At 35.6% G+C, this 144,179-nt stretch overlaps 1 protein-coding gene and 1 long non-coding RNA gene across 6 annotated transcripts; both read right to left on the reverse strand.

Annotated features, from left to right (window-relative positions):
• Positions 1 to 6,788: 6,788 nt before the first annotated feature.
• NETO1 (neuropilin and tolloid like 1) lies at positions 6,789 to 74,526 on the reverse strand. 5 transcript variants are annotated; one of them, XR_007375838.1, is made up of 11 exons: positions 73,297 to 74,526; positions 70,135 to 70,188; positions 68,530 to 68,667; positions 61,908 to 62,156; positions 39,166 to 39,207; positions 38,932 to 39,089; positions 26,877 to 27,105; positions 14,860 to 14,973; positions 12,064 to 12,622; positions 10,893 to 10,981; positions 6,790 to 9,753 (listed from the first exon to the last, which is right to left on the reverse strand). XR_007375838.1 is itself a non-coding variant. In XM_048939725.1 (11 exons), the coding sequence occupies exons 1-10, from the start codon at positions 73,322 to 73,324 to the stop codon at positions 10,907 to 10,909; spliced, it is 1,608 nt and encodes a 535-aa protein (XP_048795682.1). In that variant the 5' UTR covers positions 73,325 to 74,526; the 3' UTR covers positions 6,791 to 9,753; positions 10,893 to 10,906. The 5 variants fall into 5 exon arrangements, 4 of the variants coding, with proteins under 4 accessions (XP_048795684.1, XP_048795682.1, XP_048795680.1 ...); XM_048939725.1 differs by having other exon boundaries at positions 6,791 to 9,753; positions 10,893 to 10,943; XM_048939723.1 differs by having other exon boundaries at positions 6,791 to 9,753; positions 10,893 to 10,967; positions 73,297 to 74,523.
• Positions 74,527 to 92,656: 18,130 nt separating this feature from the next.
• On the reverse strand, positions 92,657 to 104,314 carry LOC125690681 (uncharacterized). The gene is made up of 3 exons (XR_007375735.1): positions 104,209 to 104,314; positions 93,408 to 93,448; positions 92,657 to 92,734 (listed from the first exon to the last, which is right to left on the reverse strand). It is a non-coding gene; the product is annotated as an uncharacterized LOC125690681 (long non-coding RNA).
• Between the last annotated feature and the right edge of the window lie 39,865 nt (positions 104,315 to 144,179).

The raw sequence follows: 144,179 nt of genomic DNA on the forward strand, positions 1-144,179 counted from the left end.
TTAAACACAATAAACATCAAGCCTTTCTCTGAGAAATATGTAGGTTTAGTTGAGGACAAAGGACACATCCACTCGTGCTTATTGTGCTCTCTTCCAGGTGGCATTTTTTGGAAATTCACAAAAGGAGGACCTGCTTAAAGAAACATTCAATCGCTTTTCCTCCATGCATGAGAACTTATTAGCTCTTCATGCTGAAGCACCAGTACTAATAGACCAAAGATAGAACCCATTTTTCTCTTACCAGCAACAGCACCTCAGGATCTCCTTCCTCCATCTGCCACTGGGTGTTGACAAGTATTTGACTTTTTTCACCTGTGAGAGTGACTAAGCTGGTAGGGGGAACGGCTACCTAAGGCTGTCCAATTTACTGGGGAACAGTCCATTTTCTGTAGTGACTATGTTCCATAGTCACTTCCAAATTCAATTACAATAGCAGAACTGAAACATGGAAGGATGCAATATCCGAGCTTCCTTTCAACCAGAGGGTTTCAGATATAGCAACCTAAAGCTGTCAATTCAAATAACAGAAATAATGAATTATTCTTTAGTCCCAGGAGAAATTGACTTATAAAAATTAATGCAGTCAGATAAACATTTGAGAAAGCAAAGGAATGTCAAAGAGAGAATGCCAGTCTGCCTTACACTGATGCCAATAGAAGAAGTACTTCTACAGAAGAGGGGCTTTATTTAAAATGCTTTCCAGTACACAGTAGAATTAAAGAGTACAACAGATATGTAGAAACTTTTAGACAAGGCTATTCCCTGCACTGCTGTCACTGCAGTAGCACTAACTTGAAGCAGTTCCAAGTACTCATAGTTCCCTTTGATTTTACTCTGCTCATCCCAGTGAGTACTCAACCCATATTATATCTTCTTGAAGCAAGATTCAGCTTCAAGATATTATATATCTTTGACTAACAGCTTTTGAGATTCATCAAGAACGATTAAAAGGCATAAAAAGTTAGCAAAACACAAATAAAATGATTTAGTCATGATCTGGTAGAACAGATATTTTCTAAGAATCATGGCATTTTATCTACTTATTTTTTCCCCCAGAATAAAACACTAGAAGCATCCTCAGCAAGCTAACCAATAAATCTTTTAAATTTATGTTCATCTTCATAGGAATTCAAATACATTTTGTAATGCCAAGCATGAAATGTTCTGGAAATGGATGAAAGCCTTCCTTTCTATTTCTCAGACAAATTCTGTGTACAATATCAGTCCAAATAGCATTAACTTGGGAACATTTGCAGTTTTCAGCAATCTGATCACTGTTTATTGCTATCTGGGGACACATAAGCCCCTGTGTTCATTCTGAAGTATCCACATACCTGTGAGGTATGCATACTAAATGATAGAAATTATGCCATATTATAAAACTTACTGCATATATCAGCACATGCTCTGCATTTTACAAATTAGTCTGTGTTAAGCTCCACAACATGCATGATATAGGGGAAATTCATGACTTTTCTTCAAACTTGACAGTTTTGAAAACTTTTAATCTGGAATTTATTTCCTGTTGAAAACAGAAAAAGGCAAAATGTTGTAATATAGTCACGCCATGTTCATTGAACTTAAGAATTTGATAAAATTTAAATAACAAGCTTGGCAGAGGCTTACATAAGCATAATTGTTACACATCACGATCACAAACTTGTATCAGCACAAAATTTTCCCCTAAAAACACATCACCTGAGCAGCAGATTTAGTCATATTCATTACTACTATCACGAAAGAAACAATCTAGATTATGCTGTGGTTCTTCCTCTCACCTTCACAATATATTTTATCACTTTAGACATCCCTGCTCTTCAGAAGTGATTCTACACTGCCTTTTTACGTAAGGGTCCTTTTCAGAGTTCTGTGGATTAGGTCCTTGAATGTGACCTTGTATTATGTCATCATATTTTTCTCCTTCAAACAATGTATTATGTCAACAGTACTGGCTAGATGCCATAGTGCAATTTTTTTGCTGGGCACAATAGGCATTCCACTGCATAGTTTCCTTTTCTAAAGGATTTACTAAAAAATGTAGAGCAGAAAGTGCCTGAGCTCTCAGAATGAGCTTTTAAGTATACCTGGGAATGCAGAGTTTTTAATTCTTAGAACTGTATGAAACAAACATAATCAAAAAGTTAGCAGCCAATGTCGGTCAAAATCTAAAATCAAAACAAGTAAATGCATTAGAGAATTTGCAAACTGTTCAACAGAAACATGTCCATTTTATGGTATAAGACATTAACTGTAAGTATAGTGCACAATTATTTATTTACTTACCACAGTTGGATTCTTCAATGCTTTTTTCTTTGAATCCTTCTCTGTGTTCCACTTCTCCTGTCTCTACTTTGCAAATGAGGATAATTATCACTACATTCAAATGTAGGAAATACAACTGTAATGTAAACCTCAGTGATTAGAAAATTAGTTTTTTTTTATCCCCTCTTATTAGGAGAAGCCATGCAGCCACAGTACTAATGTTGTTCTTCACATTGAGAAAATGTTTTAACAACATTCACATGCAGTTTGTTCTCTGTTTTAACCCAGGTGATCTCATCACTGAAAAGTCAGTCCCAAACAGTATAGCTGTTTCTGAGAGAGCCTTAAAATGTTCCTAAATCTCAGGGGAAAAAAAATAATTTCTCCTTAGAGCTTCATGCTCAATTTCAGTGTCCTTTGAACCATGGCATTTAGAAAGTAATAGCTGAGATATAAATGTTTCTGAAGAATGCAGCCAACAGGGTGTTTGAATGTAATACGAATTTATTTTTTTTTAATATTAGAAATATGTTAACTTAAACTAAAAAAGAGATAAAATTAAAAAAATAAAATAAAAAATATTTCATTTTAAATTTAATTAGCTATTTCCAATTTAACTGTTAAATTATACAGACATATGCAGACAATGTAAATATCTTTATAGATGAGGCTTAACTAGACCAAGTTCTCCAATGCTCACTAACTTCTATTATTATCACCACAACTAGAGGTAGGATTTACACTGCTACCAAAATCGGCAACAAAGACCACCATATCTGTATCATTATTCCATTTAGTGTCAACAGCAACGAAGAGTGGTGAGCTCACCATCACAGACTGTATGAGAAGATCCTGATTCAGAAGTTAGCCAAGAAGCTAAGAATTTTTGTTAGTAACTTTACTGGATACATCCCCCTCAGTGTGTAGAAGCTTGAAACCATATTGCTTACAGTTAAAAAAAAAAATAGCCTCATGTTCAGATATATATTTCATCATAATGCAACCAATGAACAGAAAGAACCTGTGCAAAGTCTGTTCAACTAATCCTAAGAGGTAGAAGAAACATTCATTTTCTCAAACCATCAAAAATTTCCTAATAGTTCTCTTTCTTTTCTCCATATACTCCAAACAGATGTGTGTTTAAAACATCATGCTGCATAAAGTTTATGTTCTTAAGTGATTTCCAGAAAAGCTTGTGCTATTGAGATTCATCTTTTGATCAAAGCAAGTTGAATAATAAAATCTGAGAGAAGTAAAATCATGCAGATCTTCTAGTGTGCTTTCTTATGCTTGTTTTTATGCACCTTGGATCTAATCATTTTCCAGCAGTGCGTTAAGTGACTCAGCTGAACTCTAATGAAATCTGATAGCGCTTCTTAAAAAAGCCATGTATTATATCATATCACAACAAATATTTTTTTCATTTGAGTCATCCATTTGACAGAAGCATGTTTGCATCAAAAAAGAGGAAGAGAAGTAAAACTAGGAATTCTAGCTAAATTTTGGGAGAAAAAAGCAGATTTGAACAAACAAGCTCTTATAACATTAAGGTCACATTAACTTTTCTTCCTTCTAACAAGAACTGAAAGTTTTCCCAGTTACTCTGTTTCAGTCACCAATGTGATGATGAACTTTGTAATAGTACTCTTTATTACCAACTAAGTCAAAATGCTCAATATTTGCCTATGCTGTTGTAGACTTTTCACCAATAGACTAAAAGTTAAGAAGAAATGTTATGTTACTAAAGTTACCCTCTTATGATAACATAAGTGTCTGGGCTTGGAACATTACCATGAAACTTAGGCCACAGTTAAATACATTCCTCATTCCAAGAAAACTGTAACATTCATTTCATTATGAAGAAGGTGCCAGATACACTCAGAATATCAAACCAAGTCATCCCATAGATGCTTTTTATACCAAAACATTCAGCAGAATGTGGGAGTGAAAAAGTTGTAAAGGAATTAAAAATGTCTGCCATTGGCAAGGAATACTCAAAATACAAGAACCTACCTTTGAATCAAAGAAAACCTTTGTTCCTTTTGGTTAAATTTATTATATGGATGGGGGTTAGGGTTGTATTTGCATGGTAATGAAATGTTCCATCTCTTAGTCTTATAACTGTTAAAAATGTCATTGTTGCATTGGTCATTGGGAAAATCACTTTCTTTTGTTTATTATGCTCCCTTTCAATGTTTTACTTTATTTTCTAACTTACAACTGTCAATTACTCATAGAGGATTCTTTGAATTACTGACTTGTTAATGTGCAGCTCACCTATATCGTCACTGACTGAAAAGTCCTTTAGCACTTAGCAAAAATTTGAGGACTTAAGTTGTTTATCCCTAATGTAAATTGCATTTTGTTCATCACTAAAGGCAGTGAAAGCCATTCACTTCCAACAAACTGATTTTTTGTCATTAAAATTTTGATTGAACAAAGCAAAGCAGGATCAAGAATTAAGATGTGAATAGGGCATGAATTAGAGCTTGCAGTTGTATTAGCAAAACCTCATATGCAAGGTATCTTCATTTGCAGATTCAGCTGTTACAGCTGGATGTTCATTTAACCAGATATCATCATTGAGGATTTGTGCAACTCCCCGACCCCCAAATTTTTTGTTTTAGGATCAGTTCAACAAACACCATTGCTCCATTTCACATCCAATAACTGCTAAATTCCAAATAACCACTTTCCAATGAAGCCATATCTTTATAAATAGTAGAATATGTTTACTGTATCTCTCACTGGAGCTGAGGAGAATGTACTGAAGAAAAGTAAGCCTAAAAGGACAGAATAATTTGATATTGAAGAACATTCTGCATATGGCAGCATGAGAATTTTCCTATAGACCCAGTAAGTTCTTGTTTTCCTATAGTTGTGTAAGCAGCTACTAAATCCTTTCCAGAGCACTGCAATCAGTACTCACAGTTGTGGAACTTCGCTGGTTGGAATAAAACAGGATTGCACTGCAGTCTTCCGTTTTCTGAGAATGAAGAGATGCAGTATTTCTACATGGTGTTGGCCAGGCCTGTTACTTTGATAATGAAACCAGAATAGCGTTGTTTCCGTTTTTTATCACAAGCAGCTGGACTGTTCTCATTGTGGCTTGTTGTTTGGAGGGATTGGTAGCTTCCCTTTTTCCTGTGATGACACTGAGAGATTCCAGATCAACTTTTTCTGAATCCTTTTTCTGAGAAAGAAAATGAAGGGGAAGCCGCAGCTCCTGTTTCTCCTGGTAGCTGATGTTCTTGCCTCACTGCTGACAGCTTTGTTATGCCACATGTTTGCACGGCTATGCAGCACAAATTTGTTTTCCTATACATGTGAAGGAAGCTAGAATGGTGATTTATGTTGTGTGGAGGAACATACTCTTACAAACACAGCATGGGAGAAAACATAGAAGTGCTTTAAGCGAAATTTGGTTCAACAATGGTACAGATGTCTTTGGAAGAAGAAAATGGGTGGAGATGAGATTCTTTTTCCCAGTACACTGAAGTACGGTTTTTGCAGAAACATGCATGCCAGCCCAGAGGTATATGGCCCAGACAACACTGATGCATAATCATTAAGAAAAAAAACAGTATTCCCAGTAAAACTTTGCCCCAGTCCTTCCCAATACATCTTAACAGATTCTGTTGTTCTGTACAGAGTAATGGTAATTAAGATATGCTGTGATCACGTTTTCATTTTGCTGCTTCTGGACAGGAGGTTAAGATGGGTCTGGATGAGATAAATGGGGAAGAGCCAGGTGGAAGTCCAATGAGCTAACAGGAGTTCAGCATTTTCTATGAATTTGGAGGAGAGAAGGGATCAAAACTGAATTAAATGAGGACAGAATTGAAAAGTGATAGTGAGAAAGGTAAAATGACCATCAGAGTAAAGAGAGATGATACTGATGAAAAGGAAGAGGAGACCTGAGTCAAAAACTTCACATCAAATGCTAAGTCAGGAGTAAGGAGATAAGAGACTCCAAGATCAGATAGAAACTTTAATATTTAAAACAGTTTTGAATGGTTCAGTTTTTCATCTTTTTATCATTTAGGTCTTCATCTCTGCTCCCTTAACTCAAGTGCCTCTCTGTGGTAGCCAGGAGACTCCACATAAAGAAAGTAGAAGACAAGAAAATTATTAAGTATTATTAAGTATTATAGTTCCCTTTCGGATTTGAACATGGACAGTATATTTACTGGATGGTAATACAATTTATCTGTGTTGTCTGCAAATTTGTGATTGGTTGTGAATTACAACACTTCATTTGCATTCCTTGCTCTGTTATTTCCCTTTGTTTCTGACTTAGTTGGGTGCCAGTAATCTCTTTTGAGGAGAAAACCTTTTCCAAAAGGAAATCATACCTACTTGCTTCAAGAGAATATCTCCAGGAAAAAAAAAAAAAAGGATAAAAGCAGAAGAGTAAGCTACTTAAACTTCTCAGATTCCTTTTTTCCCCTTTTTTTTTTTTTTTTTAATATTGATGCAGAAAAAACATTTGATGACTGAAAAAATGTATTTCCTGCATTGGAGAAAAATGAGTAGAATGAGTAGGAGTAGTTCACACATTACCTAAAAAGAAAAGTAAATACATAACACTACAGGCTTGGAAAGTCAGAACAGAAAAAGATAAAAGTAATGTGGCAATGCCCCATGATTACAAAAACTCATCTTTAAAACAAATATGTAAGAAATGAGCATACTGTGAGCATGGCTATACCTCACACACATTGCATCCACCAGTTAAATCAAAATGTTCTAGTGACTTTTGGTCTTGGTTTTAGCATTAGGCAAACATGAGGTCAAATGCATGAAGCTATAATTCCCAACTCATCTAATCCTCAGTTTTTTATTACATTTACTAGTTAACTGAGTTGTCAGACAAAGCACATTAGTCATGTTAATTCAATAAAATAAACCTTTCCATAGAATGAAGAAGGTATGGAGCTGGTAAAACTTTTCTTGTAATCTGTGTTCGAATACCAGTTGTGAGATTCATTTTATTTGAAATTGAAAATCTTGAACTGCTTTCTGCTTTTGAAAGAACTGGCTTCACCATAGTAAAAAATGCTTATAGGAAAGGCAAACTGTATATTTTCAGCAACAATCCCCTTTGTTTTAATGTGATGAGTTTCATATATCAGATTAAGATATCTTACTGTTATGTAACGCCAAACAAAATCTATCATTATTGTTTGTAATATAGTGGATATTATTTACACAGACTATACGCAGAATAAAATCTCTCAAAACTAGTCTTCCTATTTAAATATTTAAACTGGGTTTGAAATTGTTTATTTCTTTAGCCAATAATTTTATAATTTGACTGTTTCCTCTGTATAATTTGACTGTTTTGCTTGAACTGCTGCATTATCACAGATTTTAGCATTTTGCATTCATATTCCTTGATGCAACTAATTTTTCCTTAAGAAAGTAGAGATGTGCTTGCTACATAAACATTAATGCCCATGTCTTCTCCAGTTATGTTCTCTCAGTCAGCATTTCACTAAAAAATCATAAATTGGATTTTCCTGTGTTCATAGTGGAGAGTAGACCAGCTCTGTGCTTCAGTGGGATTTAGACACTTAAATGTATAGCAGCTTTGAAACTGCTTTCAGTTTCAGTATTTTTCTAGGTGGCATATATAATTCAAAGCTAAATTCACATATTTAGATTTCTCCTTATATATTTATTTATACATTGTCAGATTAGCAAATATTTATAAATATACAAAAATGTGTGTGCATGTATATACATTTTTTCAGCAAGTCTTTCCTACTTCTATGGATGCATAGTTGCATCCATTTTAAGCACAGAACTGATAAAACACATTATCATGAAATAGAGTTTGGAAGATTAGAAAAAAAGAAATAAAAAACCAAAGTGTATGAAGTTCAAAATGGATACTCAAAACGTACTATTAACACATGCTCAGGATCTATGCCACTTACAAATGGCTCAGTGACTATCAGTGAGTGGAGAGGGAGTATTTTTCATAAATCAGGCTAAAATTAGATTCTGTGTAATGTGCTGAATATACATGAAAATATAGGAAATCTTCTTCATCACATGTAATTCCTAAAATGTATCTGTAGAAAATAATCTATTTGGAAGAAAACAAATTTTCTATGTTGGCTGTTATGTGAAGTATGTAGCATATATATAAATAGATGATAAAATACTTCTTTTTTTTTCTTCTTTTTTTTTTTTTTCAGCCTCAGGTATTCTTTTTCCCCGTCCTTTTATACTTTGGGAAGACCCAAGGAATTCTTCCCAGTTAAAAATAAAATAAAACCCAATAGAAATATTTATCAGAAATACATAATAGTAGTATTAAACCTAGCAAACCACTATGAATGACAAAATGTTTAAGAAAGAAATGAGATTTCTTTTTAGACAGAATTTAGAAGGTAACTAATTGATACTATGATTTTATGCAAGGTTATTGAGTTCTTAAACATAATTTTTTTTCAAGTGTACCTAATTTTGAATTTTCAACCTATGATATTTCATTAATCAATTAGCATCATAAGTTTGCTTCCAATGTTGGTTATTACTGTTTATGGCTTGAATTACAGATAGCACTTTGTCTTGTATGAGAATGTAGCGTATGTATGCATCTCTAAAATTGAAGTGCAGCCATAATATTTGCATAACTGGTAAAAATCACCTGCTATGCTGCACTGAAGCAAACTCCCCATTAACAGCCGGAAAAATGAATTAGTTAAGAGTGCAGAACTGTGACAACAAAATGTTGTCACAAACTTTTTCATTGTTGTGTATTCTGAATGCTCATATCTGAAGAGGCTGATGCAAAATAAATAAGGGATGAGAGGCAGCTGATTCTGATGTATTGGGGTTTCATGTTCTTAAGAGCTAGCTTTGAGTTTAAACAGTTTAAACTCATGAATGCTAAAAGATTTGTAAATTTAGTAAAAAAAAAAAAAAAAAAAATTGCCATTAAACTCAAGGTAGGAAATTATTATACATTTTTTTATGTATCTTTATATAAAAAGTTACAAGTAGCAAGCATATGACACAGAAATGGAACAGTAACAGCAACAGTTGTGAATGCATGCTTTTTACAATGTGTCTAATAAAGAGATTTTTGCCAACTCAAATATTCAGTAACATACATGCAGATTATTTTCTCAATGTCAAATTCAGCCATATTGCTAGATGCTTATCCAACAAACATTTCTATTGAAGATGAGCTGCTAAATACCTGATTTTAATAAATTGTTCCTGAAATTGGGAATTTTACTTGCAATGAAAAGAAGAGAGAAATAGAAAAAGAGAAAGGACTGATAAGCATAATGATGAAAGTCTTATTGCCATCTAGTGATTTTACTCAACACTGTTTGCTGAATTTTGTCATGATATGAGAATAGCTGGTCAGAGAGTCCATAAAACCTCTAGCTGGTGTTTCCAAGGTCCATAGTTTCACATTTCATTGTAGCATGTTCAAAATCACCCAGGTGCGCACTATTCTCAAGAACTCTATATAATGAAAACAATGTACATACAACAAAAGTTCAGTGTAACTCTTCTTCCACATATCACACAACATACATGTAGATAACAGACAAAAAGAAATATATCAAACAAAATAAATCTAAGAAAAAAAAATAAAGTAGGGACAGTCTCAGCCAGGAGCTAACTTCTTCTTCAAGTTTGCTGCAAATCTTAAAATGTATTTAAAAACTAAGGAGCACTTGGTGGCCAGCAACCAAACTAGAAAAGAAACATATTATTGTGCAATGGGGATTTTTGCTAAAGAAGTAAGAAATGTCTTAGGTTTGGATAAAGGCAGTGAAATGAAATTAGAAACATGTCCACTCTCTCTTTCTGACAGCTGAAGTAATTCACTATAGATTTTTCCATTCAGTTCACATGACTCTATAAATATTTCTTCTCTGAAAGCAAAAAAAGGTTAAAATATGTAAAAATACGTACATGTAAACATGTACATGCATATATATGCCTATACATATAGACATACATAAATTGGCAGACTAACAACTATAACTTTAATATACAAAAATGAGGTGGTGTTTAAGAGTTGATAAGAAATTACATAAAATTAAACGCCTAGGAAAAGGCTCAGAAATAAAATTTAATTTCCAACGTTAACATTAATTCTAAAGAATTTCTAAATTTATCTGCACTCCCATAATTTTTTCCCCTGACACTTAACAAGATTAAAGAGTAAAATAAACTGAAAACAATTATTTCCTATCTTCATGGCATGGGTTAAACTGATAAATTTCACATAGTTTCACATAGAAAGACTCTAAATTTTATTTTCATAAACAAAAAATTAATAAAACACTGGAGCCACGCTAAGCATCTCTTTTCATGATGTGTTTAGAATGCAGGTTATATTTAGATGAAAGATTATACTTAGCTGATTCTAGAATCAATCATAAGAATTTAATAGTTATTGTTTTAGTTCACAGTGCTAAACTAATCATTTATCTGATGTTTAGTTTTCTCTGTATTCAAACGTACATCTCTTTCTATGCAAAGATTTCTATGAGGTGGTGTAGAAACTGGGAACTAACAGACATTTCAACAATATAACAAATAAAATGAAATGCAACAGATGGTTCATTTGTTGTACAGGTATGTTTACTTACCTCAGGTTTGTCTCTTAGACCCTAGTTGTGTTGTACTCAGACTCATGTTTGCTTAGAGACCCAATGAGGCAGAACCTGGAATGTTATGGCTATTTCATTCAAAATAATAATGTTTGCATAGAAAAAAAGAAATATATGCATATAGATACTTAATAGAGAGTACATATTGATTAGCTGTTCAATATTCATGAAGTAATTTACACTGGCATGCAATTAGATTAAGATAACTTCTTTTTAAGAGAAAGAAATGCCTTAATGTGCAAAGAAAATATGGAGAGCATGTAAACAGTCACAAGAAGTGCATAAATAATGCATGCAAGAGAAAACACAAATATTTATTAAAAGTTTCTGTTTGCTTTTCCAAATAAATGGTTCATATCTCTTTTCCCTTTTCTCTCTACTTGTAAACTTTTAATAGTTTATATTTACAGTCGTTTAGAGTGCAGTATACAATAACCTAACTTTTCTATTAAAAATATCGTGCTTGATATTTTCACCGATTAAAAAGATTTTTTTTAACTACATTCTTATATGTAAATATATGAGCATTCTCTATTTGCTACACTGTCTCATAATTAATATATGTTTATATAAAAAAAATACACTGTGATAGTGGAACACATACATTAATGTTATGCAAATATTGTCACTCACTTCATAAAAGATACTATTTCATGGGTTTCCTTACTGCCCGTCTCCTTGTTCTGTCATGTGTCATAATGAATAAATGTATTTTTGTTGTTGCATTGATTTAGAAATGTTAGACCAATAGTGGACAAAATTCAACGCCACTTCAGTTTCAAGGAAACCATATGCATGTGGCTATTTCAAAAGCTAAAATTAGACAAAATCTTTGGTTTTTTAAAAAAAATGTACCTGTTCTCTGTTGGCTTGTGTGTGCACGCATGTGGGCATGTAAATAAAACAGTGAAAGAAAGATATTGGATTTAAAGCTGAAACTGAGATGCAGAAGCCTCCATGAAACTGGAGCAGAGATGAGAGACAGAGAGTGATAACAGATGGCATGTGCTGTCAAGAAACAGAAATTTAAGCAATAAACAGAGAAATAAAAGAATATGCCTTTACTGGAAAAAAAAAAAAAAAAAGTGAATATGTTTGGGCAATCAAGTCCTTACACAACAGTCTTCATCAAAAATCTATTGATACTGACCGCTGAACAGCTTTATCATGTCTTGACAGCCTGTGGCTTGTAGTTGGTACCTCTTCAATTTCATCTATCTCACACGCATCTGCAGCATCTTGTGAGTAGCTATGCTTCATGACAAGGATATTTCTCCTGTTCACGGGCTGAATGAGGGGTTTTACAGGCTGGGGTTGTATTTCTGTCAAGACAGAAGCATCTCTTGTGCTGAGGTTACTACGGCTGCCCTTAGTGCTAGACAGTTGTGATCCACAGTGATGGTCATGAATGCATTTTGAAGATGATCTCCGCAGTTTATGATAATTTTCAAAGTCATCTGCAACATCAGCAAGGTCAGCTGTAGTCCCTGTCCCTCTGAGGGTGCATAACTCATAATGAGGAGGCTCAAACACCTCCTGGAACACTGTTTGATCAAAGTCTGTTTTCCTTTGGACAAATTTTTTACGAGGCTGCTTGATCTGTACTATCACAGAGATAACAATGAGGATGATGACAATGCAAGAGGTCACCCCAATTATAGTCCCACTGGTATTGGTGAGTTGGTCCAATAGGTTAGCTTTTCTTTTTTCTGTGTGCAATGAAGAAAAGAAATAAACACAGAATTAATTTCATATCAAGATTAAAAACAGCCATTATGTGTTCACAGATCACTGCAAAGCCACGCCTAGACTATGTCTAAGTTCACATAGTTGGTCTTACTGGGGAAAAGTGAAAAGGAAGAAATCAGGTACTTGTGCAAACCAAATAAATAACACGTAGGTCCTCCAATTGGCCCCACACTTGGTTAGTGCTTTATTCAGGGTATATTATAATCTTAGCTAGCTGAAATATTTATATGCTTGTTTAATAGAAAAAGCAACCACAATAAGAAATAAATGGATTTAGTGCCATCTCTGAACTCTATTCACCTGCTAAAGCCCCCATGTCAGATGCAAAATTTCTGTTATTTACTCTTTTTTCCAGTAAATACATGCAGGTGGAACATTAAGATTAATGAAACAGCAAGTTTTTACAGGTTCTAGAAATAAATTCTTTGCATTGGGAACTTTTTTGAACTACTGTTATTTATGAGCTAACTGGGGACTGTTGATAGTCAATGAAAAGCTAAGTCAGGAGAAAATAGAAGAGCTATTCAAACTGAGCTTCCAGAAAGGGGAAAAAAGAAAAAAGAAAAGAAAAAAAAGAGAGCAGGTTATTTATTTTGGTTGTGACCTATTACTTTCCAGAACATTACAAAAGATGTATAAATGCTCAAAGCTGATCAGAGCTATGATGCTTTACTCAAGGTCTGCCAAGAAGCTGGCCAGAAAATTTGGTGTTTAGAATGAAGGAAAATATGCAATAAAATAATACAGAGAAAAAAAAATCACTCTAGTGTTCTGTATGTTCTTCTGTTATTTAATTTCGAACAGCTGATGACACCTGAGACAGTGACAGAGCCAAGCTGAAAGCAGTCACATCAGCTTCTCACAGGCACATCAAAATTGACAACTGTGATTAAGTTTCAATACCCTATCTGGTGTTATTTTTCTATCAACTTAAAACATACCAAAGAACATAATAAAAAGCCTTTGAAATGAAAGTCACTGGCCCCCAAATGATAAAATCCAGCTCTTTATAATCTTCTTGATACGCAAAATGAATTTTTCAGTACTCCCCATTGCCTACTCTTATAGATCCATTTGGGGTTTCTCTAACTGACTGACAAAGCCTGTAGGGAAAGAACAGATTTAGAAAAAGCAATGGAGCAGCAAACAGTTGTTTTTGCAGGAACCATCAAACAGGATGGGATACAAGCACAGGGCCCAACAAAAAAAATATTTGGCATGTGAAAGATGAAAATCATTCTGGAAATTAGAGAGGGGAAGGTTTTCTATTTTCGTCTGTGCTGAAGAAGCACAGTTCTTCCCTGGTTGTTTATTTCTTTGAAGAATATTTTTTGATGTCACAATTTTGTCATGTTCCTTTGAAACATGATTTCATTTATTTTTTATCCTGCTGCACTGCTTGTCAGGCTTTTACAGACTTCAGCAGACTCACAAGCTGATGGCTAATCCCCATAATTCTGAATTTTTTCTTGATTGGTTCCTAAATTTGGCATTACTCATGTTTTAAGGAACAAATCTGCTGTAGCAGAGGAGGGAAAAAAAAAAGAAGCAGCAGACCATACCCTGGATCTACAATGCAAGTTAGTTAAGCTCTTTCTTATGAAGACAACACAGATGCTGGCTTCTATGGAGACACAGAGCAATATTTAGAAACTTTGTCAACACCTGATTGGGAATATCAGTTCCTGCCTATGAAACAGACATGATGCCTGTGCTTATTCTTGCACTTCAATTTCACTAGGCAATGATAAATGGATCTGGATGCTTTTTAATGCTGCTAATTTCAGTTCAGCTATGCTGTTTGCTTTTAGCCCACCTGGGCTATTGTTGGCATGACATGCAGCTAGCAGACACCTGCTTATGCATATGCTACTCCACTGCATAGGCAACTATATCAAAGGAACCAAAAGATTACTATTAATTAACTTTTATATTGTACAGAAACCAAATGGTCATAGAGCCTGCCAGAAGGATATAACAAACACAAACAAGCACCAAACAAAACAAATGCAAACACTGAAAGCAAAATCCACAAAGATTTTCAGCTCTGCATTTTAATCTGCTGTCTGATGCATGCTGCCCTTGAATTACATTTCATGAGCCTTGATCAACCTGAAACATACTTAACAAGAAACTAAGGAGAACATGCTGTATTCCATGTGTCTGATAAACTGACAGTTTCAATTCTACACATTACCTTTGCAGTGGTTTTCATCCCAAGGATACACACAGTTCTGGAGTCCATTGCAGACCAATGTATTATTAATACACATATTACTGTGGCAAAAGAAAGTGTTGGCTTCACAAGGGGCTAAAAACAAAAATAAAAAGCTGATATTAAATAGTAAATCATTCAGTTCTTTACAACAAGTATATGAAGGCTGTATCATAACCACCTGTACTAGGAGAAAGCTGTACAACACAGGTTCCTTAAGCATATTTAATATCTGACATACACTATCAGCAGCACTCAAGTCACACACCATTTATTACTCCGGAGCAACAGATTTTCACTTTTGACTAAGACAGATGGACTTCTTCACCACAGTTTAACTCTGATGGCTGCAGTGGGTTGACACCTCATATATTGATGGGGGGGTCACTGGTGTGTAATCAACATAGTTTTAGCCACATAGATCCAAAACACAGTACTTTATGAGCTAATAAGGAGAATGTTGACTATATCATAGCTAGATCCAGTACAAGTCAAAGAATTCGTTTCAAAGTTTGTTGTAGAAACTCCAATTTTAGAAGAAACCTTGCATGGCTGAAGGAAGATACATACTTTAGTGCTTGTATCAATGATATCTGAACCCTTATACTCAGAGAAAATAAAACTATTAAAAAAGAAGCTAAAAAGAAAGATTGCAGTAAAAAAAAAAGTATCCTATTAGCCACACATGAAGATTAAAAACAGCAACTGTCATCAGTGTCCTTAGAGCTCACAATTTAAGGGAATCATGCAGGATTAAAGCTTTACTGAAGAACAAACTTTTACAATGGTGGCAGCTTTGAGGTCATCAATAGGAACTGGACCTGATTCTCAGGTATTGGGGTTATAAAGATAGTATTGCAAAATCATTTAATATAGTAAACATAATTCACTTCTCATATTTCTTTTAATTAAATAATAATAAAAAAAAGCCAAATCTTCTTCATTATGGAAAAAAGCTACACAATTTATCGGTGTGAAATCAACAAAAATGAACTCTTTATGCAATTTTATTTTAGCTCAACCCCAAACCATTATTATATTTCCTAAAGAAAAGTTTTTAAAAAATAACTTAAGAACCTGCTAATCAAAAAGCAGTTATGATGTTAAAGCACTTTTAAAAATACTTCATATAGTAAGATATATTTGCACCGTGGAGACTGGTTGAGAGCAGAAGACTGCTTCAGTGGTTTGCTATGGACAATGCAAAGGCTTTGTGTTTCAGAAATTAATGACTTCATATATAATATCAGGAAATTCCCTTTTCAGTAACTGTGTAAGTTCAGATATGCATAACTGACTATAATGGCTTCTCCAGATCAGTTACATTCTTTTGAATAAATAATAAAAGCTATCAAAACTTGTATATGCCGCTTGATATGAGGTTTCTCTGAAAGTAATTCTCAGCTACACAACACTATTTTTTCACACAGTCACCACCATTAGCTGTGTGATTTCACCAACAAGAGGAACTTGTTGCTGAATGCTGAGCTTGTAAATATCTATACCAGCAGAGGTAATCCATTGTTGCACAGTTGCTGTGATGGCACCATTAGTGGGAAAATGTTGCCACACAGTTCATCTTTCGTGCGCCCAAACAGATGGAAGTCAGAAGGCGTGAAATCCAGAAATACAGTGGGTGTGGCAGGACAGTCCAGCCCAGATTGGCAGTGTGCTCCACAATTTTCAAACTGGTAGGGGTTATGGTGCTACCACATTGCAGGAGAAAGGCTGTCTTCTTCTCTGGCCTGATTCTGGAAATTCAAGCCATCAGCTTATAGTCAGTGTCACAGTGCAGCAGTCAGAGTTGATGGCTTGTTCAGGTTTCAAGAAATCTAAAAGAATCACTCCTTTCCTATCCCAAAAGGCAGTGTACGTTGCTTTACCCTCTGAGGGCTTCATATGGAATTTTTTATAGTATGGGGAATTCATATGTCACTACTCTACGGACTGCTGTTTTGACTCTGGCTCATAGTGGTGACACAACATCTCATCAATGGTAATGATGTGATCCATGAAACTGTGAACTTCAGCCTTGTATTTGTTCAATAGGTCCTGATAAACTTGCACAGCGTTCTTTCAGCTCCTTTATGAGAATTCATGGGACCCATCTGCTGCAAACTTTGCAGTATTCCAATGCTGCAACCATCATTTCCAATACAATGAAGTTGATATTCAGCTCTACACACAGTTCCCTGGCTGAAATCCACCAATTCACACAAATTAGCTGATTGAGGTGCCTGTCTTCTCATGGAGTAACAGCTGTGAATGACCATCTAGCCTTGTCTATCATGTCACTGTCTCCACAGCCACACTGTAGTCATATCCACTGTTTGGTCTCCATGAACATTCAGAAAATGCCAATGAATATCCATGGGTGCATTTTTTTTTTTCCACATGGGAGAATTCAGCAGCATATCTTTACTTTGTACACACATTCACGTCAGACACCACTTTGTCTGACTGCCCCTTTGCTGCCATCTGTCACACTGCAACAAGTAATGGGATATCGGTGGGAAGATTCAACCTCTACTACCATATCACCATCATCTACCTATAATATAATGGGCCACTATAGTACAACAGGCATTGTTCTCAGAGCAGCCCTTGTACAGATCTATCCTATCAGATACTATAGCATAAATACATTTATCTATGTCATATATAAAGGTTTGCATCTTCAAATAGCATATACTTTCTAAACTACGCTTCTGTTGACTTCACAGAAGTCCAGTATTGTCAGAAGCTTAAAGAGTTATTGATCTATTATATAAATAACACATTTTTAAAACACAGATATTTACATAAAATAATGTAGATAAAAATTTCAGTTTGAGAGGCTTTATAAGCTGGCTTTACGTGTTTTTAAAATATGAAACATAGTAGCTCTTTTGTTTCCACTGCTTGCATTGCTTTTAAAAAGTAGAAAATACTACTAAAATATATATAATACATCATAATATCCCTTAGTGGCAATGGTTACAATTCCATAGCAGAAGATCTATTTTAATGCTTACAGCTTTATATTTTCCTTCTGCCCAAATTACAGCTTGAGTTTCATGGCTGATCAGTACCTGGAACCAAGGCTTGGGGAAGCCACACTGTGGAAAAGGTAGGGGAAGAGTTGAGTGCCTTTACAGAAGGCAAATTGGCCAAACTGATTCTGCCAATTAGCAGTGCTCAGTTTTGAAAACATCCATATACCATCTCTCCAGCCTGCAGAGAACCTGATCAGGTATTAAGTTTGTTAAAGGAAGGCTTTTACTTTAAAGCAGGTAGAAAAGCAGAACAGCACACATACATATTAGAAAATGAGAGTACTTTGGAACAGTCCTTATCCGAGGACAGTGTCACATCATGATGTAGTAGAGAACCTGCCAGAGGCACCATCATTCAAGGCACCATCTTTCACAATCTAGCTGCACTCCTTTTGTTCTGGTCAGTGTGGAGATAATTTGGCACTCTAACTGTGTGCTCTAAGCAAAAATTAAAGAGAAAGGGAGAGAACTTACAAAAGGGAAATTAAGAATACCCAACTAGCTATCAATCAAAATAAATGGTAATGCATAAGAAGTGCACAAGAAAAGACCAAAATGCTAATAAAGACATAAAGAAAACAAACAAACACAATACATAAACTGGTGTGAAAGTAATTAGAAGTGATGTGGTGAGGATGAAATGCTGTTTCAGCAAGCAGAACCTTAAAATGTCTACGATTGCCCTTGCCACTTTAAATTCAGTCCGATCTAACTCTGAATGTGACAGCAAAGAAAGGATTCATAGTGGGAAAACAGCTCCCCAAAACATTAGAGAACAATTTAAACAAAAGAAGGAAATATGGGAATTTAGAAGTATAGGTATGGTAAATAGAAAAAAGAATAGCCGGAGGAAAGTAGTAAAGGAAATGAACAGTAAAGGAAGCATGAAGAACAGAGAAATAGAGGAAATATAAGACATTCCATGCTGAAAGTAATTAGAAAATACTTTATCAAATTTAAAATATCAGGAAATGTTCCAGCAATAAGAGATAAAAAAGAAGAGCAATTATTTTCTTTCTTTCTTTTTTTTTTTTTTTTCCTCATAGATTATAGAAGACACAATATTCATGCAAAATGACGGCAAGGAGATCTGGAAACAAAAGTCAGGAGAAATGAAGGAAAAAGGAAGAGTTTCTGTCTCTCTACAGTCAACAGCACCTTAAATTATGGAAGAAAGAAAGGCTATGTGAATAAACTTCAAGACTAGATGGAAAGAGAGGAAGGAAATCTCAGAATAACTACACTAAACCTAGCATGAGAAAAACCCAAGCACAATATATTTCTAGACATAACAATGAAGAGTACTTCTCTGTTTATGTTTGTAAAATTAATATCTCAAATATTAATATGTCAAATATTCTCTGGTCTCTTAAACTCAGAGTGATTAGAGTGATTGTTTTGGACAAGAAATCAATATTGCTCCCCACTCTGAGTAGCCCCCCACCCACCCCCCCTTTTTTTTTTTGTGGAATGAAATCACCAAGGGAAGCTGAAAACTTGCCAGTCTGAACATACATTGAAAGAATTAGCTCCTTTGTCCTTGAAGAGGCATAGCAAAAGGTTCTTGGGATGCAGTATCAGGGGTATTCCAGTAACAGCAACAAAAAAACCTATTTGGAACTGAACAAGATGTTTTTAAAGCAAGATGAATCTGGTCCAACACTTACCTTGAGGGTGCTACAGAACTCTGGATGGGAGGAGAATCAAGCAGACATGGTTTGTGGCTGCACCACTGGATAGCTCAACCTTTGCTATCTTCTACATCAATGCCACAACATGTAAAAGTTTAACAATAAGGAAAAAGTGTGAATGTATGCTTTCACAAAAGGAAGTAGCCACTATCACTAGCTTCAAATAGAAATCCTCTGTACTCAACAGGAGACAGATCCATCAGTCTACAGTCTTCTCCACAGCTACTTAAATGTCCTTACATGAGTGAGCAGCAGGACTGAACAGAGGTCTGCCTTGGATTGTGTTAACTTCTGGTTTTAGGTCCAGGATTAGTGAGCAGACAAATGTGAACTACAGAGAAATGCTGCATTAAGCGTCTGTAGCCACATATTCACAGGCTTAGTGGGATTTTAACTGCCTGTGTAGGGCTGCATTGGAGGGCACAAAAGGAATAATTTCATGTTCTAGGGACCGGACAGCAGACTGGAAAGCAAGTTTGCAGTAAAGATGCTGATGTACAGTAAGATGATAATGAACCAACACTTTGCCCTTGTGTCAAGGAAAGTCAATCAAGTACTAGGTTGCATTAGAAAGAACATTGCTAGAGCTGAAGAGAAGTGACCCTCTGCCCAGCAGCTATGATTCACATCTACAGTGCTGTGTCCAGTTCTGGGCTCCCTCGCTTAAGAAAGACACGAACATTATGGACTGAGTCCAACAGAAGGCCACAAAGATGATTAAAGTCTTGTGTAATCTGACGTATGAGGGAAGTCTGGGAGAGCTGGAACTGAATCAGTCTGGAAAAGGCAAGGCTCAGAGGAAATACTGTCAGTCTGTACAAATAATTAATGGGGCAGAGTAAAAAAGACAGAGCTAGGACCACCTTAGTGGTGCCTAGTAGACACAATGAGCTCTAAATGAAACACATTCCTCCTAAACACAAGAACAAAGTTTTTACTTTGTGAGTTGTCATACACTGGGCAAGATTTGTTTTTCCACAAGTTTCTGCAGTCTCCTTTGTAGGGGATATCGAAAATCCAACTAGACACTGCCCCACCGCCCCCTGTTACCAGCTGTTGACCCTGTTTTGAGTAGGTCTAAGGCAGAGTTCAAACCCCAAAGTCTCTTCCAGCCTCAAAGAGGCTGAAAAGACATGGCTTGATAATAGGATTAAAAATTACAGCTTGGATCACAAAGTTGCATTTATTTTTACTGTATCCCAATGCAACCTTGAATCAAAATCAGCCAAGGTACTGGCCTAGAAATTAGTAACATATTCAGCACAATGAACAATTCATAATGTTAACAGCATAAGTAAACAAATTGTAATTATTCATATAATTCAAGTTGATCTACTTTAATAACTGAAAGTCTTTCCTAAAACATTGAATTTGTAAAGTACAAAAATACTGTAATTTAAAAATTCAATGAGAAAAATTACTCAAAGACCTTTTTCTGTTTTAGAGTTGAACCATGCATTATTTGTATGGAAATTATACATATATATATATACATATATATGTGTGTGTATATAAACCTTCAAACAGTTTCCCTTTAAGATGTAAAACGTTCTTAAAAAATGTTCTATGTTATGTGTAGGTGTACCTTGCATTTCAATACACAAACAAATTTTGCGGTCATGGAACAAAGCTTAATGTAGTGACTTCTCTTTTGCAACAAGTATTTACTCTGAACACAAGATGGAGCACTTACCCTAGAAGACACATAAACAAGTGTTTTAAGAAGGTAGATAGATGGTATATAGAGAAAGACTTTTTTAGGTTTATGAAATATATACTTTAAAAAACTGTAGAATAATAAACCTATTACTGTTACCTGACTAATAAATATAATTTATTCTTAGTGGAGACAAGTTAGAAGACTAGAAGTTTGTTACAACCATCATATTTCCAGAAGGTTACCGTCCTGGTACTTAAGAAAGCCAAGTTTAGAATTTGAAGAATAATTTCAAAAGTTATGACAATTGAGCCAATGGCATTGTCTACATCTTTTCAATGTTAAAAGATTCTTGGAATGCACATGGAGGTAATAATTCATACATTTTCATTTACTAATCCAAACCAATCACAAATTCTTTTAATCCTGAATAGCCCTAAGGCAGAGAAATATAAAGAGCATTAGTAGCTCTTCTATACGCCATGTTTACAAAGTAAATGAAATAAAAGCAGTCATATTTCATATTTTTTTCCAAAAATATTGCTTTCACTTGGGTTGCAAAATAAATAATCACAAATTAGTATTCACCCATTTATACTATATAAAAATATGATATATATAGGACTATAACATATTCATTGTGATATTAATAATTGTAATAGTATAGAGTAATAGTAGTAAAAGTACTATACTATAATAGTACAGTATAGAGATATAGTGGTATAAGTAACAAAATATGTTATCTGTGTGCTAAGCATGATTTTTAGAGGGGTTACGCTGGGTATTAAATGCAGACATAGTGGGGTCAAAGTATTTTTACATGATGAAATCAAAAGCTGACTTCTTATATATCTGGTGTAATGCCTGCCTGGTCCAGTGCAGTGCTTTCCCCAGTGTATTTACACTATTTGTCAGCACTATATGGAGCTACTTTTAACTCCATTATTTCTACGTTGTGCAATAGCTCTGAGCAAGCTATCTTGAGTATTATTTAATTGAAACTTAAGAATTTATCCTTTGAGTCTATTTCAGGATAGGGTTTTCAATCCAGAACTCTGTAATCTTAGATGAATGCCTTATCCTACTTACTATTTACAGGCTTCCCCTCTCCCATTCCTGTCATAACATTTTTTAGAGGTCTTGCCATCTCTTGAGGGCAAATGAGAAAATTCTGAAATCTGAATAATGGTTAGATGTGAAAAATATTTTCCGCTGAACTCATTACACATTTCACACCTACTCTTAATGTTCTCAAGATAGCTCATTGCATCATGCTCTGCACATCAATTCTTTAAGCATAGATCATTTAGAATTTCCTATTGCTCCTTACTGAAAAATAGAGTTTTCTTTTCCTCACAAGAGAAAGAAAAAAGAAATTCTTCAGATGTTCCTCAAATCATCCTGGAAACAGAGGAACTTGTCTCTCAGCAATCCCAGGGAAAAGTCCAGCCATACTGATAGATGGGTTTACTTGTTTTATTAAAATTATAAAATTCAGATGACTTTAGAAGTGTATATTGAAGTGTTTAAAAATTACTTTTTTCGTTTCCCACAAAAAAAAAGACAATTTATTAAAATGCGTCTATTAGGAGCTTGAAAATGAATTAAATGCCTTTAATTCTGAATTTTCTTTCTCAGCCAGCTTCAGACAGCTCTGCTCCAAATAAATGTAATCTTTTCTGAGAGTTAATATTAGACACATGTCAATATGAGTCTATTAGAGACTGGCAGCTCAGAAGCTTGTGTTCAGAGCTCCATTCAGCAGTTATATACTGTAGGCACCACTCCATTCAGCACAGTTACACACTGTAGGCACCACAAACACCTGTTTTGTTCAGGGGTAGAAAACCATTGGAAAGCTTAACCAGTGGGGGTTAGTGATTACAGACAGTTTAAGATAGCATAGAGGGGCTGAAATTCACAGATGAGTGCTCATTATTAAGAAGGCAATCCCAATGATTTCTTTTTTTTATATATCAGTGTGGAAGCAGGGAGAAATCCAGCAAGGCTATAATCTATTTACACCTCTAAGTCCTCCGAAGTGGAAACTATTTCTTTGCATGCATTGCACTTATTGTATTTCTGTTCCCTTTCTCAGTGTTCTTTTGCATTATCACAATAAACACAGCCATTAATACCAAATACCTGCAGTGCCCCCTCCCTATTACAGAATTGCTCATGCTGGGATGATCGTATTCAAGGATTCTGTCTGCAAATAAGGACTTGACTGCTCTTACTCTATAAATCTGTGCAGTGCTCTTCCAAAGATGACTCTAGATTTCTACATAAATATAGGTTTTGTTAATAAAGTTTTAGTCATATTTTGTACTTTAAGAAAGTTACACGTGACAGAGCCTTTAAAATAGTCTTAAAGCTCAAAGCAGCAAAAAAATAAGAGAAATGATATTTTTTCTGATGTGAGGTTTCTGAAGCAGAGTTGTGGATGTAGAGACAAGCAATGCTACCAAACGCCTGTCAGAGGTGAGAGAATAAACAATTTGTTCTGCATATAAAAGGATTTTCTTTTATCCCTTATGCCCTGGTTTTACAGATCTGCTTTTAGGTTAAAGTGTAGGTGTGTCTGCTCTCTTTTGCTCTCTCAAAGAGCATCTCTTTGAAGAAGCTGTAGGTGTAGCATGTCTGTCATTAATCTACATCACAGTAATGGAAAATGAAATGAACAGCTAGTGGGTGAAAAAAACAAAAATTCATTTTTCTAGTCTTCTTACCAGATGAACATATAGAATCGTAGAATCATTAAGATTGGAAAACGTCACTAAGATTATCTAGCCCAAATGTCAGCCCACCATCCCCTATGTCCACTAAACCATGTCACTCAATGCCACCATATACCAAAGGCCATAAATCTTTTGATGATGCTACAAGTTTTTGTTCCTCCCCCCTCCCCTCCCCCGCCTCCTTTTTCTGCCTCTTAACTTAGTTTGATATTTGAAATATATTTTAGGCCTTTTAAAAAAAAACAAAAAACATGATGCAAATGTATGTGCTAATAGGGCATATAAAAGATTGAAAAGGTAAGGACTTAAACAGATAAAATCCAATGATATTTGGAATAGCTGATAATACTGATCATAAACTGTTAGATCATCACTCTACAATATTAGCTATATTTTTCATTAAATGTTACATAGAACTCTACTAAAATTTTGATGATATGAGAATCACTACCGATTTTCTGGAGTAGTAAACTTTACAAATTATTGCATCTCATGACTGTTCTTCCTTGAAACATATTAATAGCACTGCTGTTCTGCAGAGCGTCACCATTAAGGCTTTGGAAACTTGTAAGACCAGTTTTCAGAAGCCAAAAAAAGAGGACTAGTATATATTTACAATTGGAGCAGACTGAAGAAATAGTATGAAAATAATCATTTAAGAAATCTCTAAGATTTCCTCTTTTTGCACAAATGTAAATTCCCCCAAAACAGCATTGTAACAAGAATTAACAATGAACAGACTCAGAAAGAAAACATTCATGGAGCCTTGCCTAACAGAGAGTTCACAGTCTCAACAACTTAAGTCTACAGTCAGCAACCCCACACACTGGAGAACTCAAGGAGCACCATATAACTATACATAGCGTCACCTGGTCATTCCCACAGGAACAGTCACTTTGTCACTCTTTTACAAGCAAGTTAACCACAACAAAAAAGTCATCCTCTATTTTTTATTTTTTTCCCCAGCTCTAAGTGAACAAAAAGCTTTTTTTTCTTCCTTTCTGTGCATAGAGACACAGGTGTCTGTCTCCTTATACTTATCTCCCTGAATGAAATCTGACATTCCTCCTCTTCCATGCAGATGATCTAATTATTCCCACACACTATGGAAGACTTAGACTATGTGTTGCATCACACCACGCAGACTGGGCGTTTGCTCAATCTGACTTTGTACAGCCAGTACAAATCTGCAGTATGGGGCAGCACTACGCACAAATAACATGGCACAAAGAGTACAGTCAGTGTCACCTTTATATCTTTTAAGTCAGCTTCCAGCATTAAAACACAGATGCATTTTCTTCTACTATTTATGATCAGGCTGTGTACACATACCTCAAAGCACAATTTATCCCTTTATAAATTTTCAGCTTTGTGTCTGCAACACCTGTTCAGAATAAATTTACGGAAGGCACATCATGTTATTATTTTCAACCTCCCAGTCAGAATATCATCCATTATAAAACATTAGCTGTTTACAAGAACAGAGGAGTTCATAATATGTAGTATTAGAATGTTATTGGAGGAAAAATAAAAACAAAAATAAAAACTAACAAAATCTTTCCTTATTCTCCTTTAAAATGAAGAAATCTTGCAAACCCACACTTATTCAAACCCTCATCTCAAGTTAGTCATCACAGTGCTTCACTCTTTACTTCTCTTTATGCTCTGAACCTCCAGTGTCTATGCAGTTGTTTCTAAGGTAACAGATCAGGATGTCTTGTGGAGAAATAAAAAAAAAAAAAAAAGAATCAGATCTTGAATATTCAAGACATTTCCAGTTGCTGAAATGAGAAAAGGGCAGTGTCATCTCAACTGAGGCCTCTTTTAGACTATGGTCTGACTTAGATACAAATAAAATATAATCTACCCTAATGCTGCAGTGTGCAAGTACAATGGCATATGCAGTTTCAAGCACGTAAACTGCCAGAAATTTTTAATCAGTGCCATAATTAAAGAATTACGGAGGCCGCTCTCAACAGTCTCATTGTGGGGTAAACACACACAGAATACAGATGAAGGATATGCTTGGTAGGATTGCACCTTCATTTCAATCACTGACAGTCACATAGAAATCTTTCTGTGAAAAATGTGAAACACGAGCCAAAAAATAAGTTAAAAATGAACATAAATCAGAACAAGAAAACAAATATATACACTCCTCCTTGAGGGACCATATGTGCATTTTTACATTAAAGAAAACAAAGCAAAATCTTTCACAGGTGATTAACTGAATTAATAATTTTCAGTGAATGAGATAATTGGGTTTCGTGTTTTTCAGACTGGCAAGAAGTACCTTTTGTTTCTTTCACAGGCTGTCTTTCCTACTACATGAGCTCAGAAATCATATAGATGTATGAATGAAAGCTGCATAGAGAGAATATTAAAACCACCAAATCCGTCATTATTTGCCTAACACTGTCTGATACATGTTTGTTGAAATTCTGGTATATGAACAAACGTACCCATCATCTACTATAAAATAATCATACGGTGTTTTTAAAGTACCATCATTGTAAGATCTAAAAAATCACATTCATAAAAAACATGAGACTTGATAAAAACATTCAGTCGTACTGTTTTCTAGTCATGTAAGAGAAAACTGACAGAGTAGCCCAGTAGATTGGGAGTCAGGAAAAAATTATATTTATAGTGACAAGCTGTACTTGCCTTCCTGCCTGTGAATCCTGTGCTCTACCTATTGTGTTACAAATCATTGTGCAGTATTAAAAATTCATAGAATTAAATCTGTTCTGTTGGTTCACAGAGCTTGTTCAGGAGAATCCTTTGGTGTATACTCTGCACGAAGAAAACATTAGCAGTTTGTGGGACTGGTATTGTTTAACAAACTGAAAGGCAGACACATTGATTAAGATCTTACGTTCTTGGAAAGATGTGAAGAGCATCTGGAATCGGCTGCTTCGACTGCCTTCATCTGCCCACAAACGGATTACTCCAAGACCTGTCCGCAGCATTACATCATTTGCAACAGTGCTGCAAAACTTTGCTTTTAAATCCTCCACAGAGCTGCTTCCATCATAGACAGCTACAAAATTTCTTTTGCATTCATTGGAATTCTGCATCTCATAGTCCAAGAATCGCAAATATATCTGTGAAACAAACAAGAAAGAAAAGGCAACATGTAGAAACATTTTAGAATGACTGACAATGCATTAAGCAACAGTGCTCTATCTTGTGGGAGAAAGGCTACACAACAGCATCAAAATAATTTTTCTGGAGCTAGTGATTCACATACAACTTCCCTGAGTGGGCATTAATACAGAAAGTGCAAACTATTTATAATTCCTTGTATTTTGTCTTGCTCCAAAACAGAACTCCAAAATAGAAGATCGAGATTTTTATACTATGCAGCATGGTCCTAATTTCCAAACATATGCCCCTTCAGTAGAAGTATGTACAACAGTCCTTGAAGCTGAAGGACAGAGACAAGCTGGAAATTCCTTCTTTTAACTGGCACAGTATTGCTCTATTATTGCCTGACATGGAAAGTAACAAGGCAAATAATTGCTACTCTCTCCCCACAGCCAATGTGTCATCTTTGTGATATGTCTCAGCTACACAGATCAGGAAGTGAGAATCTAGGAGACAGGCAGAACTCAATCATTAATCTTTTCATGTTTCCTCAAGCAATTTGGCCACCATCTCAGCTTTTCTAAACAAAGCTCTTACAGTACTTGTCTTCATAATTTAGCAGGGATGAAATCAAGATTATTCCGTGGAAACTGACAGAAACCTTGAAATTTTCCTTCGAAAATATCACTCGCATTCAAGTTAAGTTCTCTTACAAATATAATATATGTCTTACCCTTTACAAAGATGTCTATAAACCTACCCAACAGAAGAAGTGAGGAGAAAATGCTATTTTCTGATACTCAACTTTATACTGTCTTGAACAGGGAAACAATCTCATTTTAAAGGCAACTGCTAAAACAAGCAACATCAAATATTCCAGCAACAGAAACTAAGTAAAATTTCCATTAGATGGATGATATATAATCAAACATCTAAGGGTACCTGGGAGACTTCAAGAGAATGATACAGAAAGGTGGAGTAGGGCAGAAACTGCATAAAAAGTCAGAGAACATCTGGCTGTGTGCATCTTGAAAGAACAATCCCCCCAAAAACTCCACTGTATTATACATCAGATTAACTTTACAAATAGTCTTATTAACATCAGATAGCTATTTACATACACAGGACAGTTCACAAAAAGGCTTCTATGGATTGGCACAAAGTACACAAACATTATATTCTAGAAGCATACAGCACTCAACACATCTCCTCACCGACATATCAGAACTCATAAGGTTTCAGAAGTTTTACTAAGAAGTCTGACACTGCTTAATTATAGCTCAGATTTTTATTTATTCAATTTTTTTTTAAGGTATCGTATTATAGCACACTTCCTTTCCTTGCTATTCTTTGTAACTGGTCTCTTTGAAGCAAATATTTGCTAGACATTTTTTTACTTGCACATGAAATTCAGTATATGAATTTCATTTCATTTTTTCCACTATGTCATTTCTTAGAGCATACCCTAATTCTGTTCCAACATAGCCATCCTCCAGAAGAACTGTGAGGAACATATTTCAATTAAATTACAGATAAATCTTTCTTTCAGCATCTTTTTACATTATTATTTTTGAATACTACAAATTGAAGCAGCTGTACTGATCTCCACAAAATTGAACATTTAGCAGCAAAAAGTAATAATTTTCAGATGGCAAATATGCAAAGAAATTGTTTTTGTAGTGTTGGTCTTCTTGATAATTTTGTTTTTAATTTCATTTGCCCTTGTTCCACTCCTGTAGAGAAATGAAAAATTACTTGAGTTCAGTCATCCACCAATTTTATTAATATATTGTCTGGAATTGTCCTGTAATTTCCTCTTGTATTAGGAGCATAGACATTCCATTTCGGTTAAAAAGGGTCACCAACTTCCTTGGCAAAGTCATATTTAAAGGCTTGTTTTGAACTCTTAAATCTCTTGAGTACAGGAAATGTATTTCTGAAGTTTCTCTGCACTGGCTGTATCACTTTGCAAGTCTCTTTCATTCTCCCCAGTCTTTCTCCCTTCACCATGTGCCAAGGCATCTGACCCTTTTCCTCTTCCCTCCAAACCTTGCTCTTGCCATTCTCCATTCATTTAGAGCATTTAAGTCTTGCTGATGCCAGGCAACTTTAACTCTTCAGGGGAATCCCAGTTTTCAGTTTCCTGCCCTTTTCAGCCTCTTCCATGGCCACTAAGCAGATGAAGGTTCAGACTGGGTTCAGAACATCTCATAAAGAGCAGGTGCAGGCTGCCCAGTGAGGTGGTCACCATCCCTGGAGGTGTTCAAGAAATGTGCGGATGGTGTGGATGTGGCACTGAGGGACATGGTCAGTGGGCATGGTGGGGATGAGTTCGTGGTTGGACTAGACAATCTTAGTGGTCTTTTCCAAACCTAATGATTCTACAATTCCATGGCTGGAATTCACTTTAATCTACTTCCTAGAAGCTGTTACACCTCTAAAAGGAAAGGTGTGAAAACATGCAGAAGTCAACTGGAAAACAAACTTGAATGAGCAACAAAAGTCTAGTAAGAGAGGTTTAGGCACAAGTTTTGGACCAGCAAAAAATTCAAATGAAGCCATGCAGAAATCAGATGGGTGAGATGGGCTCCTCACTCCAGTGGTTGACAAGGCCCTCCTATACTAGCAGCTCCTAGGGTCACCACTGTACTGCCAGAACAAGATTTGGAGGATGAAGGGAAGTATGGCAGGAATGAGAACTAGAACTCCCACATCTGAAAATAGCCATAACTGGGACAGGTCTGAAGAGCAGTTTCCTGTGGCCTAGAGACCAGTCAATGTTCAAACACAAGCCTAACAGGCACCGTGAAACCCTGGCACTCAGCCTCCCTGCGAAGCTGCTGAAATAGTCCATGTCTGCATAATATTTCATTTATCACTATACATACGTATATAAAATAGATCATATTTAGACATAGTAAGACCATATAGATATAATGCAAAATGCACAGATTATATTTTTTGTCTTATTGCTGTCTTCAGGAAAACTCTTACCTACTCCAGAAGAAAAATATCTTAGTCTGACTGCTATAACATCAATAAAACTATATGTAATTTAATGGGGCAAGGATCACTCACATTTGTTTTCTTGTCTTCTCCTCCTACCCTGATATCTTATACATATATATATCTTATATATATATATACTTACATATATATATATATATATATATATGTATGTATATATATATATTTATATTTATATATATCTGTTCACATATATTTTTAAGCACATACATATGTCTGTACAGGATACACTATTTCAAAACCGAAATGAAATTCAAGAGTTTTCATTCTTACAATAAATTCTCACTATTTAAAAAAATATCTCTCACAGCAATTTCCAGCATTCATCCATTATTCTTGATCTGTTCAAAGAGACTACTCATAAACTGTGTGGCCAAAGTCTTTTTTCTATAAGCTTATCATTTGACATTCTCTAGTTTCTAATATCATGCTAGCCTTCTAAAATGGTAAATATATCTCAGAGTAAACAGTTATAAATGCTGAGAAGGGAACAGGAGAAAAACAGTTTAGCATTCTGCTTTGATTCTTTCAGTGAGGAAGACACTACAAACTTTTTTCCAAGATTGAATTCTGCTTTTGGTCACTTCTGTTGATTCCTGTATGTGATAAATTCAGCTAAAATATATATATACACACACATATATGACAGAGATTTGGTGCTGGCACCACTGGAAATAAATATTTGGCTTAAAAAAATCTATGCCCATCCTTCAGAAGAAAGATGGCACCTTCTACAGTGGCATGAAGTTTCATAAATTAGAAAAAATAAATTTACTATAGTCTGAGGTGAGCTGGAATTTAGTTCTTATATTCTTTTTTGGAGACAACTATGTCTAGAACTTTATATAAAGCAATGAGGACTTGATCCAAAGCTATCTGAAATCAATTTAGTTAAGTTTATTTGGATCATACCTATGGATTAAGACTGGAGCAAATTTTTTAATATTGGAAACTGTGCGTACAAACTGACAATCTAATATTCAATCAGATTTTATTTTAAAGAGATGAAAGTAATTTAATTGCATATGCATATTTTTGCCAATTTTTATAGTCTTATTCAATATAGTTGCCATTGCTGCTGTCATTGGGGGTGAGGTCCACACTGGCAGAAAAAAAAAAAGACTAATAAATTGAGATCCCCAAGGAAAGAATAAATCTGATTATACAACAAATCATTATTTAATGCAAAACATTTCAGATACATTGCTTTCCGAAATTATTGGCAAGATTACTTTCACTGTTATGTAGATCTCACTATGATAAATTAAGCAGAAGGAGAGAAAAATTATAAATATTTCTGGTTATTTCATTTGCTGTGATCTCAGTCATTACTTCCACCAACAGTAGATAAGAAATTGTCCCTTCAGAAGCAAACAAATGAAGAAAAACTGAAATACTATCTTCTGTCTTCATTAAGCCTTCTTCCATTGATACCAATGGAGGCTTTTTGAATGTTACCATTTCTGTAGGTAGTGACATATTATCTTAGCATAATGAGGCCTTTCCTGTTGAAGAGAACATTGTATCCAAAAGAAGCATAACTGCTGTATTTCATCCTTTTGTATTTTTCTTGTAAAATTTTTATAAGACATTTTCCTCACATAATCAGATCCATAGTATTTAGAAAAACAGGTTGCTAGCACTCAAGTATTAGCTTTTATTGAGCTTTGAGATGTCACTACAAATACTAATGTCATTAGAAACAAAACTGATAAACCTTCACTGTACTGTGGTATATATAATTAATGCTCAGTCACATTACAGTTTAAATAATTGTCTTGTCACTTTTAAGGTTTCCATTGTCATCATAATAATGAAAAAGGAAATGTTGGACAAGTTTTACTATTTTTTGTTTAAATTTGAAAACAAGAGAAATCTTTTACTGCATATATTAAAAAAAAAAAAAGAATGATTGTTAACTATTAATAATATATCACTTCAGTAAAATAGTCAGATTATAATCTCTTCATAGTGAATCACTTTTGATGAGTTCTGCTTTTTAATCAATCACTGAAGGTTAGTGCTGACAACATGATTGATCAGACCAGTCATGAAAACCTTCTAACCATATCCTAGCATATCAGACTTAATATATGTGCACAGACATTCAGTCCCTTATAATGCATCAAAAAACAAAAAAATACCAAACGATAGAAAAGAAGAAAAAGCCATCATTCAACTGCCAACAATGCTTTAGAAGTGAGAGAAAAACCTCCTCTTCATCATGTCCTAAGTTTCAAATTTTACATATTCAGTTTCTAGGTTCAGTCAATTCTCTTGCAAGCACAGGGCTAGGGTAAAGAGTCCTATGTCTTTCCCTACTGCTTACTGATCATTTACGTTTGCTTTATTCTGCATCTTGTTCAGCTCTATGCAATTAGCAATGGAGTTTAACAATACCTCAATTATTTTGGCATAGCAAGTTCAGCTTTTTTTAAAGCAGATTTTTGCAACGTTAATTATTCTCCTTCAAGGCAAAAAGATGACAAACATAACAGCCAAAACAGAGTCATATTACTAAAACACTGATTTTTTTTTTCTTCTAAAAGTCTTCCATCTTGTTGCTTGGATTCTAAACATTTCTCTCAATAATCATAAACCCAAAAGCATCAATGGTGGTTCCTGTCTGTGATACCATGGAAAGACAGAACTCCATATCTCAGGTTTTCCTCTTGCCTGGCACTTGAGAAATACTGGCTGTTGTTTTCCCTAAGGAGTGAAGCTCTTTAGAATCCTCTATTTTGTTCTGTTTTTTTTTTTTTTTTTTGTTTTGTTTTTTTCTTCAGACTTCCACAAGTTCTCAGTAACTGACATTTATTCTAGCCATTATCATTTGCATTTTCTCTCTTGCTCAATGGAAAAATAGCGGGAAGTGGGAGCTAACGTCCCTTGATACTGTTCTGCTTTTTAACAGTGAAAGCCATAGATAGATTCTGATTCTGCTGTTCTCTTTGGTAGATTTTTTATTACCTTCTTGAGTACCTTTTTAAATTGTATTTCCTAACAATTATTTGGACTGAGGATGCTAAGGATAATTCTATTTCTATACCTGAACAGAATATATTAATGCTAACTTAACAGCATTTTTCTGCAAGTGCTAGTCTGCCATGTGTATTATCACATCGGCTAGAAAATATTATACACGCATACTGTCGTCTTGCAATGTCATCTGAAAGAACTGTTTCAGAAAAGTGATTTTAATATTTTAACATAGGCAAACAACATTTTCTACTTGTTCAAACAGAATTTGCCCCTCTTGTTCCAGGGAAAATCTTTTCATATGCCAGAAAAATGCACAGGATTTTTCATTCATAATATTATTTGCATACTATCAGGCTTCAGAGTTTTCCAGACATGGAACCTACCTAAAGCCATTAATGATGCATCTGTTCCTTAGGTTTTTCAAACTCTAAATTCTTTTTCTCTTTAATTTTTCAAGAATCACTATTAAAATGCCCGTTAATTGTATTAGGAAATGTTTCTTCTCCAAAAGAGTGTTGAGGCACTGGAACGGGCTGCCCAGGGAGGTGGTGAGGTCAGCGACACTGGAGGTGTTCAAGAAACATTAGATGTTGTACTAAGGGACATGGTTTAGTGGGGGAAACATTGGTGGTAGGTGGATGGTTGATCTAGATGATCTTAGAGGTCTTTTCCAACCTTGATTATTCTATGATTCTATAATTTTAGTGTGCTGGTAAAAAATCCTTCAAAAAAATCAGGATTACGCTGGTATATTAGAGCTGACAGTTTAAACTGTCACTCTTGTAGGTCTCATCTCAGAGCATAAATTGCCATTTGTGAACAAGAACAGAAAATGTTTTCAGTCAGATTGTAGTTCCAGAATTTGTTTCACTGCCTACTTCTTCTTATGGGTACAAGAAACACATGAGCAACAACCAAATTTCCTTCAAGACCGCAATCAATCTGGAGTCAAGCTCTGGAACTGAAAGCTGTTTTTGATTAGGTAAGTAAATTCAAGGTTCATTGTGAAAACAGTGAGAAATTATTTAAATCCTTCTTTCTAAATGTGCCAGTGTCTTGAAGATACCTTTTTTCCACAGCAATATTTTGATGGCATGCCTGAATGATCAAGCTCTAGTGTCCTGTTCTGATTACTCCCACCATGACCCTGGGCGTAAGGGCAGGCTTGGCTTGGATTTGTTTTTTCCATGCTGACTCGGATGAACACAGCAGAGCAGTGTGTCATGCTTCTGGGCAGGTGGCTCTGACTGAACACGGACCCTCTGAAGTCTGCACAGGATATTTTATAGCCCATGACCAACCACACTGCCCTGGTCTAATCGTATCAAGAAGCCACCCTGGATCAAGGTGAATCAGATTCTGTCACCATCACCAACTGAATCACAACAGAAGAGTTAATGTTAAAAGGGATCTTAAAAGACCACATCATTACACAACCACTCCGCCAAAGGCATGGACACCTTCCACCAGACCAGGTTGCTCCAATCCAACCTTAGGTTGGATTGCCCATTCAACCTTACCTTGAACTACTTGGAAAAACCTGTTGTTCCAGTGCCTCCCCACACTTTGAGTAGTTTCTTCCTAATGTCTAATCCAAATAACCCCTCTTTTAGTTTAAAGCTATTACCTCTTGTCCTGTTGCAACACTCCTTGATAAACCATCTCTCTCCATCTTCTCTGTAGGCCTTCTTTAGGTAATGGAAAGCTGCAATAAGATCTTCCTGGATCCTTCTCCAAGCTCAAAAACTCTGACTCTGTCAGCTTTTCTCCACAGGAGAGGTGTTCCAGACCTCTGAATATCCATGTGGCCCCCATGTGGACTCACTCCAATATATCTTTATGTTCAGGGCCCCAGAGCTGGACACAGTACTCTAGGTGTGGTCTCATGAGAGCACTGGGGAAGACTCACCTCCTTCAGTCTGCTACCTATGTTTGCCCTGGCTTTCTGGGCTGCAAGTACACAATTAGCTCACGTTGAATTCCTCATCTACTTGTACTCGTACACATAGCTGACAACCCTCAGTATTTCTGAATTTCAGATTCACAGCTATCTTACTCAACAGGAATAGTCTCCAAATGATTACACAAATGACATACTTTGCAACAAGTAAAAAAGACTTCAGTTGTATTTCTCCTGTCTTCTGGACTTCCAGAAAGCTCCAGTTCTGCATTCATTTTTAGCATTCTACTCTTCATACTACAAGGTAATCAGTGATGACTCAGTACTTTAAGCCTGTGAAAGAAATTGAGTGCTCTCTGTCATTCTAGCTTGGTGAGGAGAGCAGCAGCATTACATCCAAACTGTTAGGTTGAAGCTCAGACTTAGAGCTCTCAAGTTCATACACCCCAATTGATCTCATTGCATATATGTTGAGCTCAGACTTGGCTTGAATCTGGAATTGCAAACTGTGGCAGAGACTTGCATCTTGCTAGATTGGATGAGCTTAAGCCAAATGAAATTGCCCACAAACTGGCAAAGATTAAGAAACTAAAGATGTAAAGATCCAACTCAAAATCATCTGAGAAACTCTGGCCTTTTAGGCATAGTTCCCAGTAACAAACTGTGCAGCCCAGAACACATGAGCATATAGATTTAAAGACAGCTGTTGAGTTCTTTCTGTTCCTAGCTGGATAGCCTGTTTTCATAGGTGCAACCTGCCATAAATTAGAATGATGTCACCGACACTGTACTGAATATGTCATTAATTCAAGGTTAGATAAGCACAAAGGAAGCTGACTGTAAAATACAGACAACAGAATCTTGATCCAAAAACAGTATTACCATAGATCTTACTTCATATAATACCTTTTTAAAGTTTATCCACCAATTTCTTCTTCAATATTTGAAAATTTTCCCAGTTTGAAAAGTTTCCCAGTACAGCGATACCATGACTACAGACGCATGAATATAAATGCATATGCACACATGCACATTTATACATGTGTGTATGTAACAAGAAAGCCAGAATAAAACCCTTTAGGCTTGATTTTTTTTTTTCCTAGCTTGCTGAAAAATCTTTCACCTTAAGAAACACTGATTTAAATTCTTTTATACTGTCCTTTCTCTCCAGCCAGATAATTCTATAAGATGGGAGCAATGTGATTCATCAAGAGACAAGGTAGTCCACTTCTCTGACAAAACATAAGATTAGGGATGTTTCTCACATTTTCCATGGTTTTTTTTTTTGTTTGTTTGTTTGGTTGTTTTGCCTTACTTGCACTTTAATGTTGCTAACAACATCAGCTGAACAAATTTCCTTCAGCCAATAATTCATGTCCTACTGTTTGAATTTTTCTTCCCTTATATCTAACCTAAATCTTTTGTTTGCCCATGCAATACTGTGACTTATCCTAAAGACACAGAATCATAGAATCACCAAGATAGGAAAATATCAGCAAGATCATCCAGTCCAACCATTCCCCTATTGCAACTATTTCCCACTAAACCATGTCCCTCACTACAACATCTAAATGTTTCTTGAACACTTCCTTGGACAATGACTCCACTACCTCCCTGGGCAGCCCACTCCACTGCCTGATCACTCTCTCAGAGAAGTAATATTTCCTAACATCCAACCTGAATCTCTCCCTGAAGCAACTTGAAGCCATTCCCTCTAGTCCTATCACTGGTTGCATGGAAGAAGAGGCCTACCCCCACTTCACCACAGCTTCCTTGCAGGTAGTTGCAGAGAGCAATGAGGTCGCCCCTGAGTATCCTCTTCTCTGAACAATCCCAGCTGCCTCCACAGCTCCCCATAAGACTTGTGCTCCAGACCCCTCAGCAGCTTTGTTGCCCTTTTCTGAACATGCTGCAGGGCTTCAATATCTTTCTTGTAGTGAGGAGCCCAAAACTGAACACAGTACTTGAGGTGCAGTCTCACCAGGACTGAGTACAGAGGGATGATCACTTCCCTGCATCTGCTGGCTGCACAGTTTCTGATACAAGCCAAGATGCCATTGGCCTTTTTGGCCACCTTGGCACACTGCTGGCTCATGTTCAGCCGAGCATCAATCAATACCCCCAGGTACATTTCCTCTACACAGTCTTCCAGCCTCTCTGCCCCAAGCCTGTAGTGTTGCCTGGTACTGTTGCGGCCAAAGTGGCAGGACCAGCACTCGGTCTTGCTGAACATCATCCCATTGGCCTCAGCCCAGCTCCAGCCTCCCCAGATCTCTCTGTGAGGCCTTCCTATCCCCAGGCAGACTGACATTTCCTGCCAACTTGGCGTCTTCTGCAAATGAATTGACATCTGAGCAGTCTCTCCTCCTCACTAGATACTTAGGGATACTGTCTCGTAACACCCTCCTTCACAAAAAACCTCTATGTAACATTATATAACTTCCAATCTTTTCTCACATTTTATAAAATGTTCTCATTGCTCTTTATTTCAGACACTCTTCAGCTGGTCTACACTTCATGAAATGAAGCAAAGCTAAATCCAGGTATAAAAATTCACAAATAACTAACAATTTTTTATTCTCTTAACAACATTGTTTGGCATATTTGTGTTATACACTGCTATTACAGTTATGTGGCTGCAAAATTAGTATTTTTAAATCAGGACTGAATTCTGGATAAATTCTACAGATAACTAAATATGGGATTTCCAGGAGCACTTTGAATTGTGGCACTTTAGATAAGAATGTCATGATGATATTATCTGACAAACTAAACAGATATACAAATGTAGGGCAACTTTTATCTTATTTAACCAGGCTAAGTCTTTAATTGTGTTTACCTGTTCTCTTACCTACTAAGTATATAATGTGCAATAACTAATTAGTCTAGTAATTTCACATCGATAGCTACTTACTCTTGTGAAGTGGAAATTCCATCTACTTAATTGGAAACTTCCATGAATATTGAATTTTGCAAATGTAAAAAAATATGAAATTGAAGTATATTCTAGAAATAATTTATCTGTAGTCTTATGTGCCAACTATTTAACTCCTGAACTTTCAAAATAAGAAAGATCTTGATACTAAGTAAGTTTTCTCTATTGGAAAACCTGCCTGCTGCTTATTCAGTATTGGGTGCTGGAACAATCAGATGTATGCAGTATAGTCTGCTCTGAGCTTACAAAAAAAGAAAAAAAAGCCTTCCAAAAACAAACCTGCTAATAAAAATATGCGTAGAATTTGTCTTTAGCAGAGGGAATGAAAGTAGGTTGGAGGTATGGAGATGCTTGAGCTCAGAGAAAAGAAACAGTAGGGTAACTAGCAAAAATTAATTTGAATAATAACAAATAAGCCATGGATAAGAGAGAATCAGAATCTAAGAAAAGAATCATTAATTAACTGCATCCCCCTCCTGTTCGTTGCAAAGACATGGTTTGCTGTGTATGGTGGGAGAGAGAAAGGAGAATACTATCTCTTTTTGTCAATCGCTCTACAATAATAGAAAAAGGCTTCATACACAAGAATGTTAATTCACCTTGGCTCCATGTTCACTGTTCCCAGATGAGAAACAATAATGATCATACGGACCCAGCAGTGTTCCCTTAATAGTCCCTACGTTAGATAAGATTGCTTCCCACTTAACTAAACAAACTGATGCCTTAAAAGTATGACCAAAATTAAAGATGAATTTAAGAAAATTACTTATGGCACAAAAAGCACATTAATGCTGCCCACATCATTATGTATAGAGAAAGAAGGTTATTTTGATTGAGGTGATAAATTACCTTTCTACAGCAGAAGAAAAAAAAACAGTTTACAGGTTCAAGCTGTAAAGTTATTAAACAAGGTCTGTCTGTACTAAGCAATGCACAGCATATTAGAAAAGTCAATTTCTTAAATTAAGTGGCAAATTAGCAAGTGGATGAAGGACTGACCTTGGATCGGGGTGGTGCTCGGATGTACCATTTACAGTCTACTGCTTCAGTTTCAGAAGCTTTTCCTTCCTTGACAATTTGTACAGATTCCACAATTCCTTCAGGTCCTCCCATTTCAAACTCACAAACTAAATAACAAAATATCAGAAAAATGAATCCTGAACAGCAAACAAAAATATTTTCTACAGTACAGCACAAAGGCCTCCAAAACTTAGGAAAAAACAACATACCAACCTGGCAATGGTTTCAAAACTCCAAGGTCCTTAAAATCTGGATCTTAAAAATTGAGAAAGAGAAAATTAGTTTTGTTCAATATCTTGGCTGTAATGTCAGTGTGCTAAATTTTAACTGGAGTGATATAGTTATACATACATTTCTTAGGATCATGACTTGCTTATACAAGAAGTTTAAAAACTATGGCAACACAGTAATTATTAATGCAGACAGTATTGATACTATTGTGCAAAGTTCTTATTCTATTTCTACTTTAGTCAAAATTTCCTCTATCTCACTCACTGTTTCATGAGTGAGAGTTAAAAAAAATTATGCAGATCCAGGCATGCAAGAACATTACACAGTTAACCCCAAGACATTTGAATACAGGCACATAAAATAGGATAAATTTACAAATCCCTTCAGAATCCCTTTGCCTATTCTGCATTTTCAGTGTGATTATAACACCCAACTTAACTTGATTCTGCATTTATGAATACTCTACCACCCCTATCAACAGTGAGGATTCTCTTTCTTTCTCAGAGGCACCCACCTAGCATTCCATAAGTAATGGAATTCATCACATAAATAAGATAATAGGTCTAATATGCCTGCTATTTTTATCTGATAAACATAATATTTACTAAGATGCTTTATATCATGCCTTTACAGCCTGACAACACTTAAATAAGTTTGATCATAGATCTATGTCTCAAACAGGTATCCATAGACAAGCAGTATTTCACAAGATTTTTCCATAGTTTGAAGATATTTTCCTTTGAAACACTTTAGCCCCTTTTACATTTCCGGTTCTGGACAACTATCTCTTCAGAACAGACTAGCCTGTACTTTTTCTCTCTTGCATTATTGTTCTGCCTAACATGAATATTCTATACTGTTTTGCTCATCTTCAGGGGGAATATAACAGCAAAGAACTCCACCATTCTTTACTCTTTTTTCCACAAAATTTGATAGGATCTGCTCTTCCAAAACCAATTATAAACATCTACATGCAAACACTCTGCATCAAGATTCTCCTGGCCACATTCTACCCAGGCCTCTGAAGGACTGTATAAAAGGAAAACCAAGTTAGAGTCTGAGCTGTGTAGTCTAGTCAGAACACATTACTGCTTCAATTCAGTGTATCAAAAGTTATACAAACAAGGAGGAGAAAATTTGACAAATAATATGAAAAACAAAATCCAGTGCTCTATGAGCAAGAATAGCCATTTCAGTCCGAACAGGGAGGATATACTGTCAGACCTGGAGTTGTAAAATCACCTTTTAAAACTGTCTTGTTATAAACAGGCTGCCATTGTTCTTCCAAGTTTTCTTTTACAGTGGCACAATATAAATCTTGATTAAATACTCATGAACTTAGGAGACTGCAAATATAATTGAGTAGGCAATTAATATTACGTAGTTTTATAGATCAGCACATAGATATGATAACAAACAATAGTAAACATAATTAAACATTTCAATTAATGTACTCAGATGTTGATATCTACTGTTGAAAGCAAGACACTTAAAAGAAATATAATTAAACTACTGGTTTAAATTAACATCAAAACCATGCCTAGTGTAACCATCAAATTTCTTCTGAGTATACAAGGACTGGTCTGCAAACACTCCAACACATTTATAAAGTACAGAGAAGCAAACAGGAAGAAACAGATCTTGATAGAACTTCTCTCAGCTGAAGTGAATTTTCATAGAAAGGAGTCGTGGTAGCAAGAATCCAAGTGTCTTGCTGCATCAGCTGACCATACCAGAAACAGGTGGAGAGAATTGGACACAGACTGTGTGTCAGATTGTGAAAAACTTTTGCTGTTCAGGTTTTAAAGTCTGATCACATCCTATATTAAGCATACATTAACCTTTTGCCAAGCTGCGAAGGACAGAAAGCTCTGAAAACTTGGGGCAAAGAGAAAGACCTGACTTATTATGCAGTGCCTTCGGACCCAAGTCCAATAACTTGAGAGAAAATGTGTCTGTTCAGTCATGCCCACCAGGTAGTTGATACGCTTTGTGTTAGAAGGCTTCCATGTCCAGTTTTGGTAGTTCATGACAGAAGTAGAAAGACAAGTTATCTGCTCTCCATAAGTATTAATATTATGGTAATAAAATTAATTTTTTCAAAATGATAGCAAAGTGAAGATAAAAAGAATTCATACATTTTCATTTAAAAAAAAAAAAAACCTTTGTTTTCCAGATGTAAAACTCATTCTACCTGCTGTTTCAGTGTTTATTATCAATTTTCAAAGCATCTTACTTGAGTAAACTTAAAGCTGAAGTATAATCCAGACCATACATTTTAATGCATTAAAAAACTCCAGTCATACCTTCCCATTTTTTAGCAATACAGTTATTACAAAGTCACACCAAAGTACAAAATCTGTTAAAATTCTACAGATATGTTAGATCTTGAATTGGACAGGCTGTGAAAAATTATCTTTCTGTAGCTTAAGAGTGAGAGTGAAATAAAGTCCGTGACACTTGAAGTAATATATTAATAGTATATTGGCTGATACAACAGTCTGGAAGTAAGGCATTATCAGAGATTCTGAAATTTCAATGATGTTGAAGCATATTTACCCAGCAAAATTTTGTTTTTAAAATAATCTACCATTAAATAGATTATACTTCAACAACTCTTCTGTATGCAATTCAATTAAATTGTTATTATCTGTCTGGCTGAGTCAGAACTCTTTTAATGGTATCTAAACACTGACTGACTAGATCTTCTGATAGCCAGGTAGTCATTTCTTTTGCAACTAATGAAAATCAAGTTCCATTAGGGAAAATTCCCAAGTCAGAGAAAAAAAAACCAAAAAACCCACTGTGAAAAACAAGATTGATCACCTACAACTAGAGAGAAAAACATGCAATAAGTCTTGAGAGCACTGCAATACACTGACTTCTTGTTTTATTTCTTATGGGGAACTCTCTCATTAACTGAAATATGAGAAACATGGTATTTACATGGAAAACATGCAAATATGTAAAGCATATGTAAATAGAAGACCTTACAGCCAAAATAAATGCAATGCTTCTTAGATATGAAATGCCTCCTTTAAAAACTAGCAAACAAAAAAGGGTATCAAAAAATTTCCTTAGGTGATACACTACTATCAGTTTCATAAATAACAGATTGTTGTTTTGTTAACTCAAGCTTTACTGCAAAATCCCTGTAAAGCACAGTACTACATTTGAAAAATATTATGAGATACAAAATATGTACCAGTTTATTTAGAGTTACCAGCAAACAAACAGAACGAGATAATTTAGAGTAGCCAGGAAGAAGCTGATGATATCTGTACGTTTTCTTACCCTGTAAGAAATGGGTTGGATAATGAGACAGTGGTGGCTGAACAGATGGGCCCAAGATCTAGTTGGAGGACATTAACTGGTGGTGTACTGCAGAGGTACTTGCTGGCTGCAGTTATGTTCAGTATCTTCATTAACGATCTGGATGATGCAGCAGAATGCTCTCTCAGCAAGTCTGCAAAGAACGCTAAACTGGTAGACACACCAGAGGGTCTTGCTGCCATCTTGAGGAATCCTAAGTTGGAAGAATGGACTAGCAGGAGCCTTGTGATGCCCAAATACAAAGCCTGGGAAGAAAAACTCCAAGCAGCAGGACATCGTGGGAGCTACCCAACTAGAAAGAAGATCTGCAGAAAAGGACCTAGGCACCAAGTGGAACATGAGCCAGCAATATGCCCTTGAGGCTCACAGGGTAACAGGACCTGGGTTACATTAGGCAAAGTATCACCAACAGCTGATCCTTCATTGGTGAGGCCTCATCTGGAGTGCACTGTCTACTGTAGTGGAATTTGCTCCAAATCATAATACAACTGGCATTTCCTAGAATATCTTAGATCTAGAATCCATCTAATTTCTCAGAATCATTTATATGTGAATAAAGTATACATGCTGAAGAATATGAACAATGAACAATTAATGTATGATTAGAAGACACAAGCTATAAAATCCTAGTGCATGTATGAGACCTATTTTACAGTTAATTTTTTTCCCCTATTACTTAGAAATGAAGGAATTACTTGATTGAACTATGCAATATAGATTGTTGATTTTTGAAACATATGTTTATGCTTTTTTATACAGAAAAATATACTTTACATATATGAGCAAGAATCACAGCATGTAGAAGTTAAAATTGCTAATGATAAAAAAATGCACGTTCAGTTTCATTTATTGAACAGACAACTACAGGTATATCTTTTCATTTTCCTATATTTAAAAAACTAGTCATTCAGTTTTTAAACAATGAATATTTAAGGTATTCTAGTGTATGCACATCTATCTGTATCACAGAATTTATCAGAGAACTGATTTCATGTAAATACTCGTGGAAAAGTAAACAGAATTGTAATATTCACCATACCATCAGCTATTTATTTTCAAGTTTATGAAATTAGGTATCTTTTACAGTTACTTATGGGAGCCTAAACTAGTCCTGCATTTTCAAATAATACTTCTCCATAAAAGCAGTGCTTGCAGAACTCTATACAAAACAATTTTTAATGGTTTTCTCCTAGTACTTGATGATACAATGAGCAAACAGGAAAATGACCAAAATATTCTAAAAGCATGAAAATTTGTTAAAGAATCACAAAAACAAATCTAAAATGAAGGGGAAAAAGGTTTTAAAAATAAATATTTTGTGATGTGTACGAGCAAGGGGATTTAGCTACCCCGTAGAAGAGCAATGGAAAAGTGCTAAGGAACAAAAAAGTTCTAAGTGAACCAGATGCACAAAAATATAGGAATTATTGTTTTGTTAGCCAAAAGGAAATTCGTTCAATGAATCTTTATGGCTCTGTAGTCTTACTGACACTCCAATAAATATTTCTGTGTCTGTAAAACAGGATCTTCAAATAAAAACATAGTTTACTAGACACCCTGAAAAACAGCTCTATAATAATTACAGCTAGCAAAAACCATATTTGGCCTTGGTATTTTACGTATTGACTTTTAAAGAAAACATTGTAAGCAACAACATATATTTTTGAGGTTATACATAGAACAACACTTCCAAATTCTTTGTTTCTCAGTGCAGTCAGAAAAGAAGTTAACTGAAGTAAGCAAGAAGTGAGTACAACTCAGCATTTCACCTCGACATTCTAGATCAACAAGGACTCGTGAAGAAAACAGTTACTGGGATTTAACTCAGCAGCAGTCCAGCACCACAAAGTCATTCTTTCACTTAACCAATAACCCTCTACCAATATATCTCACCCAACACCCAACAATCCTCCAAGAAAACACCTCCCTCCTAGCCATCTTCCCCTAAGTAGTTCCCACAAGTTCCCACATGTCACAGGGCGTGGAATAACCCTTTAGCAATCCAGGCCACCTGTTCTGGCCCCACCCCATCCTCTACTGCTGGAACATAATGGCTGTGGCTCACCCCCCCCTCAAGAGTTCTGTTCTGGGTGTGTTTCTGTTGCTCGTCAGCAACCATGATGCTGGTTATGCTATTAATGCTTTTTTAGCTGAACCAGGGCATAATTGAAGTGAATGCCCTAAAGAAGTTTGAGAAATTCTGTTTTTGAAAATGTAGGACTGCAAGGATGCACTACTCTGCCTTGTGCTTGGTGATCAATGTCCCAGTAAAGTATACAGCTTCTGTTTTTCTTAAGAAGAAATTTTATAAATAAATGATGCAAGTAGTAAGGAAAGTAAAATCATATTAAGAAAAAACAAATAAACAAATAAACAAAAAATCACAGAAATATATAGTCTACTTACTCAAGCTACTTTAACTAGATTCCATATAGTATTGCTGAAATAACGAAGACTGCTTCCCAGAAATTGTATTTCTAACTTATATTATTTTTTTAATTCTTATGTCACACTTACTGTTCTCAGCTCGTTCACAATCAATTTATCTGTATGCTGTAATTGGTTACACCAGTGTTCAACCTCCATAGCTGTGGTGACATCAGTGAGATGAGATATACTGCATGCATTAGCAAGAGACAGGTATTTGTATGCCAAAAATTAATATTTGTTTCTTTGACATAATTTTGGAAATGTAAAGGCAGTGTCATCAGAAAAAGAGAATCCAATCTTAGCTACTTATTACGCTTGGTGAGACTATGTACACAAGAAGTGCTTGAATGAACTCCACTGGAACAGGATATACGAATACAGAGTTTGTGTCTAGATTTCTATGTACGCAGTGGCGGACTTCTGGGATCTCAGCCTGCTTCTGTTTTACTCTATCATCTCTTCAGAGTAAGTTATTTCTCCAATATAAATTTTGTATGAGCGGCAATCAAGCCATCCTGAAATACATCCTCAAAGAGTGTTTGGACTATTTGATATCTGTACCTAAATCTCAAAAGTGTGAAGTACTTCTTGGTACTGCAATACAGACTTAGAAAGGAGAACAGGAATATCCACAATTACTTACTGCTTTGTGGAAACATTGGTTCTGGGAGCCTTGATGATTTGGGTGAGATTGTTTGGCAGACAATTGTTTTTATGTTAAATATTTATAGTAGATGCAGGATGCCCCAATTAGGAATCACATTCCCCTCATGCAGCATAATGTGTCTAGAAATATGGGGAAAAGATCATTGTATGAGAAATATCTCAGAGTCTGCATACACCTTTGTCTGCCAGTTGCCCAGAAATGTGTGAAAAAAAAACTGAATTAGCTCAGGAGCCCATTCTATCTAAGAACTGCAGCCAAGCAATCTCTGATGCGACAGTGCAGTTGATATGGCTGCCAGGACTGGCTGTCAACTATCAAGGGCAGTATTGCATATGTGTCCCCAAGATAATATCTTAGTGGTTTCTTGTGGTTGATTAATGGTACCTAAACCTCACTAGGGAGAAAGATGAGAAAGGTGTGCAACATAAAAGTGCTATAGAGCCTTTCCTGAATGATGTTGAATATTAAGTATGGCCTAGTTATGTAATTTCAGTATAATATTACTAAGGCTCATGATTTGTCTTATTGATTTGTTAGAGATGACTGGTAGCCCAGTCCAAGGAAATAATACTTTCAGTTCGCTATAGAAATACAGGGGAAAATGACTCAGTGGGTTTAGCCACAAATGGTTGCTGGCATTCTTCAGATTGAATCAATTCATACATGTTTTTTTTTGCTACCATTCTGTGAAAACTCACATTGTCTTTTCAGAGAAGCTGTTCATGATATATTAGTCCATAGAGTGGATTTACCAGGATGGAAGAAATGTATGGGAATAATTTGGCAATGTAAAGTAACTGTTGTGATTTTATTGTAGTGGAAAGGCTTTCTCTTATTTGTATTCTGGACATAATATTTATTTTTAAAAAATTAACCAGAACATTCAAGAGAACTCTCAATTCTGTTGAAGTGCTACTTTGTTTTCAGCTATTATATTCAAATGAAATTATTAATTGTGCTGGTTCAAATTGTGTCTGTGTCTGAATAACCTTTAGCTGATCACACGTTAAAACATATTTTCAATACAAATAGAAATGTCAGCAGTGTTTACATCAACTGACATCCCTTTGCTGTAGCTGGCAATGTTATGTAGGCTGTAAGGTACAGAGACTCATAGAATTGCTCAGGTTGGAAAAGATCTTAAAGGTCAAGTCCAACTGCAACCTAGGCACATCACCCCAATTCTTAACAACCCTCTGCTAAATCATGTCCCTGAGCACCACATCCAAATGGTTTTTAAACAGATCCTAATTGTCATATGTGAACAGTTCATCTTCCACTTTAAGAGCAGATGTCTTGCCATTTTCAAATATTTTTCTCTTAGCACCTAGCAGAGAACCAGGTGTATTTTTCTAAAGTGAATAACCTTGTAAGAAAATAAATCTAGCTGAATGTGCAAAAACAACTGATTGCTTAATCATCTGTCTGTATAAGATACTAGAAAGATAAAACAGACATAATGCTCTTGAATATGTGATCCTTAGAGTGGAAAGAAGTGAAGTAATCATAGAAAAAGAGCTTTTCATTATTTTACTCTGCAGCTGCTAGACTTTTGAAAGTTAATGGATAAAGCATATTGTAGAGCTGTAGGATGTGTTAAAAATGTATTTAGTATCCAGTAGAAATATGTATTTTTTTCAGCACCAGAGGGAGAATTTTAGAGCTTCACCCATTCTCATTGTAGCCTGAATTTTCACTGTTTCCAAAGAAGGGGAAAAAAAAAAAAAAAAAAAAGAAAATTAAACCAGAAAAATTAAACCAGATTGTTAAATCCAATTGTTATTATGTGTGCCTACCACAAGAGATGTGGCAGCTTAAGTATTCACTTTCAGTAAGCAAGAGGAGGAGCTGTGAAACTCCTATAACATGAGGAATTGTTGAGCTCAACAGCAAGTCAATGAAACATCTGCAGGGAAGTCATAAGTCATCTGTCCTGTCCTTCCAGCCCTATAACTCTCAGTCATACCATTTTTCTTTTTCTTTCTGCTATTTTTTGGAGTTTTCTTGGTTAGAAATCATGTTCCTTTGAGTGCACTGAGCTGCTGACCACAGCAGTTTTCTTAAATGTAATATGTCCTATGAAGGTGGGTTTATATCAGCTTGAGATGTAAACTATACTGTAGAACTGCTTTGGAGATAGTCGTACTTTCACTCTCCTTTTTTTCTTCATCTGTTAACAGCAGGGAGTAGAAGTTTTTTTCTATGGGGAAGAGTTTCAATATATTCCAGAACTCAAAAGACTGACTCCTGTGAGTTTCTACTTAAATTTCACATATAGTTATGAATTTTATATTTCATTATACAGGATAAAATCAAGATATAAAGAAGATACACGTAATATATAAGAAGGGAGCAGTAACACTTCCCTACTTCCTGATGGAATTTCTGAGATTTTGGGACAAAAACACTTAGACAAAGTTCAAGCCCCACATAGATTCTGTATTGCCTTTTGAGCAGGGGACAGATGCCATGATGCAGATGCTGGGGAAGAATAATGTTGGAAAGGTCATTCTGGTTCCTCATACACTTAAGGAAGAATCAAAAAACATGAAGGAATGAAGGAGGATATATGTGCAGATTGTGAATTCATGGTTTACCTAAGGATTTACAGCTAGTTTTTTGCCTTACGGTTCTTTTGCTTCCTGTTGGTTACAACTTCATGAAGGTAACGTTTCCTTTTCTTTGACAGTTTTGCTCCAATTAAAAGTGACAAAGTAAAATCCAAACCACAATTAATTGCTAATATTTATATAGCATAGACAATCTATTAGAAACAAGACACTACGTCATCTGGGACTTCTATTATTTTGATGAGGAAATCCCTACGATATCCATACATATGTCTAGTTCATACTAGTATAGTATAGCTCATACTATTCCTAGCCTAGTGATTTCCACTTAAGTTAAACACTTAAAAAGTGTTGTTAATCAGGAGCAGTAAGACATGTTTTGTTACATACCCACATGAAAAAAATCAACAGGATGATAAATTCTAAATCAGAGGGTCTTCAAACTTTTTCTGTAAACTAGAACATTTTAACCAATTGACAGTAATTTTATGTATCACTCATGCCACATGCTCAGTATTCATTAAATGATTCTGAAGCTGGTTTGTCATGGAAATTAGAAAAATATAGCTCATTGTAGAGCTGGAGATCTTTAATCCACAGTTTGAATAGCTTTAAACTGATGTCTACTAGCACCATAGTTACATCTACTTTTTCCTGAGATATGCTACCCAATGAGGTTGTGGAGTCTCCTCTAGAGATATTCAAACCCCACTTGAATGATTTGCTGTGCATCCTACTGTAGGGAACCTGCTTTAGTAGGAGGTTGGACTAGATGAGCTCCAGAGATCCCTTCCAACCCCTATAATTCTGTGATTCTGTAATTTAACAAATTTGCACTTTTTCTGCTCTACTCAAAAACTACCAATCCAAAGCAACAATTTGACTTCCACTGGATTTGCTGGCATTCTTAATATTATTCAAGTAATTAATCAATACATATAATTATGTCCACAATCCGACCTGAATTTAGCAATTTGTGTATTGAATGCTACAGCAATTTTCTAGCTCAGTGTCTTAGAAAGAGTGAAAATTGGTCAGTCATAGTACCCAGGATTTTTACGTATAGGTCAGCTGCTTATCCAGCAGGCAGGCAATAATTACATTTCATTTGACTAGACCAGGTTTCTGGCTGCCAAACAGCAGGATTTTTCCTAGCTTGATTTAAAAGAGTCATCTAAAGCTGTAGTGATAAAAGACAAACAAACAAACAAAAAACAATAAAAACAACAACAAAAAAAACCCCATCAACATGAATAAAACTTTATACAAACAAGTATATTACTGCTAAGAATGATCATTGTAGAGATCGAGCAAGCACATGGGAGAAAGAGATTCAAAGTTACCTGAATCTTGATTTTTAAATTGCTGCACCAGTATGTATTTAAAAAAAAAAAAAAAAAAAAAAAAAAAAAACTACTTATTTTAAATAATTTCATCATTAACTTTGTAGTTGGTGGCAGTTAATGACCAAGTGTTTAATCCATAAAATTAAATCAGCATTGAAGAGCAAAACAATTATGTGAGTAATTTGTTGCATTCTCATTTAATATTAATTTTGACTTCAAGTTTAGAAATGAACTACACGAAATAAAGGAAAAGAAAATTCAAAAGCAAACCGGAAGTGGTATCATACAATCTTTTATTAACCCACATACCGCAACCAGCAGATTTGGTAACATTGTCTCTTGAGCTTCAACTATCAGATAACATCTGGCAAATTATGTTTGTAAGTCCGGTTACACAACAACTTCTGGCTTCTCACTGTCATCTACGGGGCTGATATGTGACTAGAATAGCACATTTCATGCTGCCTGCTTTTGTCATGCTACCACAGATTTTAAATAATGGATGTTCCATGGCATTAATTTATTTGAATCTGAATTCTCAAAAATATATTTGGCCATTCTGTTCTCATCATCTTTCTCATTATTTGAGCAGTCTTTCTTAACACTAAACACAAAATAGTCTTTTGATATCAAAGTATTCAAATAACCTTTATGTATATCTAGCATAACATCTCTGCAGTAATATTTTTTGAGTGTTATTGAATAGCATTTGCTTACTTATTTCTGGAAATCTGCCATTATTTTCCTTCCTATCAGATAGTATTTTCATTTATCTGGTAGACTTCAAATATCAAAATTTTTTGTAACTACAAGTCCATTTTACACTGTGTAGCACAGACTAAAACATTTTTGCTCACTGAAGTTAAATTCTCTACAAATCTATTTGAGGAAACGTTAATGTCAGACCCTCATTTACCTAGTGAGTTCTAAACTAAGCTGTTACCATTCAAAAAAGTGCATTTGACATAACTGAGTAAAGTCTTCAGAGCAAAAAGAAAACTGAGGGAACATAATTTCTTGATCTCAAAAGGTTTTTGTGAATTTGAATATTTATGATATTTATTATACTGTACATTTTTTGTAAGAAACTGAACATGTGGACAGATGTAATTTAGCTCACAGTAATGTTATTGACATAGTTATGAATAATCAGTATATTTTTAATTAAAAAATCTCAATTAAACTGTATGTCCTTAAAATTGCAAAGCACTCTTTGGTTAGATGAGGAATACCACACCAGAATGGAAAACTAGACTTAATCTAATGTCTCTGACTATGCAAATAATATCACTGATATGACTACAGTCCCCTCTTTACACTGGAGAAGAATTTGTTCTGTTTAGATGAAATCCTTTCAGTGTTGTATAAAGTTGTAGACAATGCTTTTATGAATAAGATTGCACTAATTAAATCAACATTGTACTGCAGTGAAATAACTTTGAAAAATAAGATGCACTTTTTGGGAATACATGAAGGATTAAGGAATTCTGTTTTCATTTACTAATCATAAATGCAAAATTTCAAAGTAGTTTTAAGTATCACCTTTTATTAATAAATTGAGAATATAACCTTTTAACAGAATGAAATTTCTAGCAAACAAGATTTCTTTTGCTTTGTACTTAAAGGGGAAAGAAAATGCACACAGTGCAAACACATAAAATGTAATTGGAAGATAATTAATTGCCAGACCCATAAAGAAAATAATCATTTTTAATTCACATCTTCCTAAATCCAATTTTACTTAAACTCTTTTTCTTTCAATAGACATTTTAGCATCAAAATATCTTTACACTAGCTCCTAAATGAATTGAGAGAAAAAAACCAAAATGATATTTTAAGTGTCTGCAAAGTGCTGGATAAATGAATGAGGTGACTAAGGAATAAGTAAATTAATGATATGCAATCACAGCTGCCAGCTCCCGCCATATAATGTGGAAGATAGACACCACTCTATGGAAAATCTGTAGCTGAGCTAGCTCAGACTCAAGAAATTTGTTTCTTCATTTTTGGAAGGCATGCAATATACATAACTTCTCAATCCTGACTTCTACTAAATTCCAGCACCAGATAGGGTGAGAAAATGAGATTTTGTAAACAGCTCAAGACACTGAAGATCATCATGACTTTTGCTTGGTACCTCTTGTTGGTGAAAATTTTGTCTGGAATTTAATTTCCAATTTTAGAGAAAGGAACACATAATAAAATAAACACACAAAATAATTAAAAAATTGAAAGCAAAAGTCACAGGCCTCTTCTGTTATCAATAATTGTTCCTTTCAAAAAAACATTCTCAGACACTTTCATTTCAGAAATCCCAACTGGCAGTAGGAAATGTAGCAAAAATCTACTTGTTTTGTATTCAAAACATTAAATACAAGGAGAGGAACCAGTAATCATTGCAAGTTATTACAGAACAAGGAGAGGAACCAGTAATCATTGCAAGTTATTACAGAACTTCTATCACTTCATTTTACAAGCAGTATAACTGATTGACGAATGGAACTGGGATAAAAAATGTATTTGAACTAACCAATAACCACATTTGAACAAAAAATGATGCACTTTTACATAAAGAAAGTACTTTCATTTCAGATGATTTTGAGGAAGACAGACAAATCACTAATTGTGGTGTTCTAACACCAACAAAATTCAATTTATTGCATCAGAAAAGAAAAAGAGAGAGAACTGAGAGTCAGTGAATAAACTTAGCATTCTTAAGGTTATATTAGATTTATGGTAATTATTAAATTGACAGTCACCAAATTGATATCTACCACGTATTTTGAGTAGAAGTGGAGAACTACCACTGAGCCCTGCTATGTCCTATATTTGGTAATAGAACTTTTTGTCAGCCTTACACTTTGGACCTAGAGAATATGCTATACATGAGATTGTAAAGGAGTATCAGTGCACAGAGGGAATTAACATTAGAAGAAAAAACATTTTTAACCTAGCATACACAAATACTGAACAGGTCTCACAATAATCAAATGACTCTTGCATCAACCTACTATTATCTTCATATCCATATTCCCTATAAAATTTCAGATTTAAAAGTTTAGATTCTTTTAAGATTTCACTTTTAAAAGTTCAACTTCTCACTTTCTCTGTTTTTCATGATGATTTTTAGAACAGTATGTCTACTTTTACTATGTGTCTAAGTTAAAGATACTGAGATGGGGTTTGTTCATAAACCCTTAGTGCAGGTAAAGATGAATACAGCAAATAGAGCTTGTCAGCAGCTTATGTTAGTAATTCTAATTTGTCAGAGCTTTGTAATTATGAAGAGTTTGGGAGAGACAGCTGAGAATAATCTCTGTGTTTAGAAACTTAATTCAAGCTCTTTTTTTTCCCTACTAGTTTGATTTGCAGCCAATTTGAATTTGACGCATTTACTAATTTACTATTCATATTGCAAAAATACTCAATTCTAGAAACAGAAACATGACTGACTTTTTCAAAGACTACACTATGCAGAATAAGAGTTCCTAGTTATTGGATAAGAACACTTTTTCTCAGTTATAGTGCGTATAGAACTTTAAAACAAAGGTTTGTGTCAATTTCTTTAAGGACAGTTAGGCAGAACAACTATACAAAGAAAGCAAAAATCTGTTAAGAAAAGCTGAATATAATAATAAGAAGAATAACAATAAGAAGCCTTAATTATTACTGCTAGATTTGAGAAATACTTCAGTAAATAATGTGATTTAAAAAAAAAAATCAACAATCACTTATGCAGATGTCAAATTAACAACAAATGATAACTGACAAATGAAAACAAGTGATATAAACATGTTTTTGTACCTAACATAAAAGCATAGTTTTCAATACAGACAGCTAAAGAATCAGACTACTCGCAGGTCTGTGGCTAGAATAGGAAATAGATTTTCTGCCTAACAGTAGAGTCACAGTCATGCTGATTATACAAAAGGACAGAGATCATTGTCAAGATTTACTGGCCATACACCTCAGAAACTTGTAGATACAATACATAAAGATGAAAATTCAACCACTTAAGGAATGGATAAGTAAAGAGGAATTGGACATTCACATTGCCAAGGACACCAAGAGAAAATGTTACAGACAGAAGTGTTTCCAGAGTGGGGTCACAACACAATCATCTAGAAATGCATCCCAGTAAAAATAGACCAAAAGTTTGACAGATAAGGAAGTCAGATGAGCTATAGTGAACTAAAATATTTTGGATACTTATTTGTTACATATTAGGTAAGAAGTTTCTCATTTTTTTACCTGATGAAATAGGTGTGAAAATATTTGAAGGAGAATTGTGAAGATGTCTTATAAATTTTGGAGGTAATATGCTGAATATATATTCTAATAGTGAAAATGCTCATAGTAGACTAGTTGTTCCAAAGCACTTGTGGAAGAAGACTACCCAGGCTTCTGTTCAGTACAAATTCTTTATTATCTCCCCTATTCTATCACTTCCAAGTGCTTCACAAATATTACAGTCAGATCAAACATTAAAAAGGAAAATAAATGTCTAGGGCTCACTGGTTATTTCTACATTTTAAAGCAGAGGATGACCTCTCTAAATCAGACCTAAGGCTTACCAACTCAGTGTCATAACTATGCAAAGACAGAAGAGTGTCTTTAGGGGGAAAGCATAACAAAGATAATATTTAAAGAAAATTCTCCTCTGCCTCAAAGATTTCATTTTAATTGTTCTCTATCAAGTAATAATATAAACTATTTTGAGAAGATGGTGTTGTAAAAATACGGGTTAATATTAAAAAAAAAAAAGTTTGCTTGGATTATTTTTGAACATACGTATAAATTTGTTAAAGTTTCCTCCTAGGTGATTCTGAAAAGACAAATTCTTTGTCAGGGAAACACTGTTCCTCAGTTAAAAATATTTAGCAATGAAAAACCATAATCACCTTTATTGGTAAGATCACATACATACCACACATATATGGAAAAGTTTTTCCAGTGGAGATAGAGAACAATTATTTGCACATGTATAATACTGTAAAATGTCCTGCTCAACCTCCTCTAGTATTCTGTGTTCAGTAGTTGTGGAACAGACACAGAGAAGAGACTTGTGGAGGGAAGAGGGACGGTAGTGATGTCAAAAGGAACATAGCATTAAGGAAGAAGAATTGAGCTTTTGTAACTAAGAAAACTGACATCTTAAAAAGTATATTGGATATGGTCCTCAGGGACATGATTTATCACAGAATCACAGAATCACAGAATCACCCGGGTTGGAAGGGACCCCAAGGATCATGTAGTTCCAACCCCCCTGCCTAGCAGGGCCACCAAACATACACATTCAGATCAGGTTGCCCAGGACCTCGTCCAGCCTGGCCTTAAACACGTCCAAGGACGGGGCATCCACAACCTCCCTGGGCAGCCCGTTCCAGGGCCTAACCACTCTCCTAGTAAAGAACTTCCCCCTAACATCTAACCTAAATCTTCCCTCCTTCAACTTAAAACCATTTCCCCTAGTCCTGCTGTTGTCAGCCCTTTTGAAGAGTTTACTCCCCTCCTGGGTGTAGGTTCCCTTCAGGTACTGATAGGCTGCAATGAGGTCACCCCGCAGCCTTCTCTTCTCCAGGCTGAACAAGCCCAACTCCCTCAGCCTGTCCTCATAGGGGAGGTGCTCCAGCCCCCTGATCATCTTAGTCGCCCTCCTCTGGACCCTTTCCAAAATCTCAATGTCTTTCTTGTACTGAGGGCTCCACACCTGGACACAGTACTCCAGGTGGGGCCTCACAAGAGCCGAGTAGAGAGGGACAATCACCTCCCTGTCCCTGCTGGCCACCCCTCTCCTGATGGAGCCCAGGATCCCATTTGCCTTTCGAGCTGCCAGAGTGCACTGCTGGCTCATATTCAGTCTCTCGTCCATCAGGACCCCCAGGTCCTTCTCTGCCGAGCTGCTCTCAAGGACCACTCCTCCCAATTAGCAGTGGGTTGTTAGGGTAATATGGTCATGTTGTGGATAGACTTGATGATCTTTGTCTTTTTCAACTTGAGTAATTTCTATGATTCTATATGACTATCATCTCTAGGCTTCAATAGGACTTCCATAGGAGCGTCTGAGGCAGAAGATACCCAAATAAAATAAAACACTGAGTTAGAAACATATTGCTTGCAGTCCTGGTGTTAGGACCACACATCTTGGAAAGTCCCTTCACTCCTATGTACACATAGTCAACGCAAATGCAACTCTTATGCCTCCAGTTAATGCAGTTGTTACCAAACTCTGCAATAGGTTTCTTCTCTTTTTCAATATTAGCCATGTCATCTATTTCTATTACCCTTATTTTTACAGCAAAGTTCATCATAGCAGGGACTTCAGTGTACAGCTTCTTTCTGCTAGTAGTATAATACTTCCAGCATGCAGAGATTTCTACAGCAGGAAGTTCTGCAAGGTATTATTAGAAAAAAAGGAAAAAAAAAAAAAAAAAAAAAAAAAAAGAAGAAGAAAAGTGATAAAAAGAGGTGACATGGGACCTGAGAATCTTTTGAGAACTTCCATATAGTCATTTGTTCCACTCAAGGCATTCTTTTTCTCTAGGTGTTTGAAAGAAACTCATTATCTCATTACCTTCCAATATGTATGATACTGAAATACTCTGACCTAAGCTTACAGTTCATGGAAATTAATGGGGTCTGTAGAATAGAAGAGCACAAAACAAATTCCCTTGAAAATACATTTATGTAGCTGATCATGACGTCCATTCTAACGAGCAAATATTTCATACTAGATATTATATGCAATTCATTTTCATTCAGAAGACCATAAGTCCTAATACATGCATTACAAAAGGCAGTGCAGTGCTGTCTCCTGCACACTTGCATGAACACATTAAAAATTCATAATTCAAATAAGTATTTTATAACAATTTGAAGTTCTGAGGACTAGAAATAAATGCAACAAACTCACACATTAAAAAAAAAAAAAAAACAGAAATATTGTTCTGGCTCAAAAGCTTAAAGGAAGACTTACAATGACTCATCTTTCACAATGTTAGACAATTTCCTAGAGGAAAAGGCAAACACATATAGTCTCATGTATTCTGAGACAGTTAATTATTTCCCAGAAAACTTAAATGGATTACAAGCTGGTTAAAAATTATTGTGGCTGATTTTAACTTAGAAGCAATTAGACCAATGTCTGAAGAGAACTGGGAATTAAAGTAAAATGAAAGAAAATGAAACAAAATGAAATTAAACGAAATGAAAAGAAAATAACATGAAAGTGAGCAAGATTTCACAAGCGCTCTTCACCTGTCCTGGGTGTCTGGAGTGCCTAAATACTCACAAAGAAGGACAAGGATATTATGTGTCGAAATGACTGTTCTCTGGAATTACAGTTGAATTTAGTTTATCTATCAAACATTTTTCATCATTCCTAAAATACAGACCTACCCTGATCAAGAAGACTTTTTTTTTTGTTGTTCTTTTAGGGTTTGCTTTTTGTTTTCCTCAAGATAGATGATGTTATTGTTGTATTCTGTCTTTCTAGAACTACTTGCACCAGTGCAATGTGGATGTAAAAGTATCATTGTTCTGAATAGACAGAGTTTTACAGTCCATTTTTGGGGAATAAGAGTATAGAGCTTTTTCAGTTTTCTTTTTTCAGGCAGCTGAACAGAAAACATTACTGTCTGACCTTTATATTAACAAGACTAAATAAAAACACAGATGGTTTCTACTAAGTGATGGAACTGAAAGTAATGATGTGCTATCTTAAGCCACTGTCCTGCAAAATCAGAGACCAGGATAAACAAAAATCTGATTATTCTAGCTGAGTAGCAGAGATGGAATAAATATGTCCACTCTCTATGTGAATCTTTGACTACTCTGAAAAATTGAGTCATTTTAAAGAGTGGTTGTCAAGAATAAGTCCCTTTGAAGTACTGCTGGAAACAGCAAGATTAGATGTCATGGTTTTGTGATTTTTGGTTTTCGGTATTCCACATCATAACATCATGTGGGGCACTGGACAAAAAATTTAACATCATTTGGGAAAATGCTCTTGAGACATAACTTTTTTGGGAGAAAGGAGGAAAGGAGGACAAGAGATAGAGAATAAGACCCAGAAATGTCATGTGTTTGAAAGCTGTAGGTGTTTCAGTGGTCCAGAGAATAATGAAATAAGAGCAAGGGACATTTTGTGTACTTCACTAACCAATATGTTTTGCATTCAGAATGAACCAAAGACCAACTTCAAAATGTTGTAGAATATTTTGAATATAAAAAATGACAATACAATATTTTGATTAATTTTTTTTCATACCTGAGATTGGAAAGTAAAAATAAAAGGTTGTATATGTATTTAGAAAGATTTAATAGCTTCATATAGTTTCAATCATTTAGAAATGATTGAAGTTAATCTTTTTGATAGTAATTCTACTTAACAATAAATATAAAATCAAACTAGCATAAAATGAATGACTAAACTTTTTTTTTACTTTTAAAAACATAAAAGCATACAACATGTTTGATATTTTATATCCAAATTGCATCTGGTTGTTACTGGTACTTAGATATAACAAAATAAAAAGTTCTTTCCTTTAACCCAGCGTTTTAACATTAAAAATATTCGAGAATTATACCATTCAACCTAATCATACTTAACCCTATAGCTTATAAAATCACAAAACCAGAAGCCTACTTTTTTGCAGTTGTCAGTAGTTTTATGGAATCATAGCATCATGGAATCATAGAATCACTCAGTTTGGAAAAGACCTTAAAGATCATCAATTCCAACCATGACTTAACAATATTACTCTAACTCTAACAACCCTCTGATAAACCATGTCCCTGAGCAGCACTCCAAAGGGTTTTTAAACACACTCAGGGATGGTGACTCAACCGTCTCCCTGGTGAACCTATTCCAGTGCTTAACAACCCTTTCTGTAAAGAAGTGTTTTCTGATATCCAACTTAAACCTCCCCAGGCACAACCTGTGTCCATTTCCCCTCGTCCTGTCACCTGTCCCCAGTGAGAAGAGATCAACCCACTCTCATTTAAACACCTTTCAGACATTGGAAAAGAGCAATAAGGTCTCCCCTCAGCCTCTTTTTCCTCAGACTAAACAGCCCCAATTCCTTCAGTCTCCCCTCGTGGCGCATATTCTCCAAGTGCTTCACAATCCTTATTGCCCTTCTCTGGACCTGCTCCAGCACCTCAATGTCCTTTCAGTATTGAGGTGCCCAAAACTGAACACAGTACTCGAGTTGAGGCCTCACTGATGCCAAGTACAGAGGCAGGATGACTTCCATAGTCCTGCTCACCACTCCATTCCTGATACAAGCCAGGATGCCATTGGCCTTCTTGGCCATCTGGGCACACTGCTGTCTCATATTCAGCTGACTGCTCATCAGTACATCAAGGTCCCTTTCAATCAGGCAGCGTTCCTCCACTCCTCCCTAAGCCTGTAGGGCTGCCTGGGGTTGTTGTGTCCAAAATGTAGGACCTGACACTTATTATCACTTATTTGGTATATGATTACATTGTTTTTATATAGACTTCTGGAAATTTTTGTCATAAAAGTCATTTGTCCTCCTAGAGTTCATCTTTCAGAATGCTGAAAAGTAATCTGAGGAATGAAAGTATGGTCTCACTTAAATAGAGTATATGACGAGACAATGATGTTTGTTTCAAGATGCCTGAAACCCCAATCTGTTGGGAAACTGCTGAAGTTAGACTGGCATTTTGCTTTGGTAGAAGAAGTTCTACCTATGTATACAGTTTAGGGCTCCAATAATTTCAAATCCAAAAAGTGAAAGAAATTAAACAGGAAAGGTTTAGTAAATGCAAAATACTACTCTATTCCTTAGGATTCTTCTATATAAATTATTTTTTATTAGAACTTAATCTAAACTAGTTTTAAAATGCCTCAGAGCTTTTTCCTTTTACACAGACTAATAGATCTTCATTGGAACATTTGTCTAGATACCCTTATTGATATTTTTTCAACTTCCATCTATTGAGCTGTTTCCGTACACCCTGGAGACAAAGTAAATAATCTCTTTCTCTACTTTTCCATGTACTAGTCAAATAATAACAAATGGTTACAGCTTCAATTTAGCCAAATTTACTTACTTATTTTGTAAATCTTATCATACACAACACCACAAACACCCACACACTCAGCACTACGTTTCTTTCATCAACAAACCAACACATCCATCAGACACCAAGAGCAAAGATGGCAACTGAGGAAGTTTTGGGGAATTCTGGGGGACAATTCACATGGGGAAACATCAAAGAGTGCTGCTACAAAAAAGACAACTGTGTAGTGCTTACCACAAGAGTGAAGGAAGCCTCTTACACAGGGCCGCAAGTACTTTTTACACCCATACAGGTAGAGGTAACAAACTATCACTCAGCTATCATTAAGCTGCTCCAGATACCAACAATTGTCAAATTACTTTCAGTCATATTCTTGAGGTTCTTTAAAAATAAGTCAGCTGTATTTTTTTCTTCTGACCTTTCCTTTGTAAATAGTTTAATTGCAGAAATAGTCAAAGATGGATTTAGATGCTACTTTCTAGAGGCAGTGCCTCTCTTTTACACCCTCTTGAAAGCTGTCTGTCATTGATGTGTTGACAGCGAACCCTTGAACTGCAAATACTTGGACAGTACATCTCAAAATATGAGGCCTGATCCATTCTTATATCACAAAGAACTGGTCAAGCAGTTCGTCTAGAATGTGATCTGGATCCTGTTACTGAGGATTAACGAGGCAGCAGTGCTGCTTTGCACTTGTAAAACTAACCATATTCTCATTTTGGCCAATATTCATAGAAACCCTTTATCATTTACAAAGCTTCCTATAAAAAGCTAAGAGGAAAAAAAAAAAAAAAAAAAAAGACAGCTTTTCCATCTGAAGTCTGGAATAATTCATGCTATTACAGAAATTTAACAGCATTGATCTCCATGTAGAAATCCACCTTACATCAGAAGAAAATAAATGAGAATGAAACATTGTCCATGAAATAATCATTTGAGAATTTTTTTAGACAAACTAAACTGCAGGTCATGCTATGGACATATTTTCAACCATATCACAAATCCCTTTGAAAAAGAAGGAAATGAAATCTGAAGCAAAGAACTTCTGGGGAAGATGGAGAGGAAAATGGCAAAAGTCCAGAGAGCCATGGCAACTGAAACATACTAATTTAACTCACTTTTCAGAGACAAGTGTGTAAGGATATAATGCAATTTCATGTATTATCTTGCATTTACAACCTATACATCTACCTGTTTGTAGGTTATTTCCTACAGAAATTCTGTGTTCTGTTGCTCTTTGAATTATCTAAGTATGCTTTCCCTCTGGAAACCAGAATCTTTGACTTTAAAGAAGATTGAACTACTCTGATTAATTTTATAACTATTTTCTTTGCATTAGAGAAATAAAGCCACATAGAAGAACATTCAAGTAGCCCTGGTATTTTCTATAATGCTGCTGGAATAATTAAGCAAGCAGAATCTGAGGCTCTTTATTTTTAGCAGATATATATATATATATGTCTATAAAAGAATATTTTTCCACCTAATACAACAATTTAATTGAATCAATGGTGACATACTTGATAAAATTACATTATAATTGTAGTGCTTTAGAGCAAGCTATATTAAGGTATGACTCATCACTCAATACATAAGAAGGTACAGAAGCACGTCAAATCCAGCAGTTCAGTGCAATATACTGTAGCTTCAGCCAAAAATGAAATTTAAAGGCAGCAATCTTTTGTTGATAAGTGGGAGAAAAAACAGTTGGAAAGCATGACCATGAATTTTATTTTACTTTGATGAATTAAGTTTTAAAAGTGACAAGTGAATAGCTGTATAATTACAATTAAGATTTACTTAATACAATTTAGTATTTCACACTTCTCTGGCAAAACATATGAATTTACTTTATTGAAAAGGGAGAACTAGTCCACTCCTCAACTGGTGAAATAATTGGTGAAGTGGAAATGCAAAGATGGAATTTCCTGAGGTAGTTAGTTTTTTTTTTTTATTAGAATACTTTATCAATAATAATTTTGAAGGATAAGCTGTATGGTGTAACAGTCAGGCATAAAGCACAGCATTTCCCATGAAATATTTTGAATGATTTACTGTAATAGAATTTTGTTGAAAACAATTCTTATAAAACTGCAGAGCCAGAGTATATGTATATTGGATAGAACTGTACTGAAAAGTTCTTGCTTGAATAAGCCCTACTTATTACGTGAAATGTATCTTCTATTATCTCCTATCTATTAATAATTTCTTTGATATTAAAGATAGACCCCATTAAAGATATTAAATAACATACCACTATACATTGTACATCGTAAGCAAAGTTAAAAGCAAAGTTCTCTATCAATAATTGTGATGTTTTATACTTACCAGGTGTAAAATTATATCGAGCAGAAAACCCCATAGATTCCAGCTCACCATCAGCAAAAAATTTAATCCACAGAAATCTGCCACTGGATTTTATCATAGGTGGATTTTGCTGTCCACAGAAACGTCCAATGATTGGAGAAAAGCCAAAAGGTCCATCTCGTACTTCAATGTGGTCAAATTTACATTCCCAAGAAGGCTCTATGGAATATTTTTCATCAAAGTGTAGTTCAATGCATTGTCTAGGGGCAGCTGGAGATGGAAAGAAAATTACTGTATTATTTTCTAAAGCAAAATCCTTCAAACTTGATACAAAATTAAGAGAATCAAACAATTTTTATACACCTTAACATACGAATCTTAACATTGTCCATAGACAAAACAAAACAAAAAAAAAACCCTTTCTATGTTTGAAAATTATTACTTAAAACAACAACAACAACAAAACACATTGTTTTACTCATCTATTCACAGAAAAATGTGTAATTTTTTAGTAAAATTAAAGGAGATATCTATGACGTAAAGCAAAATACAATTTAGGAACAATTATGTAAAACACAACAGCTTTCTAAGAATCTTATGTATCTGAAAAAAACAGCCTTGTCTTCTATTTGAGGGGAAATATGAATCAGAATACTTTTAAAATTAATACAAAGATGAAGAAAAGTCTGTTCGGAACGGTGGTATAGCACTAAGCACAAATTCTGTTCCCATACATACGGTAGTCAATGCAGATCTGAGTACAATTCATATCAATTATCTCACTAAAACACGGAAAAGTAAAGTTAATGCACATTTAAGAATAAAGATGAAGCAAAAGTAATTTACTAAAGAGCAAAAAAATGTTATTTAGAATAACCTTGAAGAAACTTTATAGTGGTCATTTTAGACAAAACAAGCAAACAAACAAAAAAACCCAAAAAAAAACAAAACAAAAAACAAAAAACAAAAACACTTTAGCAATAGGTACTAAAAATCTGAATTTCACATGGTAAACTAGTTTTAGGATCAAAATGTTGCTGTAGTTTACTCTCCTCTGCTTTTGCTTATTTTCCAACAAAGCCAAGACAAGGATTTTTTCAGTCAACCTCAGTTCTTGCTAAAGGATTGAAGAAAATCACATCAGCTTACGGAGTGCCCAGGGAAGAGTTTCTATCTTTCCACCAGGTCTCCCATGCTTAGAGGCTGCTCTGCTTTAAGAATGGAGCACTGACCATTCATCAGCTCTGCTTCTCCACTGCTAAATTAAAGAAGGCCAGGGAGTGAGCCTAGAAGCTAGCAACTGACAGTTCTCTCTCCATAACCATTAAAATCACCTGCTAGAATGATTTTGGCCCGTGACAGTCAGAATTCCAAGAAAGCCTTCTTAGGCATGATGTGGTTTTCCTCATCAGCCAAGGACCATTCACAACAAATGGTTTGGATCTGTACTGGTCACTGGGAAGATGAAAGGAGCTTATATGTTCCTGCAGATTTGCACGTCTTAAACCCAATGAATGCTTCCCAATTTATGTTAGTCTGTGTCACAAATTTCTGTGCACACTAGCTCAAAGGATGATGGCTCTTTTCTCCTGACTCTTCTCAGGAACACAACACTTTCTGTTTCCATAATTACAGTGACTGTGGTGATTACAGAAGACTGAGCAGAGATTGAAAGGAATACTAAGTAAGCATTCATGCTACCTTTTCTCTACTTTTATATGCACTTCCCTGCTTCACCTTAGAGCAAAAGGTTAAACATTTTGTTGCAATAATCTACCAAAGTGATCCAGACCTTCCTGAAAATGATAACAAGAGATAAAAACACAATTCAAACTCCCAACTTTATCTACACTTTAGAAACAAACAAACAAACAAAAATCTTTTCACAGTTTTACTCTGAGTTCAGTAAAAGGTTTTCTTGCTATAAGTAAACTAAAGCAAGCAGGTACTCTATGAATATATGCCTTGTGTCACAGCTTTCTGCAACAGTGTATGCAAATATAATCACAGTAAGCCTTATGGAAATACAGTGACTAAAATAATGACTAAGAACAAAGTATGCATAAGTACTCAGACACACACAAAAATCAAGTAAACAGACAGGAAAAAAAAAAAAAAAAAAAAAGAAAAGGCATTTATTCCATACTGGATTGCAATCCACTGTCTAATCAGAGAAGGAGGGATGAAATGATCCTCATTCACAGGTAAATCACATTCACATCTAACATCTTCAAAGCTTATTTTGTGACTACAGTGTCACAGGAAAAGTTTCTGCTGTGTTCAAATGAATTTCATATTGAAGCTACCTTAGAAATTTCAAATCATAAGTTCTTCTGTAGTTAACTTCCAATTATGTTTCTTCAAAGACATTTAATATGGCAGAAAAGCTACTTAATGTTTACATTTGTCATCTTTTAAATCTAATTATCTTTTACAAGAGCTGTACTAAGATTTTACAAAAAAAGTCATTTGGGTTCCAGTTAAAGAAGAACATTTGCAACAAAACACACAATTAGGATTTAGATTCTGATCAGTCTCTGAGACCGTAAGTGACAATGGAAGTTAAGCAAAAAATGTTTCAATTTACCAGACAGCATAGAAATGAAAAATCAAACATCATTTATCTGGGATACTACAGTACTAACAGTTTTGAATGATCCTTAGTATTTCTGGTTGTACAGCTATTGTTGATGGGAAAGACACAATCTCCTTTGAAAGAGGAATTTTTCTTTGTTTTGATGCATATTTTTGAACATAAAAAATCAACCTGAAATATGAAAGGACTTTGAGAGGTGGTAATTTTTATACAGGTAAATAGCTAGGAGTAAAGAGTTTAATGTCTTTAGGAAAAAACATGGAAGATTTTCAAAAAAACTTACTCTGAACTTCCACAAGGATATAAAGTGTAAGATTTACTTCATAAGTGAAGCGATACTTTTCTTCATAAGCAATTCTGGTCCATAACTCTATTTATACATAAGCATTTATTTAGTAAAAACTGAAGAGCTGATAAAAACATATAAGCATTAAGATTATTTATTTCCAAAACAGCTCTTAAAATACACTACGTAAAGTATGACGGTCCTACTGCCCACATATTTTTAACACCAACAAAATATTGCTTCTAAAAAACTCCTATTTGGTTTCCCTCTAGAGTACGTGTGCCCAATTTTCTGCAGTCTGGCAAAGTCTAATGCTGCTCCTGCATTTGTTCCAAGCAGCTGTGAATTTTGCCAGGTAAGAGTCATGAACGTGTGAAATAAGGGTAAAATTAGTCCCAGCGGAGAACTTAATGTGTACATTCAGCTATTTCCTATGTTCTCTATATGCCCAATAGGATTGAACAAAAAACAACAGCAACAACAACAAAGAAGAAAAAAATCTTGATTCATATTGAAAGGTAGATGGGACTCACCAGAAGCTGCTTTATAGCATAAAATTTTTTGTACTGAGTCCATGACTTCTGGATGACCTAACGCACTTCTTTTAGAAAGGCATCCAACCTGGACTTCAAAAAAAATTCTGCTTGTTCCAGAAGTTAATTGTCATTACAATCAAATGAGAAGTGAAAAAAAATGAAGGAAAAGAAAGAAAAAGGAAAAAAAAAAAGGAAAAAAAAAAAAAAAAAAAAAAAAAGGAAAGAAGGAAAAAGAAAAAAGAAAGTTCTAGCTGTTTGATCTGTTTGCAACTTTGACTGCTAGTATAGACTCTACAATCAAAAATCCTCTTCACTTTTAAAAGCTCACTGTGTATGATCACGGCAATTTTTGCCAGCTTTTTACTTCACCAATATAATTCTGAAATGATAAAAGGCTTGCATACACTTAAGATGACTTAAAATATGGGGGAAAACTTGCATCGTGAGATGAAAATCAATTTTATTATAACAGACTATCTGCTGCAGTGCTCACCTGAATCCTTTAAAGTCAGTCAGAATTGTATTTGTGGGAAGCCATCAGAATTTACCCTTGATAGTACTTGATAGCAAAAAATGAAGGAAAGAAAGAAAGCATGCAGGAAAGAACCTGCTGAGCCATATATGTATTTATAGTTGGTTACACAGTAGTCAAAACTCTATGGTACTGGCACAGTGAGCTAAGATATGCAAAGAAGAGATCTCAGCATAGGAATGCTAGTCTGGATCACATCAACAGTCCCTGTCATTTGATACTTGGAATATAACAGCAGACAGAAGCTACTCCAAGCATGCTGAATCTCAATAATAAATATAGGAATGAGATATAAAGAGAGATGTTTATAGACATTTATGTCTTGGATTAGAAAATATTACAACGTACAAAAGATATGCAAGAATATCTTCATTGGCTAGCCTTCTTTGTCATTTTATGCTGTCTTTATCCGTTGGAAAAAGAGTTGGAACAGACACATTACTTTAAGTACAGAAGATTATTTTTTTCTACTTCAGTGTGTCTCCTTTTGCCCTTTTCCAAAACTGATACTACTGAAAGTATGGTTTCTAAGACATCTCTACATTTTGGTGTTTTTTTGAAAACATTCTATTCTTGACCATTTTGGAAGACAAAAATAGGCAGAGTCAAACGTGTTGTGCAGTATGCATGGTTCCCACTAAATTACATATTACAGATGACATCATCATAGGTTTTAAATTATCCAGTTGGAATCCAGACTCCTCAGTACAGTTGGACAAGAAGCAAGAAGCCTAAAATCGATTTATCCCATAGAATATAAAGATGTCTGTTGAATTCAGATTATTTCCTGCACTGCATAGAAATTACCACAAAATTGTCAACATATAATTTCATCATCTAGAACACAGATGTTTGATTAAATATTTCCTTCCTATACTTTGACATTTCCAATTTGAGCTATTCTAAAGCAGTCTATTTTAATAGCAGATTTTACCACTTTTCATTTTATTATCTTTTCATAAGTAGTTAAAATAATAAAGACAGGTCCTTACAATAAATATATTTCTGGCACCTTCTTACTAACAGAAGGAATTTCTCATGGCTTAAGAGACTGGATTATGGTTTACAGAATTGATGGGTTTTTGTTGTTGTTATTGTTGTTGTTTTTCTGTTTGTTTGTTTTTTCCCACCACCTTTCTCTTTGCACCTCAATTCCTAGAAAATAAAACAGGCATGTTTCCTCCCCTCCTTAGAGCAATGTTGAGATTATTTCACTGCAGTGTGCAAAAAGACCTGGATGTAGCAACATAAATGATACAAAAATATCACAAAAATATAATACTAAGTAGAACATATGGATCCTATATATTCATTATTATTATTGATTTTCATTGCTGTTGTAAAAGTATTTTTAAACTATGAAAGAACTGAGATGCTTACCATACATCTGCTTAAATTCCAGACTTATTTTGGAAGAATTATGGAAGACTGTAGAAGCATAAATTTATCTCAAAGTGCTTGTTGACTCCTTTATTTATAACCATCTCTTTACTTCTGACTTCAGTCAGTTTACTTATCACTGAAGTATAATTCAGATATCTCATTTATTTATTTATTTATTTTCTTTTCAAACTATACAACATTTACCATCCATCATTTCCCTGAAAGATTTTTATGAAATATGTTTCTATTAGTAACTCAGCACTAGGTTTGGAAAGACAAACTGTTTTCTCTAAGTGTTTTTTGGAGTGTTCTAAAGCAGCTGATTTAGTTAGAATAATCTATACAGCTTTCAAAATCTCTCTTGGAACAATCAGCATCTTTAAAAAAAAAAAGAAAGTATTTCTACAATTCCTGATTCCAGCACGTTAAATTAATAGTTCTGTCCAACTCAGCATGGATAGGGCAATCACCAGTGTTGTATTTTGTATGTAATCACAACTCATTAATCTTTTTAGTTTCAGAGTTCTACCACTTCCGTTCCTGATTCATCTTTTCTGTTACTAACTTCCAACAGTATCTAATCTCTTGTTACCTTCAGCAGATTCCTTTTTACAAGAATCCTTTCACATCCATTTTGCTAAGATTCATGAAAAGAAATTACAGGTATGTAGTAAGCCTTTTTTACATCAACTCCAGACCTTCAACTATCTACTCATTGAGAACTGAATCTTACATTACTATTTTCTGTGTTGGTTTTCCTAGTTGCTGTTTCATTTTGTTAATCTCCTTATTTTCTTATGATTACTTGGGTAGAAAATATTTTTATACTCACTGTATGGAAGTTTTCTGCATAATCTTCTTTACTGTACTTCACCTAGCTGTGCTTGCCATCCCTGATTCAGTTATGACATGTTTAAAAATTGATATGAGGAGTCAAAAGCATTTTAGTTTCCTGTGTTCATGCCTTTTATTCATTTTAAATATTCTGGTTTCTATCGTATTACAGCTTTTTAGGTTCTATTCATTCTCTAAAATAAATAATACTGTTTATTCCTAAGTGACTTATGTATACTTGACACCTAGGTTATTTTATTAGTCTGTTAGGAAAGCTAGCATTTTCCAATATTTTCTAGTATGCTTTCCAATGTTTTTTAATTTTTTTATTAAAAAAAATTGCTGAGATAAAACTTTTCTAAATCTTGCTTCCTGATGCTATCATGAACTTAGAAGCTTTATCTACCCTTCACATACAGCAAAATAAAATACTTTTTCGACAGTTGATAGACTACAAAGATTCATTGACTGTTCACCTTCTATAATGTAGACACACTCTCTGTCAGGAGGATACTTGTTGGGATAATTGGGAGAAGTGAAGATGCCTCCTTCCGCATATTTTGTCCAAGTTCCACACTGCACTGGTTTCTGTCCTTCGGCAGTAGTCTGCTTTTCTGTGAAATGATGACATTAAAAATCATGTGGTTAGTTTAAAAATTATGACGGCTACTTGACACTTTGAACTCCTCTACAGAACAAAATAGTTCCATCTGATGGTGGTCTCAGCTTTTTCCAGTTGTGTCTAAGTATGATCATTGACCTGGAAGAAAATTAGACTGTTCTTTATGGATATTCTCACTCAAAATACTTTTTCAAAGCAGAGAAGAGTCTTGAATATCGGAGGGAAGTCATCCTTACATCACCTTTTAAATTACATGCTCGAGAATCAAAGACATGAGTTTCTCACTTGTGTAGTTCAAAAAATCCAAGTGTGTGCCTTCTCAACAAGACACAAAATTAAGGAAACAAACAAGCAAAAAAAAGAACAAAAACCATTCCAGAAATCTAATAGAACTGTTTTTAATTCACAGTGTTGTGAGCCTAGATTCACCTGACAGAGATGGGGTCACAGCCCAGAACTTTCCTCCTCCAAGGTGAGTCATCAGAGAGCAGGGTCAGTCCTCATTTGCTAGCCCTGAAACTTCTGTGTTCCCTTTCTGCACGTTGGCAGAGAGCTTGAAGACTTTAAGATTTTAATCTTTTCAGGCTGAAAAGGATGAAGAATTGCTTTCTGGACATTGTGCTTTAACTAGTAAGCCAAAATAAGATGGATTTATTGGAGGAAAAAAAATTTAGACTTGAAGGGACAGCAGGCTCTCGGAAATGCACCAGTTTTTAGAGTTCATAGGAATCAAAAATGGCCTCCTATGCTTAGCTCCCAGCCAGGTGCCTGTATCCAAGTTTGTCCCACCAAGACTTTCATGTTCAAGGCCGAATTGTTTGAGGTTCTTAAGATCAATGGAGGGAGACAGGCACCTTCCAAGCATGATTTTAACCACCTGAGATCTGCCTTAGATTCTGCATGCATTTCTCTTTCTTCATGGTCCATATACAAGTTAAGAATGAAATGGATCCTGATCCTCTGAAATGAATTCAGGTTTGCAGGGAGTGAGCATTCAGACATACGTTCAGACACACACTGTGCTGAGCATCCCTCCCTGCTTGACCATCACCTCACTTAGCATGCAGGGTTTTGAAGGCTGTTTTTCTATCCCCACGCTGCACAAGGAGCCAGGAAGCCTGATTTCACATTTTGAATTCTATTTCAGCAATCAAAAAGATTTTGAGACAAAATTACTTGGTACCAAATATGAACACTTAGTCTGAAAGAGAAGGCACTTTGCAACCACTAGATAAGGTCAGGTTGAGCCTTTAGTTAAATTTAGCCATGGATAAGGTCACTAACTTGTTAAAAAATCACCACTGAATTTTTGGCAGTTTACAGACTGAAAACAAATGAACAAGCTACAGACACTGGAAGTAGGTGGACTACAAAAAATTTCCAGACCTACATTAACAACTCGCATCAAAACTTAAGACTGTAATATAATATCTGAAAAACAAGTCTGAAGTTTACGTACCTGTTCCTTTTTTGGTTGCCCCAGACAAATGTAGGATGATTAGACTTGCTACGACTGAAAGAGAGATTTGCATTAGATATAATAGTGTAATAGTGTCTGCAATTAAATCAAATGTAAACATCTGAAAAGAACACAAATTAAATAGAATTACTGTAAAAAATTCAGTATTTCATGTGTACTTGTATCCTTAAGTTTCACTTTTCATATGAACTCATTTGCATGTAATCTGCCCACGTAAGTGTTTATCTTTGTAAAAGTATTCAAATAAAGAGGAGAACTATTTGGCTTAAAATACAATTTCCAAGCATTAATGTTTGCCTCTTATTTTATTTTCCCTTTTTTAATATTACAAAACATTTTAGCAATATTTATTTATATAATCATAGCTTGGGCCAGTAATAAAAAAAAAAAAGCTGTATTCAACCAAAGTAGACAAAGACCTATTAAGTTTCAGTGCCACTGAATCACTTTGGTTTCTTATCAAGGCATAATAAAATTAAGACCAAAATAACTAACCAGCTCTCTGATGAAGAAATCACGGAATGATGATGGTTGTGTTGAGGCATTGGCACAGCTGCCCAGAGAAGTTGTGGTGCCCCATCCCTGGAGGTGCTCAAGGCCAGATTGGATGGGGCCCTGGGCAGCTGAGCTGGTGGGGGCAGCCCTGCCCTTGGAACGTGGTGGGGAAGGGTGGCTTTGAGGGCCCTTCCAACGTAAGCCATTCCATAGTTCTATGATTTTTTTCCCACCTCCCTGGTCTTCTCTAGCTATTTCCAGGAGAAAGTGGGATAGCAAGAACATGAGTTCCTGGAGCGCTCAAGATTTTGACCCCAGTGAGTTTGGCACAAAGCCCAAACTTAGTGCCCAGGCAAGACTAAAGTTAAAGTGGAGATGAACTTGTCTGTTTATCCCGAGTATTTTGGATACATCAGCTTGTGTTTGTATCGTTGACTGTATGGAGGAATTGGTGGTCTTCAACACATATAACTGAATGACGTGCTTTCCTCTTCTTACCCCCAGTGGTCTTTCTGAAAATAGCTTAGCTTTGAGATTTATTTCTATGCCTTTGACCCTTCCCATGTGACAGAAGGTTTTAGGTGTGCACGTCGGCTACCTTATTAAGCAAGTAAAGGTTGAAGTGCTGGGAAAATAAAGTCTTGGCAGCACGTTCTCTATTTCTTGGTCAGGCTCACAGTCCCTGTGTCTTTCTGATTCTCCCAGCTAACAGAGACAGGATGTTGGCAGGGCTGGTAGTTAAAAACTCTTCTGTGTCTTGGGCATTCAGTGAGAACATTGCATCTTCTGCTCAGATCTGGATGCTACCCAACCATTCATGCCCTTACGCTCCTCAGGGATGGATTCTGGAAATGCATTCTTGCTGGGATTCTGACCATCGGCTATGTCAGAATCTGGAGGCAATGAAGGTTTTGCGCGTTGCTCATTTACTTAGTTGTGTTTCATGCAGTGAACACACTGCATCTATGTGCATAATTCTCACCAGCTGAAACCAAATTTCTCCTTAGTTAAGGAGGTTTGGTGCTAGAATGTGGAGACAGCATTCTTTATGAAAGCTAGAATGGGCAGAACAGTAGCTAAACAAACCCTATGTGAGAAATGTTTCTTCTTAGGCTATTAATCACAGTTCATGTCTTTTTCTTAAAGGGTCCCTTTATCTATCAACTCTTCTTTTCTAAATGTTAAAAACTGAAGTCAAGAAAATTAGAGAGACTTGGTCCAAGTCACTGAGATATAATTACAGATATGATAGAAAAACACAGGTCTTTTCAATTCCAGCTAACCGCTAGAAAGAGTGCTTCCAAGTTGCAGAGCTGTGTTATTCCAAAGCAGGGAGCTACATTGACTTATCATCACAGAGTCAAAATAAATTTGACAATAGAATGTAAAATGCAAAAAAAAAAAAAAAAAAAAAAAAAAAAAAAAAAAAAAAAAAAAGAAAGAAGAGAGAGAGATGCAAAGATTTTTCTGCATATATCATATCCATCACTTGAAATGAAATACCTCTCACATCGAAAAAAAAAAAAAAAAAAAGATTATTTTCTTGACACGGTGGCATTAACACCAGCATTGCCAAAATACATATGGTGCCAGAAAGTAATTAAAATTGGGGGGTTGACAGGGAAAGATAACATGATACCTTTCACTCAAGCAGTCATGATAGTCCATCCTATGCTATGATCTCTTACATTTTTTTTTTCACACCATCAGAAAAGAACATTTTCACAGGAAAAAAAATAAAATAAAAAGACCCCTCCAAAGAGACCAATCACACTGTCTTTACACATTCAAAGCTGTCACTTGGGAATCTTTAGCAGTACACCAACAATATTGACATTATCTGGGTTTGGGAATTATTTCAAAGAGTTTCCACCAAATTTCTTGTTGCATTCTCTCTGCCTTCTCCCTCTCTTTCCTCTCCTAATCATCAGTGTGATTATAATCACACTTTCTATTTCCACTGATTGCGCATCTTTGATTATGGATTTGTGCATTTTCCCATTGCAAGCCTCACATTAAGAGGTTTATCTCTCTGCCAGGAAGCTTTTTGGAGGCTATGATTTGGCATGAATGTGGCTTAGCCTAGTGAAGAGTTTCTGGAAAACCTATACCCAGTCGTAGCACTGCTGTTTTACAGGTGTGGGCGCATAGCGAGGTGCTGAAAGAATTGTACCCCTCCAGCAGTGAGGATCCTCTCCAAAACTGTGTCAGGAGGAGGGGGTCCTACCACGCAGCCCGAGGTCTCGGTGCATTTCTGTGCCCCCCGTTGCTCGGGGAGGACCCCTCTGGGGGCTGGGGGGGAACAGCCGGCGCAGAGCCCACGGACGATGGGCGCAGCGCTGCTGGAGCCTCGCACCCCATGGCCGCCCCTGGAACCGCCGGTTCTAGTCACGAGTGGGGCAGCAGGGGGGCCGCTTCCCCTCTCCCCCACAGCACGCGGAAAGCCATTTTCGCACCCAGGTGAAAACCAACAGACAGCCCGAGCGGGAGCTCGGGGGAGACACAGACCTCCCCCCACCGCACCGCAGGGGGGTGCTGGGGAAGGGGCGAAGGGGATGCTTTGGAGGGGGGGAGTTTGCCATGGGGTCCCGTAGGACGAGTTGTGGGGGCAGCGGAAGGTAAGGCTAGGCTGGAGGAGATACTCACTGTGAAGGAAGCTGCGCCCATGGGTCATGTCTGTGCCTTACACAAGGGGCTTCGGTCTCCACTAATTCCATTTAGATACGGGAGGACTTCCAGTGGCAGGGAGAGGATGGAAGTAGGAAAAGAAAAAAGAAAAAAACAAACAAACAAAAAATCCAAACCAAAACAACAAAAAAAACACCAAAACGCGGAGCCCACACACAGCGGAGCGGAGCAGCCCTTCTTCCCGCTCGCTCTCTCCCTCGCCGCCTTCCACCGATCACGGCCGGCTCGATCCCATCACGGCGAGCTCCCGGCAGCACTGCCGGCAGCGGAGCATCGCGGCAGCGGGCACGGCGGCGACCCGCGCCTCCAGGTGCCGGCGAGCGGCGGCGGGGCGAGCCGAGCCTTAGTCCCCAGCTTCATACAGAACCCAGAGCGGAGGGAAACATCTCCTGCAGGACTCCGCGCCCAGCGACTTCCAGCCCTTCGGCTTCTTTTGATGCATTGAAGAAGGGATTAATGGGTCCGTCATCAGCTCCCCGTGCTTGCTCCTCTGAAGGGGTGGGGGTGGGAGGGAGGGAACCCAAAGAGGAGGGGTGGGGGAAGAAAGATTTACCAAATAGGGGATTTAGTCATATTTGTGTGCAATGCGATCCTTATTAGAGAAGAAATCCTTTAAAATCGAACAAATCCATTTTGCAAAAGCCTCTCTCTCCCTGCGCGTTGCGTGGTATCAAGTGGTTGCAGCGGTGAGAGGCTGAAAACACATGGCACCGTCTGAAGTCCTCTCGGGAACGGATGGAGCGAGACGGAGACGGATGAGGGTTAGTGATGTCCCCTCACTGCTCCGGTCCGGGGCGAGGAGCAGGAGGAAACCCTGGAGGCTATTCCACTCATCCAGAGCAAGGGAAGGGAAGGGGAGGGGAGGAACGGGGAGGCGGCAGTGGTGGAGAAGGAACGATTTCAGAACTGGAGAAGGAAGAGTGAGAGAAGAGGGGTCGTTTCCCCTCGTCCCTCAGCTCACAGATGAGGGAAATGCTCTCAGTCCCTCCCTGAGCTGCACCTGATGCCAACCGAAAGGATGCTCCCCTTGGAGAAGAGACTTCTCCATTTGCACGCACGCACTCACAAAAGGGAGCAATAAAAGTTTCTCCTCTAATCCTCCAACCGCAGATACAATGATTGCCTCTTCCAATCAGCCCTTAGACGACAGCAAAATCTCTCCCGTTAGCTTCCCCCCCTCCCTCTCCCAAGCTTATCCGCTTCCTCAGCTATATCCCCCCCACCCCCAGGCCCTCATCCCTCTGGCTGCGGAGGGAGAAGAGTGGGGCAAATACACTGAGAGTACTGAGACGAGGGGAAAGGATTTCAGCGAGAAAAAGCAGGGCGGACAGAGCAGACGCCCGCAGGAGAGGGCGGCGGATGGAGGGGGCACATAGCACGAGGGAGTGAGGGAAAGGAGGATCTGTGCCATTGGGGTGCGGGGGAAGCGGGCGGCCGCTGCTCCACACCCGCACCTGATGCTCTGCGCTCTACGGGAGAAGTGCGTCTGGGGGCGGGGAGCTGCCAGGGAAGGGGCTGCAAAGAGAGAGAAGCTAAAATCCCACCCGGGATCCGCACCTGCGCGCAGCAAGCAGATGGCACAGTGCGTGCCCGCGGCCGGGCGCGGAGGGGCGATGCGCGCCCGCGGAGCGGGAATGCTGCTGCCTGGGGGAGGGGAGAGTACCAGCTGCGGGACCACTGTGTTAGGGCAGATTTTTAACGAGCCGAGGGATTATTTGCCGCCTTTGGGACAGCACTGAATTGAGGAGGGGAACCATATGAAACCCTCAGGTTTTTTTTGTTGTTGTTTTCCCATTAAGTCGCCATACTATAACAAAGAACATCATTTTTATTCACACTGTGGATTGTCTGCTCTGTACTCTGAAATCAAGGAAATATTTTCCATTGGCCCTTATGATTGCAGACAGTCAGTGCAGCAGCATGCACCTGGCAGTGGAGCAGAGGGGATCCTGGCTGGCAGAATTATTTGCTAATGTGGCCATCAGCCATTACACCTTCAGCCTGGCCTTGTGCCTTCACGAGTGATGTGGGGTGAGAAGGGCACAGCCACAGGATTCTGCAGAAAGCACTCTACAATAAGGAGTGTAGCAAAAAGAAGACTGTGAAAAGATTCACCTGTGTTTTGTGCAATCTATCTCGCCATTAGCGACATCAAGCCTGCAGCTGTTAATCTTAATAAACTGTCCTGCTCTGCTTTTCAGCCCTCTCAGCGCTTTCTATGACCTTCCCTATTCTCTCCCACCTCAAGTTAAAGAACTTCATTTGTTCCGTAATTGAAAGTCTTCTGATTTATCCATAGGATAAACTTCTGTACTACAGATGTGCAGTGTGCCTTAGTCAAGCAACAGTAGAATAACTGAAAAAGGATAATGCTGAGAACAGTCAGAGAAGTGTTTATAGGCAGTCAGATGTTTTTTTGGCAGGGTGATGCAGCCATCCATATGGCTAAGTTTCAAGTTATAGTTATTTAAAAGAAGGTTATAGAACAAGTAGGCACAAAACAGCTGATTTTGCTCTTCTGAGGAAATGTGCTGTGTCACACTGTACAACAGCAAGCCTTAGGGTTTTTTCTTTTCTGAGTTGGGGGCTTATATCTTCAAATATCTCAGAAATCTTTCGGTTGGCACTCTTTATTTGAAGGTTACCACTGCAATAGTATTAACAGATAGTGACTGCTACATTGCAGGTATGCCTAAATTATACCAAAATGTAATCAGCAATTGTCACGACAGAGTAAGACATATACAGAAAAGCTGAGGAATGGCCACAGTGACCATTACCTGTTCTACTAAAGATGCATCCTGGGGACATGTCAGGACCTACATAACTGGATGTGAAAAAGCTTGTTCAAATGTATTTATAGAATCATAGAATAGTTTGAGTAGGAAGAGGCCATTAAAGGGGCTGTTTATCCCAACTCCCCTTCACACAGGGTTTGCAAGTTGGAGACTGACCAGAACCACTTTCCAATTATACAGAGCTCTTTCTTACAGAGAGTACAAAATTTTGAACTTCATACAACCAGTATAGTCTTCACCTGCACATTCTGGAGGGCTTTATGTTTCATTTTGTCACAGAATCTGTTTGTATCAGCTTTGATAAATACTCTTCCTGAAAAAGTGGCAGCTCATCAACCAGCATACATTTTTCACTGCACTGATTTTGTGTAGGTAAATATTCATATAATTAGTGTGGACTCTTTTTTCAGCCTTTAATGAGCCAGTAACCATGTCCTACATTTCTATTGAGCAGTAAACTAATAATAATAATAATAATAATAAATAATAATAAAGGAATAAATGTATTCACATTTAATAAAGGGTGACCTGTTTAAAGATTTATAATTTTTAAATGGGAAAGAATAAGCATAATTTCTCAAATGACATCTTATTATTTTTTGGAATTCTCTGGATTTTGTTTGGTAAAACTCCAATTGATTTTTAATTGGTTTTAAGATGTTGGGTGTTGTTTTTTTTCAAGTTTGAAGTTAAGTTTTGTATTTTCCTTAGAATATGAACATCACCTTATTTTATTACAAAAAGTGACAGCTCCATCTTCTATTAGCTCTTTATTGGCTGCCAGTTGAAATCTTATTCTTAAAAATAAGCAAAGCACCCAAACACAATTGTGTTTCTTGATTCTGTACATACAGTGCAATGTTTGTTTTTTTTTCAGTTTTAACCATCCATTATGTGGCAATCTCTCTATATAGCACATTCTGCCAGCCTCCTTCTTTCACTTTCACAGTTGAGTTTTTCTATTGATTTTTATGAGGGTCTGTTTGGGCTCAGAAGATTTTATTCAGCAAGATATGGAGCAATTCCTTCCTAAAGTCCTGTAGTTCCTTAGGCACTGATCAGTGAGAAGATGGATAGGATGGCAGAAAGAAGACCAACCATATGGACACAAATTTAGGCAATATGGAAGATTTTTTAGCTGAGATCTGCAAAGTGAAAGAAAAGACAAACAAGTATGAAAATATTTGTGACAGTTCTGACAGAAGCACTAGTGTGCAGTCTTTCATTTAGTGCTAAGTCAAGGATTGGACACTCAATAGATAAAAATCTTTTCCTCTGGAACTGTGTTTAGCGGTGTTTCAATCACAAGAAAAGAAAAAAATAAGATTTCTGTCTTGCTTTCTCCTTCTATAGTTAATCTCTTTGTTTATACAATAAATAGAATTAAGCACCGGGGAAGAAGAAGCATGATGAAAGGGATAAAAAGGATTTTCTCCTTTTTATCATAAAGGAGAAAAAGAATCTCTTTAAATATCAGGATTGAATTAGCTTGCTTTCACTTGTAGCGTGTAGTAGAATTAGCAACATATGTGAATGATTTTCTCCTTGAACCAGAGGATATAGTTCGGAAAATTACTCAGTCTCAGTCAAAAATTTCCCAATGTGGAGGTACTTGAGGTAAATTGCCCCTGTAAATTTATCAGTTAAAATCTTGCTTATTTTCTGGGCCATTTCAGGTTGTCTTATCCTAGCCCTACTTTACCATTGATTACTATGTCCTTTAATAACTAAGTGAATTAATTCCTCTTGGCGTAGATAAAAAAAACTTTAAGGATTCCAAGTAGATATGAGTCACTCCCACACTCTTATACAGAAAATGCCTTGAACTGCAAGAAACAGCTAAGTTCTGAAATGGAGGAGAATTTGTTTTACAGTTTTATGGATAGCAATCTACCCTTCTGAGGGTGGGAAAGAAGAAATAAGAATGATATTTCACTTCTCTACACTTAAAAAAAATAGTGTGAATTCTATGCTGGTGTATGTAATCGTAAATGTACTTTTCGTTATGATCTCTGCAAATGTTTTTTGTTGCTAGATTCCAAACTACGGGCTCATAATAATACAAATGTACACAGCCTGACATTTGGAAATGCTAAAATGAATCACCAAGCCAATCATCACATCTACATTCATGCTTTGGTTCAGATCAGGAGGGTGTTTTTGAAGTGAATCTCCCAATTGCCCCCACTTACTGAATTTTGGATTGCAAATTGGAGCAGCCTATTAGCGTGTGAGTTGTGTTATTTATGGATGAAACTAAACTGAAAGATGTTTCAGGAGTAGTCTTGTTTGCCAGCGCCTGAAGGGAAAGCAGCACACAAGAAAGTTATGCTAAACTTAAGAAACTCCCCTCAAAACAGATACTGATAATCTTATCAGTATGAAGATCTCAGCAACACCCATTTCACCTTTTGAGTAAAATCTTTTTGCACAGAATAACTCATTAGCCTGGTGTTGCCCAATATTTCTTTCAGTTAGGACAGAAGTTGAAACAATGGAAACTGGTCCTCTTTGATGTCAGGATAATGGCATCTTCGGGTCACCTTTAAAACCAATTCTCTTATTACCCATTTTCTGGGCATTCACAAACCTCTCTCCCATAAGTGCAAAAGGACTCTGAGGCTCCATGCCTCCAACCAAATGCCCTGAACATAGCAGGGTTAGAGCACCTCTTTTCACTAGCTTTTATTGGAAAAACATTTCTTGTTTCTTGTTGCTCTTAAAGGCAGCCTGTATTATAACACTTAAATATCAGAAAAAAGCAACTCAATCTAAACAAAGAAAGAAGAGAGATCTGGTGCTTTTTATCTGCAGAGTTGCTCATAATTAGCCCAGCATTTACTACAAGCTAATTGCTCTATGCATCTCATATATATAAGATCATGATTTCACTGAGGTAACAGACATCTTTCTACAGGATTCTTAGCTCAGCATTAGTAATAATGATGGTGGCGCTAATGATAGCAGAGTATTCCCATCTGATCTAGGCTCACTCAGAAACTGAATTAATTAAAAGGTATTTGTTGGGTGACACAGGAATTGACAAGGCTGTTTTTGCACTCAGTCTTTGCTTTAACTAGAATGGTTGTCTTAAAGTGGGATGCACCCCTGCAGATGCATGAGACAGTCCATTGGAGAGGAGGAGGAAGAAAGTATTTTTTGTATCACTAGAAAATGAAACTAAATAAATTAAACAATTTTAAAAAATGTGTTTCTTTCAGGTTTATTTAATCTTTTAATTTCTTTTTTTGACATATATTTCATAACGTACATAATATACTAGTACAGTGGTATATGTATATAATGTATAAGTAAAATATATGTGTATTGGAAGGTACATACTGCAAATTCATGAACAAAAACAGATTCATGAACAAAAACTTTTGGGGATCACTGACCTAGAAAACCACTGCCAGCTGTTATGTCTGAAGTAATGATAGTTGCAAAAGTGCTAGCCAGGATTCAATTATTATTTTATTCTTGTTTGTTTGTTTTTTGTTTTGGTGTTTTTTTTTGTTTGTTTTGGTAATTCACATGTTCACACTTTGGTGAATCGTTTTATCATTAAGCATAGATATATTGGTATACAAAAGAACTCTTGAAATTCCATGCTTATTATTGACAGAATCTGGAAGAAAGTTGTTAAACAGAAATATTGGAAAGCTTCCTTTCCAATTTATTTTTCAGGAGTTTTGTGATTACCACTGTGATCAAAATAAAGTTTTAGAAAAAAAAAAAAGTGAAAATAAAAAAAACATATACATAATCAGTTTCCAAATAAGACATTTTAAGAGTACAGAAATCTCACATCAAAACTTTCCCAAGATAACGTTATGAGTCATCTATCACAGACTAAGAATTTTAAGAAATCTGTTGAATACAAACCATAGGAATGTGCTTAATGGAAACCAAAATGGCAGAAGCTAAAATTAATTCTAAAATATATATTTTCCTCCTCAAAAAATCTACATCTTTAACTTACAACACAATGAAAACTTAATTTAAAACTGCTACTTGTATTTTTCCCCAAATATTTTTTTCTACCTAGTTGCCAAAAAACAGCCATATTATATGCTTGTGAAAATCTCTTTTACAAAGATCAGTCTTACTAAAAACATTTTACTAGATTTTGGGACCACACCGCATTAATTGGCTTATTAGTTAACATTAACATTGACTCTTTAAACCTAATAACCACCATATAACCAAAAATTGGTTTTGTAAGTAAAGACCAACTGCAAAATCACATGCAACATTATTTTACGTGTTTACAGCAAAAAAGTTATGTTGGATAAATGCATTAAAGGACTGTAACTATTTGATTTTTATTATGAAGTAATAAATTACAAATATATTATTATATATTATTTGCAAATATTTTATCAGTCCTTCTCTAAGTACTTTATTATTAAAACTAATATTTAATACTAAGAAAGACTGCTAGATTCAAGGATGATATGAGGTACTAAAGGATTCAGGATCCAATAGTAAAGAATAATTCAGGGTCATACAAAATATTTAGATAGATACATACCCATTTTTAAATCTGTAAAAGAATCCTTTGACTGGAAAAATATTCTCTTGTGTGATTCATATTTGCACACACAAGAAAATATTCCAGGAGTTTTTCAAACTTGCAAAATATGTAGGCCATCTTTCATTTTACAGCCTAAACTGTGTTTCAGATTTCTAAATCTTGCTAAAATCAAATGCTACGTATCTGCATAAACACAGTCATATGCATATGCAGAATTTTGAAATTAGGTATTCCTAGTAGAACTGCTTTATCTTGTATAATGAGGATTACAAGTTAACTTTGAGGTTTCTGACTTCATTTTATTTGAACTATGCTAATTCAAATATGAACACTCATACAAGGCAGAACACACTTAAATATTTCATTTACATGAATTAAAATGAATCCTTTCTGAAATCTTGCTCAATCTTAACATTAAAAAAAAAAGGGGGGCGGGGAGAAGTACAGGGATAAATGGTGGGAGTCTGAGGGGAAGAATCCTGATAAGTCGAAAATGTTAATCCAAAATGAAAACACCAGATAAAACCATGAGGATGCCAAGTGGAAGAGTGAAATGTAAACTGTAGAATGGTCTTCTCAATAAAATCAAGTGACTTCATCCTCATGAGGACTCCAGTGCTTGCAGGCAGCCAATAGAAGCTGCTGATGGACTTCAGGAACTTTCTACTAGTGTAAGTGAAATAGTTCTGGGCATTGCCTCTATTGGTGTTCTGAAATATAACCCTCCCTATCGATTCACAGAGGAACAGAAAATTTCTCCTACATCAGTCATCTTTAACTAATAATGTTCAAATGCTCTAACAGAGTATTCATTTGTGTTTTGTTTTGCCATGTGTGAATGGAAAACGTCTAGAAATAACCGCTGTGGTAATGACTTATAGCCTACTGATCGATGCCATTGGGATCTTGGCACAATGTACAGGTAAAGTAGACTATGCACCACAGTGAATACCCTTGTTTCAGTGGTTTATTAGATATTAGCTGATTCATCTTAGTTAACTCTGAACCATCTCATTACAGCTTTGCCTGAACTGTTCTTCCTACAAATGCATTTGGGAGAAATATATCCAATAGCAAATGTGTGTCCCACCTGAAATTTTTTGTTTAAAAATAATTATTTACACAAAGATTGTGTGAAAAATGTACGAAAGTACTTGCTCTCTACTGTATGTTATAACAAAGTTTAATTTTGTCATGAAGATACTTGGATTTTTCAAGTTTGTGAAATATTCTCTTTGCCAGTGACAATGGAAATGAAGTCTTTATTAAGACTGAACAGCATGGTTTCTCCTACCTGACAGTATAGAATCTTAAAAGAACTAATCGGAAAGTTAATCGAATTCTTATTTCATTAATGTTCAATTGGAACAGCTTTAGTTCATTTTTCCTGGGAACTGTTAATAGGACTCAATTTAAATTTAAAGACAAATACTCCTTTTTTACACTAGGGAGGCAGAGTGGCTCTATTTTATTATTTAAATGGTATGCTTGTAATCTCATGTAGTGGAAAGAAGAGTATGAATCTTGCTGTCTAGTCAAACATTTTATACTTGTGAGAGAATAAGGGAGGTAGTGGCAGGTCACACATTTCGGACAGAAATACATTATAGTTAGATTGCATGGAAATGCTCATTACTGTAAACCTCATTCAAAAAAGACTTAATTATAATGTCTTAGAGGAAAAGAACTGGAATGTTGCATGTTGTTTTTTTACTGCCAAGTCAGCGTCTTTGTGATATCCATCACAAGGTTTATATATGTAGCATATACAGCAAAGCTACAAGTAAATAAATGATGTACTGATAACTAGATTGAGATGACAGTAAAAGAGAAAGAGTTATACGGGAACACTGAATTAGAAGTACATGTCCAGCTGGGTCAGCAGGTGTAAATCAACAAAATTTCACTGAGGCTGTTGGAAACACATTTATCAGTCCAAATGAAGTTCAATTTTAATTACTAGCTTCTAGATTAACACATAGTTTAGACTGGCATTGTGCTTTTCTGCTCTTAATCCTGAGGTGGGGAGAAGAGGGAAGGTTGGCAGAGATTGGAAAGACTGGATATGTAGTGATAAGCAGAACACCCTCCTAATATGTACCATTGCAAACAAATCTTCTCAGGTAGCACTGTTTCATTACAAATACATCCGAATACAGGAAGCTTCACTATTAAATATTAAACCAACAACTGGCAGTGAAAATCAAATATTTTTGAGGATCTGAATTCGTGTATTCACTGGCAACCTCTGATGGATTTATTCAGGATCATCTCATCCAGTTACACCACTCAGCAGGTTTCTGAGGTTTAAACACAATGTGCATGAGTAAAAACAGAATCATGTCGAAGCAAATCCAAGGTGTAGTTGACCTAGGAAGAAGAGGAAAAGCACTCTAGAGAGCCACTGACACATCATCACCTACAAGTGCGACTGGCAACTGGACAATACTGTTTTATAATTTTATATACCAATGTGAATCAAACTACCAGTCCCTGCTAGTAACTGACACACTAATTCCACATCTGTCCATCCTTGGGTCTCTGTATTACTTCCAAGTTTATTTGCCTTATGTAGAAACCTATTAATTAATGCCTAAAGTTGCCTGGAGAGTATTTCTTGTTCCACATAACTGGTGGTTTTGCTTTTAGGAGACTGGCATCAAAATACTCTAAATGAAGCATAATGTTAGTAGGTATCAAGGTAGTCATTTTTGGAAGATAATTATAAATACAGAATCCTTCCTTGACTACTTTTTACATCAGCACATTGTTAACAGGTGAAAACATTTCTCAATTTCTACTTTAAAATGCATGTCTTGTTATTTAATTCTGTAATAATTCTCCACAGTTAAGTATGATAAAAAACAGTATTACAGTATTTGTAGTACACATTTCTTGCAAAACGTACTGTTTCTTTCCAAGGGCAAAGCTTGTGGAAAGGTAATCATCTTTGTTTAAAATCCTCTCTAGGGCAACATTTTGTGTCATTAGGTCAATAATGCAACAATCGGCTTTGATTTCCATTTTCTGAACAGCTTTTCATTCACAGTTCACATATGCAGTTTTTCACAGAGGTCTTCATGGTTAAATTAATTGTATGAACTTGCACATGACAGTTTTTTTAATTACAGTTCTGCTTATCCAATGTATTCTGCATCAGCTTTCTAAAATGAATAGCCTCAAGTTTAGCTACTCTATTTTAAAACTGCCAAACATTATTAGCAAAGCAGAGAAGCAGTTCAAAAAGTAATTAATTCCAGGGCTTAGAGTAAACTGCTATTTTAATTAAAAGCACACTAAATACTAATGTCCTGCTTCTTTGTACTTAGAATATAAAAAAACAGTCTAAATCAGTTATGTTTAATGCATTTTAAATGTAAGTTGAAATATGTTAAAGACATATGTCACATTCCTGATATTTATAAACTGACCCAAAAGAAAGAAAAAAAAAAAAAAAAAGTAGAAGTCTATACATCATATTTCTTAGCTATGCTATTTTTCTTTTTGATTCTCTTTCAACTCATTCTAAATTGGAAAAACAACTGGTACATAGTAGATCTCCTTACCATATGAATTTTGCATAAAATAACAGATCTCAGTTGTGAAGTTATGGAAATAGCCATGTGTAGGTTAAAAAAAAATTGAGGTCCACAACACCTTTCATGTGAAGCTATGGAATTGTGGTTTCTATTCTCTTTAAATTTACAGCTTCTCCAGGTTAGCTATCATTTATGTTATATATAAGAGAGGCACTCTACCTCTGAAGAAACATGAGTTTTAGGCAATTCAATTTGTACTACAATTTTGCTGTGTCTTTTTTGGTGATTTCATCTCCTCAAGGAGAGCAATGAAAGCCTCAGTGGGTTGTCCACAGTGTGTCAAGAAGCATAGCATGGCAGCTCCTGAACTAGCTTTGATTCCATTTGCAGCCAGATGAGAACTTTCATCAAGATAATGACCATGGCCTGAAGGAGTTCAAGCTACAAGCCATCTATGGGAAACATATTCTATTTTCTAGAACAGAGTGCTCACTTTGCCCTATGATTGTGTAACCACTGCTTGGTGCTAGCTCAGGTACGTATGCACACTGACATTAAAAATTTCACTTTGAGAACCTTTTTTTTCTAGGGAAAAAAAAAAAAATCTTCCATAAGTCTCCTCCCTGAAAAAAAAAATATAGACCTTCTAAAATACATTAAACACTTGAATGGTGCTAGATACACTGGCTAATGATTGACTAAAACTGTTTTGGACAGTTCATGAGGATTCTATAGCTGAAGTGCCAAGTTCCAATTTCTGGAATTTAGAGAGACTGAATCTCCAAATTTAAGCATAAATATTCATAGCACTAATATTATTGAACTCGGCTCCTAAATTTATAGTACCAGCATAAATATCCAGAGAGGGATGTTCAATCATTCATTCTCTGGAGTTTAACCATTCACTTCTTCAACCATTCAGTGATCCAGCATCAGTGAAACTTTTTTTTTGGTGTGCTACACACTTGAAAACCCAATCTTTGCCTACAGATAAAATTTTATGGTTTTTTTTTTTTTTTTTTCTGGGAGAAAAGTTTATCAGGGCTATCATGGTATCATCTAACTAAGCTACATTATCATGTGACATGTTAGTATTGGCTCAATGTTATTGATATGAGCATATATCCTATATAGTGTATCAATGCTTATCTTGAGTTTTCAGCTTTTTCAATTTTAAGGTCCAATCTCAATTTCTTATACTTTTCTAAGCTTTATCCCTTCTTCCAAGTATCTGATTTTATCTTTGTACTTTAGAAAAATGCCTAGAATGGATCGGCCATTTCTCAGTCTGATGCACAGGAAAAATGTTCTCTTCATTAATTCTTTATTATAATTATTTCACTGAAAAGTTTTACAGAAACCTCATTTTACATAGAGGAATATGAATTTACATTAAGTTTCTAATGCCTTGTGCAAATTAATAAATGTCCACCCAAATTTGACTAAATTAAAAGACGTAGAATTAATTTCAGAAGTTTATTAGAGTTATCTTCCATCAAGAAGGAAAAAGGGATGGAAACAGTAGCAACTAACATATAACTGAAACAATACTTCTTCTAGATGGTGCTATTGCTTAGCTCTTGTTGAAAAAATCTTTTTAGAAAAATACTAGATTGTGATAAATATAAATCCACACAACTTACACAAATAAGGTATCGTAATAAGATAATAAAATAATTCACATATAGCATTACCTAACTTTTGAATGTATCTTGTAATGACATTTCCATGTACATTTTAAGGCAATTTTCAAAATTTTAAAAGACAAGTTTTTACATCTTTACATCTGCATATGCTTGTAATTGATCTGATGACCCACACAGAGATCAGAGGTCAAGGAGGTCTCTGCAGGTGAAAGGGGAAATTGACTAAATTAGAGAAACGTCCTCTATAGAGGTATGTATTTGTATTTATTAGCACTTGCAGCATACTAATCAATTCCCAACAATTTGAGTGTGCTCTCTTCTGCTCAGATGCCTAATTTATTTATATGGATTTAAGAATAAAGGCTTCACTAGAGATAAATTGAGGGATTCGGCAGTATAAGTATTCAGGAAAGCCATAGTTCAAAACCCTTTAGCTGGCAAAAGTCCCAGGAACAGAGCACTTGTGTCATCTATTCAAAACATTATATGGCTCCAGTATTGAAGTCTGTGAGCATCTCAAAGCTTTTATTATATTTATTTTCAAATCTTCATAGAATCATAGGAAAATAAAGCTAAAAGGGACTTCAAGAGGTCACTGAGTTCTCTGGCACAAGGCAGGAAAAACTACTATATCTTTGTCATTCCTGATGCCTGCTTGTGAAGCCAACCCTTAAAAATACCTAGTGTAGGAGATAACAAAGTCTAGATGGGCAATTTCTTTCCATGCTTCAGTGACCTTATTATTAGAATAATTATGCTAATATCTAACCTGAATCTCTGGATGCAAATTAACCATACACTGACAAAGTACACCATCCAACAGAACATGTCTAAGCATTACAAGAGTATGAGCTTATACTGATCTGAATATCATGGTGTTACTCATTGGAAGCTTACTCCCCCCATTAAGGGAGCTAGATTTTGCACTTAAACTTTATGATTAGTTTAGTCTTTGGCTCAAACAGAATTCACAAGAAGATATCAAAATGAGGTACATCAAAGCATAAACCACAGGTTTAACACTTATAATACCTCCAGATGGGCTGCAGAGGAGCTCCTTGCCAAATTTCTACTGCTCGAGCAAGCTACATGTGGAACTTTTAAAGTGATTTCTCAGTGGTTTATGGAAAGTATTGCAGTTTTAGTTTTGTAACACCATTTAAACACTATGTGGCATGGATATAATATGACACCACATGCCTGAGACATTTGGGATGCCAAATATTCTTCCCTCATTTCTCTCCCATCTACTTAATGCAGTACATGGAACAAGTCCATCACTACTGTTCAACTTACTTGTTTTGGCTGATGCTACAAATCACAATTTAGTTTATCACAGCCCATTTCTGCATAAGCCTTTCAGAACCAAGAAAAGAAACAAATGATAAAGTCCTTATGTTTTATCCACAACATATAATGTCAAGGGAGAGTATCACACAAGACCATGCTTGTTAGAACATAAGTAATTCCCAGATAATACCTAAGTTTTCTAAAAAATCTCAAGGACAAGCAGATAACTGCATTTGTGAAAATAATAAAATAGTAATCCTCATTAATCATACCAATGCCTTTTCAAAATATTCAGAAATGAGCTGCCATACAGAAAGTGAGAAATTATAGGTGATAAAATTCAAAAATGCTCTTACGAGTTACATACTCTTGATTTTCTATTGTGACTTAGTGCGTTACAAAAATTGTATGTCCTTAACTTTTTTTGCAGTGTAATTTAGAAAGATGACCACAAATTCACCATAACTGCACTGTTTGCAAGGGTCTTTACCTCTGCAAAATTAATCATTTAAAAAACAAACAAACGAAAAAATGTCCCAACTCTATTGATCAGGCTTAATAAGTGAATTTTCATAACAGATTTGAAACAAATAAACACATCGCTCTTGTTTTATTTAATGAAATGCTGTATTTGCTACAGTACACCACAAACCACATTCACTTTCTGAGTCATAAAATGAAAACTTTAATAGGATTAGCACTGGATTTTGTGATACCTTTCAGAACCAGAAATACATGATACAGCAAAAAAATAGAATGCAATCATTTGGTATCCATTACTTCAAAGTTTAATGAAAATCTGTCAGGGTAGATCCTTAGATATACAAGGCAGGTAAAGACATTATACATATAATATGCAAGAAAGATGAAGTTCTATCAGAAAAATAAAAAAAGAAGGTAAATTCTGTATTGTTTTTTCATCACAGAGGTGAGGATATTTTCTCTTTGAAACTATTTTTTATGGATGAATATATAATATTACTTAAACTGAAACTGTTGATAGAGGAATAAAAGGTGAAAGTAGCGATGTCTGCTTGTGAAAGAAAACCAGGTAATGATCTGGATAACCACAGATCAGTCTGAGCTTAAAAGAAGGCAAAATGGCAGAAATGGGAGTCAAGGATCACCTAAGGATAAATAAGCTATGGTACAAAGTATCCACACCGCTTTTGGAGAAGAAGGTAATTTTTTGACATATTTGCCAGAGTTCTCTAAGGTACTAATGGACACGCAAGAAAGTGAAAGGCTATTTGGCTAATAGACCATTCTTGGCTCTTCAACACAGTGTGCACATTCAGTGACAACAGGGATGATTCCAATGTGGTAAGAAATAAAACGCTGAAATAAATGGGCAGTTTTCACAGCTGTAGGGACTTTTCAAAGAAATAGTTTCAATAGTTCTTTGTTGTTAAGTACATTTTTATATCTAAATTTGAAAATTTTATGGAAAAAAATGCAATATTGCTGAAAATAAAAAAATAATGCAAAACAGTCAAAGCTGAATGTATTACAGAACTTTATAATATTTGGTGATGTATCAAAAATAGAAGATAAAGCGGCAGATTAACTCAAAGATGTAACACCAAGTAACATCTAAAAAAGAAATCACCCAGCGACATGCAGTAATAAACTGTACTTTACTAAGATGCATTAAAGAGGTCTTGAATTTTTGTGGTGAGGTCTTGAATGATATCAGTTAGAATTTTCAGCAAGCAAAAAACAAAATGAGTATTATCAATGATTAGGAATGAAGAAAGAACAAAATAGTCAACTTGATTAGAACTTGGACTCTTACATGCTTTTTGCAAAACTTTACAGAAAAGTTAGCAGTTTGTTTAACTAAAAGCTGCATTTGTGGAATAATGTTCTCCTATCTGTTTCCCAGTCTTGAGTGAAATAATTTGTTCCTTTTCTTTTAACTTTTGTCCCTTTTCTTAATACTATATAGAGAGGTCATCTTTCAAAGAGAAAAAAATGAAATTCACTTTCATCATATGACTTGAGATACAGATGGAAAGAAATGCAATTTTTCTCAGAAGTTTTGGTCGTTTTTAACATGATTGTCATGATTTCAGGTGTTTTGAAAGCATTGCAGAAATGACATCCTGAAAATCTTGATGTACTCGCAATATATAATGTTATGTTCCTACCTAAATGTTAGGAAAAAGCTATTTGTCCTGGTTTAAAAGATAACCTCTCCTTAATCATCATCTGAATTTTTTCTTTTCTTGATTTAACACAAACTTACAACTGATATTTGTAGTATCCCTTCTGATTTGTTACAGACCTAATGGAAAAGAAACCGATTTAAGGTTTGAACAATGTTTGGCTTGAAAGCAAATGTTCTGTTCATGTGATTGACTAAATGAAGGGAAAACAGAACAGAAACAGAAATAGAAGCACAGTGATGATGCCAGCTAGTTGGTTAACTTTGTTATACACCTTAAAGATGCCTTAAATGAAAGGGAGTGCTGTTTCACTGTGAATATGAATTATTTTAGAACAGCTTTAATAATATTTGGTCATATTTCAGAATATGGAGCATCAGTCACACTTCTCCTATATGATGGTGTTACATGATTTTCCCACAGAAAGAAGATCCTTCTCTCCTGAAAATCAAATATGTCCATCCTTTTTACCCTTCTTGAAATATAATAATAATATGGTAGCAGATTATCTGACTAGAATCACATGGCAAGGTCAGAAGAGTTGTCCTACTTATACAAGTAAGATAAGCCTATTTAAAAAAGAATACTTGCTTCTTCACTGAAATTGCATGTAGTTAATCACAGGAGTACAGAGAGAATTCGATTATTATTTTATTTACTCATTTAGTTTTACTTAAGCAATAGCTTTATCTAGTCAAATACAGAATGGTGTAAAATGTGACATTGACAGTATGCTTTAAGGAAAATTCTTGTAAATGGCAAAAATCTTACTTGCCTGAAATTTTAAATGGCAATGAATGAATTTGTATGACAGTGTATTAGAAATGATGATTAACTTATTTTCAGTATTAATATAGCATAAAGCCATTTCAAAGACATTATAAATAGGAAAATTTGAATGAGGATGGACAATTGTTTACCATGCATGCACACTGAACACACAGAAGTACAATATGGCTTTAGTCTTCAAAGTTGCACAATCCTGGCATGCATCAAAAAGAACCAAAACACATGAGAATGCATGAGAAGATAAACAGACTTCAATGCCAGTCCCCTCAGTTACTGAAATACAGCCAAGGCGACGGCATGATCAATTGACTCTATGAGGAAAATAAATTACGTATTATTCAAAGACTTGGTGATGAACAAAGCACTTTGCAAAAATAGGACTTGAATACTGGAGGTTTTTCCTCATGGCTGCCTGGACAGAAGGTACAGAGAAAGAAAAAATTGAGAGGAACACTCTGACCATAGGACAGAGTAGGTGATCACTTTATGCAAGCTACAGAAAACCTCTTCCTCTGACCTTGAGGTAGTAGATGGTGACTAATTAGTCTTCTCTGCTTTGACACCTACAGTTCACTGTCCTTGGGGCAAGCAGTGTGTAGCTATTTATCTCTGCATTCTTTAGTAGCTTTAAAAATGAGATGATAAGACATATCTAGGTTCACGACTAATGTGGATGTAGGCGCAAGAACGTCTTACATTGTCAGATATATTAACATAATGTTAGAGTTTCAAAATCATCAGGGTATTCCATGATGTAAAACCATTCAGTGCAGCAAATGCTTCTCTGCAAAATGCCCTTGAGCAATATATTTTACTATTCCTACAGGATAACCATTGCAAAAAGAGAATATAGTTCTTCCAGGAGGTAATGAAAAGTCAGACAAGATTTCATTTAGCAGTTCCACCTGCAGACGCTTAGTTTGAAGTCTTTCACATGGTGTGAAATGATGTTGGTGTCAAGAATAATAAGACAGTTCTAAATATATTGAAAAAGGTCATGTAGGAAAACAGACAGTGCTGATGGTATAGTCACATGTCTGGGGATATGAAAGTTTTGATAGTGATTTATTTTTGAGGGAGGCAAATATTACACAAGCTGTTCAAGTACCAGTTTGAGGGTAAATACCACTTAGAAAGTTGCTAAAGGCAGTCTCATGATAGTGACATGAATGATACAGTGATATTAATAGCAGGTCCTTGGGCCCTTTTTCATTACAAGTTGAAAATAAGCAAACACTTGAATTTCTGGTGTCTTATGAACTACCAACTGACTGCTGTAATCCTCTATAAAGCTGATATAGATCATTGCCCTAAGGATCTGCAGGATCTGTTAATAGAACATAGTGGAAGAGAATAATTTCATTCTTCTTAAGATTTATGCTCATCTTTTCATTCAAAATAAAATAAAAACCTTTGACTGTTTTAAGGATGTTGTATGCCCTTTATGTTTAAAGGTCAGGATATTCGCTTGGATGAGAGGATTCAAAAAAGTTTTCAGACAACACTGAAAAATCTCAATCAAAAATTCTTCTATCTGCAGGTCAGGACCTTCAGCAAGCATCCTGAGATTTTCACCAACATGAGAAACGATGCAATACAACAAAAAATGTTCTAACATGGGATGGGGTCACAATTACTTCTTTCTGAGTATATTTTTTGTGTCTCCACTCTGATCTATTTTTGCCAAGACAGTTTCAGAAGACCTCTAAAAGTTACAGATAATAAATGTTTCCTGGCAAGAACTTTTTTCTTTCAAATGAAATAAAGCAAAACATCTCTATCACATGAATTCATAGTCCAGACGGAAACAACTCTGAACATATTTAACAGCAAGGTGGTTATACCTCCATTCATTTCAGTTTTGATTAATCAGGTCACTGAATCAATTTTAGACGAGTCAAGAAACAGAGCTATATAATTTTCTTCTATTAATATTTTCAAAATGCTTTATGAAGCATTTCTGATCATATGTGCTTGTGAGAAGAAAAGTATCCTGTATTTATAGGTGATTGTGTCACTCCAATTTATAGAAGGGAGAGGAGGTTCTTTTAATACATGTATACTTGATGGCAAGATTAAGACACAATGGGTCAAACATTAGCCTAACCAGTTTATAACAAATCCTAGTCATTCAGGGAGATGGAGAAGGGAAGAAGGGTGATAGAAAAGACAGGAAATGGAAGCAAGGAGTCTCTTTAGGAAAAAAAAGAGGGAGATAGTCACCACCATGGGTTTAGCGTGGTTTATAGTTCAGTCACTGATCTTCAGTAGTGGTGAATCTTTGGGCATTGTTGTTCGGTTGACAATGATGACAGTGACCACGGAGAGAATGGTGACAATGGCGATGCCTTCCAATGGCAGTACAAACTTATAAATAAGTCCAAAGTGACTCAAGAGTCAGCTCTTTTTAGAGTGACAGCTTCTGGCTTTTGGATCTCAGCAGGAACTCCTTTTGTTCCTATCTTTTGGGCCATTCCAGCAGGTAAGAGGAAGTACGGAGGTGCCAACTTGTATCTTGCCTTCACAGGATAAAATGGTATCATACCCCAGTCTCCCATAGCAAGCTGGAGTTATTTTGTTCACAGGCCAGTAAACGGTCCTAAGCACTCTCTTCTGAAGGCAAACAGCTCTGGAGGATCATAGAATTGTAGAATCACCAAGGTTGGAAAAGACCCACAGGATCACTCAGTTCAACCATCCACCGATCAACAATAGCTCTCATTAAACCATGTCCCTCAATACAACATCCAAACATTCCTTGAACACCACCAGAGTTGGTGACTCCATCACCTCCCTGGGCAGCCCATTCCAGTGCCTGACCACTCTTTCAGAGAAGTAGTATTTCCTAACATCCATCCTGAATCTCCCCTGGCGCAGCTTGAAGCCATTCCCTCTAATCTTATCACTAGTTACATGAGAGAAGAGGCCAACACTCAGCTCACTACAATCTCCCTTTAGGTAGTTAAAGAGAGCCTCCTCATCTCCAGACTGAACATTTCCAGTTCCTTCGGCCATTCCTCAGTGAAAGAAATGCTTTCAAATGTATAATTGTCCGCATAGTAATGCCAACTGCCACATGATAACAACCACCTGTCATCTCCTGTGTAAGTCAGTCTTATCACAAGAAATGTCTCAGAAAGCAAGCTTTGAGCCAAAAACAAAGAAGGGATCAGACAATTATGGGATAGCAACTTTATTCCCAAAACATCTCAGGAGATCAAGCTACCAAAGAAGACCAACACATCCAGTTTCCCTGCTTTCATGTACCATAATTTGAATTTAATTTATGCATAATTTATTACCTGTGAATGCAGTTCTGTTCTGGAACACGTGTTCTGAAACACTGTGAAAATGAAAGGTGAAAATTTTATGAACTATTTAATGATCTTTTCTCTGATCTTCCAAAGCAGCTATGCATTTCACTTGGTAGACTTAGGATGATCAGTATATTTCAGCTGAAGAATAACTAAGCAGCCCATTCTGTGTTTGCCACCTGGATACTTGCAGTCTTAAGGGAAAACCAAGGGAATCAATCAATCAATCAAGGGAAATGAAGACGATTCAAGAAACAAATTTCTGGAAGTTGTTTTCAAAAATATTAGATAGGAATAAGGTTGTGCAGGTATTTTCCGTAAGGCATATGTATTATAATTATAATTTTATAGAGCTATCTTACTTTCTCTGTTCAAGGACAATCAAGAATGAGGATCACTAATACAGTGTCCAGAAGTTTTAAAGTGACAAATAAAAGAAATTTCAGAATTTACCAATAAAACTTATACTGTTTTAAGTAAAAAGACAAGAATTATGGAAATATTTAAATGAACAAAAAGTAAACTACAACACACTAACAAAAGAAGACTTGCCTTCACTACCATATATTTTTCAGACACATATTATAAACATCCTAAGATTTTCTTCAAAGTTAAAAACAATTAGTGACCTTATTGTCTTCCAGTTAGGAATGACCAGCTTATTCCTGAATGGCTTTACAAAAGTAGATTAACAAATTACATGAACAAATCCTTGTAGATTGGGTACCTGAATTCATAAGCCAACAAATATTATAGAAAGAATAAACCGTGTCTCAAGATTTTCCAGTGAGTGTGCTTAAGTAGAGAAATGAGGCAACTCAATTCCTTTACTTGTAGATAGACAAAATTTTTTTTTGCAAGAAATGGTAATATTGTACTCCAGAGATCTCTCTACCATATGAAGCACTTACCATAATCTGGAAAAGGATGTATCAAACCAATCAAATATGGATCTAACAAAGAGACATATTGGCACATAAAATCAGAGCTACTGACAATCTTTCGACAATCTTATTTTTTCTTTAGGCCTTTAGCAGTGAGTATAAACTTACAGTGGCATGTCTCTGCCTTGACATAACGGATAAATCAGACTAAAATATAAATATATTAGGTTTGGATTTAAAAAAAAAATGCTTATTTTTTTCCCCAATAATATTTCATAAATTGGATCGTCAGCTTGCTGCATAAGCCAAAGAAAAATATTTTTGTAGTATCATCTCATGACACACAATATAAATTCTGCACAACTTCAAGCAATAAAGTTATCTTTTTTCTAATGTGTATCTTTCTCCATTTCAGATTTTCTTGCTCTTAGATGAGCTTCAATAGTACTTTGCTACATATACAGCAGCCTTACAGGATATAAGAGATTTGCCTTTTTTTAGTCAGGGACAAAAGAAAACTAGAAGAAGGCAACAAATATAAAAGGAGTGAAAATGTATACATTAAAAATATCTGATTCTTTATTATGATTGTTAAGATATTAATGTTGATTGGGTTCTTCTTGATTTATTCCTTCAAGATATTTTCCTTAATATTTTTCTAGAATCCTAGAATACTTCAGCCTTTGCAATCTACAATTTTGATCATTTGAGGTTACCATAATCTGAGACAACTACTCTGTCAGATCTCCAGATGCTTTACTGTGAGGACTATTGCAGATACACACAACAAATGAAATGATGAATCTGCATGGCTTGATTAAAATCTTGATTATAGTGGAGTAGTAGGAAAAGCTTAATTTCCTTGTTTTTTTTTTTTTTTTCCCGATCAACTATTCTACAAAATGTTCTAAAGGTAAATTTTTTGTCATGTGGATCATGCTCTCTTGTAGTTCATGATTAATGGTAATTATTCTTTCAATCTAGGATTTATATTTGGTGCCCATTTATATAAATATGTTTGTGTGAGTATCTTCATAAATACAGTTTGTCATTGCAATCAGAATTTCTAATTTCCTGTTGCACAGGAACACTTAAGAGTGAAACACTTCAGCCAAAAGTATATGCAGACCACTGTAAAAAAAAAAAAAAGTAACTTCAACTATTGTTTCTCCATACCCAAATTCTATGGCCAGCTTCTGATGAATTGCTGTACTTGCAGCTGTAATGTTGTAGGGTGAAAAAAAGGCATGTGGAGTTAAAAAAAGAAAAAAAAAGAAAAAAAAGAAAAAAAAAAGATGGACTGAATTGGCACTGGAACTCTTGTTTCACTGGGAGATGAAAAGAATATGACAAGACAGATTTAAGGATACTCTTTGTTCCTGTTAACTAGACACGTATCAGATGAGACTGAAATTACAGAGAAGATGAAAAAGAGATATGAGTCAGTTAAACTTTAAAAGGTTACCATAGTGGCTAAATTATCTGTACTGACTGTTAACATCTCACACAAGGATTGTGCATGATTGTATGTGCCTTTTGCTACATATATACAAAAGCTGGTTCTTGCTTTCTTCTCAGTGGCCCTCTAGTAATAACTAGGGGGTTAGGTGAGAGAGGGGAGGGAAGAAAGGGCTCCTTAATCTGTTTGGCAAAATGCATCTTGGCCACAAGCCTCTAAAGAATCTTAGAGCTCATAGTCAAACAAAAAATGGCATCTATTGTTATACAAACATCTCAACATACTAGTCAAAAAGTTTACATGGTAACCTGGCAAGAGCAAGTAACAAGATAGCTATCCTTGCTTTACAATTAAAAAATAATAGATCTGTGAAAATAGTGAGATTCACAGGTATTTTTCATTATGTAAACTGTTAGCTAAATGTGAGCAACCAATCAATATCTTAAAATAGTTCAGACTGCGTAAGTATCAAAAAACGGTTTTATTATGATTAGGGATCTCTAGATCCATAGTTGCTTGTGCTTAGATATTTCAGAGACCAGATAAGCTTCGGATTTTTAGATGAACCACTAGCACACAAAACAAGAGAGTTTCATTATACTTCTACTGTAAAAGATTAATGGACAAAAGAAAAAAAGTCAAAGATAGGGTAGATTCAGACAACTGAATGTTCTTAACAGTGAGAGTCTTGCTGTGATACAAAATGACAAAGTGTAACACTTAAAGCATATCATCCCAAGAAAAATACAGCTTTCTGATACCAGTCAGTCATAAATTGCTTTTAAAATCAGAGAATAAAATTTTAGAAAACAGAAGGGCACAAAAGGGAAAGAAAGAATGGGGAAGAGTTAAGAAGCATAGATGAGAAAAAAACAAGGTTTGTGTCTCCCACACTCCAGTTAAACTCTCCAGGTGGACTGAGTTGTAACAAAGGATTTCATCCTCTCAAAATTTGAGTCTATGAAGAATAGAGGGCATAACTTTAGCCATGTCTTTTACATAAATAGTCAGCCTGTGAATGTCCCCTGACCCTTAGTGCAAATCAAGCATTAAAAGATAAAATTTAGTCAGACATGGATATACCCCATTTCAGAAATTTAGTTGCATAAAGGTCATGCAACATTACAAAAATGAAATTGGGAAATTCTGAAACCTTTGAAGCTATGAAAAGATTTAAGGACCAGGATCTATACTTTGTATTTAAACATCTAAAATGGTAATCATCAGTGAAAACGTTTGCCTCAGTAGTCTTATCTCTGTCTTATTTTAAGATATCTGAAATGTTCAAGATAAATAAATTCTAGCACTCTCCTTTAGGGTGCTGTGATCTTTGAAAATATGTTTACATATTCATTTGAATTGATTTCACCATCTGTTCAGATATGAGTGGCTGCTAAATGATGATCTGCATAATGACGCTTACAGTTTCCTTCACATGTTTGAAACTTTCCTTACAAAACCCTTTTTGGCTGCAGCTCTATAAACCAGTAGTCACTCTTTGAGGAGTTGAAAAACTTTTTAAAACTGATTTTGTAACCTATAAAAGCTCCGAAAAATAATGAGTACGTAGTACAGTTAATCTAGCTTATATTCAATGCATTTCTATAGCAGTGAAAAACCTAAGAAGATATCTTCTTTCACTTGAATTAAGACTTTCAAGATCTCACACTTACATGAACTATTATAGACAATACAAAAAAGTGTTTATATCTAAACTGAGTGTAGGAGTACTATTTGCAGATTCGAGAATTGTTTAACTTCAATAAAATAATGACCTGAGATGTCCTTGAATGGATTTTATCAACTGAGAAGCAGAGTAAGTTATCGACCTGTCATATATTAGAACATTAGTCAGGTAATGACAGCCAATGACTAAGGTATGTTACTCTGACATTTAATTCAGATATTCTATGACTGGTGGGTCAAAATTTAATTTTGTAATCTTCTGCCCTTTAATATGGAAACATTACTTTCCAGTGATTTAACTTAAGTACGAGATGCAAAAAATATATATTTGGATCGGAGCACCACCAGACAGTTTTAAGTGGTTCAGCTCTGGTTGCCTAGTTCTAATTTTACATTCAGTCACATATAACTAATTTCCATTTCTGAAGTTTTAAAGCAAGCTGAAGCCCTCTGGGCATACTCTTTCAAACACATCTTTTCTTTCCTTTTGCCTCAACTACGCGTTGCTCTAGATTCACGATCAGATTTTATTACGAGAGCTTTTGTTTCCAAATACTTAATTTGTGAGAAAATATTCTGGTCTTTGTTGATGAGTGGACAGGGCATTTACATTTCCTACATTTCCTAACAAAAATACTGAGCAAAGAAGTTTCCTCCTGTACTAAATGGGCAGCTTTGAAAAGCTTAACAGAGCTTCAAGCGATTGTTGAGAATGCAAGAAAAAATGAAAATGTGCCAGGGAGCAGCAGGAAGATTTATCTCCAGATTTCATGAAAGCATTAGTCAATATGGGTTTTCACTATCTCCATGAAAAGTTTTACACTTTCTTCAGCTTAGCAACTCATTCACACCTTTGTTCCACGCTGAAGTCAATGTAGGCACTGATTGGTATTTGTTTTGTATTTTCTTCCTGATTTAGTTCATCAGTTACCAATCAACAAATGATGAAAGCCTGATGTGAAGAATACCAATTCTTTCAGGAAATGTTTGTCATTTTAGTTTAGGTGGGGACTGTCAAGATCTAAGTAAAACTCAAAATTAAAAAAAATATTCTGAATTGATTTCTACATTGCAATCAATCACTCTTGACAGAATGGGTTTTTACGAGTTGATACCATTTTTGCAAGCAAATGGCTTGAACATGACAAAACCTTCATTATTTACCTTATAAGGCAGAAGACATTGCTGTGTCCCTTTGGAAACACCAACCTGCCAGCCGCCAAGAAAATTTTGTCTGGGTGAAGACTATAAAAAATGGTCAATGGCTTATTAAACTGGTCATTGACAGGAGCAAAATCACTTCAGGCTTACAAGGGTGTAAAATAAATAACAGGAAATCTGTCATTTATATTGTGCACCTTTTGGATCTCTAAAGGTTTTTCACAGGGAAAGTCTTGACAAGTTTATTGTCTGAGTCTGACCAAACAAGAAATTTAGGAGCCCATTACAGTACAGGGCATAACTGGCAGGGTTTTGGTAGTGGAAAAGGAATAGGAATGGCCTGTGCATGAGTTCAATCAGGGTCTGAACTGTGCTGAACACAGTGGCTTCCATCTGGCTCTGGACAGCACAGATCACTGTGCAGCAGAACAATTAGATAAGCTTATGGTGTCTCTGCGAAGGCATTTAAGAAGGGACATTAAATGCTGAGAAAACAATCCCAGAGCAGGAGGGATAGACAGGAAGACACACAAAGGAGGGATAAGAGCAGGAAAGACACTGGAAAACAGAGCAAAAAATATCATTAGAGTAGGAGCAAGACAAGTAAGAAGAAAACCAGGACAGGAAGGACAGCAGAACAGGAAAATCACTGAAGGAAAGCTAGCAGCCCCAAGTAGGGCAGGAGCAAAACAGCCAGTTGAGCAGGGACAAATTGGAAACTCAGGATGAGGAACGATGTTGGAGCAGCAGGAAGCACAAGGCACTGATCTTCATCACCACTCTGATAGGCCTGAGTACAGCCTGCATCAAGGGAGTGAGCAGCCAGGAAAGAGGGGAGGAGAGTGGCCTGGAGGGAACCTGAAGTGATATCCATAAATGTTTGTTTATTTTTTAGCAGGAGAATCAGTAATGTTAATTAGCAATATACTATGTTGATTTAATTTCCTTGGCTTAAAACTAGCTAGAAGAGAATTACTCAGAGAGAAGATTCTGTACTTAAATTTTGTTTGAAAAGAGTAGAAACAATTAAGAAGGGCTTTTGCCTTGACTATCAACTTAGATGAATATCACTTGCTAAGTAGGTATACTTCTACAGTTATTTCAAGATCAAGCAACTAAGGGATAATTATTGTAATACTTAATTTGTGAAATATGTTCAATGACTCTTTGATCTGATTTAATCAAGCTGTTAGAAGGAGAAAGGATTTTCATTAAAAAAAAATATTCTACATTCTCTCTAGTTATTCTCAAATATATGCCTGAATAAAAGTAAAAGAATGAGGACTAAATTTCACTGTGCTTGTATAAATGCTGAAATTGACTTAGAGACCATGACATTTACCATGCTGTATACATGTAGTCAAAAAAGTTAAGTAGTTAACTAAACATGTGAGTTTAAAGTAGATTACTTAAACTTATGTACAAACCGTATGAACATGTTCATTCTAAATATAAGTGGCATAACTGATTTGGTGCAGTTCACTTCAAAACACATTAATCTGAATTAAAACCCTGTGGTTCTGAATAACCATCTCTACACAGTGGTTTAGTGTAATTTAATTAATATAATGAAAGCACTAACCCGTAATAACTTTGGAACATCTTTACACATCTTTTGTGAAGAGATAACTATGCATCTCTTTCAGACTATTTGAGATTAATTATAAATAAAAATTGTTCAGTGAAAATTTGTGTAAAAGGTGTAAAACTGATCTAGCTAGGGCGTAAATCAAGATTGAAAATATTATTACAGTGTTTGAAATTCAGAAATACCTTGTGAGTTCTCTTAGCAAAGGTCAACAGTGTAGCTAAAAAGAAAATAAATTGTTCCTTCATGTACTTCTAGAAAGAATTAAGAGAAGCTGACAAGGCAAGACTCAGAAGAGATATACTGCTGATTCATTAAGCCAAATATATTACATGGGAACATGTGACTTTTGCCCACTTGTTCAGGGTAATTATTTACATAAGATGAACCAGAACAGCAACCAAACTTAGAATTTAGAGTCCTTGCTGGAATTTAGAAGAACAGATTTGAAGTTCTAAGTATGGTTTGAGTAGAATGGGAATTTGTTCCTGGAAACAGTGAATAGTTACATCCTTCCTTGTGAAAACAACAAGGAAACAAGCCAACAAACAAGTTTAGTGGTCTTTTGTTGTTGTTGTTTTCTTTCTTTTTTTCTTTCTTTTTAAATAGAGTTTTTCAAAATCTCAAAAACATTCATTTCCTTCTTAGTCAATCCTGCGTATCTGTTTACCTGTGGCAATTAATACAATTTCTGTCTTCAGAATCTTTGGTCAGGCCCCTTGATAATCAGTGGCTTAACAAATAATTTGACAAGTAGATAAGACTTCTTGTTTGTGTATGTTGCACTTCTAAAAATCTGTCTGAAGCAGTAGAAATAAAACAGGTAGTGATTATTCAGATCAATCGCTATAACACAGCAGAGAGCTGTGAACCACACTTTTGTTTTTCTTTAATTGCAGTTTAGTTTGCTGGAAAAATGACTTCAGTTAAACTCTGGAAATGAAGGTCATTTATCTTCACTTGTATTTGTCATACAGAACAAAATTGGCAGCACTAAGCTTCCCAAAAGAACAGGCAGAAACAGTATGACCTCTGCATGCATACAAAGAACAAGTTAAATACTTAGGAATTCTCTGATCTTAGCCCAAAGGTAACTTCTCTTTAATAATCAAACTCAATTATTTCGGAAGCTTTCAGTTGTGATGATGCAGCAGGACACATCAACTTTTTTCTTGCTTCTTTAACAAAAAAAAAAAACAAAAAAAAAAACAACAAAAAAAAAAACAACAAAAAAAAAACAAATTGAGAACGATATCTTTATAAAGGTATTGCTCTGTTAATAATGAATTCTAGAAGGGTAATAAAGCACTTTTCCTCCCGTAGAATTCAGTGGAGATCAGTAATACCATATCACAAAGCAGGGTACATCCATAAAATTGTAAATTTAACATATACCTTCATATTTGTAATGTAACTTAAAATTTCATTGCAGCTCCCATTTTGTATAGATTTCTGCTTAGGATTCTGATTAACCCTCTTCAAAAAATCTAAGCTATGGCAAAACAAACAAACAAACAAAACCATCAAAATCAGTTACTGACAAATAAATTGTCTTGTTTTCACATTTTGTTCTTTCAATTTCCATGGGGAGTGGTGAATGAAAAAGATATGATGGAGGAAAAAAATGCAAGAGATATATAGAGAGAGAAGTTAAATAATTCTACTCATCCACAAATTTCAGTGAAATGGAAATTAGTTCAAGCAGCTATGTTCATGTCCAAAGCTGTAAGGATGAAAATTTTGGAACTTGGAGAAGCCTAGTTACAGACTTTTACTCCAACATCCTTAAATGTAAAGCTGCTCGTGTCTGTACTTAGTTAGTTTTTAGATCATTGAAAAAAAAACCCAAACCCAACCACTCTAAATTATAAGTGCTATGTTGTAGTAAAGGTTTAGTTCAGGTTAATTTATAAAAAATTATTACAAATATTCAGAGTACAGCAGTTCAGTATTAAAGATTTACATAGGCTATCATAATTCAGTACCATTTGAGAGTTTGAATCTCTGCATTAATTTGTAGATTTTCAATGACCAGAATCTTATTTCAAATTCGCATTAAAAAAGGCTATCTGCTTTTTATTCTGTATAACTTCTTTAATGATTTCTCCTGCTAACTGAAGCCTGAAGGCAGAAATACGATTTCAGAAGCTGCCAGTAAAAACTTCAAAAATTTCTTACATATTTTGCAGAAATCCTTTACAGAAATTGATTATTTGGACGTATAAGAAAGGATGTAAGGAACTACTAGATGATCTTCAAGGTGTTTTGTAGCCTAGATGACTCTGTGATTCTGATTAACATGTTGGAATAGTAATATTTAAAAAATAATAATAATAAATGAAGAAAATTACAAGAAATTGTTTCTTGGGATGAGAGAATAAAAAACAGTTTCTTGGTAACCAAACTGATGAGATTGTGAATGAACTAATGATTAAAAATACAAGGATTTTAGGAATTCTTGAAAAATCTAAAAGAGTTATTTTGTCCAATTCTCTTTGTTCAGGTTGCACTCCAAAACTGTGATGCCAGAAGCAAAATTAAGAATGAAACTTTAAGTTTCACTTCTATACCTAGTAAGGTTAAATCTTGATTAAAGAAAGCCTCACTTTAAGTTAGCAGTATTTCCTCTGCTTGCTCTCCAGCAGTCTTTCTAGTACTGAGACCTTTTCATATCTGCAAACATTTTGGGGATATTAGCGCTGTTTATTAGATGGGAAAGACTGAAGTACATCAATTCAAGCCTAAGATATCCTTCAAGTAATAAGTGACCAACCAATAATAAAATACTTTGTAAAATCCTTCCAAAGGCAACAGCCCATGAGCAGCTCTAGGAAAAAAGTGCGCCTCCTTTCAATACTTACTTTAAAGCTTATATAAAAAATCAGAAACAGTGATCTACAGATAGTGACTCTACAGAGACTATTTCAGATAAAGATCATCTTGGGTATCTGAATAGGCTCAAAGTGATTCAGATTTTAGCAGCAAGTACATTTCATGACTGACAGCTGTATTTAAAGACTTTAAGGAAGGACACCTTACTCTTTTTTAGTACGAAGTTTTGGATTCACTGGAACAGGCTGCCCAGGGGGGTGGTGGAGTCTCCTTCTCTGGAGATGTTCAAGACCTGCCTGGATGCCTACCTGTGCGACCTGCTGTAGGGAACCTGCTTTGGCAGGGGGGTTGGACTCCCTTCCAACCCCTACAATTCTGTGATTCTGTGATTTTTACCGATCAAAATTTTCAAATAAAATGGCTTGGCACCTTTTCACAGCAAGATATCAAAGCCTCCAGTTTTTATGGTTCATTAGAACTCTCTCCTGTCTGAGGGATTCACTGTAAATGAATCTAAACTTTCCTCTTGTATGGGCAACTGAGGTTTTTGGTAGCTGAAAAACGAAAAAGAACACTACTCAGTTTTATATCATGCTGGTGAGAAAAGGGTCTGAAAAATTTGTCCCTCAAAAGATCTGTATTTTCCTTAGCACATGTAAATTAAAAAAGAACCAAAAGAAATGAGAGACTTTAGTCAGTCCTGCCCTTTCTATATGCACAGTAGCGTATATACTGTGGTGCTTTGAACAAGGTTGTGCCCCACATACATTGAGTAGGTGGGCATCTAGGCAATACCAATATTTTTTAATTCTTTTTCCTTGTTTTTAATTCTTTTTCCTTGCTTGACCGAAATGGTAAATAAGGGAATAGAAAAGAATTGTTAGCAGAAAGATTTGGGCTGCTTTAAAGCAAAAGAGTAGATCTACTGCCACAGATTCAGTAGAACAAGATGTTTGTTTTTTTTTTAACCATCACTTCTTATGCCTTACATGGGCTTAAGCACATGGCCAATTTTCTCCAGGAATAACAGAGTACATCAGCTGATCTCTGCCAGAATTAACATCCTTCACCCTATCTTGCAAATTTATCGAAGTTGAACAAAATAAACGTAAATGTCTCCACAGTTCATGTGATTTGTTTAGAGATATTACTTAGGAGATAAAAGAATTATAAACATACCTCAAAGAAAATTCAGACTCAGAAAGAAATAGTCATGCTAGCTGGCATAGGATTTTTTCAGACCATCACAGCTGGGGGATACTTTCCATTTTGATAGATATCGTCTGGCAGAAAACAAACAAACAAAAACGAAATTAGAGATTTCCAAATAAATTAAATTGTTCAAGAAATATAACTGTTATCCATTGCAAATCCACAGCAGTACAGTCAGACTTTGCTCTCATTCCTCTGAATTTGGCATCTGCTAGTTACTCATTCTGAGGATGATGGATGAGAACGAAAACAGACTATTATTTGTACAACTTGTATAAGGGACATACTTCTACAAACTCAAGTCTTTGCTTGAGTTAGGTCAGCAGGTTTAGTGCCAGTCTGCCAATGAATGCAGTGCAAGCTTTACACCAAAGTGAAGGAGTAATATCCTGCTCTTCCCCTGTCCTCATGCTTTCCCTGATACAAGCATTTTCAAAGGAATGACAACTTACAGGAAGGAGTCTTGCGTCTCAGGTGGCAGCTGATTATCTTTGTTAACATTTGAAGAGAAACGTGCCACATAGGAACATGGAAAGGGTCTGAATTTTGTTTCATCTCTGTTCAAAATCTCTCTGCAATCAAGGCACTGAGCTGTGAGTTCAGTAATCCTTGTAAATTCACAGCCATTAATAACAGAAATTAGTGAAATATTGTTGCTCTGAATTTCAAATATTTTCAAATATTTGCTTTCAAATATTTTTACAAGTCCGTTGGTGAGCAAGGACTAGCAAGGGGATGCTTATTGTTCCTGACAGCAGCTGCTGTGTCTGGACTGCCTTTTGACATTTAGGAATACTGACTCCTAGGGTCAGTTAGATCTTTAAAAGAGAGCTGCTCACTTTTTCCTCACAGAGGAAATGTAAGCCAATGGAATAGTGAAGGTGTGGTAAAAGTAGAGATTTATACCATTTATATCATTTCTACATCTTAAAACAAGGCATTTCATCCACTGTTTATAAAAATAAACAAAATTAAAGCTGGACAAGACTGATTTGAGTATAAAATATATCTCCCTGCAATAGCTGCTACAACAGTTTCTTTACCCTCTGCTGTAGTCCTTGTAATATGACTGCGTTCACTCAGCAGTGATTGCAATGACACAGTAATTCAGTTTATTAAAAGCTTATAAAAGAGAAATATTTAAGGAAAGAATAATAAAAAGCTAAAACACCTACAGGAGTTAGCAAGTCTGACAAGAAATTATACAGGTTCAGTTGTGCACTGGAAATACTCATCAGCAAAGCAAAGAATGTGATACACGGGCAGTTTTTTTGACAGAATCATTTAACTGAGTATTTCTGCTACATTTCTCTACTCAAAGCCAGCTCGACTGGCCAAAAAAAACAATTGCTTTTCCTGTGCAGTATTAATACACATTAGCAGCTGCTGCATCCCAGATTGCATCATAGCTGTCGTTATTTGAAGGTTGTGCTTTAAACTAAAGCACCTGCAGCATACTAAACATGTCCCAAATAGTAACTGTCTTGTATAGTACCACTGCATATTCTATAAGTATACTGTGTCAAACAGTTGGAATTATCTAGTCTTCTTTGTATATCTCGTCTTACATAACCTGCATTAAGCTTCTGAGTTTGGAAACTCATACTGGCAGCATGCCAAGCAGCAAGAATTCATTGGGATTTTAAAGCTTCTAATGATCCCAGCTGATATTGCTGCCAAATATTTTTACAAGTGACTTTGGTTTGTTGCTCTTCAAATGAAAAGATAATCAGACGAGAGATTCTCCTAGACTTTTTAAAGTACTTTTTCCTAAAATTAACTGGCAAGGATGACAATCTTACTCTTTCGAACCATTATTTCTCAAGAACATACAGATGCCCTAAAAATAATTCTGATTCAATACTTGCATATTTGTGGAAAGAAATTCTTATCCTCATTCAACCCTCATATTCTCAGCACTACATTGGAGAACAGTAGCTTTCCAGACAGCTGCATGTGATGCTGGAGGCAGCAGTGCTAATCCATTGTTTCATATTAGCATAAATACCATTTCCTGCTGAATAGTCTGCTTTACTCCCAGCACAACAGTATGCTGTAGCACAAATTAAATTGCAAATGAAAGATAGTAGTCTGCCATTGACCAATATGAAGATTACATTCTAATACAGTTACATCTTTTTGGACTTTTTAATAAGAAAAATAAAGATAACTTAATTGATACTCTAATCAAAGTTGAGGTTCTTAATTATTCCTTACTGTATGATTAGTGAGATTTATGTAAAACAAGACTGGAATAATGTGGCTGCGCTGCTTAAGATATGTGCATATTTGAAGTCATTGGTTTATTTCACTTCAAATAGATGGCTTATTCTTAAGATTCTTGGTATGGTTCCAACACCTTGCAAAGTTGACTCTAAGTTGACTTTTCTATCTCTGCATTTGTTTTACATATTTTAATGATCACACTTAAAGATCTCCATATCTTCTCAGCTCACTTTGAGCAACTGTGTCTCAATGAGATATTTAAACCTTTGTGCTCTCTACACACGGAAATAATTGTTCCTCCTCTGTGCTTGACATTCATTGCAAAGGATGGGTCTAGCCATAATTACAAAGGTTGTTTGTGTCAGCCAGTCTTGCAGCACCAGGCCTTCGAAGAGGTGGAGTGAGATGAGGTGCTGAAGACAGTATAATCTTATTCATGTCATTAGCTTCTTTGTACTCTCAATAAATAAAAGGTTGTGAAGCTTGGCATGCCAACTCAGCTGTGGGGCACAGTTACTGTTGAATGTACTTTTATGATAGCAGTCTTACAGCTTGTATCACAGTGTTCATTATGGAAGCTATTCTTGACTTTCCCTGCTCTCACTGAAGTCAGAATATGATTTTCTGGATTTATTTTTATTGAGTATTCACACCCTGGAATTATACCACATAGCACAGCCTCCTTTCCCATGAGCAACCAAAGGGAAGGGTTCTACTCCTAACTAGCTCTTCTCACACTCGTGATGGTTGGTATTTTACCAAGTATGAGTTAAATCCTGATGGGACAACAACTGTACGGAAAAATAAAGCAGTCATTATGCTTTCAGCAAAGGCTGGACAACATCCAAAGACATAGGCTGATTTAGTCAAAGGGGATGTTGGCTAGAATCCTGCATTTACTTGGTGGCCTGATAAGGGAAAATAACAAATCTAGAAATCAAATCAGATTCTCTCAGGCAGACAGTGAAGAGTATTACTCATAGCACTTCTGACTTTCTGTAGATTGGCCGTTTATTATATTTCAGCTCTGTAATTCATTCAAATGTTTGGGGTTTTTTTCTTTTCTTTTTAATTCTTCAGCATTTTTCACTGATATGAGTGAATGAACTCTTCCTTACTCATTCTTGTACTACATATGGTTGCTTCCTCGGTGCATAAAAGCCTTTCAATTTTCTAAATTTGATACCCGTGACTCTGAATGTACAGTCATTCATTTAAATATTCATATTTTGAGATTTCATTAACTGTTTGCTGCCCCATATATTTTTCATGGATTGTGCTAATTTGGGGCAAAGGGTGGTTTATTGCCTATGATTAGTGTTTAATTTTCCATATACCTTTCCATTAACAAATTATTATTCCTTTTGTTTTGATACATTGGAATTGGAAAGTTATGTTGAAAGAATATTCTGGAGCTATGTTAGGATTACAAAGATTTATTTCAAATATTAATTGGCTTTGAATTTTTAATTTCAGCTACAATAGAATTCATATTTCATTGCAGTCATTCAAAAATAATAAAGCAATGTCAAGCAGTACAGAATAGTACAAAGTGTTTCTGGCACGACCAAGATACACTATGTGAAAGCTTCTGTCAGTTTAATGAGCCTCAATAACTATTGCTAATAGGTCACACTGTGCAAAATAAATAAATAAATAAATAAAATAAAGAAAATTAAATGCTATTTCTGTGTAATTACACTATTCATTATTCATTACTTAAATTAAGACAATTTTAAAAGCTTTCTATCACAATAGATTATTAGTGAAAAAAATGAAGATCATTTTAGATGAAATCTTGTTCTTATGCTATGTTATATTATGTATTTGAGTCTCTCCAATCTGTCCTTGAAAGGAACTCAATAACTTCCTGAAAGCAGAAATCCACAAGAGCACACCAAACCATCATTACCATCCAACACTACCTCTTGCACATGGAAAGTGGGTGCAGACCATTAACAAAATAAAAACAAAAAAGGAAAGCACCAAGATTTCTGCATGTATTTTGTAGTATATGGTAACTATACTGAAAAAGGGTTGAACATATGAAAAGGAAAAGGTGCTAAAAGTTAAGCGTATCCTTGAGATGCTGCAAGGGAAAGAAAAAGAAAAAGCTTAATTTTTTGTCACTACAAAAAGCTAATAAAATTGAAGTATCAATACAAATACTGATCATCTATCATCAGTAAGTTTCCTGTGAAACTTAACAGCATACATGATCAGTCGCACAACTGTGTTGAAGGCTCTTTTTAATAAGAATGATAAAAAGAAAATACTCAAATTAATAGCTCAGAATGACAGCAGTGATAGTGTACTAAAACTAAATTCTAAAGCATAATTTTGCATAAAGCCAGCATTATCCACAAGAACAATAAACAGAAAAAAAAACAACAAAAAAAAAAACTCCAAGAATACATTTGTCAGGAAATCACATATGTTTTGAAGAAGACAGATATAATAAGACTGAGATATAGTAAAAGAAATTTAAACATTCAGGTTGGGAATATTCAGCTCAGCATTTAGGCTTATACTACAAATGAGGACCAGAAAATGAGTGGCTCCTTAAATATTTTGTTTCAGCAACCTAATTAAGTTGTAAAGACAGAAGCAGTTATGCCCCTACCATTCTTGACACTGGCCAGCAGAGGAGGAATAAATTAAACAAGGTGATCAAGATGTTCTTCAGGAAAAAAAAAAAAAACACCAACCATCCTATTTGTTGATCGACTGTTTCTTTTCCAGGAAGCAAATTCCAAAACCAGAGATCAGAAGAGATCATATGGACTGTGCAATCATGGCAACATTTTTCTTTCCACAGAGTATGCACAGCAATACAGAAAACAAACAAACAAAAATTTGATGCTTTTGCAAAGCTATGAAAAAAAAAATTAAAAATTCTTCTACAAGATTACAGAGAAGAAACACCTTAACAATCAAAATGATTAGTCATTCTTCAGGCATTCTCAATTAAGTGGCTTCTAGCCTTCAGCAGATTTTTCTGAAATGTATCTTCCTTTACAGAAGTGGACAACCAATAAGGTTTTGCACTTTGGTCAGGGTAGTAATACCAGATATGCTTTTCAAGGAGAAAAACTCCTTAAGAATAGCCCTACTGAGAAGGACTTATGAGTCCTGGCAGATGAAAAACTTAATGTGAGCCAGCAGTACTTGCAGTCTGGAAGGCTGATGAAATCCTGGGCTGCAGGAAAGGGTGGCTAACAGGGTGAGGGAGGTAACTGTTCCTCTCTACCCTGGTCTCACGAGGCCCCATCTGGAATATTGCCTATATATATATAAAAACCAAATCATCATTAGAAAAACATTGTTTAAAGGGTTAGGCGATTAAAAGTGGCTTAAATCAGTTACACAGGCCTGCCTATTTTAGCAGCAATCTGCTGAGTTTCTGGCTATCTAGGCTAAAGCACAGCTACAGTCCCATGAAGTAAGCAAGGCTCATGCACAAACATTGCTACAAATGAAGAGTCTGTTCCATCTCAACCATACAAAATTCTTTTAGGACGTGATACAAAATCAGTGGTTGAGTGTACAATAGATGTAAAATATCTAGAATTTCCTATGCATTCTGATGCGAAGGATATTCTGCAGATACTGACCAAGCTGTGTGTCAACTACTGTAAATTTGTAAGCTCCTGCACTTCTGAATATATATTGTAGGAAGTGCCTCGTGATCAGAAGTTCCACTGTGATTAGATTAAGATACATCTACTATATATATTAATGTCCTGAAAATCTGAGATGTTAAATTATCTCCAAAAAGACCTGTTAAATGAAGTGATAGCAAGTGGTAGCAAGGGCATAATTCAAGTTGCAAAGTACCTAAATGTCCAGGAGCTGTGAATTGCATAAGGAGGTCTCAGTCAAGACTGGAGAGTATATCCAGAGTACTGGAAACTTGTTAGTGTATCTAGTTCAATACAGCTCCATATCACAAAGACTACAGTTTGTTTTGTATTTCTTAGAAGCAACAGAAATAGATCCACTGAAACATTTTCTTCTGTTGATATCTCCAACTTTTCTGTTAACTGACATGAAAAAGCTAACTAGTTCTCTAAAAGCCAGAATTTTGTTGAGTTCCTAAAGCTTAATGATTGATAACCTTAACCTGCGTGTTTTAAATATTTCAGAATTAAATAAAATAATTTCTATGGAAATACATCATATGTCATTCTTTTCCAAGAATAAATGAAAAATAAACTTTTTTTTTTTAATGGTAACTACAGGTCCTTGCAAAGGAACAGCTTCCACAAAGCAGTTGCAAGAATGTAAGAAAACATTACTTGTTCAAGCCTGAAGAAGTCGTTGGCAGACCAAGATTCACACACACAGGGAAATATCTATTGTAAACAATTTCATGCCATTTTCCTACACATCACTTGCATAAGGATTTCTCTATCAGAACTTACACATATATGGAGACAGTTTATGAGAAGAATGTATGTGAAGAAGAATGCAAATGGAAAATACACTATGAGACAAAAGTCTTGTAAGATATTTTCATTGTTCTCAAAAGACAAAGAAACACTTTGAATGCTTAATAAGCACTGAAAAAATGAGTCAGACTCTAGTACTGGTTGCGCTTAAAGGTATGTATATATTTTCTGAAAATGACGTCTGTTCAGTTACTCATGAATGTTATCAGTCAGTGGGAGAGGACCAATAACACAGTCAGTTCAAAAATATGCCAGGCACATAGAGGAATTTTTTTTTGAAGTGTGCTTCAGATGTCTGTCAGACTGTGAATGCAAAGCCAATGCAATTTCAGCACTGTTAAAACAAGCAACAGCCATTCCTTAAGAAAAATTGTCATTTTTTTTTTTTTTTTTTCCAAAGTAAGGTGTTACTATATATTTTAAAATACAGCTAATGTGTGTAGAACAATTCTGAGAATGCAACTGCAATTCCTCTTATTCAGGGACCTGGCAAATTTGTCATCCTCAATTTTTCATGAATTCCATTACATTCTGAACATCTGCTGTTTCTGCCGGCTATATTTTGGGGATCCAGAACCACACAATTCTGAGCTTCTATGATAAAGTTCTTATTACTTTGATTTCAAATTTTTTAGTAAAAAACTAAAGAAAAAAGGAATATTATTAAACAAAATATTTTTTTGTTTAATAACCTTTTAAGAAGTATATCGAATTTTTTCTATAACATAAAAACAGTCTAGGAAGTGTTTATGATACAAGAGAATTTTATTATTGTTCTACATACAGTTATAAAAAATGAAAGCAAATAAAACACATCTCCCACAGGTACTCGTGGGAGCTAGTTATTCTTACAGCTCATGACTATCAGGTCTGTAATTTTAATTACTGGATGCTTATATAAGCTTAGAGGTATTGAATGAATAGTAGGTTTCAGCAGTTGTGAGAGAAAGGAGAATTAAGAGAGCTAGAGATGAAGGAATTGGACAAACTGTATGGTTTGGATAGCTGAATAAGTACATTTCTTGCCTAATATTTTAATTTTTAAGAAAATTACTTGATTTATTCACAGAATCTTATGTTAAACTGAATCTGTAAGGAATGTTAACAAAAAGCAGTAATTTGTTCATACTATGTACTTCCAGCTATGTGTATCTCACCATGATGATGATAAGTAAAGAGGCAATAAGAAGTAGACAGAAAGAACTGAAAAGAGTAGTATTTGTGGGCAAACAACCAAAAAAGAGAAGTGGAGGGTGGAACCCTAACAATAGTGAGAGGAGCATGGGAACAAATAAAATGGTAAAATAAATAAGGAAAAGAACATAGAGATTATGGTAAGTGATGAGTGAAAGCCAAGATATGAAGGTTAGTCTCCAGATGAACATGTTAATAATGCATTTGCTACATTCTTTCCACAATCAATAATACTTCAAATATTTATTTATATCAATAAAAATTAACATAAATCATGTGTTCTTAAAAGTAGCATTATCTCCTCTTCTTAAAAACCTGATATGGACAACAATGGGAAACACCCAAAATAAAAGCTATATAAACCACAGAGGGAGACATTTGTTTATAGTGCCAATAACCCTATCCAAGCATAGCATATAAAGATTTATTTTTGGTGTGGGAAAACAAGGAAATAAGATTCAAAATAACTTCACAGGACAGTGGAAAATCAGAAACGAAATCATTACAATGAAGAAATTGAACCTCAAATAGAAAAAGATTTATATGCAGATTCGTATTTTTATATGCATTTTTATATGCAGAATATATTCATTTTCTTACTAACTTTAGAAGACATGACAACTTTGCAAAAGCAGGAATACGTGTTTGGTAAAAATGCACGTTAAATATATATTGAAAGAAGTGTAACTCATATGTTCATTTCATTTCTGTTAAAAACCATGAACTCTTCATTCTTTCTAAATTAGCCTAAGTAAGTTGGTTTGTTTAGTAGGAACAGAAGCTTAGATGCACATCATTATTCTTAATACATACTTATGATTCCTTAATAAAATCCAGGCTGGAATTTGAAACAGAATCAGAAACATTGAAGCTAGAATGAGTCCTCAGCTTCATGGGAAAAGTGTAAATGCTTGGAAAATGGCCAGATGACAGACAATACAAAACTAGCATTTTGTTTTCACTTGTTAAATAAAGAATTCCCCTTTTCAGAATTTTGTTGAAGAAATAAAGGCAATGTTTGCTTGTATTTGCTGGTTAGAAGAAAACTATACCATACCTGCAGTTGAGCGTAACTTTCACATTAGGTCTTTTCAAAATACATTGAATTTGCTTCTGCCTTCATCTCATGGAAGAAGTTGCAAGGTATTTTATTTAGATTTCTGTAATTCTCTTCATTAGTATTATAGAAATATAAAAAGTGCATTGAACTCATCCGTTGGTACATAGACCAGACTGAGTCATGCTGTGTTATTTTTGAAAATACTTTTACAGGAATTACTGTGGATTTCTCAGTACAGTGCAAAGACACACTGCTCAGAGAAAACAAGTCTACTGGAAAAACTGGGAACTAGAGCTACCATTTAAATGGAAGATAGTTCTTAATCTGTTAGTATATACGTTATGGACCACTCTGCCCAACCCTTGTCATGCTCTCTCCCATCACTTTTCCTTTCTCTGTTCCTTCTTCTTGTCTCCTTTTTTTTTTTCCTAAATTTTATAGAAATAATAAAATTTGATTAAGAAGCAGATAGCAGGGTGTACTTCATGCCATAAATTAGAAAAGTTCACTAAAGATGTTGATGTTTGTTCTTTCCTGTATTCCCAAATAATGACTTGATCATGTGGCGGTAACATATGTCAATTTATGCTGTCATTTTGCAAAAATGACCACTTAAGTTTTATTGGACTCAAAACAGTCAGAGAAAGACCTTCAAAGCATGGCCCTGCTTCACTGTCACTGATGCACCCACTTCAGAGAAAGGAAGCTTTGTTTCCAATTCCTGCTAAAATTACTTGGTATTTTCATTCCACAGTTATTTTTTTTAACTGTTTTCATGCTCATAGATTTAAATCTGATATCTTCTCTTCATGAAATTCACTAGAGAGTGTAACATTGTTAAGCACCATCAAGATAAGGTTGTGGGCAAACGAGGGAGTTAAGGGCCTATGTTTTTGCATTTGGGATTTCTAAGATTCCATTTAACTCTTGCACCAGGCATGAACAGTCTTTTATGTATTAATATTTTAGGCTTTTAGATCTCAAGTCATAGAGCAGGGATACAAAGCTCAGTACTTAACAAGCTTGCTAAAAGGAATTCATAATTCACTGATATGTCTGTTCTGCTCAAAATCTCATGGACAAAAGCTATAGAAGTGCAAATGTAGCTATTTTGCAGAAAAATTGTTCACAGGACTTCTCACACAAATGTCAGGTTTGACCAATTCATTCAACCTCCTTGCTATGACTGTCTACTTAATTGCTAACTAAAATAAAAATAACCTACCTCTCCCCACCTCCTTTTTTTTTTTGATTTATTAATGATCATGTGGGCACTCTCATTTCTCAAAAATGACAGTCAGCTTTTATTTTCTTTAACAAAATAAATATCCTCAAAATTGTTCCTTTTTCCATCAAGACAATATTCTTTTTCAGGATGAAAAAGAAAACTTAATCATTGTCATGGTTTTGTGATTTTTGGTTCTCGGTATTACACATCAGAACATCATGTAGTGCACTGGGAGTTGAAGTGTTAACGCTCCAATTCCAGATACCTGTCCCTGTATGTCACAGAAGTCATGGGATCTGGACCTTTAGGGTCGGGGTGGTCTCTTACTGCCTTGCAGGGGGTATTGGAGGGTGCTTTCCTAGTTGTAGCAAGCTTTTCAGATTTGACTCAGTCTCAGGAACTCACTCTCTCCTATTTTATTTTGATTTATTAGTCTCAATTTCAATTAGATTGTATTATATTGTGTTATCTTGCATTCCAATATCATAGTTAGTAAAATAAGTTTTGCTCCATAGACCATTGCTGCTGTTTTTTTTTTTTTTTTTGTTTAGTTTTGTTTTGTTTTCTCTCGAGCCCAACTCCCATCTCTAACTCCTTTCCTTCCCATTTTGCGGGGCCGAGGGAGCCCAGGGGTCTACTGCCCTCCCCGTCACAGGCGTAGATTGATCTAGTTAACTCTGTCACAGTCATTCCATTGCATTCTGTATTTAGGAAAACAAAAGTAAAGCTCCCAGAGGTCTCCTGAGTTTTAACAGTTAAGTGAAAATGACACATTCTGCTACAACAGAGTCACTCATCTGTTAAAATTGTGTTTATACGCTACCTCTACCCAGGAATACAGGCACAGAACATCTAGATTATTAGGAAACTTTGTTATAAAGTCCAATCAGAAATATATTAAATATATATATATATTCAGTGACTGTAAAGTATCTCAAAAATAATGGAACTATAGTATTTGTCTTGCTGAGGTGTGCAGGGGAAGTCTCGAGTGTAAATGTTGTTAAATGCTTAAGAAAACTTCAAGAATTCTTTTTAGCATTTAATCTTAATGTTGCCCTAGGGCTTAAGGGACAAAGGAAAATTTAGATACATTTTGTACAATTTTGTATAGACAATTCTAGAGGCAAGCAGAACTTAAGCAATTTTTAAATCAATAGCTTGATAAAATATCCTATCAATACATTAAATTTCATGCTATCCTTGTTGCAAAAAAAAAAAAAAAAAAAAAAAAAAAAAGCATTTAAATAAGCAATGAAAGTAGCATAGTCAATTGCAGATCTTTACAATTAGGTCTTTTCAATCCATATATCCATAACAAGCCAGTTTATTGTTATAAACCCCTTTGCATCTATCTTTTTCAGACCATGATATTTAAAATGATTAAAATATTTTGAAGTTTAAAAGAGTATCTTACTATATCTAATTGCACCTCTGGATTCCTTAATATATGTTCTATAACATATCTTACTGTATTTGAGAGAATAGCAGAAGAGGTTTCAAGGTGCTACCAGTTGAAGAACTGTTCCTTTAACAGTATGGATTCTCTGAACAGATATATATATATTTTTTTTTAAATATATCCATTTTTACATTAACTTACTGTGAAATATTGCCAACAGACAAAATTTTGGCTATTTTATGACAAGGAATGCTAAGATATATTTTAAATTAGAAACTTAAAGTGTGCATAGTACAAACATATGTATAGAAATGTCAACATAATTCCCTGAAACCTGACATTTTGTAATGAAGAATTTTAGGGCAGCAACCAGGCTGATATCTGAAATTATTCAGCAGGGAGAAAAGACAAAGCTAACAAACAGTTCCTCATAAGAGCCTGGAAAGTGAAAATAATTTTCTTGATAATCTACTCCACCTTCAATTTCCTGAGAGGAACAGATTTTGTTTTAACAAAAGAAACAGGAGCTATTTATATTCAAAATTCAAAACACAAAAGCCTTTTCATAAGAACTCCTTAAACATTAATATTTTATTTGTGAATTTAATTTATTGGAGGAATAACTCATTAAACAGTGTAATGAAAAATTATCCTTTGAGCTTGAGGGAAAATACTCAGCAAATAAGAACAGAAACTAAAGGATAAGTATAGGATTGGATACTTAAAATGCTGGATAGTTTTTACTGAATCGTGAATTTAGTATGTCCTAAAAAAATCAAATACTTCTAATCACAGAATTGTAGGGGTTGGAAGGGACCTCCTGAGATCATGGAGTCCAACCCCCCTGCCAAAGCAGGTTCCCTACAGTAGGTCGCAAAGGTAGGCATCCAGGCAGGTCTTGAACATCTCCAGAGAAGGAGACTCCACCACCTCCCTGGGCAGCCTGTTCCAGTGCTCCGTCATCTCACTGTAAAGAAGTTCTTGCGCACATTTGTGCAGAACTTCCTATGCTGCAGTTTCCAGCCATTTCCCCTTGTCCTGTCTCCACTCACCACTGAAAAGAGTCCAGCCTCGCCATTCTGCCCCCCACACCTTAGATATTTATAGACCTGGATCAGGTCCCCTCTCAGTCTTCTTTTCTCAAGGCTGAACAGACCCAGTTCACTCAGCCTTTCTTCATAGGAGAGATGCTCCAGGCCCTTCACCATCTTTGTGGCCCTCCGCTGGACTCTTTCCAAGAGATCCCTGTATTTTTTTGTACTGGGGAGCCCAGAACTGGATGCAGTACTCCAGATGAGGCCTTACCAGGGCAGAGTAGAGGGGGAGGATCACCTCCCTCGACCTGCTGGCCACGCTCTTTTCAATGCATCCCAGAATGTCATTGGCCCTCTTGGCCACACAGGCACACTGCTGGCTCATGGCCAACCTGTCATCCACCAGGACACCCAGGTCCTTTTCCGCAGAGCTCCTCTCCAGCAGGTCATCCCCCATACTTCCCATGTTGCTGTACAGATTATGTATTTAATAACATCTAAGTCTACATGTTAGAGTTTAGGGATACAAACTGTAGTTTGTACATATTTGCATATTGATTTCATTTCACTTTATTTTCACTATTTGCTTTTAATCTTTTCAATTTAATTAAATCTGTTTAAATTCACTGTTTTTATTTGAGGAAAAATTTAAATTCTGTTCTTATATGTAATACGGAAACTCTTATCCAGACTGCCTTCATGAATACACTTTCATGAATGGAAGAAGTAGAATTTAAGAGTGTTGCAGAACGTAATATGGAAAAAGTCACTAAAAGAATTTATAATATAGTTATAAGTTATGCTACATAGCCCCCCTAAATTTACCTGAACTCCTGAATAATCAGTCATAGAAGACTAGCACTTTCAAAAAGAAATCTTTCTTACAGCCTGAATGTTAGGACGGATTAGAGGAATTAATGCTTGCCGTTAGATGACACTCAATCTTTATATGCATACTTTGCACATGAAAGATCAATGATCAAAATAATAGTTGAGATTTTGCAATGGTACAACTAATCCTTCCAGCACATGATCATACAATCATTTGAGTTGGAAAGGCCCATTAAAGGTCACATAGTCCAACTCCTGTGCAATTAACAGGGACACCTACAACAAGTTGTTCAGTGCCCCATGCAGTCTGATCTTGAATGTCTCCAGGGATGGGCACCCACCACTTCTCTGGTCAACCTGTTACACTGCCTCACCACCCTTATGGTAATTTTTTCCCCCCTCATATCTAATCTAGATCTCCTCTTTTTTAGTTTGAAACCATTTCCCCTTGTCCTATCACAACAGACCTTGCTAAAACCTCTGTTGACTTCTTTCTTAAGCCCTACTGTAGATACTGAAAGGCTGCTATCAGGTCCCCTTGAAGTCTTCTCTTACCCAGGATGAAGCCTCAGATCTCTCAGCCTGTCTTCCCAGGAAGAGTGTTCCACCCCTTAGATCATGCTTGTGGCCCTCCTCTGGATGCACTCACACAGGTCCATGTCTCTCCTGTACTGAGGACTCCATATCTAGACACAGTACTTCAGGTGAGAACTCACCAGCACAGAGTAGAGGAGCAGGATCACCTCCCTTGACCTGCTAACCAGCATATTTACAGTTGTAGAGGCCTAAAATTCTTGTTTAAAATGTCACTACACAAGTAAGAAATGTACAGGTTAATTTTGAAATTATGTATTTACTCTGGAATAAAGTCAGCTTTCTGTGTCCTGCCCTTAGACACAACTGTGCAAAATTAAAAATTACTTCTATATTGTATTATATTTTTGTCTTTCACTCCTATATTGTCTTTAGTAAATTAGCTTTCCCCCTCAAATCATCGCCACTGTTTTATGCCAATCTCCCTACCCTCTCCCGGGTTGTGGGTCTGTGTAACCCCACACCCAATTAGCCACAGAACCGAGCTGAACCAGCCCATAAACCATTGACAGCTACTTTTACCTTGTATTTATCTGTGATAAGAGTGATCTACTGCTCAACTGACTACTGCCTAAGTTCTGGGAATCATAGAATCAATCACAGAATCATAGCATATTTTTGATCGGAAAGGATGTTAAAGATCATCCAGTTTCAACATCCATGTGACAGGCAAGAGACAGTTTCCACTAGCTCAGGTTGTCTAAAGCCTCAAGTACCTGGCATACAATACATGGAGGTTGACTCAGAAGCACAGGTAATCATTCTAACACACAATACTCTTTCAAAATAATAATTGGGATTGGAGAACGCTATAACAAAACTTTCCAACTTCAGCTGGAAACCACTGAAAAGATGGCAGACTGTGGCAAAAACAACACAGGAAAAACAGCGTGGTGACTCACTTTTTTCATGACTTCTCACTGCTACACAGCATTTTACTTTTTTAATCCTTTCTTAAACATGATTTCCAAGAGCAGCTACTGGGCCCAGCTACACCCTATGGTGGGGCCACTGTAGTTGGCTGGAACTGTGTTTGGCATGATACAGCCTCACCTCACGGGAGACTTGCAGTGCCCAGTTACTGAAATCTGGCTACATAAACCCAATATGCACAATTATTAGTACTGAAAATTTTCTACATTAATAGATCATTTAAGGATCACTGTATTCAGAGTTGAAATTAATTTTGATTAGGCTGTTTTAAAGCCAGTATTAGATGAAATCCACAAGTTAGTAAACTAATTAGTTCGTTCTAATGATGTGATGCCTCAACATGAAATGTACTTTTGTATAGACAAGTGTTCACAAGTAGTTTGCGAGCTCATCATTTTAAGTCAATAACAGCATGATTCCACATAAGGCTGTTGACATAAGGCTGTATGATACCATTTTTTCCAAGGAGTTTTGCTTTTACTCTTGAACCATCTAGTTTAAAATGCCAGCTGGAAGACTAGATTTTTTTCCCAAATTCCCATCCTTTTTCCCCCATGAATTTCACTACTGTGCATTAATGCATGATACCCATGCTTTTTCTGTCAGAAGTGCTTAAAACAGCAGCTACATTTCATATGTAGGTAATACAAGATGAAGACCATCAAAAACTGTTCTCATGCAATATTTTAAAGGTATGATTTATATTAGAAGTAGGCTATTCATTTGAAAACAGCTCAGTCTTTTGATTGTCCCTGAACTTTTGCACTGTGTCAAGAGACAGTTGTGCTTATGAACACTCCATGATATAGTGGACTTGAAATTTGAAAGAGTTTCTCTTCACAGAATGACCCTCACAATATCCTTCCCTCTACACCTGAGAAAGTGGCAGTGAATGGTGCTGCTCCAGATTTAGGATAAGAATACTTTTGATAACAGTATTTTAGTTGTTGAAGCGCTCACACAAATCCAGGGATTTTCCTGTTCCTTGTGCTGTCCTGCCAGCAATGAGCTCAAGATGCACAAGGAGCTGGGAAGTCACACAGCTAGGACAGCTGACCCAAACTGCCCAAAGGGATATTCCACAGCACATGATATCACTCAGTAATAATGCTGGGGGAAGTCAGCTGGGAGAGCTACTGTTGCTCAGGAACCAGCTGGGCATCAGTTGGCTAGTAGTGAACAATTGCATTTTGCATGACTTTTTTTCCCGTAATAAACTTATCTAAACCTCCATCTCAATCAGTTAATTTCGCACTTTCTTTGATCCTCTCCCCTATCCCACTGTGAAGTGTGTAGGCAAACAACTGTGTAATGCTTAGCTGCCTAATGGGCTAAACCACAGTAAGAAAAAACAGAAATTGAACTAAAACTTGGCTCCTATAACACTTTTTCACAATTAGTAACTTTTTCCCCTTGTGTGTGCACATAGAAAACATGAAAATAATGATGTAGACAGTTATCACTATTAGAATGCAAAGTATAAACCTCAAGAACTGGAATCTGATGTTTAGCACATGCTCAGTCACTAACAGACTGACGTAGGTGTGTACACAGTAATGCTCACCATCCTCCTAAAAGTTTAAACAGCTCTGGTTTTGTACAGAGCTGATCTTTCGTTATCAGATTAATTTCACACCATTAAGGACACAAAAAAACCCCATGTATTCAATAAAATAACTGTGTGAAAAGCAAGGTATCAGTCCTTTGCAGAATTCAAAGCAATTAAATAAGGGGAAGCAGTTTAATCTATCTTTAAAATTACAAAACCAATACACCACAACCTTATTGTGAATTAACGCTTAAAGTTTTACCACAAAGATGTGAAGTTAATGTATCGTGGTTAATATATTAGCTCTAGGAATTCCAGCAAAGTGAAGACAACATGCAATAAAGGATACAGGGGCCCCAAAGTTAATGCTGTTCTGCCAGCACTTTGCCACTTTCATGGACAGGAACGCAAAATTTGATTAGGACCTTTGAATGACAAACTAGAAGAAACAATGTAGATCACTGCTAAGTATTATGTGAAAGTCCGAATTCCAAATACTCCCTACAGTTTGGGCACCTAAGGCAGTGATTCAAAAAAGACCTTTAAACTATTTTATGGCCAAAGTCAATGACTCTTCTTCACAGTAGATGAAGAAAACATTCATTTCAGAAAACTCATCTGTGCCTAGTGCTTCCTTTCAACTCGTGCAGATAGAAGGAGACTAATAGCAGGTGCAACCACCTGCCCTGTGTTGAAAAATGCTCATGGCCTCAGTTGTATGGAGAATGGATCTGGGTCCAGTTGAGTTCAAATCCCTCCTTCTTACCTGCAAGCACTGGAGAACTACATGTGTTGTTACCCTTTTGCTGAGACTCTGGAACTGTACACAGGAAGAATCTGGTCTCTGCTTCTTGAACTACTTAAGTATTTTCTCTTGCATAGGACTATTTGTAAATACAGAGGACACAAAGGACAACTGCACAATTTCTACATGAGTTTCCATGCGATCCTCCCCACCTTAGACTGCAGAGGGAACCAATTTTTCATTTCCCCCATGAAAGCCACCATCATTATTCTATTAAAAAAAACATACTGGAGCCTCATGCCTTGACCTTATTTTTTTCAAAAGAGGCAAGAGCAAATGCACAGATGAGAGATCTGACCATTTCAGGAGGCCCTGCATATCTGTTACAGATTTGCAGTTCACAAAGCACACACTGCACTCCTGAGGGAACTTAGAAACTGCTTCCAGAGCTCAGCAAATACTGCAAGAATTGTTTGAATCACGGTTGAAACTGAAGAGTTGGGTGCAGCTGCCCCTCTATGTGCCATCAGAATCTCATTCTTTGGAACCAGTTCTACAATTTGAGGGACATAACTCTATAATACGCTTTCATTTTCTTACAACTTATCGCAGGACCTGGAGGATGACTGCCTCAAAGACACAGAAAAGTGACATCTGTAGAATTCTGTTTTGGTCAGTCATCCACAGGATGCTTTAAATTAAACACCAGGGAGAAGAATTGATCAGATATTGATCAATACAGCTGCAAATGCCCCATCTGTGCCTTCAGTTACTTGATGTTTTCTATGAACCTGAAACGAACTTAATCAGTACAGAAGGTAGACTGTAGTTCAGTCAGATAGGATGGACTTGATTGAGGAAGTTTTGTAGAAAGTTAAAGCTTGCTAAACAGTCTACAGCAGAGACAACAGTTTTTCCTAACTCATTTAAAGACAGAGGATGCAGCCAATCTCCATAAACCTACATCAATATATTTCTAGTTTTTTCATACTTAATGATACTTAATTAGTAAAGAATGCATCTCAATATAGTTGAAAGTCAATTACTACTGAATACTACTATAGCTATTCTGAAAACTATGTTGACTGAAGTTCTGAGTCTTCCTTACGTCCACATATTTAAATTGAGTATTTATTCTGCATGTAACAAATACACAGAGAAAAAGAGGTTGCCAGTATATCCTTCATATATACTTATTCAAGAAGATTCTTGAGTATACATTTTTTAAAATAAATTTTCTCTACTTAAGCAATGATAAACACTTACTCAGGATCATGGAATAATTGCGGGAAATAACACTGAAAATGAAGATGTATAGTTATCTCTATTTACTGAGAAAGAGAGAGAATTCCTGCTTGTCCACATAGGACTTTTGCTGTTAAGTGATGAGACATTGCAAGACACAGGGAGTCAAAATCAGGAGTTCCAATTTTCCAATATTTCAGCTGTGCCACTAAATTTTAGCCTTTCTGTTAAAGTGTGTATCCTGTAGACACACGTATGAAGATTGTTTTTCTGTGCATATATTGTTACATTTATTTCTTCACCAAAAATGAATAATTTTATTAATTTCAATTTTGAATCACAGTACTCAGAATCTGTTTTTGTCTGATATTTGACAAAAATGATTTGTCTCAGACTACCTTTGTTTTGCAATAGTAGAACTGTTTATCTACTGAGGTAACTTGTGTATCAAGATTACTTTGTGCTTTAATTTGTGTTTTTAGAGGTTATGATACAAATAAAGTAATTTTACTACAATTTTGTAACAGAAAGTCAGCACATCAGAGGTAAAATAGTAAGAAAATATTCTAATAACCACATTAAGGCAAAGAAGCATATCCTGTCGAGTACAGTGTGTCATTTTTTTTTTTTTTTGGCACAACTGTGTAAGCTTTCAATTATAGAAACAACCAAACCAGCTATTTGTAAAAATCCTATGTTTGCCAGTAAATACTTTTTTTTGAGCTGTCAGCAGTATTCACTGTACATAAGGCAACTTACTGTAAGAAATGAAAGAATAAGCATAATCAGTGGCACAACTTTTTACTAACTATTGAAATGCAGATGGAGCAAATAATCTACTGAAGCCAAGAGCACAAGTTAATTGAATCACAGAAGGACCCTGTTATGTTTTTCTGGGAACTTACTATAGTATAATAGTGCTTTTTTTCTTTTTTTTTTTTTAAGTATCAGATATATTGCTGTTCCTCTTGTTGAACATGGAAGTCAAGTTAGAAACATAGAACATATAAATAAAACTGATTTAAACTTCTTCCCCTGCCCCCCTTCTCCCCATCAACCTGTAAGACATCTTTCCTTAGATATTTTGTAATGTTGCTTTATTTCCCCACCCCTCCCCCCACCCCAAATATACAGTGCACAGGAGCTCAATCAGCTCTTGTGGAACAGGTTCACTATTTGTGATAATATGAAGTCCCTCTTCAGCCTGCCTGCTCTACTGAAATGAATTGAAAATCTGTACCGATTTCAAGACCTAGATTGTACCTCCATTGCTTACAACATAGAGCTGCCCCCTTGGTTATGAATAATAATTAAATAAACAAGCAAAACAGAAAATCTCCATAATATCACAGAAATCTTTTCAGAGAAGAGCACTTAAAATACAACCCAAGTCTTGAACTGCAGTTTTTTTTTTTTGTTTGTTTTGTTTTTTTTTTTCTTTTTTTTTTTTTAAGCCAGCTTCCCATAACTTGCACTTCTGCTTAAATCTAGCAGCAACAGGGGTTTGGGCATATTTGGCTTGACTTTTATCATTAGCCTGCTTGTGCTTCTTTTCCTTGGCACAGAAACTGATGACAGACTTTCAATGAGGCTAAAGAAGAAAAGAGAGGGAATCAACTAGATAGTAATATTTACAGATTGCTTGTTATATTGTGTGAAGAAAGGCTAAAACAAATATATGATCTCAAAATACTCTGGCATCTTGGTTTGATCCCAAATATAGAAGGAAGAGAAAACATAAAGGCTGATGAGCCAAAAAGGTATCTGGCTTGGAAAGACTCCTAGCTACTGCAGAATCAGCCTAGATGGCAGCTCAGTCCCAACCCAGCACTGGCAAAGGGCACCAGGAGAGGATGTGGCCAGAATACAAATATCATCAGGTAGCATGTGGCCCTGTATAACTAGTTGTCATGGATTCAAGCACCCATCTATGCAGCATCAATGCTTTTAGTCAAGTCAATTCACGTAATTTATCTTGATTTTTAATGTAAGAAATGAACTTTCAAGTTTGCAGCAAAGTGAAAGGTATTTAAATATTCAGTGTATTATGAATATTACTGTGCCATCTGTAATATTTCACAACACTCAAATCTAGAAATTTGTATGGAATAAAACAATGACATTGGCTTCCCTCTATGGAATATTTAAAAACAATATGTACAGAGTATACATCTATAGATCTGTGAATTTTCTGAGTTGCAGCCTTCATTCATCAGAAACATTCACAGCTCTTACAGTAATTGGATCAAATTTAATATTTACATACCACACAGAAATATATACATCATGTATACAAGTATGCTTGGAAGGAAATACATATTTCACAATAATGACAAAATTGTAAATATTTAAGAAATAAAGTATTGGGTTTTCATTTGAAGGGAATAACTGAACTATACAGTTTCAGTTTTCAGTCATGCAAAGGCAAGCAGGACAGATGCCAGTTCATACATAATTTTTTCCTGATCACATCTCATACTTATCCTGTATCAAGCTCCAAGTTTTTCCCTTTTCTTCTTTCTTTGTATTTCTTTTATTCTCTAATACTGTTTCTTGCAAACAAAAATCCCCCAGTGGAGCATTCTGACAATTTTTCATCACAGTAGATGTCAATTATAAACCAAGCTTTTTAGAAAAAACAAATGCAAACAGAAAAAGCCAAATGTACTTATTTACTTCACCAAAATTTTCTGTTTGACCTCAACCATTAAATACTGTATAAAAAAAATTCAGGCTTATGCCTTGTTTTGTTTCATCTTTTGTTTAATTAAAAAAAAAAACAAAACAAAACAAAACAAAACAACAACTTTGACACTCTACCACTGGGGAAAAAGTGCCACTGAGTTTCTATTAAAGATTCATGGATAATTTCAAAGAAAGGATATGAAATACCAGAACTTCCTGCCTTAAGAAAAATCTGGTTTGGGACTTGTACTATTCATATTTGATTTTATTATCATTCTTTTTTACTATCACTTCTGTTATACCTGTAAGACATAATGTTACCTAAGCATCCATGTCGACTTTTCCAAACATCCCTTTCACTTCCAGTAATGTACTCGACATAGCTCACTTTATTTTTCCACTACATCTGATTTTAGAAAACAATACACCTACGTGTATTAAATCCTGTGGGTGGTTGGAGGACAAGCATTGTGAACTTTTCTCTGGTAGATGAATCAAATACATTATAGAATTTGAAGTAGAAGACATATCCACTTCCTAAAGTAGTATACACATTTACTTCACCTGATCATTTAAAATACATTGTATTCTCTAAAAGATAATAGAGCCTCAGAATTTTTAAGTCTGATAGGATGCATTCAATTTATAATTTTTTTCATAAAAATATGTTTAAAAGGAAAGTAAAGTACTAGTTGATAATAACTTCAGATATAGGTTTTCACTCATTTAAGAAGAACAGAGGCATCCTGCATCCTTTTTCCCTAATGTGTGCGACCAGTGGCATCCTGGCTTGTATCAGAAGAAGCGTTGCTAGCAGGAGCAAGAAAGAAATCATGCTCTGCACTCCGCTATGCTGAAGCTGCACCTTGAGTACTGTGTTCACTACAAGACATACACTGAGACTCTGTAATACATCCAGAGAAGGGCAATGAAACTGGTGAGGGATCTGGAGCACAAGTCTCATGAGAAGCAGTTAAGAGAACTGAGTTTGCTTAGTCCAGAAAAGAGGAGGCTCAAAGTAGACCTTATTGCTCTGTACAACTACCTGAAGGGATGTGAGGGTTATCCTTTTCTCCTACCTATCTAGCAATAGGACAGGAGGGAATGGCCTCAAGCTGTGCCAGGAAACTCAGAGAACTCATTTAAGAAATACTACTTCTCCAAGAGAGTAGTCAGGTGCTAGAACAGGCTGTCCAGGAAGGTGGAGTCAATGTCCCTTGAAACTTTCAAGAAACATTTAAATGTTGTACTAGAGGACATGGTTTAGTTGGGCAATGTTGGTGGTAGATGGACAGTTAAATGGGATGATCTTGAAAGTCTTTTCCAACCTTCATGACTATGATTCTATGTCTGTTACCTAAGCATAATGCAAACAATGCCCATCTGGCCAGGTGGGTACAGTGCCAGCTGTAAAGGGAATACACAAACTTCAACTTGCCCATGCTGCCATGGAAAAATTTTCTGGGAATCCTCTGCTGTGCCAATCTCTCAATCACTGTAATGAGATACTGGACACACAAACGTGTGGTGCCTTGCAATATTATATGATGACATACAAGAAAAGCTTGCAGAGTCCTCTGAAGTTACAGTGGCATGAAGTTTAGTACGGAAAATTTTGTATGATCTATTATTCCCAGGAAGGAGGACAGAGCAGAAAATGATAAACAAGAACCCAGCAACTCTGTTGTGGCAGACAAAAGACAAATGGGAATCAGATGCTCAGATTTACTCTAATTTTTAAAAATAAAGACAATTAGAGTCATTAAAGAGTCATTAATAGTAGTAACAATTGTACCATGTTGTGTTTTCTACATACATACAACATTTTTGAAATGCCATGTGTTTTTAGAGCTAAATGGGAAAACCTAGGTGCTCATAATTGTGAGCTTGATATTCAGAAGTTTGGCATCAAAATGTTTATTTGTATTTCAGCATGAACTGAGACAGAATGTTTTCCACTTCAGTTCTTAAGCCTCTTTCAGTCCAAGTTAATTTTTTCTAAAAATAAACAGAAAACTCCTTTTAAAAAAAAAAAAAAAAAGAACAAATGGTGTTGTATGTCAGTATCGTCATAAAGTTGTTTTTGGTTTATAAAGCCTGTAAATTTCAGTTATTTCTTATTAAGCATTTCCAACTTGTTGCAAAACTCAACTATTATTTCCTCAACCATTGTTGTTCCATGTGAGGAAAATATTCAATAGATCCCCAGGAATTTTAACAGCATGAGTGATGCACAGAAATATTTTTTGCCTTAAACACCTTGTACTAGATCAAAGCTTACATGAGGATCACAAGGTTGACCAAAGAGCAGTGCATGGCATAGCTAGAGATGATTACCAGAACTACCTCAGACTCAATCAAAATTTAAAAGTAACTACCAGAAAGGTACAGTTGCTGGAATGCACCGAGACAAGAACAACAAGCTAGTGAAGGAACTAGAAAACAAGATATGTGGGGAGAAGCTGAGAGAATTGAGGTTGATTAGTCTGGAGACTAAGAAGCTGAAGGGAGACCTCATTATTCTGTACAATGACCCAAAAGGAGGATATAGTGAGGTGGAGGCCGATTTCTTTTCTTAATCATTGGATTGATTCTGAAGGCCATGATAGGTAGCTTTTCTCCTATGTGGAGACCTTGTACATAAATTGCCACTTGCTTCCAGCCTTGTCTGGCCCTATCTTCTTTTGCTCCTGATAAAACACTGCGTGGACCACCAATCTGACTCAGGACACATCTGGGACTGCCAACAGCTCCCAACTCCACCCTCTAGTGTGTTGATATGCTATGGGACTACATCCCTTCAGTAAAGGCACAGCCTTTGCTTAGTCACCCTCAAGTCCTGAATCTTTAGGTAGTAAATAGCTCTATCCTCCTTGAAAGAGAATATAGGGCAGTGGCTAGATAAAAAAATTTTTTGAATGCAGGAAACAGATTTTTTAGCTTGTCTTTATCAGGGATGAGTCTCAGTCCTTCTGCATTGGCCTTCACTGGGTCTGAGAGGAGCAAGTCAGGAAGAAAATTCAAGGGGACCTTTAGCCTTTTTCCATTTCATCTATTATTTTCAATAGTCTGAAAACAATAAAATTCAGAACAGTCTTATCTGAAAAAAAGATTTTTTTTATTTATTATAATAATAATAATTATTATTATTTTTACAACTGGAGAATTTTACCCTAGTTGCTAATTAAAATCAGCCTGAGTAGGCAGCACCTAGACTACTGAACACAGAAATAATATTTGTTCTTTTTCTCCAGAAGAGCTTCGAATTTATCTTATATATAACCTGGAAGAAAATCTGTATTACTCTAACAACTGTAGTACGCTTTTCCAACAGATGTTGCATTTCTATTGAAAATGTGAGACATCTATGTAGTCTGATAAGGGGGAACATTTCTCCTGATCTTTGTCCAATGTACAAATGCCAGTCTTAGTTTTTGTCTTTGGAGTAACCTTTCATTCCAGCAATTATTTTTTTCCTAGTAATGTGAAAAAATGTTTGAAGTCTGAGCAACTCCTTTCATAAAGAAAAAGCTTCATATCACTGTTGAAACCCTTTTCAAAGCTTCACGTTGCAATAAGAAGAGACCTTTATAAAACGTCACTACAATTATTATCATTATCAGAATCTCTATCAACTAAGTAGATATATCATCTTGACAATACCCATGTGAGTGAGCAAAAACATCTACTCTGCTCAGGCATTTTGTTTATTTGAAGTTCTCTCACCACTGACAGTGTCAGTATGTTAAGAAAATGTCTAACATGAAGCTGAGAAATGTGCAACTGCATAGTTAAGATAATCAGTTCACATTACAGTACTCAGTTCTGGACAAAGAACAATACAGTGAAATAAGGTGGTTTAGACTACCTTATTAAGGACTAAAGCACTTCTGGAAGCCATATAAAATACAAATGTTAAAAGAAAAGGGGAGAAAGTTATTTTTTGTTCATATCCATATATGATATCTATGTAAGAAATACATACAGCAGCAATAACTAATCTACATTGAAATATTGTTGAAAATATTTACTATTTTAAAAAGCAGCATTTCCCTGATATTTTAGAAATAATTGTTGCAACATGTTACATTCAAACACCTGCCAAGTAGTCATTACAAATAACACTACCTGCAGCTGAAGTAATGGTGATTTCATAATTTCCTGCAGGAAAGTATCAGATTTCAACTATGAACACCCATCTCATTTTGAAATTAAACTACTGTAAGGATAGGCAGCTACAGATGTAGCTGCTTTAAACCAGTTTTTGATCACTTTAAGTTAATGAACACAATCCAGTAACAAAGAAGGAATATCTTATCCCTTTCTGAAGATTAGGGCTCACCAAACACTCCACAGGAGGCAACTGCCAAGCACAGATCTTTGTCTTATCATAGAATCACAAGATTGGAAAAGATGTACAAGATCATCTAGCCCAAACAACAACCAATCACCATTGCTACCACAAGCTCCTAAGCCACATCTCAAACTCCTTATCTAGATGTCTCTTGAACACTGCCAGGGACAGTGACTCTGCCACCTCCCTGGACAGGCCTTGTATCTGCCAACCCTTAAATGAGATTAGGAAGGGGTAGACCCTGGCTTCACCCCTTCTGGTTACACAGGTGACTTGGTTCCACCTGTGCTCCCAAGCTGGCCACACTCCTTCACCAAGTGCCCAATCACTAGTTCAAGCTCTGACCTAATAGTTCCCATACAACAACCTTACATTTTAAACAACTGATTTTGCAAAGCCATACAGTGATAAATATGTAGAAATTGAAACTGTTCAAGCAAAGTCGTAAGCTAAAGTAGTGATCATGTTTGCCAAACCATTGTGCAGTGCCTGTTACAGGTTGTTTGTTCATTATCTCAATTTCAAAAATATGGAGCAGCAGCTTTCATGTTGGAATTGCTGATACTTTTCACTTAGTTTTTAAGAAGTTTTCAAGATTATCTCAAAAGAGGATGATTTTGTTTCATATGTGCTTGGTTTATAATTAATCTTAAAGATATTTATCTCTATGGCAATGTTATGTCTTAAAGATTGTACCTACAGTATTACTGAATAAAATAATGCAAAATATGATGTGCAAGAAGAAAATACCCCATAATTACAGATATTACTTTAATCATTGGCTAGGATTCCTCTAACTATCTCTACTAACATCCCCTGTTATTTGCTGACCCTTTACTTTTTATCTGCCCTCTGATCAGGAATGCAGAGCTAGCAAGAAGTATTCATTACTCATGCCAAGTGACAGCCAGGTCACATGAGAGAAGTGAAGCAGGTAATAGAAGAACTGAAGCAGCATTCACAGCTTTTAACTTGAGTGAGACATAAATAGTTTTTCACAAATCCCAGTATTTTTTCTTTCCTTCATTGCAACATTTTCATTTATGTCACTTCACAGGAGATATTTTTTAAGGGTTTTTTTTTTTTTTTTTTCCAATTTCACCTTCAGCCTAAGATGAAGCAGGCTGAAATGTTTTTCTCTATCTTCCTCCACATCTGCTCCACTAAAAAAACAAACAAAAAACCAAAATGAAAATAGACAACTCTAATTGTTCTGACTTAGCTACTCAACAAAATACATCTCCTTTTGTATTATCATGTTAAGTAACACAGATATTTTTACAGTTCTTTTGGAGAAAAACTTAATTCATGATCAAGCAACATGGTGATGAGCGAGTAGAGGAGTAATTTTCCCACCCAAAACCTGTCCTGCATGGTAACATGCATTTACATTTTGGTTCCAAATTTTAGCATGTTGAATTAGAGGTTAGCAATAGAGTTTAATTATAAATTTACACAGAAAAAAGCATGACCTGGTCTGACACATACCGTTACAATGCATCTGAGTGCCATTACTAGGCATTTTAATATAGCATGATTTATATTTGTGCTTAGCTGTATACAATTTCTAGTGTTATTATCAGAAACATCCCAAACATGAGAGTATAGAAACAGTCTCTGTTACAGTCAGCGTAACAGCCGGAAAGATTATCATGCAATCTGAAAATAGGTAAAGAAACAAACAGGGAAGGAACACTCACCTATATCTGAAGTTCTAGGTTTGAAGAAAAGACTCCACAGAAGAAGGATCTCCAGAAAGAAACCCTTCCCTAGTGGCAGTCAGCCCTTAAATGGGATCTAGGAGAGGTGGATCCAGGCTCCATCCCTTCCAGTCACACAGCTGAATTGCCTTCACCTGTGCTCCCACGGCTGACTCAGTCCTTTCCTCGGGTGATCAATCAGTAGTTCAGGCCATGACTCAACAGTTCCTATACGGTCTCCCACTATCACAGCTAGCAAAAATACAGTATCTTCTAGAAAGTGAGTAAGCTTTAGTCACAGGTGGACAAGGAGCTGCTTTGCATGAGTTTTGTTCTGCCACTCCTTTACAAGAAAACTAAGCTCTTTGCAGAGAGGGTGCAGGTGCTTTTCAAACTCCTAAGGGCTGTCCTAATGGATCTGCAATTATTATCCACATTCTGCTAGTAACTCTCTACTCTCATAAGACATTCCAATCCTTTTCTATGGAGATTTTTTATCTCAATTTTGCCTCATCCATACGTTTTATTAGCATGCGCCTGCTATTTGTACCAGTGTCATTAATAGAAAAAGATTGGCCCCAAGACTAAGACTAAACCTCAAGGAACTCCAAGGACAAACCTATCCAGCAAAATCATTCTCCTCTCTGTAAAGCATTTGGTAGAAACTGAGCAACCCTGATTTTTTAAAATATTGTAGTTAAAAGGTTTATGCTAACTGATACAACTAGTTCTGAATGCTGATTATTCAAATCATTCGAGTATTGATTTTTTTCCAAGTATTGAGATGAGTCCAGAGGTATTTTGTGCTACCAGAAATGACAGTTTTCATAATTAAAGAGCATTAATTGATGAAAAATTCAGGGGCCCTTCTATTGCACAACATTTTAGCCAGTCAGGCTATTTAGCCTGAATGGTTTTCTTTTTGTATAATGTTTGTAGAATACACCAATGTCTACTTTGGGAAAATAGAAATGGTGTGTATAAGTACATCTTCAACACATGAGCACACACATGCTTACCAACTGCAAATAAAGTGATTATAAACTCATACAAAATTATATTAACTGAAAGTTAGTAATAGCCATTTTCTTCACCAACGCTGATAATGAAATCCATATTTCCCTGCCAACTATCATATTGATAAAATACTTACAAGGATCATAAGAGGATTTCAGAGTACAAGCTTTCCTCAAATATGTATTAAGTAGGCATAGGATGGAAATCCATGCTCTACTTGCACCACTGAGCACTAAAATACAGGCGTTCTTTTTCTCTTGAGGTAATTTCTAACCATAAGGCAGTCATTCAGAGAAATTCGATCCCTAGCTCCTTAAGGCTAAGTATCTTTCTACTGTAGGAAATGCTATCTAATTACACTGGCAAATAAGCAACCTTCTCAAATTGAATTCCCTGTGACAGTAACGTGCAATGACATTTGTGATATTTCTTTCTTTGGGGTTTCTTCCTGTTACTAATATAGGCTAAACTGTACAGACAAAATGCATTTCTATACTTCTATCTGATTTCATATTGTTTGAGAAGAAAGTTAATTAGGCCTTATGGAAACTACTTGGCACAGCAGAGGCATTTATGAGATCTTTTTAAAAAGCTATATGTATTGGAAATAGGTATGTTAATGTAACGCTTTAAAGAAAATACAAATCTATTTGTCTATCTATCTGTCTTAACTTCCTTACTTGCAAACCCTTTCAAGTAGTGGCCTAATACCAGAGATAATCTCTCAAATCTAAAAATCAAACATGCTTAATTAGAAAAGGCCAGAACGGCAGGGGAAAAATCTCTAGAAACATCTTTCACAATGATTGCCACTTAAAACACTCAGATGCACTGATGTTTAATATGTGGTGATATCACAGGCAACTGCCTATTATTCTTCCTTTTAAATAAAGCAGAAGGTACGGGGAACTATGTTCTAATGCTGATTTTAGTGATCGCTGTTTTCAAGTGCAGAAGAAATTTCTAAGACAGGATGATTATTCCAATCAGAAAGATTTAAAGATTTTGTGGTTATTACAATCAAGTTCAGAAATCATTAGAGCTGTAGAGGTTGACTATATTCATTCTTCATGTGGCCTTGTAGCATTCTGATACCTTAGATAGTTTGAATTAAGGTAGCAGAAGCAAACAGCAGCTGCACAGAAATCATACAGCTACACAAATGTGTTCTAATTTATCTTGCTGAGAAGACTTGGTAATTCCTTCAAGATGAGCTCTGCATTTGCATGGTTATCCTGCCTGCTTGTTTAAAACAGGTTCAGTTACAGGATAAAAGAAATCACCAAGGCTCATATTCATAACCAAAAGTTATGAATAGGGTTAATGCTTTTGCATTTTAACCAGCATTTAAACAGCAGTTATAGTGCATCCATCATTGTGACATTGTCCAAAACTTATATGCTGCACACAATTTTCCTTTTCATCATGATTTCACAGAATAATGCCTGTAATCTACATTATTTCTGTTTTAAAATACAACACCAATCTGCTGTAGCCTTATTCTAGACTTCACATATTTTGACTTTGTATAAATGACAAGAATAGGACTGCAACAGAAGGTCTCCCAGAACTCAACAGCAGTATTATGTTTGTCTCAATCTTATTTTCTTCATCTGTTTTGTCTGTAGCAGTATTCTTTATTTCCTTGGTTTTTGCCACAGGAACTGTTTATCTGATTCTCAATGCAATTTCAACAGTGCTCTCAGGAAGTGCTTTTCTCTGTCCAATAACATTTGTGTGACAGATGGTGCAAATGACCATCACACTGATGCAAGAATGGTGTGAAATGATATTGCTTACTGCTTGATGTTTTACCAATTGGCAACAGTGGATGACTAGCAAGGATAAGACTGAAAACAAAATATCCTGTGTCCTGATTTTTCTGGTTTGTGGAACTAAATGTTAAGTGTAGTTCATTTTACCTTTTTCAAAATATATTTTTCTTATTGCCAATACCTTTCATCTCCGAGGATATTTGCAAATCAAACCTCTTCCTATCAGAAGCAGAGCTCACCACCTTAGTCTTTTCCTTTCCCTTAGCCAATCAATTATTTAAACTCTTATTCTTTGTGATACAGGCAGGTATTCAGTGAACGTGCACAGAATATATCATTCCGTCCAGGTGCCTCCAGGTCTCTCAGTAGGTGTTTGAGTTGCTAGATGTTTTGGTCCACCAAGCATGTCAAGAATTCACTTGTCTGGAACAATGAAGTCTAAATGAAAGAAAATGTAATCTTTACTATCTCTGATCTTCTTCCTAGGATGCACATCCAGACTTCCTAGCGTCAAGATGACTGAATTTTTCTTGTCAGACTAAGCAGACACTTTCCTATTTCTACTTGTATTGTATGCTTCTACACATTTTATCTCCACCAAATTCCATTCTCACATGGCCCCCAGTCCTGCTTATTTACAGTTCTTGGCTCAACAGTTCCCCTGCTTCCTGATGCATTGGGCTTCAAATTGATGGTCTTTTGGGGTAATTTTCTTTCCTAACTTCTATCAGTCTCCCTTTTCTGAACTGCTAGAGAAAAGACTGATCCCCTATCTTCTCCCGACTCTGAGCTTAATGCTAAGCTGTATACAAAAATATTTCAAATTACTCTTCAGTCTTCGCAATACAGCTTTGAGCAGCAGTGTTAAAAAAAAAACAGAGACTTATTCTGTAAAATGAGCTTTATTTAGTTAAGCCACAGCCTTCCTTCAACTTCTATCTGCCAAAAACACGGGTAAAACCGCAGTTGTTTTCTGTTATATATGCTATAGAGGTCTGAGAATCCTTTGCAGAGATTTATGAAAACAGTATATTCTCAAATGTAACGAGGAGTAAAACTATCTAAAACACTTGAAAAAAAAAATACAAAAAAGATGATCAACACCAAAAGATGTTCCATACTTTCAGAATTATTTAACAAAAGTTGTCTAAAATACTCTACGCATCGAAACAACTAAAATTCTCAGTTATCATTTTACATTACCTTTAATAATGCAAAAAGCTTTTCTCAGAACAAATTCAGAGTTGTTTTACTGCTAACCATTCTGAATTTCTTCTGAAAGAACAGATCCCTGATTTGTCCCTTTGACCGGATGATTCACATCTCTGAGTGCATCTTCTTTTCACTGTAAATTCAAACTTCTTATACGTTTTATCTTTAGTTTCACTTGTAAGCTTTTCCTGCACAATAAGAAATAGAAGGTTCAGTTCTGACTACTCCATGGTGACAGCTGTCAATGCCATGGTTTTATTCATTTGCTTTTGGCCACTCTTTGCCTTATGCTGACACACAGTATTTTGAAAATCAGCACTGCAATATCTTTCTGCAAGCCTCCCACTTCATGAAGCCTACCTAAGCAACAGTAATAAAGCTGGGAATGTGCACCAATGACTACTTGTCATAGCCACCACACAGTTATTTATATTGCTTGCTCTTTATGGTCACCAATCATCTTTCACACATCTATCTCCTGTGTTAAAATTCAAGCACAAACACCAGGGCATTCCTTTTCTGTCCTGCATTTATATGGTAGCTCCAAAAGTGGGATCATCATCCAAAATTAATTTACTTAAGTATTACCACAATAAAAACAATAATTAATAGATATCCATCAGTTATTCTGATAGGAAATATTTCAGCTTTGTTTGCATACTGGATATTAACACAAAAGAGTCCTGTTGGAACAAACTGAAACTGAATTCTTACTGCAATTTGGCAGAGCTACAGAGGTAAACACTACTGTACAATATATTAGGCCTTACATCTTGACAACATAATAACTGAGTGGAAGAAACACATTGTCCAAATTACAAAAATAAAGGAGAACCTTAATAGTGAAGAACAAATAGGTAACTTTCAGGATGGTCCACTGACAGTAACCGAGGTTTAAATACATGTACTGAGGCTAACTAGATAAAATCCTTTGGTGAAGAAAAATGTATTTGGACAATAAAAGATATTGTGCATTAATCTCCGAGGGTTTTACCACATTCTCCTAACACAGTCTTTTATGTTCCATTGCTTCAGAAGGATAGATGCTGCAAACTCTCCTTTATATGGATTCTTGTAGGAGGCAATACAAAATAACAAAGTTGATCAAAAATAAACAAGAACCTCTGTGATAAAAGAGGTTTGTTCTATTCACATTCTATTCCAGAAATAATGATGCTGACATTCACATATTTGCTTTTCTATTTTGTCTCTGCTTAACCTTTGCTCTCCTAAGAGGAAAGACATTTGCCACTGACAAATTATTCACATTGTGTCAAATGACACTAATCAAGTAATTTATTAGCATAAGTTTTTAACTGTTCTTCAGAACAACAGCACTAAATAGGCAATTAATTTTCAAGTCATGCTGTGGATATTAATAGCAGTTGACATGAAGAAGGACAGTGTAGCAGGAACAAGTCGGTCAATTGGATAAACACATATAACCCCAAGTATCTATTGTTTATCTAAGATTCAGTTTGATATATGCAGTCTGTAGAAAGAAAAAAAAAAAAAAGGCAGCACTGAATGAGGATCAGCAAGGAAACACTGCTTCAGGGAAAAGGAAGATTATGAAGAGATAATATCTGAATAATTAAGATGCGTTTAGTTTCCGTAGTACTGTTTCACTTTGTTTTAACCCAATATTAAATGGTCAGATTTTTGGAATACTTCATTATTCCCTCTATGAAGATCACTGATAATAATTGCTGATTGGAATTATGCTTTTATTGCATTGTCTCTTTTGTAAGCAATCTGTGCTGTTCACAGTAGTTAACAACAAGAATCCTTGCAAGTTATTCTGTTGACATGCCTAACGTGAAAACTTAAGCATTGTGCAGTCAGAGTGAACATGTTACCACAACTGACACAAAGTCTCACATGGATTTTCATACAGCCCAAAACACCGCTTCTTGGCATAAATTAATTTTTCCCTAAAAAACTATGCAGTCAGACACCTTTTGATAGCCAGGCTAGGTTGCTCAAAATTACATTTGATACTGTTCTCATACCAGTAAAAGGTATTTTGTAGGTATATTCTGCAAATTATTAAAAAAAAAAAAAAATAATAACACTCAAATCTCTTCAAAATTCTATAGTATCTAAACATATGTTTACACTACAACATTTCTTTTAAAGCAGAATTTTCCTAAATCTTACCCTAACTTATGTCTTAGCTTGGAAATGTTCCACTTAATTACAGCCAATTAATTTGTATACTTTAGTTAAAAGTCAAGTTGTCATTGACTCCCTCTACAGTTTGAGTAGAGAATGTGAGTAAGGGGATATCAAACTCCACAGATCGCATTTTGGGTTAGTTCATACTCATACCCATGTTGTATATGATATTTAACTTTTTTCTTTGATTTTCTTCTTAAGTAAATAAAATCTCTTTTCTAAATAAATAGTAAGCTATTAATTTTAAAACTACAAGACTGAAATTGTATTGCCAATTCCAAAATTAAGCATTTGACTTGGAAAATGCTGGTTCAAAGTATTTTGATTGTTCAGAATTCTTGGCTTTGTTTTTGTTGACAATGTTTCTATTTGATTAACATTTAACAATTTTTTTTCAATTGTTTTCCAGGTGAAGGAAGAAGATTCACAACTGAATAAAGATGATTTGGCTTTTACCAACCTACTTAGCATTCCCTGAAAAGAAGACTTTCCAGCATGCCACACGAACAAACAAGCAAACAAATGAAAAGCAACAAACAAACAAACAAAAACTTTATTGTCAAATCCAAAGCAAATGAAGTTTCAACCATTTGTGACTGTTTGGGACTAAATTTTGAGTTGAAACACTTTATTGTTTACAGAATACCTAGCTCATATTTTTAGCTTAAAAGAAACTACAGTGTATTACTGTTACTTTTATTTTATATTGTTATTGTTAAAAACAAGATCCCATTCCTTTTCAGAATTATTAAAATGTTAATTAACAGTAGTCTTGAAAAAGCATACTGCTTCTTTAGTCTTGATTTATGCTACTAATTACAGGTACCCCAGTTATTCCAGGAACAGGCTTATCAATATCACTTTTGAAAAGGCACTACAATAAAAAAAATTCATCAACCATCAAATATAAAAAGCTTTCTTTGTTACATGGCTTATTTTTGTCATGTAAGCAAAAAGTAATGTAGAGATTATGTTTAACATTTGTCAAAATATCTGGAAGAACAAAACTATCATATGAAACAACCAAACAAAAATTGATGCATCTTTAAAAGAAATTCAGTATGTTTTACCAAACACTGCTTTGGGCACTTTGACTCAGTAATATTAATTTTTTTAATTTCAGTGTACTTTGTTGCAGACTTTGGTATAGTTCTTTTCCACAAAATATCAGTCTTTGCAACTGCCTATGGGAAAAGGACCACACACTGCCAGACAAGTTTGTCACAAGTCCTATTCACTCACATTCTTCCCCATATAATGTGGTTAAATTGATTTTATATGTTTTGACAATAATAGTTCTACCTCATAATGTTCCCACTCAGAAACAAAAAACAAAGAAAACAAACAAACAAATAAAAAAAAACAAGCCTAATTTGCAACAAACTATGATAATATAACAGGAATCTTTATTTAACAATATATTGGTCATATTAGAGTAGTTAGAGTAGTTCGAGTTAGTTAACTTAGTTAGAGTAAGTAAACAGTAAGAAATATCTGGCATTAGTTTGAGTGTATGCTGTATTTTTTTTAACATTACTCTGTTTTAATTTCTAAAACATCCTCCTGCATTTTTCTGCCTTTCAGAAACCCTTCCTTCTGATTCTTTTTTCTGATTTTTTTTTTTTTTTCCCTCTGATGAGGACATAAATTGCTAGCTATCCATAGGAGCTCCTTGACAGAAAGTACAGAGAGCCGTTACTGAGAATGTCACTGAAAACTTTAAGGGTTTCGCTATTCAGTAATTTGCTCAGCAAAATAAAGCTAGTTGTTCAGGCTAAGTGTGATCATTTTTTTGGAAGAATTCTGGAGTCACGTAGCCAAGCTATATGTTTTAGTAACATTCAGCTATTTGAATTATGATGGGAGTTCTGATATCTACAGTCTGATGAATATATTTTGTTATAATTTGAGAACAGCAGTAGCTGGGAAGTTGTGTTGCTCCCTTGTGTGATATCTTCCTCTTGGCTGACAACTGTTTCTCTTTTCTCCTCCTGCTGGGCTAGGAGCAAAATAGTCACTGAGAGAAGTCAGAGTTCATTCTGTTTCCATCATGCTGAACAAGTTACTTCTTCCTTCCCTCTTCACATTATATCCTCCCACCAACTGCTGTTCTGCTGATTTCCTTGGTTCTGCTGATAATACTTTCGCCTAGAAGAAATCTGAAAAATTCAGGTGAACAGCAGGCCAGACCTGCATTTATCACCTGTAGGGATGCTGCATGTCTAGCTCCTCATTCCTAGCATTCTATTTTAAAACCAAATACAATTTAATTGTTGTTAATTGAAATTACTTTGAATATATTCCACACCAACATTTGCAAACTGCTGTGCTGATTGAACAGCTGAGCTATAATTTCCATAGTTGGAACAGAATTTGGAAGTAAAGCTCTATCTGCGTAGGCTGGCTACTGAATCTGTGTCTCTATATATGCCAGAAAACATTATTTGGTGCTATAATAACACTTTAGAAACATATCTAATGTGATTTCCTAGAGACATGCCATGAAGGTGCAGAATCAGTTCTCTGCAGCATACAGCATTTTCTTGTTATCTGTTGATATCTGTTTTCATGATAAAAGTGTTCAGTGAATATCTGTACATACACACAGCTGGTGGGAATTAGCTGAACATTCTGGCTGAACATTCATTTTTCCAGAGCTATCAAAAGCAAGAAAAACCCAAGTTCCTAAAGACTGATTCAGCATTAACCTCCAGCATGTTCAGTGTTGCACCTGAGCCTCTGTCCTGTAATTGACTACAGGAAAACAGTAGCAAGGTAGATGTTATCAAGACATCTGATAGCAAGATGAGTCTGACGGAAAAGGATTGATAACACTTTTGCCTCACACGGAGGAATGAGCGGGCCTGTATAAGGGCAAGAAACTAAAATAATACATTTCTTCTGATAAGCTAAAATAACGTGCTGAATAAAATTGTCAGAGAATCTGAAAAAGAGAAAGAATCACAATCAGGAATAGTAGGTAATGTCTTTGAAAGAGTTCAGAGGGATTTAGTCCATTTAACAAACTCATTAAAATGCACATTATACATCTAGAATACAATAGCAAAAACAAAACAAAAACAAACAAAAAAACCAAAGAGCACTAAAGCCATTTATGTGAAGTATTTCCCTCATGTTTTCCTATGCAAATACTCTTCAATGAAAAATGAGTGAAGACAATACAAAAAATCTGTGTATGGAAATGTCTATTAAAATACTGATGGAAATTTTGTTTTGCTGAGCAACCATAACACTAATTGCAGTTGATTCATATACGACAAGGTCTCAAGTTCTCTGAAAAACAGTTCCCTTCTTCCCTTTTCAGTATCTTTGCAAGGTGCTATTTGTTTATAGGTATTTGAGGAAGAGGGAGAAATACTAATATTCTCCAGAGGGAAACAAGTAGACATAAAATACTGCTAAGCCTGGCACGAACTGCATATCACCCCCGTAGACAAGTAGGAACCCACTCATGCAAAAAAGGATTTTAAAGTCAAATATCATTTGCCAGCATTTGCTGCTAGCTTAGTAATTAATTTCCACTGGCTAAGAAACTTAATTTCAACAATTTCTTATTAAAAACAAAAACAAAACAAAAAACCTAGACTGATTTCTCTGTTTATTACTGTCTAGCAATCAGGAGACATATGCTAGAGGCAGTACTGAAGACTTTAACATGCCAGCAATTCATTTTTAAATCTATATTCCAGAGTTTAAATTAAACTAATAATTAATATGACTTTACACTATTTTCACTAACATTATATTTTTTAAAAAAGTTATGAACTGTTGCATTATTCCCAGAAGTAAGTTGTGATTGTGCAGTTAGGAATGATGAAGGCAAGTGATGTTTCATTCAGTGCTGAATCATGACAGAGATGATGCATAAATCATTATGCTTCTTTCTGGGTTCACCGAAGCAACTCAGCAAACCAGCACATGGAGCCTGGTGTAGTGACTCTGTATCAGCATTCGAGGTGTAACTCTTCCACTTAGATCTCTCCAAGAAAATTATTAAGGGAACTTTCCCAGCTGCAATGACTGTACTTTTGCCTTTCCCTCAGATACATAATGAATTGGACTGTTGCTACTGAATCAATCATAAACTTTAGCACTGTGTGCTAAAAGTTCTTCTAAAGGAATGGAATACAAATATCTAGCAAACAGTATTTGTCAATCCTTTAAAATAAATCATAAAATACTCTCCTCTGCAGAATTCAATGTAATAACATTATTCACAATAAAAGTCCTTATTCAGCTTTGTAGTAAAAGATATTTTATTAAGACATTGAAAAATTTTTTTTAGAATGTCATATATCTACAAAGAGGGTTTTTGTTTTCAGTTTTTGAAGGCATGGAAATAATTAGGCTGACATCTCCAAAACGTATTTTTTAAGAACCAGGAATGGATAATGAAAAGAGTGAAGAGTTTTACTTACTGGTACTCTTAATAACTGCTCTGTGGAAGGGTTTATTCATTTTTCAATATTTGTGAAGAATTCCCAGTAATGTTAGGGGAAAATCTAACTTGTCTATTCATCATCATCCAGTCAAGATGACTATAACAAACCACATTTCAAGAATAAATCATCCTAATTCTTCCCCCATCTTCTCCCAGTTCTCAGTAGTAAATCTCATGACAAAGGTAGAGACGGGATACTTAAAAACATGCCATCTTCAATCCCACATGTGAGTACCATTTTGTGAACACAGAGCTTTCATTCATTTTCTTTTTTTCTAACATGCGTGCATTTTATTTCCAAAAACTTAGCCCTCAGATTCCACCCAAAGTTCAAGCCTAAAATTAACAAACCAAATAAATTTGCAAGTTCTAAAATATAGAAATAATTCCTAGCTATCCCAACCCCTCTTTTCCAAAGGTAGCTTGAACCCACAGAGATCACTTCAGCGCACTGCTGCTGGGATTTCTCACACCAGCAAGGCACACTGGAGTGGGAGTGAAAGGCAGAAGCGGCAGGACAAGGAACATCCTCCACTCTCCCGTCTCAGGTGCTGCCTGCCATATGGTACTGTTTTGTGTATATACACTTCTTTCATTCTCCGCTTTCTCCGATGGGCAATCATCCATCACCCATCATTGCACTGGGTTTGGCCTGCTGCCAGTACAGCCTGCACCTCTCCAGGGGTTCATTCTGCTTTGGGTATGCAAACTCCAACATCATTGCTTATTTCCTACAGCCGAACATGCTTCCCTTTGCAATTTAGCTTCATTAGAGTTACTGTACAGCATGCAAAAAAAAGATCATTTCTCTGCTAAAGTGTCTCTGCATAAAACATTACAAATTCAAATTAGAAGTTCATGGCTTAACAAGAGATAGCCCTGGCCTTGCTCAATGTAAGGTCAGCAAAGATTTTTCTCTACTGGTAAAAAACGCTTAGTGAATAAAGATTGTAGAAACAATATCATTTCCTTAAAAGGACAATGCAAAACGTTTCAGTATGTGCAGAAGCATTGCTTTTAAATCTCAACATGAAACTGAAAAATAATAAGTGCGCCAACATCAAAAGTGGTGGCTCACCAGGTAATAAGATGAAAGCAATGTGAAAACTGAGGGAGACTTTGCAAATTACATGTCTGGAATAATAATAACAGCAGTAATAATGATACACATAATATATATATTACATTGCTCTAGACATATATATATATAAGTATATATACGTATGCACTTAAATAATAAATATATATATTAACAATGCGTAAAAATAAATCACCATTATATAGAGAGTTCTGTACAGCAAAGTATTTTGTATGAGTGTATATATATATATATACACATATATGAGTGATATATCTATACATACATATCAGCATGTGTGCATGTCTGTATATATGCAGGCATAAAAGCTATTATTTAATTGCAATAATATGCTTTTTAGAGTGACATTTTACCAAAGTGACTGATTGGGCAGTGATAGGTGTTGCAAATGGAATAATCTGATTATGGATCAGTGACAACAGACTGACCTCTTAGAAGAGCCAGCAATGATTTGCATGCAGTAATCTCTGCTCTGTATTTTTTCCATCTCACTCCTCTTGCTTTCTCAGGCTTGCTGAATTAGTAGGTCACATCATGAGTGAGACACGTAACAGGAGAGGTCATGTGGTGAAGCCTGGGCCAGCACATACTGCCTGAACAGTATGTGATGTCTTCAAAACCCTTTTTCTTCCTGCAGTGAGAGAAGAAAGCTCCACAAGCTCCGCTGCACCAAATGCATTCATATATAAGTGGTACCTCTAAGAAAAAGGAATAGTGAAAATCTGCAGAAAAAGAGTCACCCAAATTCTAGCCAGCGTGAAACCCCAGCCACAGTGAAATCCCAGGTTTGCAGCCAGCCTTCTGTAGGGCCCAGCTATGTTCATGCAAGGGCCAAGACATTGCCCTACTTCTGTGAAGTACATCCTGAAGAGGGACATAGGGGACAGAAAAGGGCAGAAGAGATTTGGGGTCACTGAATCCGTGGTTGTTTTGCCCAAGGGCTGGAATTGCAGCATTAGAGGTG

This window comes from Lagopus muta, chromosome 3, assembly GCF_023343835.1.
Source record: "Lagopus muta isolate bLagMut1 chromosome 3, bLagMut1 primary, whole genome shotgun sequence".
Taxonomy (NCBI): domain Eukaryota; kingdom Metazoa; phylum Chordata; class Aves; order Galliformes; family Phasianidae; genus Lagopus; species Lagopus muta.

Excerpts from the sequence above, each read along its gene's own strand:
- NETO1 (XM_048939723.1), bottom strand. The coding sequence starts at position 73,324 with ATGACCCATGGGCGCAGCTTCCTTCACA. Across the intron at positions 27,106-38,931 it reads GAGCACCACCCCGATCCAAG|ATATATTTGCGATTCTTGGA; the intron begins GTCAGTCCTTCA and ends TTTGTTTCACAG. Across the intron at positions 12,623-14,859 it reads GGATGAAAACCACTGCAAAG|AAAAAAGAAAAGCTAACCTA; the intron begins GTAATGTGTAGA and ends CATTGCACACAG.